The 115,163-nt window shown below is 40.0% G+C and overlaps 3 protein-coding genes across 6 annotated transcripts; 1 reads left to right on the plus strand and 2 right to left on the minus strand.

Moving 5' to 3' along the window:
• Positions 1 to 2,108: 2,108 nt before the first annotated feature.
• Positions 2,109 to 30,617, plus strand: LOC308387635 (sodium/potassium/calcium exchanger 3). The gene is made up of 17 exons (XM_080867808.1): positions 2,109 to 2,551; positions 9,142 to 9,258; positions 19,908 to 19,984; positions 20,160 to 20,234; positions 20,334 to 20,418; positions 20,854 to 20,957; positions 21,370 to 21,444; positions 21,534 to 21,559; positions 25,253 to 25,306; positions 25,412 to 25,554; positions 25,653 to 25,819; positions 25,896 to 26,133; positions 27,216 to 27,382; positions 27,564 to 27,678; positions 27,779 to 27,891; positions 28,042 to 28,107; positions 28,708 to 30,617. Exons 1-17 carry the CDS (start codon positions 2,449 to 2,451, stop codon positions 28,816 to 28,818), a joined length of 1,836 nt encoding a protein of 611 aa, XP_080723934.1. The 5' UTR covers positions 2,109 to 2,448; the 3' UTR covers positions 28,819 to 30,617.
• Positions 30,618 to 35,364: 4,747 nt separating this feature from the next.
• Positions 35,365 to 46,744, minus strand: dpf2 (double PHD fingers 2). 2 transcript variants are annotated; one of them, XM_080866205.1, is made up of 12 exons: positions 46,657 to 46,744; positions 44,217 to 44,377; positions 43,647 to 43,754; positions 42,769 to 42,947; positions 42,580 to 42,672; positions 42,418 to 42,496; positions 41,915 to 41,956; positions 40,046 to 40,183; positions 39,797 to 39,928; positions 39,598 to 39,710; positions 39,424 to 39,505; positions 35,365 to 37,908 (listed from the first exon to the last, which is right to left on the minus strand). In XM_080866205.1, exons 1-12 carry the CDS (start codon positions 46,686 to 46,688, stop codon positions 37,826 to 37,828), a joined length of 1,242 nt encoding a protein of 413 aa, XP_080722331.1. In that variant the 5' UTR covers positions 46,689 to 46,744; the 3' UTR covers positions 35,365 to 37,825. The 2 variants fall into 2 exon arrangements, with proteins under 2 accessions (XP_080722331.1, XP_080722332.1); XM_080866206.1 differs by lacking the exon at positions 41,915 to 41,956.
• A 2,142-nt stretch (positions 46,745 to 48,886) lies between these two features.
• sptbn2 (spectrin, beta, non-erythrocytic 2) lies at positions 48,887 to 102,930 on the minus strand. Of its 3 annotated transcripts, XM_080866810.1 has the most exons (40): positions 102,457 to 102,930; positions 87,909 to 88,096; positions 69,511 to 69,662; positions 69,092 to 69,265; positions 68,703 to 68,794; positions 68,533 to 68,613; positions 67,397 to 67,512; positions 66,960 to 67,072; positions 66,675 to 66,862; positions 66,450 to 66,567; positions 66,190 to 66,348; positions 65,787 to 66,089; positions 63,139 to 63,292; positions 62,627 to 63,021; positions 62,279 to 62,542; positions 61,985 to 62,196; positions 61,175 to 61,312; positions 60,848 to 61,067; positions 60,164 to 60,700; positions 59,690 to 59,892; positions 59,490 to 59,580; positions 59,246 to 59,392; positions 58,817 to 59,080; positions 58,392 to 58,616; positions 58,201 to 58,290; positions 57,532 to 57,810; positions 57,313 to 57,443; positions 57,004 to 57,208; positions 56,514 to 56,888; positions 56,173 to 56,417; positions 55,920 to 56,058; positions 55,717 to 55,801; positions 55,263 to 55,459; positions 54,982 to 55,109; positions 54,802 to 54,877; positions 54,175 to 54,264; positions 52,975 to 53,153; positions 52,675 to 52,848; positions 52,508 to 52,550; positions 48,887 to 52,414 (listed from the first exon to the last, which is right to left on the minus strand). In XM_080866810.1, the coding sequence occupies exons 2-40, from the start codon at positions 88,063 to 88,065 to the stop codon at positions 52,202 to 52,204; spliced, it is 7,152 nt and encodes a 2,383-aa protein (XP_080722936.1). In that variant the 5' UTR covers positions 88,066 to 88,096; positions 102,457 to 102,930; the 3' UTR covers positions 48,887 to 52,201. The 3 variants fall into 3 exon arrangements, with proteins under 3 accessions (XP_080722936.1, XP_080722934.1, XP_080722935.1); XM_080866808.1 differs by lacking the exon at positions 54,175 to 54,264 and having other exon boundaries at positions 102,457 to 102,929; XM_080866809.1 differs by lacking the exons at positions 54,175 to 54,264; positions 87,909 to 88,096; positions 102,457 to 102,930 and adding an exon at positions 81,765 to 82,401.
• Between the last annotated feature and the right edge of the window lie 12,233 nt (positions 102,931 to 115,163).

Genomic DNA, 115,163 nt, shown 5'->3' on the forward strand with positions numbered 1-115,163 from the left:
GCCATGTGTAAGCACATTGTGTGGGCCTGATCCCTGCCATACCAATATTGCTGTGTGGGTGTCAGTGTGTGTGGTCATGTATTACTTATTGTTGTGGGGACACAAATTTGTTTACACACTCAAATTGTGAGGTCTCGCCTACTTTATGGAGACAAATTGCAAGATAAATCATTCAATTTTAGGGTGAAGGCTTGAGTCAGGGTTAGGGTAAGGTTCAGGCAGGGACTTGTAATGGGTAGAGTCAGGATAAATCTCCAGAAAATTAATGTAAGTTAATGTAATGTCCCCAAAAGTGATGGAAACACAACGTGTGTGTGTGCGTGCGCGCACGTGCATGGGGTTAGGGTCAAATGTTGGATGTATTTTGGTGTTTTATTGTTTTGTGAAATATTTACATTGTTTATTTGTTGTTTATTTATTTGTTCTTTCTTGTTGTACTAATACAACTTATTATAGAATAACTTGGCATTTTACTACCCTTGTTGCACAGTGTTGCCTTGAAGCAACAAACCAATATCTGTTTGGGGGGGGGGGCAGGGTGTCAAATTTTATGATTGATATATTATTAGGGACCCTAAAGCTCCCCCAAAATAGGGAGAAATATTTTTTTTCCCCCAAAATTAAAAAGTCATGCAGTAGAGGGTTTTTTAAGGCAATTGTTGTTGTGATTTGGTGTAATATAAAGAAAACTGAATTGAATTAAATGTTTAATTTAAATTTCACAAATAGCTCCTTCAAAGTATATATGTTCATACTGTATGTTTTCTCTTTCTCATTATGTTTTTCTCCTCCTCCACCACTCCTCTCTCTCCTCCTTCACTTCCACTTTATCCTTTTCCTCCTCACTTCAAGCCTCATCTCCTGAGCTGAAGACAGAGCTCTAGTACACAAAAATGTGCATAAACATGTTTATTCATTCCCAATATTGTTGCAGTTGCTTGCAACCTTGATGTATCTGGACAGCTGACAATGAGCTGGCTAGACAACGACAACAGCTGGTTATAAGTTAGCACTAAATGTTAACTTATATAAGTTAGCCTAACAACTAATGTTAGGCTTGAGTGTCATAAAAAAGGACACTTTCCCTCTAATAAACAGTTTGATTATATTCTCACATCTTAAGAGAGTTTATTCACTAAGTATTCAAGTCTGAAAATGTTATATCCACTTCAAAGAAGGCTAACAGCAGCTAACAGCAGCAAAAACTGCAGCGCTTACTAACAGAAAAAGATGTCCTCAACAACTGACCTCAGTATTGCTGCCACTGATCAGAAGGGAACTTATTTGACTAATTGAGTTGTATCGGACTCCTTTCACAAAGATTTACATCCTCCTAGCGTAAATAGACATGGACACTGGCTGAATAAACAGCAGACCTAAAGCCTACATTCACGAGATTTGTTTTTTCTAGAGCGACTACAGTAGATAAGATTATGTAACTGAACTGAGAGGAAAACAGAATTCAGTTGACTGCAATCTGCAATCTACTGACATCTAGTGGTGAAATTTTCCACACTGTACCTTTAAAGAAAAATAATTGAATGTACTGAATATGCCATGTGTTTGTTTCTTCACTTGTTATTATTAGAATGTGTTAAATTTGTTGTAACTTCTGCTGCTCTCTTTGCCAGGTCTCTCTTTAAAAAGAGATGCACTAAGGTCAGGTTATCTTCTGTTTTAAGGTTGTTGGTTTTTTTGCACATTTCAAATTATAAACAAGTACAAGAAAGAAAATATTTAGAGCCGCTTCAAGGTTCCCTGGATGTGAAAGCGATTATTTAAAATACTGTAACGCATTCGGCTCCAGTTTCCATCATTCCCCGCTTTGCACCCCTGTAATTAGGTGAACCAGGTGCGCTCAGCCAATCAGGTGTAGACAGAGCATTGCCCCAGGGGAAGTTAAATCATACAGTTCTTCTGGAGAGGTGTCCGTCACACCTTGCAGTGTTTTTCTTTAATAAGCCACAGCTTGCAGCTCGGAAAAGTGGAAATATCAACCACATGTCATCTGCTCGACATCGGCTGCGTTTGTCGTCGCCTGGTGGCCGCACGGGGGAAGCCCACAGCGTGAGCAGACAGGCAGAGTGAAGGCACACAGGGCTCAGAGCATGTCGCCTCCTGTTGCTGCAGCTCACTGTAGGATCTGCTGTCGACCTTTCACACTGTACACATGAAGGCGGAAAGCTTTTTTGCGCCTCTCCTCACTATGTGCGACCTTTGGATGAGTTTACCAGCAAAACGTCTCCTCTGAGCCTGGAGGGGGGAAAATAAAAAAAAACGGGTTTGTCGTTTGCGGGGATTTTCTTTTTTTGACACAACTTGTCAGAGAAGTCGTTTTCTGCTCCTGCTACTGCTGGCGGTTTGTTCGGAGCTTCTTGCGGTGTAAAAGTGTGAAACAAGTAAAAGAGAGCAACAGATGTTTCTGGTGGATATGCGGCCGGCTGAGGAATGAAAGCAGCAGCGAGGCACCGGCGGCCCTTCCAGCGGTTCTGCTGCTGTGGAGTCGGGCTGGTCGCCGTCATTTGGCTCGCGCAGGTCATCCAGGCACCAGGTGAGACCTTAATATAGACACAGAGGCTGAGCGCGCCTGCGTGCGTCTACTCTATAAATCCGTACAAATATCAGCTGTAGGATTTCTCGTAAGATTGAAATAAAATGTAAAACACATTCTTTCTCTTCACATTCGCAGTATAATGAATCTGACTTTCCACGCATGTGTGTTTGCTCTCAAGAATGAGAAATGCCGCTGCTGTGCCCACTTAGATGCTAAATTATTATTATCTCGTTCTTATATAAAGATTTATGATGATTAATTCTCTGCATCCTGGCAGTGAGGAGGAGAAACCAGAAGGAAATTGTTTAAAAACGCGCACACACGCACTTAGATGTGTATTAAGGTAGTGCTTCTCTCAACTAAAGCCACATGAAACTAGTAGAAACGCTGCATAATTCATGTGTTTGTCTTCGAGAAAAAATAAAGATGTATGTATTACATATGTATACCTGTGGTACAGCTGCAGATGCACGTGTGTAGAAATACATGTACATTATTCCAACACTTAACGGTGATGAATAAGTAGGAGAGCAGGCAGGTGCGCACTGGATTGATTGTCAAGTCACCCTGAGGGAAGGTGACAGTTTGATGATTACATAAAGCAGTGACAAACTGTGGCATGTTTAAATCCAATCACTGCGGATAAGGTCACTTATGGGTTGGGCGTTCAATTTATATTACATCTTCATCTCTGAAGAATTACTGTATACAACAGGGCATGTTTAATTTTTTGGGGCATATTTGCCTTATCCCCAAATAGACCGCCTGCCCTGTTAGTGTCCTCCTGTTCCCGAAAGCGGCGAACATGGTTTTCAGTGGAGTGTTGTTAATTAATAGTTAAATTAATCAAATTTGTCTCGGTTCGTTTCTTTTGGCAACATGTGACATAACTCATATCCCCTAGGACTGATGCCTGCAGCCTCCAGGGTAAAATAAACTTACATCTATAAAAGGACATGTAGTGAAGGAAATGTCACATAAGTAACCGGCTTTATAATTTGTGTATACACACACACACACACACACACACACACACACACACACACACACACACACACACCTCCATCTTTATGTGCTTCCGTCTCCTTAAAACACAACCCCTCTAAGATTATGCGACACTTCCAGTTGTATCAGTAGCCGCTAAGTTAGATGCGTTATTCTCATCTAACAGCATTGCACCTAAAGGCATCACCCCACCCCCTCACCCTTGTCCTCCTCCAGCTCATCATCATCCCCTCATCGCCTTTGCTGATGTGATCCCTCGCTGTCACGCACACTCATCAGCACCAGCATCACCAACTGCGTTGCACCCCTCTGCCACCCTTTGTTCAGATAAATATTTGAATAGGTGAACTTTTTGTTCCATCACTAGTGTTTTGTTTTTTTTTACCTTTGGGCTTCATCCCAGTAGCACAGGACATCCTTGGTGGAAGAGTGTCCTTCTGAATGAGCCGTGTCATTAATATTTATACTTCACCTTTAAATTATGAGTGTGCCCATCAGCTCTGAAGAGGGTTTCCGAACTGAGACCAAGGCTGCTCAACTTAAAACCATATAAAAGCACAAAGCGCTGGGCAAAGCATGTGTCCTGCTGTTTGTAATGATGACAGGCAGGTTACTCTCACAATAGTTGGAAAATATTACACATACTGTAGCATCCTGAATACCACTGCTCCGTTAACCATTTATGGATGTGTAGCTCTGTTACTATCAGTCTGATACTGGGGTGGGGAAAAGAGAAGCTTTACATTAAGGATTGGGAGAATGCATTACAATCCAAAGCAAACTGTTGTCAAGTATTTCTGTGCAAAATCATGTTTACTGTGATTTTTGCCAAAGAAAAAGATTAATGGTAAAATATTCATTGTTTTTAAGCAATGCAAAACACAAGAAACACCCTTCGGACACCAATATTACCACATGAGCAAGACACTTCCAACATGGGAGCTCATCTCAGTTTCTGGGAAGATGTAAAAAAGCTTAGCAGGTTTAGTGAACGTTAATCTTTTTCACATTTTTCTGTCAACTTTGCAGAAGTAAACATAATATGAAAGCAAAGTACACACATGGCTGTACCAATACTGCAAATTTATATAACCAGCAGATATGAGGCAACTTTGGGATCATTTGGAGCTGTGTTTGCGTCTACCTGATAAAATTCAGCGTATATGTGAACTTTTAATAGTACCAAGTTTCTGTAAAGTGAAACACACATTTTGCCCATGTTGCTGGGCATCTACCGCACGTTCGCAGATGAACCCACGGCTGATAAGAGCACTGAGAATCAACCAATCAATTTTTTTAAAGCTGCATAAACCTGACAAAATGCTCCCGAGTCCCTCCACATGAAATCTTCATGCTTTTCCTTAAACATCTGCATGAAGATTACAGTGACACATCCACGTATGTAGATCTCGAAAGATTGAACAGCTCAAGTATTTGGATCTTTTACGTAAGTAAAGGTAGCAGTACTACAGTGTAAACACAGATAGTAATGTTGCTGCTCACACAAAATAACGGTGACATTTTAGGATAGGAACATTGTGCACACGTCCAGATGCCTGTCGTTGAGGTACGTAGAAAGGTTTGGCACGTGTTCTTCTGTTATAAAAAATACTCATCATCCATGATTTGTTCCTAACTGTCCGACTCTAAAATGTCTCCACACTTGTTTTAAATGTTTGATTTGGTATTGTCTGCACTCAGATGTTAATCAAAATGTGGCTGAGGTATAATTCAGGTCAAATTTAATGTTTATCAGCTCTTTGTTTAGCGACACAGGACACTTACTAAATGTGCAGTGTGAATGTCAAAGAGACCCAGAGGACCACAGCGTTATCTATGTGGAAACATGGCAGTGTTTCTGTGTAGATAACAGTGTTTCCATGAGAAGATTGGACTGCAGATTCCCCCCCCCCCCCACACACACACACACACACAGACGTTTTACCTGTATTGCTACCTTTTGAGGATTTCACTGTCAGGCACATTTAATACTGCAGACTGCTGTCTGTCTGGCCTTGTGGAGGCAGTGAAGGTGTTTGGGATTCGATCTCAAGAAGCCAGCCTGTCAGTCATTGTGTGATTGATGGCATCAAATGTCTTGTTTCCGCCAAAGATGGCGATACTACTAGGTTTTCAGAGAGGAAAAGAAGATGGCGTAGGGCCTTGTTCATCTGTATCTTAAATAACACATTGTTGTTTCAAGTCAGACAAAGGGAGGAAAAAAGAAGCTTTAAAGGTTTGTATGGTAGTTAGACCATTAATCCCAGTTTAGCACAAGTTACAAAAAGATTCCGAATATTTGATTTCTTCATCACATTAAGACTAAAAACAAAAGTAAACAAAAGAAATCATAAATTATGCGGACATAACTTGCTTGGACCTTCCCACAGTCTGCACTGCCATACAGTGAGTTATGACCAAAATTATGTATTTAAAGGTTATGTGTTTATACTGGGCCATTTCTCAGCAGGATTAAGGTATTTCCATTCAAACACCTCATTTCTTGTTCCATCAGCTTTCATCACTGATCAGTCTGGTTCCTTATTCCTTTGTTTACATGTAAATGTTACTAACAACTTTACTGTTACAGTAGATAATACTGTAACAGTAAAGTTGTCCAAATTTGACACCATTGATCATTAAGGTAAAAAGCACCTTCACACTGCGTTCTTAATGCGTGGAAAGTGTGTGCATGTGTAATTTCTGTTACAAAACTTGTAACTTCAAGGATGTCTTTAAAAAAACGTTTAAAAAAAATGAAACACTGGAATATTGAGGTTTAGCACCTTAGAAAACTTTACAATATAGTGCATTGAAAACTCTGTCCATGTAGTTGGAATGTGAAAATCTAAAGTGATAAATTCAGAGGCTAAATCATTTTTTAATCAGTGTTTGTTTGATTTAATTAAAGTTAGAAAAAAAATTGGTTTTAGTTATATGAATGCTTATATTTAAAGTTATATGCGCTCATTGGCTGCTTTGTTAGGTTCACCCATTCAACTGCTTGTCGGCCAATCACATGACACCAACTCAGTGTACTTAGAATGCTTTGAAAAAGAGAAAGTATCCAGCGAGCTGCAGGTCTCTGGGCTAAAATACCCTGTTGATCTCAGAGGTCAGAGGAGAATGACCAGATTAACTCAAATAACTGCTTGTTACAACCAAGGTATGCAGAAGAGCATCTCTGAACACGCAACACATTAAACCTTGAAGCAGCTAGGCTACGGTAGAAGACCACAGCACATGCCACTCATGTCAGCTACAAACAAAAACACTAAGGCTACAGCTCACACACAGGCTCACCAGAATTGGACAGCAGAAGATTAGAAAAGTGTTGCATGGTCTGATGAGTCTCAATTTTCTGCTGCCACATTCAGATGGTAGGATAAACATGAAAACATGGATCTATCCTGCCTTGTATATCAACAGATCGTGCTGCTGGTTGTGGTGTAATGTAGTGGGGAATATTTTCCTATCACACTCTGGGCCCGCTTCTTATTGTTTAAACACCACAGAGTACTGTTGCTGCACACGTCCATCCCTTTATGACCACAGTGTACCCTCCTGTGTACCATCACGTACAGTGTATATAAGATTTCTGTAGTTACTGGACATTACACCAGCCTAATAAAAGGTCTATTTTTAGTTCATTTGTTTGCATTTGGTACCTCAGCACTCCTACACTCCATAACTCGTGACACTTTTGTTAGACCTGATTGTTTTATGATGTGCGTTTGATTTGATGCCCTAGTAAACTACTTAGCAGGGTAGATTTTGAAGCTTGCTTAATTATTATTGATTTGATGATTTTAAAAGCATACTTTTATAAAGAATTATTGACCATGTACATCTTTTTTCCTATAATATAAACCTATGTAAAATTCATAGGTTTTTCTTCAAGGTTTATCTAACCTGGCTAATCAACCTTGTGTATCATCCTGTATTCTTCCAGCAAAATAATGCGCTGTGTCACTAAGCTCAGATAATCTCAAAGTGGTTTCCTGAACATGACAATGAGTTCAGTGTACTCAAATGGCCTCCACAGTCACCAGATATTAATCCAATATAGCACCTTTGGGATGTGGAGGAGCAAGCAATGAATAAGCAGCTGTGTGGCTAAAATCTCAGAGGAATGTTTCCAACACCTTGTTGAATCTATTTATGAAGACAAAAGGGAATCCAACCCAATACCAGCGAGGTGTTTCTAATAAAGTGGCGAGTGAGTGTATTTTTCCCCACACTGGAAGCTATTGCTTATTCAGTGTTAAAGATAAAACTGATATTTGCTTTCTGGTAAGGAGGTGTGACAGTGTTTCGATTAATCAACAGACAAATTAATTAGTTCGGCTTTTAAAATATCTACTCTTCAAAACCCAGATATATGATACAGTTAGTCAAACAGCCATGATGTGTGCAGATCATAGCATGTTGAGATTACAGGAATAAACATCACGTATTTATGTCTCCTTTTTTTAATGAGCTAAAATGTTGGTTTAGGCATTTATAGATGTGTCCCAGTGAGACATGTGAAACGCGGTACAGAGCCATCTGTGGCAGAAACCTATTTGAATTTCACACGAGGCGAGCTCCTCTTGATACCTCAACATGAAAGCCTTCACGTCTCTTCTCAGCCTCGACCGCTGCCCTCGTGAAATGGGCTCATTGAGCTGTAAGGTACAAAGGGACACGACAGCACCCGGCAATCACGAAATGCATCAGAGGCAGACGCCGAGAGGCCTCATAATAAAAGGACGGCGTGTAGTAGAGAGCGTAATAACTCCCTCGCTATCTTCTCAGCCTGTAGTGGAAAGCTCTCAGTGGGTGGTGGTGGAGAAGGAGATCTGTATATATATATATTTATATATATTTTTTTTTTCCATATATATAGATTGTAGAGGCAGATTTATCTGATGGGACTTATTCAGCTGTCGCTCTGCCAAAGCTATAAAAGGAAACCCACACATTTCAACTGTTGAGGAATAAAATACACAACAGAAATAGACACTGTAAAGATTTCAGCACTGATGGCTGAGAAATAGTGAACATGCTGTTATCTCCCACAGACAGAAACACAACGCTACAGTGTGATTATTTATTTATTTGTTTTTTGCTAGACCCCCCCAAAAAACCCTCACATTGGAAATTACAGTAAGATTGCTTGTCCAGCGTTCGAATTCGTCAATACAGAAAAAAAATGATGGTGTTGGTAAAAATGAACAGTTTTTAGGCAGCACACACACAGCTCTGAGAAATTGCGACAGGTATTTTAATTCAGCTAATTATTTTCGTTATGACCTCTGATTATTTAGTTTTAATTTTGGTTTTTAAAAATCCAGTAATTGTTACAGGTGAGAGATGTAAACCAGCAAGTGTTTGACATTTTTGCTTGAAAAGATCAATAAGCAGTTTGTCCTGTCGTCGGCTAATTAAAGAAACAATCCATCAACATGCAGTGCAAAACATTAGTGAGAATAGTTTTTGGTATTGACTCTAAATCAAAGCACCTTCTGAATCTGGAGTCCTGTGAGGCCTGTTCATTTGGCTGCTTTTGCACTAAAATGGCTCGTGTTGTTTTGCAACAGAGACAGAGTCTTTGGGGTTTCAGCCAGGCGTGAATGGTGAGACGCTACAATGGACACGAAGGTTAATGCAGGAGAACTCAGACAACCAGAGCCTGGATCTGGATCAGCCCCGAGCAGGTGAGTCACCATTCTTTTCCTAAATAGATGCCGCTTGTTTCTCCAGGACACACCAGCAAGCTCCACAACACTGTCTGTACTTCCTTCCACTTATTCCACGTAGATAATGCCTTAAAAAAAACCCTATATGCTCTGTAACAGTGAATTTTTACATTTTCTTAAAACTGAAATAAAACAGTTTTATACACTGAGGCAGTCATTAGTTAGGAATATAGAGAGCAAGCTATGCTGTCTGATTGTGTATGAGGGCGCCCGCCCCACCTGAACAGTGACCACCACCACCTCTGATTCTCCTGCTCCCTGGAATTCCCACTTTTCCACCTGCAGGTGCATATTTGTATTGGCAACTGGATCTCCTAAGATGAAGTAGCAGGGAGCCAAAACTTGTAGGAAGTACAGGTTGTTGGCATTTATTGTAATTTGTTCAAACAAAAACATGGCTTTTCAATGAGCTGTGTGCCAGCACATGATTCTACGCACCACAGTTCAAGTCATCTGAGACAAATGTTCTCCCAGACTTCTTGGGATGTTACAGTTGTGCTCTGTGTTGAAAGTGTGACCCCCTCTTTTGGTGTGGACACTCCCTGATCTTTCAGGTGCAAGTTTGAACCCTGTGTTGAAGTCACAGGAGGTCAGAAGAGGACTTCAAGGAAGCAACCCACAGTGGTGGCTGTGTGTTACTGCAAAAGCCAAATTTATTTGGGGTTACGGATTTTGTTTGGTTATTTACAGGCACAGTCTCTGATCTGATTTATAGTGTGGTTCAGCAGTTATTGCCTGATGGGAGTTCTTATGTATGTGTGTGTGTGTGTGTGTGTGTGTGTGTGTGTGTGTGTGTGTGTGTGTGTGTGTGTGTGTGTGTGTGTGTGTGTGTGTGTACGCAGGTAAAAAAAAAGAAGTCTACTAGAGATGTGCTTCTCCCCTGCAGGTGAACTGAAAGGTCACACAGAGTAGGCATTGTGTTTGCTGTCATGAGTGTGTAGTTTGCGTGTCAAGCTCGTGCACTGAAAAGAGGAGATGGATGAAGCCCATAAGAAGACCGGCAGAGTGAAGATCCGATTAGATTTTCTGAGGTAGTCTGTCTCTAACAAATGCCCAGTTACTTTCTTTGCTTCCTTAGCTTTGGTCGGCCCTGAACGCTTCGGATGGATTCTAACTGCCCTTCATGAAATTATTACTGAGACATGCAGCCGCTGAGCAGCCGTAATGGGACTTCTGCTTCTCTGGTTCTCAGGCTGATTAGCTGGCTGGCTGACATGAGCTGCATTCATCACAGCTGACACTTTTATTATTAAAAATTCAGATCGGAGAGGAAATCTCTTCATTGTTGTGCGGGGAGAATAGCACAGAGTAGATAAAATAACACGGCTGCTCAATGAAAAATCTGTTGCCCTTCTGATAGAATACAATTGAGTATCTCTGTATCATTTGCATTCCCTCTATGGCTGTTCTAATATTAGGCTGTCAGTCACAATTCTGTATTGTATGCAAACTGAACAGTTATTGTTGGAAGCTGAGGACAAAATTTCAAGCTTGGTCTTTGGGCAAGTTATGCTAATAATATTCCATGCAAATGGCCTGCCAAGACCACACTCCTCACTAAATGCCACCCAAAACCTGTTCTGCCTAATCTGGATGTGCAGCTTAAAAATACAGAAACACAGTACAGGGACATGAGTATTGGGCCACACCTCTTCATCTTTGAATTCAGGCGTCATTGCCACAGGTGTATAGGGTCAAGCACCTGGTCATGCAGTCTGCCTTCACAAACGTTTGCAGAAGAACGAGTTGTTGTTAAAGAGCTCACTGAATTTGAGCGTGTTGCTGTAATAGGATGCCACAGTTACAACAAGTGAGTTTGTGAAATTTCTTCTCTCCTTGCCCGAGGAGTTCAAGCGCTCCTCGGGTAATGACATCTGCACAAAACCTGTGCCGACCAGGGGCAAGACTGCTCCTCTGAAGCCATGTTGAAACACCTCTAAGCAGCAATTCGGGAAATTATTTTGAAGCAGTAATTTAAGATAAAAACAATATACCACCAATCATCATCTATTTATTTTAGAATGTCTCTGCAAATCCACAATAAGTGCAAAATCTCATCTTAAATAACCCGTCGGTATTTATAGCCTCCAGATTGATAGTTAACCATGCCTTCATCCCAGGCTGTCAGAATTAATCAACGCCGCCAGGAGACACGCACCCATCATTTTACATATAAGGAAAAAAATGATTTTAATTGATTTTTTTTTCTGTTGCGTGATGATGAAAACAGATATACAGGTGAGATACAGCTAGCTCACTGTCCCTCAGTCTGCCACACACCACAGCAGAGGTGCTCATACTTCGCACTCCTAAGATAAAATAATGAGATTCGTTGTATCTCCACCCCAGTGCTCCATTTGTAACCAGTTTTATGTTTTTTTTAATCTGATGACACATGACCTTTATTGAGTTCCTGGCTGCAAACAGATTTCCCTCATTATCTCTTACAAAGGCACAAGTGCACATGGGGAAGCTGTGCTAATAGACTGGAGACATGAAGATGTAAAAAGGCTGGACAGGTAGTATAAGGCACAGCAGTGAGCACGGCCCGAGCCTCAGGTTGCAGTCCTCCTTCTCAGCCGGCCGCTTGACAGCGATTGCATAATCTGGAGTGTGATTAAAAACCCTGCCCTGGACCTCGGGGGATATTATCTCGGGGATTGCACAGTAACGTTCAGCCCTCCGGCTCTCTTTTCATCCCTCTGCTTCTTAGCAAGATGGAGACGGTGTGATCCGGCTTCAGCTGACAAGCCTCGAGGAGACTGTGGTTGCTAGGCAACTGAATGCTAAATTTTGAAACCCAGACAATTCAGTCTTTCAAGCATTAAAAGTGCAAAGAGCTAAAAATAGACAGCTGGACTCGGGTGGGGGTTTAGGGTTCAAAGAATCCAAACGATGTAAATGAAGTAAATGGCTCAGGGTGCGTTGTTGTCGAGGTTTGTTATGTTTGTTTTGGCAAGCAACAGTCGGCTTAGAATAGTATTTTTCCACAGCCATTTTTGGAGAGTTTTTTTTTCAAGAGGGAGGAAGTGTTGAGAAAGAAAAACTGGCTGATAATCCAACTCAAATTGTCTTCGAATGGTCCTGGACTGTTATCAGGGCGCTTACATTATACAGTCGCTAATGAAACTGGAGAAGAAGCTTTGCAAAACAGCAGATATGGGTCCTTGTTCCAGTTCATATTCTGTCCATTAAATACTCAGCGTTTTAGGGCTGAAAGTATGTTTATCACATTCTCCTTTAAAAGGAGCTGTTTATGTTTCAAATCAAATTTGCATGTATCCCTTCAAGTCTGCAGAGCCATTTATCCATCTGGAGTGCTCTTGAAGTTGCTCAGTTTTGGAGATGTTGACTGCAAGAAAGTTGTCTCCTTACATTATTTGAAACTTGGTAGATACTTACAGGCATATTTACATTCTCACATGAATACTGTGTAAGTATATTCGATTGTACACCATAACTGCTTACTTATATACATGCTTAATTACTTACATACTTACTGGCATATATAATGGATTAATAGCTTACTTACATGCTTACTTACACAGATACATACATAGTTAGATGCCTACTTACATATATACATGGATGCTTGCATACTTGCTGAAATACATACTTAACCCTTTGAAGCCTGAAACACGAAATAATAATTCTAATTTTTTTTTATTCTAGTTTAAAAAATATATATGAATGAGTTTTCATTTGTAGTATATTTGCTACATCAAGCATTTTCTGACGCATTGTAAAACGTGCAGTGTACACGTACACTGCACGTTGTAGGAACAAGGAACAAGGAACCATGTCGGTTTTTGGGGGAGAAAAAAAATTACATTGATGATAGAAGTGTCATGAAGTCTCAGAAACAAAAACCCATGTATCAAATATGGTGTACTTGGCTTTAAAAGGGTTATTTTCGTACTTGAATATTACATATAGTGACATACTTACTTATTTGCTTGTTTACTTGCTTCATTAATGTCAAGAAAAGTTACCATATTTCCTTTCATAAAAGCAGTACCTACCTAGTACCTAAAAAAACAAACACTCAGTCCTTGTTAGCAGCTTTGTGTCTTTGTGCTGAGCTACAATCACCAACCATAGGAAGTGTGCAGTGAGCTAACAGTGCTGCTCAGCTCAGAGGAACTCACAGGGCTCTAGACTAACCTTCTGCCACAGTTGCATTGGTGCGCCCAACTTTATTAACTGCATTGCTTAACCCCACTGTTTTACATGTTCACTATTCGCTGTCCATACAGACAAGATTGATTTATAAATGATTAACTAACAATCTTGTCAACACAAAGTTCTTTATTTGGAGCACAGTTCTAAAAGAAAGATAAGTTACTCAAAAAGTGCTTGTGCTTAAAGTGTGTTGGCACTCTTTGGCAATATTGTAGACAATGTTAAACTCACATCGGCCTCCTCTGACGACCTCTTCTCACCAGCGCTGAAAGGCAGCGGGGAGAGGGGACTCTTGCATTTATCATGGCATTTAATGTGTTTTCTGGACACACTGTGCTTTTTCAGCGTTCAGAGGTTGATGGCTCCGTGTCAGAGCACTGGCTATGAATTTCAGACGGATCAGGGCTTAACTTAACGAAAAAGTCATCTTTTCTCATTACCCACAGCTACATCCACTTCTGTCGGGCCTAGGCTACATAAACACAAAACGAGGACCCAAGGCATCAGAAACTGTGAGTTCTCGGCCTTCAGCACCGATGGTGTGTCCGTGTACGTGCCGTTGGGTGAGAAAGCCGCCATCTCACTGATTCTGATGCGTCGGGTCCGCGCTTTGATTTTATGTCTTTGTGCAGAATCCGTTTACCCGCTCTCATTTGATGTTTTAGCTGTTTGGTGGTTGTTGAAATAGTTTTGTGAGCTTTAACCTGAGATTCTGGCGTTTCTGGCAAAATACATATATAATTAAAAGTGGATTCAGGATTTTATGATTCGATATCGCTTTATTCAAGCTACTCACCTCTCTCTATCCACCTGCACTTTCAAACGAACACTAATGTAGAACTACAGGAATATATTGACCGCGGCCAATCAGAGAGGTCCCACGCCTTTTATCTCTGATTTGTTTAGACCACGATATGGGTATAATGTGTGTTTGTTGTTGACCACACGGAGACTTTCCGAGTTGCGAAGACAAGGTGCAATCTAGGACTTTTTTAGTCGCATCATTGAGAAATTAGGTCGCATATGCAGCCAAAGAGGGCTCTAGAGTGCACTAGAGCCCTCTTTGCATCCTGTCACAAACACATGCCTCCCATAGATAGATGCTGAGTTCTTCACAGTGATGTGGTTGGCTGGTATAGTAGTGCGGAAAGAAAATGGCTCATATATGAAACTGCTCACGTAATGGTTTTACATTTTAGGTCTTCTTTCGAGTTTAGTAACTAGGTCATGATTTCTGGAAAGTCACTGCTGCAGTTTCTCAAACACTTTTTGATGGTTTGAGCACAACAATGTGAATACCATTTACTTTTACTGTAGAGAAGCAAAAGCCACCATCTCTATGCAATGGATAAAATGTACTAAGACCACATTTTACTGTGGGGGTTGACCGGTGTTCTTTTAAAATGACTGATTAATGAGTTTTGTGTTTCTCCTTTGAGTTTATTGTCTTGCTAATGATGCATCGTGTTGTAGTTTTATTGAGCGAACGTACACCCCACAGTTTTCTTTTGTTCTCTGTTATCAGAACAGCGTAAAATGATGTTCAGTGTTTATTGATGCGAAAGGTGGTTGTTGGAGCTTGAAGCCTGCTGCTGTTTCATCAGTTTTGCATTCAATCTGCCTCAAAGGAAAGGGAATCAAAGAACAAATGCATAATTGAATTTACACTACACACCTGGATAAAATATTTATTTTTCTGATTTCTCATGAAAAATGCAGCTGTTTTGCAGAGTTCTCTTTCTCGCGCTCTCTTTGTTTGTGTGTGTGTGTGTGTGAGAGAGAGAGAGAGAGAGAGTGAAAGAGAGGGCAAGAGACTATACGCCAGCGCCAGTCTGGTTGGTGCATGATATGACTTTACTCAATATGCTTGTCAATACCGTAGCTTGACTCCAGGACGCCCTGCAGACTTACAGATCGATAACATTATCCTATACCGCCCACTGTCCATCCATCGAATCTGCTGAAGCTCCATGGAGGTTTGATTTCTAAAACCTGCAGAATTTGCTCGGCACTGACCTTATGCTTCAAGATCTAATCTGCAGCATGGCCTGTTTTTGATCTGGAGCGAGATAAAATACACATTCAAGAAACAATCTGTCCTCTCACACTGCAGATTTAAAAATAGACTAAGGTTGTCATCTGATATCGTTATGCTGTAAAGTAGCAACTGGTTGATTCGTCCATTCAGTTTGAAATGGAAACATTATTTTATAATGGCTATAAGTCTTGTGGAGGACTCAACTAAAAGCTAATAAAGTTTTATGCTGTAGATTTTCAGTGCGTTGAGAATGGAAGCAGACACATTAGGGTCAACTTGCACTTGTTTCTTTACAAACATGCTAAACCATACCTCCTGGTTTTTATTGTGCTTTAGAGTTAATCTTTAAAATTTATGTGCTGACCTTTTTCTTTAGCGACTTATTTTCAGCTATAAATGATTGCGTTTTCCTTCTATGCCAGTCTCACACTGACAAACTTCAACAAAGCAAAAAATACAACAGCAACTGTTGCTTTAAGGTCAGCATAAATCTCACTGGATAGTCTAGAGCACACAAAGAGTGATGAGTAGATTCATGGCACACAATCAGAGCGTACACCTGTCAGCCACAAGATTAAAACCATCAGTTTTATAGTGTTCAGACAGATTGGCTACGGGAACCTCTGGGGGTGGGGTGGATGGTGGACCAGATCTACCAGTTCTTTTAGGTTCTGTGTTTTGTAGAGTGGCCGGCCATGTGTGGCCAGGAGGTTAGACACCCTAAAAAATGATCTGACTCTGCTGGTGCCGCCCTGCTCTGTCAGCAGTTTGTAGTGTGATAGGGTACATTGTCCTATGAGACAAGGCTGCTGCCATCAGGGAGCACAATTTGGGTGTTTTGGTTTTTAGTTAAACTAAGATCCAGATAAATGCCCAAACCCAAAGTCTGAAGTTGCTGCTCATATGTGGTGTATATAACAGGGGGAAAAATCCTTTGCAAAAAAAGGTTCCAGGTCTTGAATGACCAGCATATCATCAAGTTATTGTTAGTCAGCATACATAGCTCATCTAAATCCTCAGTTGTGTTTTTTTGTTTGTTAATGTGAACAATTTATGTATTTGTATTTATACTGAAATTTGAATTGTCCACCCATAGCATATCATTTGCATTTGTGCATCTGAAAGTAGAGAAATGTTTTGTTGATATGAGCAGTTTCTAATTTGCACATAATCTAAATGATACTCGTCATCTGATATTTCCAATTGGCACAGATCTTGAAACACGTTTGGTGATTAAACATATTTTTGTCATTAAATTGTATCCAGTACAACATATATTTATTATTTCTATAATGTATTGGCCCCTGTTAATATTTTGGAATGATTTGTTTCTCTGATGCGTTGTCCTTTGGACTAGAGGAGAAAGAATGTCCAAAATACACATGTAATTTTTTTAGTTTACAATTTATCACTTGGATTTTATAGAAATAGATGCATACTCAAGGAGATACCTCACTTTATTGAAACATCCTTAATCAAACAGTCATTTATTAATGTTAGTAATATGGTAATGACTTTTTTCCGGTAAAAATTTATATATTTGTTTACTTCAGAAACATCTTGGTGTAGCACAAATAGTAAGGAAACTTGTTGCAGGGTTATTTCTTTGTTGTAGCAATGCTCCTTGGCAATAAATATTATACCATTGGAACACCTGTTCATTTTCCTTTAAATTGAGCCCCTTTTAGAAAAAGAAAAATGCGTTTAAGGGTTGAGCAGCAGGGTTGAGCAGCAGAGTTGAGCGTGAGGGTTACGCCCATTAAAAACTTGGCAAATCTTCTCTGTCAATGCCAAACTGCTTATTCTGATATTGACTCTTAATTGGTGTCATGTTTATTGAAGAATCTTCACCAGCTTGAAGTTCCCCTGTGGCACGGGCCCTTTTTAAAAACAGTCAGACATGATATGCTTGGAGTAGACACCAACTAACCACAGGGTCCATGCTCACAGGTGCTGACAATCAGCCTTGATTGGAGCCTGATTGTCAGCACCTGTGGTACCAGAAGCTCAAAAGAAGTGTCAATAGCAGAATAAGCTGAAGATTTGGGTTTTTTTATGGGCAAAACCCACATGCTCAACTCTGCTGCTTAACCCACAAATGTGGCTCTGTTTAACAGGAAATAAACTTCCCAACCGTAAAAGATTTATTACCAAGATGCATTTTTACAACAAAGAAATAATCAGCCAAACACAAATCTCCTTACTTTTTACACTATGTTTATGTACCAGACTTTACAGTTTCATTCATGTTTGTCTTCTGAAAGGTTTAGCTAAAAGAGTTTGTCTATATATCAGTCAGTTTGATTTATAGAGCAATTTTATCCCTAAAGACATGGCTATTGACAGCATTTTCAGGTTTAACTTATTTACGGTGTTTAATAAACCCTTTGAATCTAATATGCCAACAAAATGTAACAAACTACCAACCCACTACATTTCTGTTTAGCAAAAAGGAATAAGTTAATTTTATACCCTACTTAGCTGTAAAGTATTACAAAAGCTGTTTGGTTGTGCTAGTTCAGGCTGTGAAGAAGTCCTTCCTGTCAGCAGTACAATGCATACTCGTGTTTCTGACAGTCTGTCACTTTACCAGCAACCATACAGCGAACTGAACAGATCTGAAGAGAGTCTGTTCTTTAGCAGTGCTGCTTGTGGAGGAGTGCAACAAAGATAAGTGAGCTGCTGTGAACACTGTGACCGACAGAACTGGATCAGAGGTGAATGAGCTGTGGGAGCTTCTTGTGATGCTGGCAATAAAAAACACTGAGCCCAGAGAAATGATATATAGACTATATATATTCTCAGAGTAACCGCACACCAGCACTGCTGTCCACATGTTCCCGAGTGATTAGTAAACTTGTGACTTTACTGCTCTGACGGCGCAGCTGGCTCAAATCCCCTGATTGGGAAAGTTGCAGATGTGCGATCATCTTCGACCCTCTGGTGTTTCCGTTTGTGGCCTTGCACTGTGAGACCACAGCGTAAGACTCTTGGCAAAAGCACATTCAGCAACCTTGAGGAAGCCAGTAGACTGTTTGTGTCTCTTTGTATCTGTGTGCCGTGCCCCCTCCTCCCCCCGCTCTCTCAGACCTCTCCTGAGGGTTTGTTAGGAAAAATAAATATTTTTAGACATTACAGTCCAGAGCTGCTGTCACTTTTTTTTCTTTCCTTTTTTCATAAACCCTAACCATGGGAAACACATATTCACCTCCCCTTTTCTCACTGCTCTCTCAGTTGCCTTGCCTATGGCTTCCTACTGCCACCCATCAGAAAAAAGCTGCCCCCGGGGAGCAGGTCGCCATAGTAACTACCTTCACCAGAGCAACCCCTCAAAGGGTCCATCTGAGCTACATGTTGAAGCCCCTTCGTTTCCATCCTAATCTGAGAGTTTGTGTGTTAGCACACATGTCCGACAGCTGACAGGCCGCTTGAGAAGGTGCATGAGGAACTGCTTCAAATCCAGCCTCTTTCATTCGTCAGATTGGGTGACAGAAAGTTTACGTGCTAAACCTTGACAGTTTATTGGACGAGCTGTGCCCCGCAGTAACAGCTGGACCACAAAGGAGCTTTTTTACCTCAGCCCGTCCACAAACTCATCTCGCCTCTTAAAAACCATGCACAAGAAGCAGTTCGTGGCACAACAGCAAAAATGCGGAAACGTCACTGCACAAACATTTATCTTTTCAAACTGAACAAATTTCTGTCCCCTTCTTCGGGACCATATGGCCTCCTCCTCCTCTCGATCTCTGCCGCCGCAGAGTCAAAGATCAAATCTCATATCCCTGATCACAGGGGACCCTCTTTTAATCCATGCAATCTGTTGTTCGGTTTCCATGCAGCCGAGGTGCAGCGTGTATCGTGGCGGCTACGCTGTGCTTATTGTGTGCTTGTCGACCCGCTGTTGTCTCACAGAGCAGAAGGGCTATTAATAGCTTCATGCTCCCCAGTAGTTTACATTCATCCAGCTCGGCTCAGAGTTGTAAATTGGAGCTGTACCACACACTCAAGGCTTTCTTTCGCAGTGTCGAGGGAACAGAGGGGAGCTAAGCTGTCATTAACAGTTCTTTTTTTCCCCTTTTTTTTTCTTTAAACTCAAGGGAGGACAGGAAGCAGCTGCCAGTTTCACTTCCACCTCACTTCCTGTCTCATTTGTCACTGCAAAACGAACACTGGGTCTCTGTGATGCTGCAGTTTGTAGCTTGTCTGTCAGAGATCTTACCTGAAATTGGTGATGATGATGATAAAATTATATATTCATTTAAAACGTGTTTACAAATGATGATTAATAAAAATAGTCTTCTGGGTTTTTTTCTTTCTGTTTTTTGTTTTGTTTGCAGGTTTCAGTTTTTAGTTGGCATTTATTTAATAAAACGTGTGTACCTTGCAGCCATCCATGAGTTTCCAGAGGACATCTTCACCAAGGAGCAGAGGAAGAATGGGGCCGTGTGTCTCCATGCACTCTGTGTGAGTATTTCTTGCAATGTTGCCTCAAATCTGCACATTTTCCTCTCCATTTATAACCCTGAGTCATGATGCTGACACTTGACATCAATACAGAATAAACGCACACAACAGGACGACATATATAGCTGGTTTATGTTATGTAAAGGCAAAGTGTGTATGGGTCCCTCTCTTCCAGGCCATCTACATGTTCTACGCTCTGGCAATTGTCTGTGATGACTACTTTGTTCCTTCCCTGGAGAAAATATCTGAGGTGAGGAAAACCAGCCCCAGCTGGCCTTCAGATATAAATTTATTGTTTTAAAATATTATTATCGGACTATTCAAACTGTTTTTTAATTTAATTTTCCAGAACCTTCAGCTCAGTGAAGATGTAGCCGGGGCCACATTTATGGCTGCTGGAAGCTCAGCTCCAGAGCTTTTCACCTCTCTCATTGGTTAGTAACCCAGCTAGTCTTAACCAAGTAGCAGCTCTTTCCATTCAGAGAGAGCATGACAACATTTGTTTTCACTGCTTGTCATCAGATTAAATGAGAAAAAGTGATGTTTGTCAGCAGACCATGCCAAAACCTGGTGAAGTGGAGCATGGGTAAAGAATGGCTTAACTTTCAAAATAAAGCAAAGCTTTTGGGAGAGGATTGGCTCTCTTCAATGCTCTTGTTGTTTCAAAGGTCCTGATCTAAGTAGGTACCGGACATATCCAGGAGATGTCAGCAGAGTCCAGTTTAAAGCAACACAAAGATTTTTCTTAGTAGTTCATATTTTAGCTTGTGGATTCTCATCTGGGGTTTACAAGGATAAACAGCCCCTAAAAACACGGAATGACAGACAGATTTTATCTGACGTCAGACAAATCCTCTGCACTTTTTCAGGTGTCTTCATCACTAAAGGTGACGTTGGCGTCGGCACAATCGTGGGCTCAGCTGTCTTCAACATCCTGGTCATAATTGGTTTGAGTGGAATCTTTGCAGGCCAGGTAGATTAAACTTGTGACTCTTACTCACATCTTACAGCCAGATGTTTGTCACATGTGGTGTAACTTTTCTTTTTCAATGCTTGTTTAAAAGGAAACTGTTGTGCTTTTAGATATTGCTACAGTGGTGATGTGTTTGTTAAACATTATTAAAGTTTCAAATGAGCTCAGACTGCTTTAAAGGCTCAGTCTTCCACAGTTTTTTCCACTCCACTGCCAAACAGAGGGGTTTAGTCTGAGCGCGGTCATCTCAGGACAAAGCAACTTATCAAACTGGTGTAAAGAACCTTCATTTAATCTGGCTTTGAAATTAATAAAATGTAATAGAAGACATTGCAATAGAAGAAACCTGTTCATGCGCAGCTCTGAATAATGAATAATAAAATATTGTAACACGAGTATCTGTTCTCCACAGACAGTGGTTCTGACATGGTGGTCTCTCTTTAGAGATTCCTCCTACTACATCCTGTCAGTACTGACTCTCATCATGGTGAGATACACATTTAAACAATAAAGAGTAGTTCCTCTGAGCTCCGTGTCATCCTTTTTGCTTTTAAACTGTCTTTTCTTTCTCCTTAGGTCATCTATGATGCCACAGTTGTCTGGTGAGTCCACACAGCTTTTTCATTTTTAAAGGTTGTTTTAAGAAATTTTTAACTCCCTGTTTTTTTTGTGTGAGCCAGTACTTTACACTGTTTTCACTGCTTGTATAAATGAGCTCAGTTTGAGACTCGGCGTGTTTAAAAAGTCTGTCAGGAATCGGATTAAATGGGTTGGATTGCAACAGGAGCTGACGTTCCTGTTGACATGATTTTATTCCTCGTTTGCGGTTTACTGATGACGAGAATTGTAAATGTCACAAAAAATGAATTTAAAGCGCATTCTTTCATGCTCTAAATGATGTCACAACCTCATTCCTCAAGTGATTTGTATTACTTTTTATTATTAGTAATGGCAGCGTTATAGCTGTGATAACGGACTGTGGTAAATCAATATGTTTCTGATTTATTCTTGAAAAATAGTAACATCTGAACAAATATTTCTAATCAGAGGCAGGAAAGGAAAATGTTAGTAAATTAATTTTGATTGATTTCCTTTGGAGGTTTATGCCATCAGTGGCACTCATTTCAGTCATTTGCAGCTTATTTGTAAGATTGATTTGATACTGGTTGTTAGATTGATTTCTTTTGTGTAACTCTTCCTTTACAGCTGGTTTTTTTCCCGCTCTGGATGCCTACTTCTCTTCCCGAGACCTTTAGAGTAAAAGAGCTTTCCATTGTTCACCGTGTTGGGATTTTATTGAAAGGGTAGATTTATTCAAGGATCTAATGTCCACTGTGGTGCTGAATTCCTTCGTGATATATAGCAGGCTGTTTATTGAGTCCCAAACCGAGGCCATCTTGGTGTATTTCACCTCACCGCTGTTTGCAGCTGCGTCTTTTACTGTCAGTCCTGTTTGTTGGTACGGATTGTATTTGAACTTGTTCACTGGCATCCTAGTGCTCAAAGTAGTTCAGAAAGGACAGAGCAGACTGCAGCACACTGAACTTATTGTGCTTTCTGTGTCCATTTCACTGTTGTCAGTCATAGCTTTATTTATTCACAAATCAGGGAAAGTAGAAGTAACTTTATCCAATATAAAATAATTTACTGTTATCCTTCTCAATTAAACAAAATGGGTTTAATTAAGGATGCTATATGCTGGGAATGTAAGACAAAAAGAGGCACTTATGTGCATGCACGCGAGTGTGCAAAGGTTTTTCTGTTTTGAAGACATCTTTACGATTGTTGAAGTGTGATTTGCCTAGATCACCAACACTGTGTCTCCTTGGAGACAGTGGTGTCATGCCACAGCTGAATAAGTATGCAGCGGGCCTATTGAGGGTCGGGTTAGGGATTCGTGCCTGACTAATTCTCAGGTTTTGGAAAGAATCTCAAACTGTGACAGTGAAAATGTGGCAGCGATGTGGAGAAGTTATGTTGTGAAGGCTTAGCTGTAAAAAATAGAGATGGCCAAGGAGCAATGGGACAGTTTCAGTCAATTCATATTCAAAGACAAAGAGAAAACATGCATAACCTGAAGTGAACTGGACAGTGTGTACTAGACGTTTAGATGCTTATTTTAAAAATTGCTTTGTATGACTCAATCTGTGACAGTGTTTCTGAACTGCCTTGTTTTGTGTTGATGTTTTTATATATATTTCAACTACATTTATATCCCTATATAAGAAAATCATTCACAAAACACTTCACTTCTCTTTGACCTTTATGGGAAAAGCCATGAGGTCAAGGAAAGATATGAAGGGGAATTCATAAGGACTTAGCAAAAGAGAAATGCAGTGTTAGGATGACTAATTGAGATTAGTTGCTGGTCTTCTCTACTCATATGTTCTTGTACTTTATTTTGTATGCATTTTTTTTTTATCCAAGTTACGATCTTCTCCACCTTCATGTTGTAATGTTCATAGCTCATGTGTGGGTTTAAGAACCTGTTGAAGGTTCAGATTGAAAACATTTTTATTAGTTTCGAGAAAGTTGATTCACTTTATCCAGATTTAATGTTTTCAGTGGGAGAAACTTTTCATCGCTCAACGAAGAAGCAGAAGCTGCAGTCAGGTGAACAGAATTAACTTTATCAGGGTATCTTTCCCTGGATGAGTGAGCATGCTTGAGACATATCAGCAGAGTATGGCAATGGAAATGGAAAATAGGTTGGATGTTTGTTTGCACACTCCATCACTTTGGATTGCAATTTAATAAATGATGCCCAAGTGTCTCCTCTGCTAAAGGAGGCATTACAGGAAGCACTGAAGTACCCCTTCTTAGTATTTAGAAGATCTGCTACTGTCATGGCCACTGTCCAGATGCTTCTGGGATACCTCACTGAGTTTGGAATCTCTCTGAGCAAAACTGACTACTCAACTACAAACTATAAGAGACTATAAGAAGTTGGTTTAGGGCGCTCCTATGTTACTGAGTTCAAATGACAGTCTGTAGGTAAAATCTGGATGATAATGGACTTTTAAAGCCATGTTTTTGGTGGTTTCTGGTAATTCAGAGGTTCAGAATACAAAGGTGACTTTCATTATGGGCATCTGATCAAAGTGTTGGAAATGAATAAAAGCCTGAATTTACAGTTAAAAGCTTAAATTTGCAAAATTCCATCCATCCATTCTAAATAAATACATAAATTATAGTTATAAATATTCAAACAAAAGGGGAAACATAAAAGATAAATGTGTCCCACATTTCTATCTTTAAAAAAAGATTAAATAAATAAATACATTTCAAGACTGAACTCCTACACTGTGACAGAGTGAAACTGTGAATAAAAGGTGACCAAAGAAGAACACAAACCAATCAGTGAAGAGGAGGAAGTGTGGTCAAGAGAGCTGGATAGACTTAAGCTGTTTCTGTTTAATTAAATTATCCTAACTAAACAAAGCGATCCAGGGTCATTCTCAATTTATCAAGAGACTTTTCACGCTGAGGAAAACAAAAATTCAGGGAATTCTTATTAGGAATTCTGGAGAGTTTGAGGTCAATACTGTCATTAGTTTTCTAAAAAAAAAAAAAAAAAGAAGAAGAAGAAGAACTTGGGGATGGGGATGAAAGTAGGAGTGATTATAGATGCTTTCATAGCCTTTTATTCAGCAGGGATATTTAAATTCCATCATAAAAAATGGCTCGACTGCTTGAATTTGGTCCTCGGTTTTTAATATCACTTAATACTAAGACTGTGGCTCTGATAATATGGACTCCCTGGAGTGTAGTTAACATAGAAAGTTTGAAATCTGTATGTGGCATCTCTGGCAGCAGGTTTTGAGGTCTGTAGAAACCACAGAGTTTTATTACAGCTTGAGATTTTTTTTTAAAGAGTTAAAGCAAGTGAAGGATTTCAGGGATATTAAAGGTGGAATAAAACACACACAACATGTTCATCTGAAAATAGTGTGATAGTCCTCCTCGGGTACGAAATCTCTCTTTTTCAAAGTTTCCATAAGTATTATATGAAGTATTTGTAAAGGTGTTTTCTCCATCATTTTCCCAATATGAATAAAAAAAATAGTCACGTTATTGTTCACATTTGAAATACAGATGGAATAACCCCCCAGAAAAATGCAGTGTGCAGCATTACGAGCTCAATCTTAGCCTTAGGTCCTCTGCTAATTGGAAGGCTGATGGTTCAATCCCTGACTGCTCCAGTCTTTGGGCAGGATACTGAACCCCAAGTTGTTCCCAATGCACACTGATTCTGTGAAGGTCAGACTCACATAAACGTTCTGCTCACTGTGCAGGTGGGAGTCCTTACTGCTAATGACGATGTATGGAATCTACATTATCATCATGAAGTAAGTTTCCTGAAGACAAAACCTCCTCATCAGTCAGTAAAGCTCCATATGTGTGAGTTGTAAGAATACTTGGATGGTGTAAGATGGTGGTTTGCTCTGTCACAGGTTCAACTCCCAGATTTTTGTGTTTGTGACACGTCGGTTGAGGAGCATCAGGCCGTGCTGCCTCCGATCAGAAGAACGGCGAGACAACAAGTTGGGAGAAGACACCTCGGCGTGTAACACATCTATGGTGCTTCTCAACAAAGGTTTGTTTTTGTTTTGTTTTTTTAAATGATTTGTATGTCGAGTGTGAATGAAGTAGTTTTATATGTTGTGCTTTTCATTGGCAACATCTCATACACAGGCCAAGCCCATGGTCAGGAGGCTTCTCCAGTCGTCATGGTAGATGAGCTTCTCATCCTCAACCCTCACAAACTGTCATTCTCAGAGGCCGGCCTGCGGATTATGATCACCCCCCACTTCTCACCCCGCACCAGGCTCTCCATGGCCGGACGCATGCTCATCAGTGAGGTATTTAATGCTCACATACTGTGACGCACTCGCGCACAAGAAAAAAAAAATTCTAAATGATCTTTTTCGACCGCAGAGACAGAGACTGCTCCGTATTTCAAAAAATCAACGGGACGTTGAGGCCGGACCCGGGTCAAGAGGGGGGTCCACCAGCAACAGTCTGAAGAGGACAGCCTCCTGCAGTCTGGAGAACGGAGGCGGGAGACCCGGCATGGTCGACACAGAGTCAGGAGACAAGCCAGGGGCCGAGGTGTGCCAGCAAGAAGATGAAGATGACGATGAAGATGGGATTTTCAGTCCAGTGCGCATTCCAGGTGAGGAATGTATATTTTAGACTGTATAATCAAAACAGATACATAAGATGAGCTAGAATAGGGCTAGGACTTCATAAACATTTGCTTCCTTTTCAAAAAGCAAATGTTCAATTCCGTTAACACCAAATCACGACAACAGTTGCCTCACTTTATATTGTAAGCTAAAGACGCTACAATGATAACTCGGTATTATTAGTAACATAGTAACAATAATATAGAGTCAGACGATCCACTATGAGCAAGCACTTTGGCAACAGTGGGAAGGATAAACTCCCTTTTAACAGGTAGAGACCTCCAGTAGAGCCAGGCTCAGGTCGGGGTGGCCATCTGAGCTGACTGTTGAGGGTGAGGGAAAGAAGACAGGACAAGGACACGCTGTGGAGGAGAGGTTAATGATAACTAATAATTAAATGCAGAGTGGTGTATAAACACATAGTGAGTGAAAAAGAAATGCACAGTGCACCATGGGAAGCCTCTAGCAGCCTAGGCCTACTGCAGCATAACTAAGGGAGGCCCTTAACTATATACCTCAGCAATAAAAAAGAGTTTTCCACATGAAGCTCTCGCTGGTTTTCTGTTCATTTTTTAATGTGTAATAACACTTGTTGCTTCTAAGTTCAATATAATGATTTGATTGATTAGCTGATTGATGATTGTGCTATAATGCTCATTTCTTACTCCATAGTCTTTTGCTCTACTAGAGAAGCGCTGCACGATTCAAGGTTAAAAGTAATCCTTATTCATCTCTGTGCAGCCCCCGAGTTTACCCATTTACCTCCTGCCTGTTTAAGGCCACCCTGCCTCTAAATCAACTTTCTTCTGATTGGCTGCCCCTTAAAAACAGGAGGTTTAAACGCCAGGCGGGGTGGACAGAGAGCTGTGCACCTTAGATAATCACATTAAGGATATCATGAAGCCCCAAGAGTAGTCACAGGGATTACTTGTGCTTTCGCTGGCCTCTGAACAGCCTTCAATAAATATAGCTAGAATTTGTCAGTTTATTGTTGCCTTAAATTGATCTTACTCCTCTATCATGTTAACCCCTTGATTGCTGATACAGTCCAAATGCTGTCTCATCACAGATGGCTGGTGTGCGCGGGTAAAGTGGGTGATCACATGGCCTCTGGGCCTATTGCTCTACTGCACTGTGCCTAACTGCATTCTGCCACGCTGGCACCGCTGGTTCATGGTCACCTTTGTGGCCTCCACTTTATGGATCGCTGTCTTCTCCTACCTCATGGTGTGGATGGTAAGAGCAGGTCTTCTGTCTACAGTATCTCTTGTATTCTCAGACACCTGCTGAAACTGATGTGATGTACATCTGCATGTTGGTTTGTAAATTAAAACAAAAACAAAAACTAAGCTAGTTTGAAGGTTTTATAGACCAGTAAGATAACTTTATCCTAATATTTTCTATATGTTTCTATCAGGTCACCATCATCAGCTTCACACTAGACATCCCAGACTACATCATGGGCATAACCTTCCTGGCAGCAGGGACTAGCGTGCCTGACTGCATGGCGAGTCTGATTGTAGCTCGACAAGGTAAATGTGTCCTGCGTGATGTCTCTCTCTTTCATTTTTATGTCTCTTTGTGAGGCAAGTACTTAAGCATTTCTCTGTCACTTTTCCTGTCTTTACTCAGGCATGGGGGACATGGCAGTGTCCAACTCTGTAGGCAGCAATATCTTTGACATCCTGCTGGGTTTGGGTTTCCCCTGGGCTTTGCGTACACTTGTGGTGGACCACGGATCAATAGTAATGCTTACATTCATCTTTATGTAACACCTCTTCAAACTTCTTTCTTTCCCGGGTTACTAATTTTTCTGTGCGAGTTATCAGAGCGAAGCTTTGCAGCTTCTCACTTCTGCTTGATGGTCATAACACTGATGTTTTTCTTTCCCACAGATATCCATAAATAATAAAGGACTTGTATATTCTGTCATCCTGCTGCTGGCGTCTGTGTTTCTGACAGTAAGTAAATGCAAATACCAAAGGTTGCACAGATATATAGGTGATGTTCAGAGAGGTGTAACCAGTATAAAGTGTACAGCAGAGAGCTCTGCTAAATTTGGGTTTTTAAAAAAATCCCACCCAGTACATTTCTATATCAAACAGATTTAAAGTCATACGAATCAATAATGCTATTAGATCATTCAGCCAGGTTTGGGGCTCTTTGAGTGTTTTGGTTTGCAACATTGCTGCAAACTTAATATACACTCACCAGTGTGTGTTTGTTAGGCTACAAAATAACTCTATTAAATCAGCTGTGCATTGGGTGCTCGGCACCAGTTGCCACACTAACAAAGTTGGCAAACATGTGGAGCAGCTTGCAGCTAATGAACCAGATGTTTCCCTCGGGATGTGGTGGAGAGCAAAGCTTGCAACATGTTGCACTGCCCCCTTGGGGTTGAAACGTATATAAATAGAAAGCTGTCCAGTTATGTATTTTTTACTAAACGAAAACTAAACTAAAAAGGTAGATACATTAAAGACAATTTTATTTAAAATAAATGGACCCTTGGCAATTCTGTCCCTGATCAGCATGTCTGCATGCTCCGCATCTGCTTGCAGGTGCTGAGTGTTCATCTGAACCACTGGAGACTGGACCGTCGGCTGGGTCTGGGTCTCATGTTTCTCTATGCCATCTTCCTGCTCTGCTCTATCCTCTTTGGGCAGATGTGAGGCTTACAGGTCAAAGGCCAACCCAACTCAGACGCCATGCTGAGTATCTACCTTTCTACCACACGTCCTCCTTCCTGAAGCCAAAAAAAGTGAAAAAAAGTGATGGCATTGATGTATTCCTCTTATTAATTCCTCTGCAACTCAGTGGGACTTGTTAGGGTGATACACATGCAACTACACAAAACGTTTTAGCTTTTTTTTTTGTCCTTCTTGTACAGTGGAGTGTTTAAAAGCAGTCTTTCGGTATTAAATTGGGTGATCTAGCAGAAAATGTAGGAATGTGGCAGATGGAGGCAGCAGATCTGTTGGGCCTTTAGTGATATTTAAAAAAACACAAACAAGTTATGTAACTTAAAAGATGTTGAAGTGCTGTTGTTGCACAGTGGTGTGGTTATTTAATGGCCAATATTTTGATGATAATTGTACAGAGAACTGAGCTGAATTTTTGTTTTTCTGTGTAAGTATTACAGCAGCCACTCTGCTTTCCTTTCCTGCTAACGTGCAATTATAAAAGCTTTATGGTCGGTGCTAGACTGATGATTGGCTGTTCTGCTTTCAGGTGATGGATGAAGCTCATGATTAGGTCACGTGGCAGCTAAATTTGTCAGCTGTGGACTAATTTGCTAAATTGCTTTAAAAAACATTTTAAATTGGTTTGGAGATGAGGTGCACCAAAGGCCTGGGTTCTGAAGCAAGTCCACCTTAAAAGGGATGTTTTCTTATCTGGCTTCAGTTATCCTAACATCAGAAAACCCAATAAATCTGACAAGGTTAACTCAGAAAAGTCAACCAAGGGTTTGTCTTTTTTTTAAATTAGCAATGACTGAGTTCATGTGAGAGGGACTGTGTTTGCAGATGACCAGTCGTAAACATGGACAAGAGTATTGACACTGTTGCCACATGATTTACAAAACTGTAATATTAAAAGAATATTAAAAGAAAAAAAACAATCAAATCAGATAAGGTCAGATTTAAAGAAGTGTACGTGTGACAGAAAGACAACCTTGCTCATTAAAACATAAAATGCTACATGAGTGTAAGCCATTTATAGCTAAATGCAAGATACTCAATCACTGCTCGATCATGAAGGTAGAAAGAGTCTACTATTACTCTGCGTTACTTTAAGGTGCTGGTTGCCTAAAAGAAAGTTCCTCTGGGGTTTAAGACAGTTTAAGTCCTTCAGTTGCAAACTAGTCATTGTTACATGTCTGAGAACAACACTGGCTCATCTCAGTGTAACACAAAGTCATTTAAACTTCTGGTCTGTTGCTCTGTCCAGTTAGGAATCACTGCGAATACATTTCACCTGCTTTGGTGCAAATGAAAGTGACAACAAGATGATGACCCCCAAAGAGCAGCTCTCTCTCCTGACTCTCTCCTGACTGATTTTTTATCTGGATTCGCCTTTTGCCAACTTCCTTGTCACAGTAGTTGCAGTTGCATTCAAGGTTTACGGGTTGTCCAGCTTCAGCAGGATGACACATCGTTTGATGCTTTTGTAAGGAAGGAAGTAGGCTGTTACATGAGAGAGAGAGCACTACAAAACTCATCAATCCTGCTGCAAGACTGCTGTCTTCTCCTGTATACAATGAGGAAGAAGAGTACTTCTAGAGCGCTGCAAATGACCTCCAATGGGTTACTCTTGCATGTTTCTGACCAAGCTGTCTGAAACAGGTGGCCCTGGTCTCCTTTAGTGGGACCTGTTCTCACAGACCAGCCCCATGTATAGCCTGAATGGGCTTCAGGTACCATCACATGCTAACACTACTAACAAGGAGTCTAGCAGAAAAGCGAAACTAGAAAAAGCAAATCTAAAAAAGCCGTCATGGGGGGTAGCCATTCATCTCCACTGCACTTGTCACTTTCATTTGCACCAATGCAGATTCACGGTGGTTTATGTTTATGACTCTGTGTCATACTGGGGCGATTAAGTGTTCACTCATTTTATTTTCTCAAGCAGTGTATGAAAATAATTCAGTCCAGTTAGTAGGCTTTGCTGACTTGCTAATTTTACATAAGGACTAAGTACAAAAGTTAGCTATAGCTATATTAATAATTATAGAACAATGAAAAGGTTTAGATTTGTACAAGTTACTCCTGCTAAGAAGTGTAACTTCTTTACAAAGTGTAACTTTGTAACTATCTTTTACAAAGATAGTTATCGTTGTAAAACTAAAAACTCAAGCCCTTAATCCTGGATTATAGTCCAGGACTCGGAGTCATGAAATATCCGTTCATCTCTAATTTGAAATAAAATTTTAAAAAAAACAACCATAAACTCCAATATAACTTATAGCAAAGTATTAATCTCTTAAGCTCTTAGTACAGTTTTTTATGTCTGTATTTAGTCTGAAAATAAACTCAGAACTAAATCGGTCAAGAAAACGCAGAAAACATGTAAATACTTTTCTCTGAAATATAGAGGTGTATAAGTGCAACTTGTCAATGTGGAAATGCTGACAAACTGCCATTGATCTGGAGTTTTGGTTGGCGCACTCTGAGGGCATCTCTTCAAAAACTCTACTCTTAATGAGACTCCTGCAGGCACATTGAAAGGGCCAACAACCAATCACCTCCCCCCAGCTGATCCAGTCCAGCACCAACCAAGATTTATTTGGCGATACATGTTAGCAACCCTAAGAGCAGAAAAATCTGCAAATCTTTCCCATTTCTACTGGATAGATTTCAGATCGCACTGTTCTCCATTCATTTTAGAGCAATAGTAATACAGCAAATTTACATGTTCTACCCTTTTCATTTATTTAGATTTTCAGTGGTAATTCAGCCAAGCTAATGCATGACAACATCACTACCTAGCTGACTTCACCATTGCAACAAGGACAAATGGTTTCTGGGAGGGTTCGTTTTACTGACCTGTGTCTGATACTGAATCCACATATTTTCACGCAGGAATTCAGTATTTTTATTTTATTTCTGACTACAAAAATCAAAGCGGCTGAGAAAGGTTTACACAGCTTGGATGGAGGGCAAAAATAATGCATCAACAGTAAAAATCCTACTCTGCATACAGTACAGAAAAATGTCTTTATCATACGGAATAAGATATGTTTCTTTCCCCACAATAATAGGGAGAAAACCTCAATAATCAGGTGACCCCCCTCATATGAGCAAGGCCATGGCGATAGTGGGAAGGAAAAACTCCCTTTTATTAGGGAGGAACTTCCAGCAGAACCTGGTTCAGGGAGGGGCGGCCATCTGACCAGTGAGGGGGTAAGGGGGAGGGACACAGAACAATAAAGTCACCCTGGAAGAGATGCAGAGATTAATAACTACTGATTAAATGCCGAGTGGTGTGTAAGCACATAGAGAATGAAAAAAGGTGAGTCGGGATTAAAGACTCGGTGCATCATGGGAAGCCCCCCCAGCAGTCTAGGTGTATTGAATCATAACTAAGGGAGGCTTCAGGGTCATGTGATCCTATATGCTTTATCAAAAAAGGCAATTTTTAGGCCTAATGTTAAAAGTAGAGAAGGCGTCCAAACATAAGCAGGCAAATAAAAAAGAGGGAAACCACTGCAGTTTTGAATCTTACCAACAAGAAATAACTTTTCAATCACATCACAGGAGTTTCGCATCATATTGGCACAATTTAAGCTGGTCATTTCAAGTCATTTTGTCCGTGCTGCGAAGAGATTACGAATAGAGATTTTCGAATAGCCTCGTATTTTCTGAATGTAGCTGACGTTTGTGTGAAAATATTTACATGCATTCAAATGTAGCAGCTGGCACTGAGTTACAGCAGAGCACGTCAGACGAGAAAGTGGGTACTTTTTAGTCCTGCACCACAGGAAACCATACATGCGTCAGACTGTTTTTAGTACAGTCGAAATGAAATGCACAGTTTCACAATATTTTGAAAATTTTGCCTGATTCTAAGCAGGTGTTGCTGCAGCTTACTGTAAGTAAAAAGAGTAGCAGTAGTACTACGTTTTGTTTTGGGGTTTTTTTTTTTCGTTTTGAGGTCTTATTACTATGAAATCTAATATATATAAAAATATCAGTGTCACAGATTTTAATGACTTTATGTGCCGGTTACTAGTGAAACGTCACGTTTAGGTACGACTATCGATGTTTGTATTTCTTGTACGTTTTATGCGATCGTGTCACTTTGGTGGAACATTGTGCAGCAAAGCAGCCGATCAGGATAGACACAAAACAGCGCGCACACGCAGAGACGCGTCTGCTGTGTATTTATTGTGTCAAAAATCGCTTTGTGTTAAACAATATATACTCAGATACACAGTGTAATTGTTGGTTTCTGATGGACAAACTGTCCTCTTTCAGCTTGTTGTGTGAATTCAAATCTTAAATGTTCCAGCAAAGGGATCCAGGTGATTTTTTTTCTTCCTTCAAATGGCTGTACAATTATTATCTTTGTCTATTGGACAATACTTTTTACTGTTTTTAAATGTTAAATAATTTACATAGTTTTACAATAATGAATGTCCTACAGAGACTAGTTTTGTGGTGTTTTTAAATATATTTTTTAAATACATGATGTAAAGTTAATTATGAGTTATTGTAATGGAAACGAATGCGCGCTCTGCCGGTGCGTTCAGTGACCTTTCTAAGGTGGTAATCTTTTGTTTCGTGGCTGATTCACTGACACGGCTGGACTTCACGTAAGAGAGCAAAGAAGACGACGCTCCTATTTACAGGTTTAAATTCAGTGAGAATTTTGAAATTTGTGAGCAGAAAACAGTGAATTTCTTTTATCTCTGCCAAGTTGTTTAGTTGGTTGTCTGCAGTGGAGGCAAATGAAGCTTATTTTTAATTAACTTTAATTGACTATTAGACTTTTTACTTTGACTTTTAACTAGTTAGGTGTGCATGATTTTGGATGATGACATTGTTTTTGTAATTATGCCTCTGTACGCGACCACGTCTGTAGACTTCAGCCAGCCATTGATTGCAAAGGGTTTTCATCCAAGTATTAAAAACAAACTTTCTATTTAAAATGTTGCTGTCCAAATCCTTTTAATATTTATAAACACAACTGTTGAAAACCCTGTTGAATCAAAGCCTAAAATCTGCGTTTTAATCACATCTAGACCGTTTTCACAGCACCACAGTGGATTTTACATCAGAGGTGAAATTACAAAAAGTGTCAATTATCCAAATGTTTATGGGCTTAACTGTATATTTCAGATCACAGCAACAGTCTTGCATGTTATCAAAGTCCGGTTTTAGATCGATTTGCTTTGATATTTTGTCAAATTAATGAGCAGGTTCCAAAGATGGTGGAGTGCAGTCGAGGTTCAGAGGTCTGTTTTTGTGCAGCACTCACAATGAAAGGGAAACGTTTACTCAATGCTGAAACTTTGTGTTGTTTTTTTAAAAATAGAAATGAATCATCATAATAATTGCTGACATATTAAGCTGCTATTGCATATTCATTGGCCAACACTGGCGTTGTTCACTTTTGTTGGCATATCAGTAAATAATACGTCACTGGCCGACATTAACGTTAGAATTTTTGTGCAGTTCAAACTTTTAAAGTTAGTGTGTGAAGAGCCATGATGAAGATCTTTGTTCTTTTCACACAGGAGGGACAAATATGTAACTAAAACTCAGAAACAGGTGATATTTATAAGGGCAATGATTTGTTGTTTGTAATGTTTTCCAAACTCAATATCTTAATCCATTATTATTATTATTATTATTAAGATAGAAAAAGGTATAGGTAAGCCTTCATCTTAGAGCCACTACAGGCAAACAGAGATAAAATGTTGGGTGAAAATTTGCCTCATAAAGTGGCCAACCCCACAGTCTGAGTATCACTATACTTAAAGTTTGATTGCCAATATGAGCACAGAATATCAGGTAATGATTGCATTCAACTTTTTCCTATCATCTCCATCCTTCATCCATCAAAATTTGTTGTTTTGCCAGCAGTTTACTTAAAGCAGTGTGTGACACCAGAGTCTTTTTTCACTCCGCTGTAAGCTCCTGATACACACCTCATAATAAGCAGCGTCAGAACAGCTCGACTTGCTGCAGTACTTGTTGTGGTTTCACCACAAAAAAGCAAAATAAAAAAAAAATTAAAAACAATGTTCTGGTTATTCTGCTGTGATGTTGGAAATAGAAGATATTTTAGGCTACAAATTTACTGCTATAGAGATTGTATTGGATCATAGAAGACTGTTCTTGTATCTTGAGTGCAATAAAAAAAAAAGTGCAATAACAACTGATTTTCTTAACATTTCTTTTAAGAAGCAGTGATTTGCAAAATGATGAAGGTGCCACTTTACGTGGTCAGTCCCACTGGACGTCTAGAAGGGAAAAGGTTTAGTGTGGTGACCAGCGTCTAATGGAGGAAACCAGAAAGGAAACTGGGCAACGGCCAAACTTTTTGGCCACTTATTTAACTGAGAACTAAACTGAAGGTGAATTCTGGAGAAATGTTTAAGCTGAAATAAACACTAATGTCCTTTTCAACTCTCCCAGCTTCTATTACTTTTTCCCCATCCGTCACAGTGAATGTCACGATGTAAGAGAAGAAATAACAGCAGACTATAGTGCTTAGTATTTTTATTTTCCTGAAGATAAATTTTCATACAATAAAACATTCCATCACAATCCAAATCAAAATCCACCCCATGAGAATTCCCCAACTATGTAAACCTATGACCTCGATTTAACCCTTTCATGCACAAATTATGGGAATTGTGCTAAAATATTTTCCTCTTTTTTTAAAAAATAAAATCTCACTGCCCACACATGTGGACACCATGCAACACAGGAATAAAGATGGGTACAAAGCCAGCGCTGGCAGCATACATGAAAGGGTTAAATATGTTATTACTATAGTTGAACGCGTCTCACCCAAAGCTGGAAGCAAGAAAACCCGAGTCTGATACTAAAATGACACAAGAGCCGACTGTGACAACAAAAGCCGAGCACGTGCTTCTTGTTTATGTCAGTTTAGTTTGGATGTTGGCTGCTTAACCGCTGAACGCCATTATCCTCTTAATCACATTATGGACTTTGCTTCTTGTTGTGCAGCTTTGGAGGAGAGCAGCTCAGTTCAGACCTGGATCACAGGATTAACTAGAAAGCAACTTCCGCTTGAGTCCCGAAATGTCCCACGCATCAGATATGCAAACATCACTGATGAATACAAAAACAAACACAAAAAGAAAACAAAAAAACAACAACAAAAAAAAAAAAACGACCAGCAAAATATCCTAGTAGCCACCATCTCTCTAGATAAAACAGTAAGTTTAAAACATGATGAGAAAATAAACCAAGTTATACTTGTGTAATGCTTTAGTAATTGTTAGTTGGCTATTGAAACATGACAGCATGGTTAATTTATATTACACCACTTCCCAACACCTTTGCCGGCCTAACTGAGACAACTACGGAGAAGACGAGTGCTGACAATTACTGAACATGCACTTGTTTAACTATGCAGTTATTGAAGCAGATGCTGCAGCTGTCATGACTATTTATCCCTCAGTCTTTGTGCCATCTATCTACAGCATGTTTAAACCCTTTAAATACTGTTTCTGTGTGAGGTAAAGTTACTGCTTTTAGCAGTTCAGCCAGACTTCCTCTCACCTTGACACAGAAGGAAACCATTGCATAATCAAACTATGAAAGCAGTGACAGAAAGAGCCATCTCCCCACATTATACATATACATATTATAATCTCTTTTCTACAGTATGGAGCCATCCATAATTCTTGCCACAGTCCACTATCTGTAATAGCATTTTCTGATAAAGAACATTTACAGTATCGCACATTATCTCGCAACAGAGCCTAAACAGACTCAGCCATGAGTCCCTGTCATCCCTGCCTCCTTAAAAGGGCTCTTCTATTGCTTTTACATTGTCAGCAAGTGACCATAATCGAGGTCACATTGTCCTTAGGTTAAAGAAGAAAAAGGAAAAAAAAAAAGAAATCTAGTGGTGTCACAACAACAGAACGATGGATATGGTGCATCATCAGCAAACTGCTAGAACACAGCGATTATCCCTTTAATGGGGCTGATAATGCTAGCGGGATTTGTATTCGACTCGACTTTATCACATCTGTCTAACACAGGCCAGATGTGTGGCCCGGTGAGAGATTCAATATCAAGTTTGCTTTGGAGAAGAGCCGACAAGTTGTGTCAAAAAGGCCCCAATGCCAAATGAAACTAGCACATTAGTAGGTCTTTCAGCAGCTCTGAGTGCAGCACAAACACGAGTCCATCATTGGACTTCAGTCTAACTAACTAAAGTCCTTCAGCCTTTGGAGCCACCTTCGACGAGCAGTTTCTCTGCGTACCTTTATGTGGCCGCAGGCAGCGGATGACATGGAAAAATTATTTACAGTCTCAGCAAATCCCTTTGACTCTATCGAATGACCAGCCAAATACAGTTCAATAAAACAACACCTGGTGCTGGATGAAATGGGCTCTAAAACATATCATAACCATTCTGGCTCCAATTTGTGCACACTCAACACTAATATATATATATATATATTTATACTATAGAAATATATAAATATTATAAAATGTCTTTTTTTTACACTATGAGTGAGCATTGGCATGCTATTTGATATCAATGAGCTCTATTTATGCTCTAATCATAAAATCAGTACACTGACAAGGTTTTAGCAACTTTGCATGTGTAAAAAAAACAAAACAACAAAATTTAAAAAAAAAAAAAAAAGCTGAACATGAAGGGATTATTTGGCTATTTATGCTTCTATCTGCGAACATGATTGGTGCTGAAATTGCTTATGTGGCAAGGTGGTGAAAATAAAAATCTGTGGGACTGAATCTGAGGTTGGAACTGTGTAACAGTCGTATCTGATGGTAACTGAAGCCAGTCTGGTAAAGGTATACCTCCCAATCCTTCCCTTTATCCATGTCCAGAACACACCCTCTCTCTGAGGTCAGCTTGTCGGGGAAGTCTGTCATCTTATCTTGAAGGGTAAACGACGCTGCTGCAGGACGGCTGGGTGATGAGTGCGGGCCAGAGCGGCCATCACGACGATGGGGCGTTCTGGTTTTGGTATATAGATGCCTTGTCTTTCAAAAGGTCCAGACATAGATGACAGCTCCAGCTTCCTGAGTACCCAAATAACAGAGAGAGGCAGTAAAATCTGATGTTAAACTGCATTTAAACAGGAGAACAGTAGAGGCCCCTAGATCAGTGGTCCCCAACCTTTTTTGTGCCACGGACCGGTTTATGTCAGACAATATTTTCACGCACTGACCTTTAAGGTGTCGCAGATAAATGCAACAAAATAAAACCAGTACCGATACCAAAAAAAAAGAAAAAAAAGAAGAAGATTTATTGATAACACGTGAAAAGACCCAGGGAAACTTAATGATAAAAATGATAAATTTTTAAAAAAAAAAACCTTAAAAACCCTGAAAATCATAAATATCAAACCCGAGCCTCAACTCTCGCAGCCCGGTACCAAACGACCTGTGGACCGGCCCGGGGGTTGGGGACCGCTGTTCTACATGATTAATGAGAGAGCATGCACCGCTGATTCTCTAAAATGTTTTGGCACTGAATAAAATAATAAAATGTATTGTTTTTAAATTAAATAGTACCTTAATTACAAAAGACTTGCTGTTTTCTTTGTTTAATAACAATGAAGAAAAGCTCACAGAGACACAACAGCTAGCTTTTCAGAAGCTGCTGAGACAAAAACTTGATATAAAAGCAGATTTATTACAGCTTTGTCCGAAGGCTTTTGTCCAGGTTGTGTAAACTTGGCTCTCTATGTGCGTGACTGCGATTGCAGATATTTTATGTCCTTTTGCTCAACCTTAAAAAAAAAAAATCAACTTTGTTGGATTTTTGCCATGTTCAGTTATTTAAAAATCAATACCAATTATCCATTACCTACTCCTACATAATGTTTGTGTAATCAAAGTAAACATCTGTCATGCTACCCTAAAGTAAACAATGCCCAGAGAGTGAGCTGCCTTGGCAGAGGTTTATGCTCTGAGTGCTGCTCGTTCTTGTACACACACACACACACACACACACACACACACACACACACACACACACACACACACACACACACACACACACACACACACACACACACACACACACACACGTTCTAAATTGTAAATAAAAATAGAAAGCAATGATTTTCAAATCACATGAACTGTATACTTAACTGAAACTGAAACTGAAGCAGTCAACTATTATTGAACTGGGCTTCTACATTTCAGTAAGATTCACACATGAACTTTGGACATGTGTGATAATGAGAGAATCAGGATGTGACATTTTCCACAGCAGTCCCGTCTACATTTAGCACACAGCAGGAAATAATCCACGTTCGCATTACTGGAAATACCCTGTGTGGTAAATGCACTCTTCTATTCACACAATCCGACATCACGGAGTCATTTTGCACAACGCCGCTGACAGGTTAAAGACGAGCTCCTGTCCAGAATAAATGCCTCAGACATTTGTAATCTCACATTCACCACCTTTGCGTGACGTCTAGAAAATGCAGCTGCAGGTCATCTGTGAAAAGGGCTTCAGATTCATTCTTTTCTAGGAAGTAGTTTAAAAAAAAAAAAAAAAAAAAAAAAAAAGGGTGGACTTACCCTCTGGAGGTTCAGACATGGGGGGGTTGAGACAGTACATGTGATAGCCTCTATCACAGTCATCGCAGAACAGAAGCTGATCCTGGAAAACAAAAACACTCCAGTTCTCTGCACGAACAACCTAGATCTCACTTTAACCCAGAGACAAGCAAACAATCTCTAAAGACGACTCACATCATTCTCCGATGTGCCGCACATGTTGCAGCATTTGCACTCTATGCACTGCCAGCGGTACGTCTTGACGGCGGCCATCATTACAGGAGTGAACTGCAGGCAGGAGGGGTGGCCTGCGTCGAGAAAAGGGTTTAAACACGTTACATCTTTCCAAGAATACTTGCTGCGTGGCTTTTCTCATATCGCTACTCTTATTTACCTGAACGTCCACAGTCAGAGCAGGACACCAGCTCCTCTGATTGGCCGGTCTTGTGATTAGTTTTGGAGTCTCCCAGACAGAAATCACAGTAATTATTAGGCAACGCGAGCCCATCTGGACCTTTCTTTGGAGCTGCGTGGGAAGATGAAAACATGCAGGCCAATATCAGTGATCAGTTACACCGACGCTGTGACCTCAGATAATCAACTGACGACTCCTCCGAATCGACATTGCGCCGCTGTCGCTTACTTTTTGGCTCCTCGGGCAGCGACAGGGCGGGCTCGTTCATTTCCATGTCGTCTTTCTCCTCACCCTCCTCCTCGGCCAGGTGGGAGTGGGTGTAGTGGTAGCTCAGGCCAGGACGGTTCTTGTAGCGCTTCCCACAGACTGCCACCAAAACCACAAAATACGACATGTATGATATGAAAACAAAGAACAGACCAGTCAAATCAGGTGTTTCTACCACGTCAGTGGAGGAAGGTGAAGGTGACTCATGGAGAAAAGGACTATTCTTTACAGTGCTATCATGGGACATCTTAAAGCTGATGAGGATGGTGAAACCCTTCCTACTGTTCACATTATCATAATTAGCATCTTTAAAAGTATCTTAAGATGATCAAAGGACTCTTGCAGCAGTGTCCTACTTACAATGTAGCCTCATATCATGCACATATTTAACTGCTGTAACTGAAAAACAGTTACTTTGCAATTATTGATACAACTATTAGTATTTCTATTTTTTTTAACTGACACAATGCCTTTGACTATGTGAATAAAGGAAAAAATTAGACACAACATAGACTAGTGACACAGCGAGACAGAAAGCTACGACTCTCGTATGGTGGTTTCTCTCAATACATGTCAACAACTTCTCATGTGGTAAAGTGATGATGGGGGAGGGAGAAGAGAAATCAGTTAAGAACCCACCAGGTTCCTGATGTCTCCTGCTTTCTGTTGAGTATCAAAATTGGCACAATGACATGATAAACTGGCGGTGAAATAATAGGAAAGATGAACAACATGCTTTATTTATGTATTTATTTGTTTACTTGAGACAAGCTTCCTCTTTGCTCGAAATCTACAGTAAAGCACAATAATAAGACAGCATCTCGACCACTCCTGCTGCAGCTAATATGCTGGAACTGCTCTGATCTTGGCTTTAGCTTCTTCAGTTTAAGGGTCTTAGAAGCATTGACAGTGTTTTGACTCGAGACCTCACTGCACTGAAACAAAACTAAGAAACGCATGTCACCATTTTGCAAAACATCATGTTTCTGATTTGAACTGGTATTCTTTTAACAGTTGAGAAAGCCAGTGGGATTGTGCAAGGAGGATTTACTGACTTAAAGGAGAACAAAGATGCCACTGTGTGAAGCCGTTGTCACAGGGAGGGTGTGATGTTTGTCATAGCAGTCAAACACAGTACTTCTTCTTTCACTTCCACACTTTCTCTAATTTTCATTTCCTCAAAAGTCCAGCAATCCTAGGTCTTCGACTTTCGGGAAGCATCTAACCAAGAGGCTAACAACCAAACAGAAACTATTTTTTGTGTGGGTGGGGTTGGTGGGGGAGGGAGAAAACAAAATACTCCCCATAAAGTCAAGCAGACATTAAAGTGACTCAAAAATCAAGCGAACACATGGAACATGGAATGAGATTTTACAGGGTGCAGAGGTGGTGAAGAGGAGAAATGCAGTCAAAATTAACATAACACAGGGGGAAAAAACAGCACACGCACTCACAAAAGGGGAAGAAAACATCAGCAGCAGGATCTAGCTTCCAGCTTATCAAAATCTGTAGGAGGTTCAAGGCCAGATTGGGTGGAAAAAGTAACTTTTAAAGGCCACTGCTAATCTTCTGTAAGCTGAGATGACTCGTATATGTGGCTGATTACATGATTACAAACTACACTTTAGGTAAAGCATATAATAACAGGGCATTTACGCTCTCCAAATGTAGTTAATTACAATTCAGGACGATGTGCGTAACAGAACATTTAATTTATGAACTGAACTACACAAAGAGCAAATCTACTTGGTAACAGACAGAAAATAAAAACAGGCAGCAAAGACAAAAGACACAGCAGACTGGAGTGAAAAGGAATGAAGAGAAGTATACCTCTTTCAGAAGGTTTTGAAATATGCTTTTGTTTGAGAGTGTCTGAAAGAGAGAAGAGAAGAGAAGGAGAAGAGAAAGCACAGACAGAGACTCAGACCGACAGAGGATCAGTCAAGTCAGTCGGCAATGACCTACTGAGCACTGCAGCTCAAAGTGAAAAGGCTTCACAAAAGAGGAAAAAACAAAACACATCAAGCAGTCTGACAACACCAAAGAAGAGGAAGACTTTTTCTCTCCCTGCACATGGAAATACCTGTAAATTAAAGTATGACATCATAGTGGCAAAAATACAGATCGACTAGCTTTGTAAATATCAGATATAAGAAGTCTAACGAAGAACAGAGAAAAGATGGAACACATGAAAAGAAAAAGAAGAGGGTGAATTAAAATGTGATAGTTAATGAGGACTCGAGCTAATATAAACATTACAGCTATGAACACCTGCGGTGACCTTCTACTCGGAGCTGTATTCACATGCTCTACTCTCAGCCAACAGGACTCACTGTCACAGGCGTACGGCTTGTCTCGGTCCTCCAGTGCTGCCGTGTCCAGCTTCTTCCTGCTGCTGCCCACTCCTCGGCCCTGCGCACATTATTAGACTCAGACGGGCCCTTAAACGCATGCTTGGGATCGAGAAACCGCATCGATCGACAGCCGTTATTTACCTTCCCTTTCCCTTTGCCTCTTCTTTTAGGCGTGTCTTCTTCATAGTCTTCATCGTCAAGGTCGTCCAGGAAGTCGTCAGGCTCGATGATTCTCTGTGTTGACAGGGATGAGGAAGGCATGACAATGGGGTGTATTATATTTCACTTTTCCATCTATAGCAGCTTTACTTCAAATCTCAAAACAAGAACCTTTCTGATCCGGGCAGCAGGGTTCAGGCCTCCGGTGTAATCACTCATGTTGGAATCCTCCTCAGATCCTCGGAGGTCTGCGGATGTCCTTTTGTCCAAGGAGTCCCCCTTCAGCAGGGCCTCCAGGCTGCTGCCATCCGATGACAACAGAGCATCCTTCTTCAGTCCTAAATCTAGCTCTATGAAATCAGGAAAGGCAAAACACAATATAATATACCTGAAAATGTTGGTGCCAGACATTTTAGTTGGTTAAAATAATTAGGGATATTCTAGTGAGGTAAAACCAGCCTATTTTGCAGCTCTGTGTAGTGGCAAACAAGATGATACGGTGAGCTATCAGCATGAAACAAGTTTCTGCACTGATCTAGAAAATGAGCCGTTGTGTGTACGCAATGTCAGAGTAAACTGCCTCAAAACCAGCCCTCTGAACAGCGTGTGACCACATTCTGCACAAGCATGAGGATGTTAAACCACAAGGACAGAAAACTGCTGGTGCTAGCACTGCTAATGTCAGCCGCACTCAGCAAACCAATCAGATATAAGGTGTAAGCTATGTTATGCGTGGCACAAAGAGCCACACATGTCAACGACATTCAAATACTTGTTTGCCCCGTGATTAGCATCAATTTTGAGTCTTTTCTGACTTTTAAACTAGTCGACATATCATGTTTTCTCCTGCTTAGTCAGCAGGAACAACACCAACACTGATACATACAACTGTAAGCACAGGTACAATTCAAGTTGGATTTAATTATTGATGGATATCTGTTACAAGATAGCACCACATGTTCATCCCCGCAAAGTCTTTGATATCCACCTTAAATGCTGACACACTAAAATAGGAGAATAAGCTAAGCTGCTCAGAGCTACTGTGCTACCTGATTTAACCGGAGGGAAGATAAGCCGGGGGTCTTCTGAAGGATGAGATCTTCGTTTCTTTCTCCACCTCCTGGCTGGGTAAGTGTACAGCTGTCCTGGAGCCATGCCTGAGGGAAGGCAGAACAGGAAGGCGTTCACAGTTATCAAACAGTTCTGACACACTGGCAGGGGAAAAAAAAATCCACAGGCTCCGTTTGAATTTTCTTAGACTGTCCTTTTCAGAATCGGTTATTTTCGCATTTAAACACGAGCAGGCACCACCTGGCTGCCAGGGAGTTGCATTAAGTACACAAGCTCTGTTTGTGATTTTAAACATGCATGCATGGTGTATTTAGTCCTTTGTTTTGAAGGCATTGAGGTTATTTGTAGCTCCTTCGAGAAATTCTGATAAACAGCGGAAATGATGATTCATCTTAATCACTTAATCACTCATCTTAATAACGAATGCTTCACAGCATCTGTGCAGCTTCCTCTGGATCACTTCTCTGCTGCTCATTTTGTCCAGCTCTTACAACTTTAAACGCCTTTAGCGCAGGTGAGCAGTTCGACGCTCACGTATGGTGTCTCACCTGGTCCCCTGTGTCTTTTCTCCATCCAGATATAACAGTTGCTCTGAGCCACGCCGGTCTGCGAGTCGAGGAACGGCATCCGAACGCTCCTCTCGGCGCACAGCCTGGCATTGTAGTTGTGACACTGCTCCATGGCATCTCTGTAGTACTGCTCTCCCAGCCTGATGAAACAAAACCAGAGGCAGATGCTGGTCATTAGGTCTATTATGGTTCCAAGACAGAAATCAGCAGCTGTTGCTGCTCCAAAACAAGTGCGGTCTCAGTTTATTTTAAAACTGCTTGTGTTTTTTTGCTCTGCTGCCTCCTACTAAGCAGTGTCTTTGTGCTTCAGACTAAATGTTTAGTGCAACAGCAGGTGCTCTTTTGTTGGTGCATCAACAACAACAACAACGAGCTTTGGTAGAAGCACAGGCAAAGCCAAGTGTTCAGTATTTATAGCATAAATATACTGTTAGAGTGCTGCTTGCTTAATCCCTTTTAAAGAAGCTGAGGGCTGAAGCTACTCAAACTGAGACAGGAAGACATCTTACAATTCCCTCAAGCTATCAAGTGTCAAAGAAAAAAAAAAGGGGGGGGGGGGGGTGGCACAAAGAACCTCGTGATGCAACAACTGCACCTCTCGAGGCTGTCAGGAACCCCCAGAGGGCAGCAGTTCAGTCCTGATGAGATAATAAACCATGTAATTGTGTTAAACCTTAAAGAAGCTTTTTATAGATTTCAATCTCCAGTTAAAGACTTCATTATTTAACTTGCTGTAAGGCCATAATAACATTGCAAAAAGCTGTCTGTGCTCTGTGGGGTCCAGCCAAAAATGAACACTTGCTTTTCTTTCCAGAGAAATCATTTCAGGCAGGGTGAATTAACTAGAAAGAAGCCGTCACAAATGCGTGAGAGCACACCAGATACACACATGGGTTGGCTAGTACTGACATATTCTTGTAGTGGCGTATATGTTGTCTGATTATTTATGTAAAAACGCTTCATCCCACAGCCCAGAGACACGTACCGAGGGGGTTTGGGTTAATTGGAGAGTCAAAATTTTACATGGGTACGAATGTGAGTGCGGTTTTCTGTCTTTCTGTGTTGGCCCTGCATCTCCCCCTATGGTAGCTGGGATAGGGTCCAGCCCTAATTGTGACCATGATAAGAATAAGCAGAAGAAAATGGATTTATGAAAGACACACCACAGAAATGAAGCAATACTCAGAGCGGCAGAGTGGCTCTGGTTTTATTATGTGTAGAGTGATGCTGATTGATGTGCATTATTCTTGCAAAGGGAAAAAATTAAACAGTGATTGAGTTGCAAAAAAATATATATTCATATAGCCCCATTTCACCAGTGTTATCTCAAAGGCTCTTTACATGATACGGTAAAGAGCTTCATATATTATGAAGAGAAAGCCAATGGAAAGGGAACTAAATCTCCCTTCACCAGGAATAAACTTCTGATGGAGGAGGCTCTTTGGGTTGGATGAGGGGACAGAAATAAAAAAAAAAAGAAATCAGGTGAATATATTTCTGTCAATGTAACTATAGCATAGTGCATACATAAAGGATACCAGCTCATTCAAACCAGCACATCTAGCATGTAAACAACAGTTCATTTATATGTTTTTGACAGCACAGACTTGGTTTCAAGATTACATCAGCTTTCATTCTTTGTCAGTATTATTTCACAAGGAAATTAAGTTTGGAAGCAAATTAAAATATTTTGATGTGTGTCGGGTAAGTTTTATATGTTTGTGCTGCCACAGTTATCGCAGGTAGAGGTACGACGTACGCGTGTGTACGCTGGCGTGTGACTTTAACCCCGAATCGGGCTGTACGGCTACACGATGTAAGACGACGGAAATGGAAGCACGTTAGAGCACAATACAGTGTTCTGGTTTTTGAAACGTTAAACTTTATAAGCAGTTCTTTTATGTGAATCGGAAACACCGGCTATGGCTCCGGGCTCTCGAGTTCAAATCTTCAGCGAGGGATTTTCATTCATTTTAAACTAGTCGCTCCAGCCGCTCCAGCCACTCCAGCCTTCGCTAACGACGTTAGGCACAATTACACTCTCTTTAGCTTGTTAGCGTGACACCTAGCTGCCATACTCAACTGACGTTAGCACCACAGCGTCCGTTTGGTCACAAAAACACAAGTGGCCGCCACACCGCTAAAAATACACGAAGGATTAAATGAACACAAGTTCGTCTACATTGACTCGTGATCCATGTTTCAGAAACGTCAGCTGCGTGTCTGCTAACTTACACTTCCATTCCAGGATGTGAACAGACACGACGCTCCGACGCCTCTGGCTAACCTTACTAAGTCAGCTGGAATGCTGCTAAGCTAACTAACGACAGCGGGTGTACGATAGTACAAGCGTTACAATGTGATGGCTGTGTGTGTCACCTGCACACATGTAAGGTAAGTAGAAAAGTCCAACACTTACAGTTTGACAACATTCTCAACAACAGCTGCCATCTTGCTTCGATACACTGGGAAAGTGGCTGCCGGGTAATGTGTGCCCTCTGTCAGGACTTGTAGGCAGATGGTGGAGTAAGGTGAAACACATTGCCCCCTACTGCTGGCCCCGTGCCATTGCAAGGGGTTTTATTATTCCAAGCTGCAAATCATGTTAGTAATGTTTTAAATTACTTACAAAGCTTCCAGTGCACAAAATGTAGTTCAGTGTTCTTTATACACTCATCAGGCACTTTATTAGGTACACCTTCATTCAAATATCTAAACAGCTAGTCACATGGCAGCAACTCAATGCATTAAGGCATTTAGAAATGGTCAAGACAGCCAGCAGAAGTTCAATCTGAACATCAGAATGGGCAAGAAAAGTGATTTAGGTGATGCTGAATGTGGCAGGCAACTAGGTTTACTGGGAGTGGTCCAAAAAGGAGAAAATATTCAATGAGTGGCAGTTCTCTAGGCAAAAATGCCTTGTAGATCCTGGTGAGTGGTCAGAGGTGACTAGCCAGACTGACAGGATAGCAACAGCAACTCAATTAACCACTCACTGCAAACTAGCTATGCAGAAGAGCATCTCCGAGTGTCAAATCTTGAAGCAGATTGGCTGCAGCAGCAGAAAATCACACAGGTTTTTTTTCTAAGAACAGGAAACTGAGGTTAACAATTTGCACAAACTTGTCAATGTCGTATGAGTCTTGATTTCTGTTTTCATTTAGATGATAGGGTCAGAACTTGGCCTAAACAACATGAAACATGATTGTGTCAACTGCAAACTGAGCATCATCTAAACACCACAACCTATTTGAGTATTGTTGCTGACCATGTCCATCCCTTTATGTGTACTAGTCTTCTATCGGCTGCTTGCAGCAGGATAAAACACCACGTCATGAAGCTCAAGTCATCTCAAACTGTACTCACAAGGCTTCCACACCCACCAGATGTAAATCCAAGAGAGCCTTTGGGATGTGGAGGAATAGGAGATTTACAACATGTATGTTCAGCTGACAAATCTGCAGCAGCTGTGTGATGATATGTCAACATGGACCAAAAACTCTGAGAAATAAGAATTAGCCTTGGAGGTGAATGGTGTGACATGTGTAGCAGCGAGGTTTAAGATCTGCTGGAAGAGCAGAGTACAGTCTGCTTTCACTCCAACATTAACATTTATTCAAAGCAGTTATGTGGGGGGAGGCTGTGTGATAAAAGTGACGGTCAGTTTTCATATTTCATAGAAGCAAAAGGTCACAAAAGACCAGATAGCAATTGTGCTTTTGCCATAATTATACTGGTGAAATCACTTTAACATGCTCATGGCTCAGTACCAGAACTATATCAAATAATTTTGTCTACAGGAAACAAAGCCACACCTAGGGTGGCTGAGTGGTTAGCACCATCACCACACAGCAACAAGGTTCCTTATTTAAACCCTGGTCGGGGAATTTGCATGATCTTTCTGTGCCTACGTGGAGTTCCTCTGGGTACTCTGGCTTCCTCCCACAGTCCCACAGTCAGTTTAACGCATGATTCTAATGTGAATAACATACTTAAAGTGTAGCAGATGAAGTACTGTATGAATATACAATTTTTATTCCTTAAACTCAGCCTACAAGCACAATCTGTCTAAACAACCTGCAGTCATTGAAAAAGAAGGTTTTCACAGGACTCCGTGCATCTTCAGTGAAGCATTATATTTGCAGAAAGTTGGAAAAAAGGATACAAAATATTTCTGATGGCCTCTGTGTTCATCTATTCACATTAAAACTCATTTCCTATAAAAGAATGAAATTCAAGTCTCTAACTCAAAGGTAACAGCAAAACAGCTGCAGACAACTTGATGTTCATGTGTCTACTGAAAGAAATAACACTGAATAAGACACTGCAATCCCCCAAAGCTTGTTATGAAGCAGTCTATAGCCAGAAGCGTTGGAGATGGTCAATTGATACAATGAGGAAAAGCAGCTGCACGACATGTCTGGTGGAGGTTTTTGCTGCTAAAGCAAGATCTGTGAGTTGCTAAATAAAGACGTCATGCATGCAGAACTGTGAATGATAATCCTACATGTTCAATAAAGACAAAAAAAAAGGCATAAGTGAGTTTAGTCAGAGTGTGTTGTGACAAAACAATCAAACATTCAACTCACAGGCGCTAACAGAAAAGAATGTCTTTTTTTTCTTAACATAAAAGATTCAACAGCATCACGTTCTTGATTAAACCATGTTTTATTATTCCTAATATTAGATGTAGATACACAAGTCAACAAACATTATCTTCAATTTGTAATGAAAATGCTCCACAGCACACTGACATCGTGTGGAAAGGTCTGATATCACAGACACGTACCTGAAAATGGACAGCAGTTATACTTTTTGCAATAAGTTGCATTAGTAACAGTAGTAGTAATAGGAACAACAGTAGCAATAATGATAATAATAGCAATTAATAATAGTAGTGGTATTAACAGCTCTGAATTACAGAGGAAGGAACAGACATTCGTCAAAAGAAATGAAGGTAGGTGGACAGGCTGCGAGACAGACCACTGGATGAAAAAATGCAAGCTCCCACTAGACAGCAAAGATCCTGCCTTCTTCTAAAAAAGGAAGCTCAAATTGTCACCAGTCTGTTTTCAATCATGTGTAATACTTAACAAGTTGGTTTTCTGCTTCATTAAGTACTCCATCGTTACAAATACTCTTAGAATCAAAACGTAACTCTTTGACATCAATAACACATACTTCTCATGTTCTGGTCAAAGCTCACCAGTAGCACAATGTTATTTTAAAAGGATGCCATTTGCAACATCAAATCACAGCCAGCTAAGGACGTTTCCACAAGACTGGTTTGCCAGGGTCACTCTGCATTAAATATACAGGGCAGTATCAATACGTGAGTGTGTGAAAGAGAGAGAGAGAGAGAGCTTGTGTACAGTATGTCAAGTATGAGAAATATTTTTGCTTCACATGACCAATTTGGCCAAACTGGTTTGAATCATTCACATTCAAATGAGCTGATAAGAAAATACACTGTGTGACCTTTGAACTTGGATCGCCTAATATCTGATGGAAACTGTTCAGAGCGGTTATCGCTGGAAGGGGAAGGACTCCTTTATTCAAAACTGTGCACAATGTCTGCAAACTCCACTGGCTCGCTTATGTATGCAATGACCTTTTTTCACCTGGATCCCACATTGTAGTTCAGACTGAAACTAACTGGGAGCTCCACCATACACTCAGGAATGCAAACTCTTACAGTTAAAGAGACGAGGCAGGTTTGATAAATCTGGACCGCGTGCTGTTAACTGAACCCAGACTTGTTGCGGCATTCCTATGAACTGACCACTCTTTTATGGAACTGTATACCCATCCAAGCACTAATCAGCTTTAATAAGCTACTTTCAATATCAGTGCAACACAAATAGTTACTTGCAGCTCGTTTGCTTTTATGGGACTCCGTCAGATGTTTGTTTGTTAAACCGTTGCTGAATCTTTGCTGTTATAAGCAGTTAATTCATGCTTGGTAAGTAACTGACTACACCAACCAATTAATATGAAGGCAGAATGTCAGGTTGTAGTGTCTACATTCACAATATACTATAAATGCCATCTTCATTTGAAATGTACAATATGTGAGGAGACTAGCAAACCTAACACCTATCATTTGTTTACATAATCCATAGTAGGTCGCCATTTGATTTATTTTCACCGCCAACTGATTATTACTTGCTCTCCAATTATCAAGTCCAATGTATGTGTATATTAACACATGTAGATGGCATAGATTGGACACTTGGAAGTATAAATCTAGTTGAAATCATGCCACATATTCAAGAGTGCACGGCTGATCAAAGAGAGTTGAGGGCATTCTTCTATTTCTGGGGTTGGTGCCAAATCAATCCACTGACATACATGAGGTCATTGCCACAGGTCACTTTTTAAACAAACTTTCGTATCTTTTTATAAAACTTCCTTGACAACTCAATCGTTTGGTGAGTAAAAAAAAAAAAAAAAAAGTGGGTTTAGTGTATTTGTAGTGGGTTCAAGTAAGGCTCAGGCTCATATCTCTTTGTTGTAAAGCACACAGCGCATTCCTCAGTGCCTATCCAGTGTCACCTTCACGCACCTCACTTCACCGGTAAAGCCATCTGTCAACCCTCCTTTTGTCCTGCTCAGGTCCCTGTGCTTCAGTTTTTTATCTATACACACTGCCCCCGTGCCTTCACATCAGTAGGTGGAGAACGGAAATAGATATCAGATGACTAAAACAAATAAATTGTCTCGAAGATCATCGTTAGTGATGTCAGCTGAAGATATTTTCAAACCAAAAGAAAAGCACAGCTCTGGGAAATCATTCCAGTGATATTAATTTCTGTTTCTGCCCGGTTTACCGATTCTGAGTACCGAAAAGCAGCATCCATCTGGCCACGCTTGATCCGAAAAAACATAAACATGCAAAGTCCACAGCACCACAACTCACACAAACGCACCCACGCACACACACACACATGCACACGCTAGAAAACTAATCTTCTCTGCTTTGTACAGAAAAAAGAAAGAAAGTTGAAAATCAAGCAGAAAAGATCACTCAAAAAGAAAGAATCAAATACAGGCAAAATTAGAGATAAAAAAAATAGTAAAACCACTTATTAAATATATATATTATTTTTCCAAGGAAAATTGTGATCACTTACTGCACACTGCTAAAATTCAATGAGCTTTATTTTCCTGTCAGAACACCTCATAAACTGTCATTCCTAAAAATAAAAAAAAGGAAAAAAGAAAACAAAGAAAACAAAAAGATATAGTACATACAAGGGCAAGCTGACATTCTCCACAAAACCAAATTTGCTTCTCTCAACAACATAAATCAAGATTATCTACCATCAAATTAGTCTTTGTCAAGCCAGCAACTGAAAAAGATAAATAGTAATAATGATATCAATAATATTGAGATTAATAACATCAATACCAAGAACAGAAGAAGAGATGTAATGTGATCCTTTCTAATAGAGAGCAGTTAAAACTGGGCAAATGAATCAAAATGCAGCAGAGTGGAAAACCATCATCTTTTTTTTTGTTTTTTTGTTTTTTAGAGAAACAGTATCACAACAGGGTTAGCTAATCAAGACTCACTGAAGAGCAAATATTCCTACAGAGGAGGATCCGGTTTGCTAGACTGGAACTGTCTCTCTGCTAATGACATCCACCCCCGGTTCTGACTCACACTAATGACCTCTGTTGGTCAAAACAGGGTGAGGGCTCTGATTGTTGGGTGCAGTTAAAGTGAGATGTGGACTGGATGAGTAATAAAATAAGTGACACATAAAACCAGCAAAGAGGGAGAGAATAAAAGAGAAAAAAAAAAACTTTTCTCAGCTACATGACGCAGCTGTTAACAGATTCCTCGGGGCTTGCACAGAGAGCAGTGTGTTTGTATGACCTGTTTGTACTTTCCTTTATATCTGCCTCAGTTTTTTGAAATTTTGACAAATTTAGTTCCCATCCATGATTTTACAAATGTTTTATTTCTTCTTGCCGAAGAAGCTGAACCTCTTCTCGCGATCCTTCTCTTTCCCATCCTTGTTGCGCATGGTAACGCCTCCAGCTTCACCCGAGCTGGGCGAGATGGGCGGCATCGTCATGGCACGGCTGAGGGGCCGTGCAGCTCCAGGCGAGTCTCCTGATCCTTTTGGAATGGAGCTAAGGATGGACTGGATCCAGGAGCTCATCTCCGCCTTTCAACACACAAAAGAGGCTGGTTATGTTTTATATTCCCCTAAATGTGTTTTAATGATTTGAGCAATATAAACCTGTTATGTACATCTCACCTCATCCTTTGCTTGGAACAGGTACTCTTTCCCATCCCCTAACCTGCAGTCACAGGGTTGAAAGGGTCAACACTTAGTCAGGGGTAAATTTAACGTCTATTACACCAATCTTACTATTTCACCGTGGCCTTTAACTTTCAGACACTTCATGCTGTCCGTCTTCTCACCTGAGCTTGAATACGTGTTTCCTTTTCTTATAGTCATGGGCTATTTCACACACAGCCTCTCCCAAGCTGATGGGAACTTCTCCGTGGTATGGAATGCCGTTGCTAGCACTCTTGCCGTCTTTATAGAAACCAAGACTTCCTTTTCGTAGGACACAATACACATTCTGCCAGGACCTGCGGGAACAAATGAACAGGATAAAAGTTAAACTGTTCTACATACAGATTGATATCGCTAACTAAAGCCACGTCAGCATTTCTTTCTCTTTGCACGTGAACAAATCTTCTTATAGCAACGCTCACCTGGTAGCTGCCTTTTTGATGTGAGACTCCATCTCCTGTTTTCGACAGAGCATCCCCTCCATGGTCTCTGGCTCCGAGTCTGCCGCGCCTCTGCTCGGTAAAGTGGCAGACGGATCGACGCGAGACGATGCCAGTCCGCTGTCTCTGCCCGGTCCGTTCACTGACTCAGACTCTGAGCCCTGTGGTTAAAACCAGGACATGAATGGTGGTGAGGGGGGCAGAAAAAAAAAACACAGCTGGATGGAAGTGGTGATTAGCAAAGCAGCCATTCACAGCCATACACGAAAAAGCTATGATGACGTCTGCTTTGACAGCACTGTATGATTACCTGAGATAACAGCATAGCGAGGGTTCAGGAGGTCTACATAATCACACAGCATTCTGACATTGCACAGACTCTTACTGGTAAAACACACAATTAAAATAACCAAACATACAGGAAACAGGCATGCTACACTAAACTAGATTTTAAATTAATTTAAACTGCTCCAAAGAGACCCGAAATCCAACTTGTGAATACATTTAAATATTATTCTGATGCTAATCTCAGCTTCTTCAGTCAAATAAAAAATATAAATAAATAGTCCTACACTATTGCTCAATTACAGTTCACCTCTAAGACTGGAGATGTTGAGATCTTAGAGATACTGCAGCTTAAGTGTTGTGGCTTTAATTGATCTTATAAACCTTAAAAAACATCCACAGACAACAGGATTTTGCTTCTAGTACTGCGACTATAGTACAAAACGGAAACTCAGGGCACCTTTTGTGTCACGTACTTTTCTACAAAGGATTCTCACGTGACTCCATCAAAAGACTGACACTCAAAGGCGACTCACACACATGGATAAAGACTAAAACAAACTACATATAAATTAGCTTTGAACAGCTACATTTATCACCACATTTACTTTGGGCTCCACATTTACAGTCACTCCTGTCCTGGTCAATATGAGCACATATAAATATATAACTGCATATTTGATCCATGAAAATAGTGTGTTCATGAATCTGCATCATGCCTTTAAACAGCGATGGGGCTCGTTAATGATAGCTGTAGCTCATGAATAAATAAAGTGATGGTTGCATCTGTGACAGAGAGCAATAGCTTCTCAGTAGAAGGAAAAAGGCACTGCAGTTGACCAGGAGCTGAGCGGAGGCTGTGAAGGGGACGAGGGGTAGCTACAAAGCTGACCGTGACTTGGTACTCACACGCTCCTGCTGCTTTGGCTTACACACACGTTTAGGCTCTGATTTCTTTCCCACTGACAACGATAGCGATAATGACTGCTGGCAAAAACGCAATAAGAAATTGTTAAGAAGTCTGGGGCAAAAAGATGAATGTCAGGATATGGCTTGCACTTCTAGAACTGCAGAAACACAGAAATAGTTCTCGTTCATTTAGTGATTTTCTCTGTAGCATCAGTTGCAGAGGTTTGCAACAGTGCTGCCCACAAGCAGCCAATCCATCACCTCTGACACATGAAGTCACCGGGTACTTGTTTTCATCTGCCACTGAAGAGAATCACTCATATAACATGTATGAATTTAAAGTGTAACACAGTTTTCTTTCCAGAACCTAACCCAACGAGTGGCTACATATAATAAACATATCTGTCAAGCAAAACACAACTGCTTGCTAATATACAGCTTGGCATTACACTTCATAAGTTAGATCAAACTGTCTGATGGATATGAATTTTAATGACCTATCTAATAATGTGTGAGATGAAGGAAGACAACACAGTGGACTACATGTTAAATTATGCTGGAAACTCTGTAAAAATCAATGAAGCACTTGAAGCATACACACAAAGCGTATCTTACTTGTGATGTGTCATTGTCGCTGTGTACTCCGTTCACTGACACGGACTGATTGAGAGTGGTCTGGTCCAGACTGGTTCTGTGTTACAGAGGGAAAAGAAAGCATGTTAATTTTTCTCTCGTAGTGTGTTTTTGCTTTACACGAACACTCTTGTGCTCTACCCAGTCTTCTCTTTGGCATACCTGGCTGCAGAATCATGTGGTTGAGTTTCTGTCTCAGACTGTGGCACTTCTTCTACTGGTGGAGGAGTAGGAGGTCGCCTCGCTCTCTCCTCTTCCTCCCGCCTCCTCTGATTTTCTTGCTCTTCAAGCTAAACAGTGGAAAACAATTAGCCATTTTTTAGTGTAATACCAAGGGAGTCGGGTTTCTATTGTCTAAATTATAGATGATGCAGAATGTACTATATCCTACACATCCTGCATTTACCAGTGTACTCCAGAACAAGCCAAATCTCTCTACTTACTGTAGTGAGCTTCTCCAGCTGCACGAAGCGCTCTTCCCAAGCCGTGGCGAGTTTCTCAAAGGCTTCATGGCGCTTAATTAGGCTCTCTACTTCATCCACATTTGAGCCCAACTCTGCTGCGCGCACCAGAGGTTCTTGCCCAGCCAACCACGACTCTGCCACATAAGCATCACGTCCGAACTGCAACACCTCCAGCACTGATATGAAGATGACCAAAGGCCACAATATAGAGAGAAAAACAAAGAAAACACAGAGAGGATGAGAAAAAAAGAATTATAATTCAATGTACAATGCTGCAGTTGCATAAAGAGACCTTTAAACCGGAGGTACCGGTTTGCATGTTATCTACCATCTCTTGCGTGTAGCAACTTGCCTACAACACCATGCACTTTTGCCACGGCTCTGTTGGCCTAAATGCACCCGTGTGCAGTCCAAAAATGTGAAGCATGCATACCAATTTGTAAATGGTCCATCTTGTCTTGCCATTTTTTGTTGATCTTATCTCTTTTTTCCTGGAGTTGAGTCAGTTTTTCTCGGATCTGTAAATAGGTGAACAGGTTCAGATATCAGTTCTTGAGTCAACATGGTTTTTTGTTTTTTGTAAACATGCACTGTTCTCTCTCAAGACAACCGTAAATGTGACCCACTGCAAAATACCTCATCAGATGCATAGTGGTTTTTGTTGATCAAAGTATTTCCCATCTCAACACAAGCAGTGAAGCTGTCTGTCCTAGCGTCAATCTCTGATCTGATGTCTTGATGATTGGCAATTACTAACCCTGCAGAAGATACATCCCTATAAAAAAAAAACCCCACAGGAGATAGGAGAGGCAGGTTATATATGAATAAACAAGTTATTGTTGAAGTTATTTTATAGTAAGTGGAAATTTAAGCAAAAAATGACATTTACCTTGGGCTATCATGTGCGTCAATCTGCAGGTTCACACCATCCATCCAGAGCATGAGGTCTCGCACCATGTTGAAGAAGCGGAATTTCTCCACGGTGTCCAGCAGGAGGAGCCTGCGAGCCTCGCCAGCCTCGAGCAGGCCCTCCCAGGCAGAAGTCACAGCATGTTCGCTTCTGTGAATGTCATCCGCTTTCTCACCAGCGTAGGCCTTCTGCAGGCGTGCAGCATCATCCTGCACTTGATTCACCTAGGAGTTCAAAGGAGCAGAGGGATATTTGGTCTCGTATTCACATATTAGTTTCGCCATCTAAAATGAGATCACTTTTAGCAAGTGATAACTGACCTGTCCGCTGAGGGCCTGGATGTCATGTTCAAAAGCGGTGTGCTGTCTGTGCAGATGCTGGACAGTGTTGAGGTCACGGCCAAGTTCAGAAGGCAGTGCTTCCCTCTTCTCCTTAACACGTCCAAGCACCTCCATGGCATCTTGATGGAAGCGGTGCAGCTCATAAGAGGCTGCCAACATTTGCGTGCGTGTGTCAATCAGCTCCAGCAGGTCAGCCCAGGCCTCGTTTAAACCGTCTTTCCATTCAGCAACACTGGCGTTCTCAGGATGACCCGACTCAATCAGATCATCTGCCAGCGCATTTACACCATCCACACGCTCTTGGCCGATAGTGCTGGTGTCACGAGCAAACTCCCGGAACTTGTCCCTCAGCATCTGTACAAAGAAAAAGAAAAAAAACAGGGCAAAAGGGAGCAACATAATTAATTCAGCTAAATCTCTTTGAGCTTTCATGTCTCCAAAGTATGCTACTGAGAGGAAAAAAACTCACTGTGACATGTTCATAGTCCTGTCCTAGTTCATGGGAGCCAGCAACCACCTCTCTCTCTGCAATCCACTGTTCCAGGTCATCCACCTCCCGCTTCAGCTGGGTCAGCCTCAGCCTCTCCTGAAGCCGTCCCCGACGCTCCTCAGCAAGGTCCTTCAGACCTGCGTACAGCTTGTCAACTTGGGCTTGTCGTAAGGTGATTCTTTCGCTGTTTAATTGAAAATGAGAGAGATGAGGTTATGGGTGTCCTGTTCTATTTATAGAAGGTGAAGTGTGGCATCTGAAAATGTTCACAACGTCTTGTGCTCTCACCTCTCTGGGTGTTCATTGTTGACCATGAGACGACTGCTGTTGGCCAGTTGGTGGATGGTTTGGGCGTAGTCTTCAAGTGCCTGCTCAAGGATCTGGTGCTTCTTGACCATCACTAGAGCATTTTGCTCATCCTGAGAGAAAAAGAGAAAATTATCAACTTTCTTCAAGCACAAGATGTAGGGAAAAAAAGCAATTAAATCTCACTTTACACGAGCTTACCTTGGCTTTTTCTTCTGACATCATGTGCAACTCTTGCTCTCCCATCCAGGCCTCTGCCTCCGCAGCATCGGCATAGAACTGCTGGGCACGATTAGCCTCTATTAGACGGGCATGACGCTTGTCTGTCTCGGCGATCAACTGGTCCCAAAGGCTCTGCAGTTCAACTAGGCGATCCTCCAGAACAGACTGGCGTTCACCATCTACCTGGGTCTGAGTCTTGCCTCGTCTGTGGATGTCATCAATGCGAGGCTGATGGCCTTGAATCTCCTTCTGCAAAGTCTGATTCACAACCAGAGACAATATTCAACTTTCTTAGTTGGCTAACATTCCCTACTCCTCAAAATCTCTCTAAACTCAGTCCAAGTGTCTGTTTAAAGTATTTAGATTCTTGCATGTCAAAGTTTGGAACCTGATTACCCATAAAATTACGTCTTATCTCTATGACTGTGGTCAATGTTCAATAAAGACATAAAAATACATTATTTTTGTACTGTAAATTTATTCAGGCTGTTCTCGACTGTGACTGTGACTTATATGAAAATGAGACCACATTTGATGAGTAATCAATACCAAACCTTTGCCCTTTAAGCTACTTACAATGCAACACCTAAAAATAATACTGAAAATTTGTAACTTTTTCAAAATATATTGAAAAAGCTGCAACTTTACCTGGTTCTTCTTGATTAGCAGCTGTACAGTGGGCAGGTCTTTTCCATGGTCTGTGGAGGTTGCTAGGGGCATCCTTTCTGTCACCCACAGCTGAGAGGCAAAGATTGATTATTAATTATCTTAATGTCAGGATATATTTTGTCAGAAACTGTTTATTTTATTGATGGAATCACTAAGGTTATCCCACTCACAATTTCATCCTCCAGGTCTCTGTTGAATTGATGTGCTTCTTTGGAGGCGAGCAGCTGCTGTCTCCTGAGGTTGAGTGGGTCTTGGAGGTTGGCGAAGCTGTCGGTGACACGCCGTTGCTGACCATCTATCTCAGCCAGTCCGGCATCTTCCTGGGACAGAGCCAGAGCCTGAGACTTCAGGGCCTGCACCTCCTTCTCTCTGACCTCCATTTGATGCTCCAGCATCTACATAGAGAGAGCACAAACATTAAAGAAACAAATGCATAACATTTAGCTCCACTAAGCAAACATGGCTACTTGCACCACATTCATTTGATTATATGTAATATTGAACATGTTTAAAAAGTGAGACTTTTTTCGCCCATTTTAAAAATGTATTTGCAAGACTAATTTTAAAAGTGCTTTTTCTGTACTATGTAGTGTACCTGGTGCTTCTTGAGGAGGATGTTCACACTGGTCAGATCTTTTCCATAGTCATCACTTTGCAGCTGACCTTCAAGGTTTTTCAGCCAAACATCTAGAGCGGAGCAGCTCTGTGTGAAGAGCTCTGCTCTGTTAGCATCAAATAAGCACTGAGCCTTCGTACGAGTTGTGCTCTCCAGCTCCTCCCACTGACGCTGCAGGTCCTCCAGGGTCTGCTGGACAACAGGTTTCAGCTCAGGCTTCTCAGCAACCAGTGCTTGACCCTCCTGTTAGAGATGAGACACAAAAACAAGCTTGAACGTTATTAAATGTCCCATTTGGTCAAAGTCAGTGCCATTTTCCAGTTTTTCAAAAGGGAAGCTAAATAAAGAAATTAAATTATAATGACATGGATGTTATGATTATACATTTACTGATTTAACTGGCCACACCTTATCAATTTTGTCGAGCCAGTCTTTGTTGGAGGCCAGCTCTGCCATGAATGCCTGGTGTTTCTGCCACTTGCTGTGAAGATTTCTGGCCTCATCATAAGACATGTCCTGAGCCGTCAGCATCTTCTCATTTATCCACAAGGTGAGCTATGAAAAAGACAACAGCATAATGGAAGTTTCAGTTTCAATGTAAATATCAAGATGCAATAGTTTGCATTAGTACTCAACTAAGCCATATTCTTACCTCTTGTCCATCTTGGAGGAAGTGCTGAAGTTCCCGGTTATCCTTAAGCTTGGTCAGCAGTTCATTTGCAGCCTCTTTATTCTTAAGATGTCTGGAGAAAATAAACGGGAAAAAATGTTTAGCCTTCAAACATCTAATTAAAAATGTAAATAATAAAAAGTTATATAAATATCAGTTTTTCTTCCTTCTTTTACTCTAACCTTTCCTGGATTGAATCAACCTTTTCCTGGATCTTATCAGAGTTTGCATTAGAGTCATTAATGAGGCGTCTTCCAGCTTCCACCACACCAGTTATTTTCTCTTCACTGGCCTCTGTGGTGGTGAGGAAATCCTCATGCTTCTTAATGGCCTCCTCTGCTGCCTGAAGACTGGTGGGCATCTCTGTGTGGGACAGCACGTACTCCTACGCAGAGATGGACACAAAAGGAATGTTAAACATCGTCTCACATGCAGTTTTCATAGGTAATTATCGAATTCCAGTGATTTTTACTTTTTTTTTTAGGCCTTTTTTCCTGTTTATTTATACAACAGAGTAAGACATTTAAAAATGTGGGAACTGGTAAAGAAGAATTTTTCATAGAATATCAGATCCATTTTCTCTGAAACGTGCAGTTATTTGCTTTGCACCAATAAAAAAAAATTGTTATTTCTTTGTCGAAGAGTATTTTCCTAACCTGGCTGTTAAGGAATGCCTCTGCCTGCTTTGCATCTCTCAGGAAAGTCTGGAAGTCGAAGGCTTGGGCCAACAGGCTGTGCCGATTCTCCCACATGCGCCGCAACTCATGCCAGCCAGTGTCCAATGCCTGGAGCCTCTGGGCCAAAAACATGTGCTGGGCATCTGTCTGACCTTGGGTGACCTCCTCACCAACCGCACGCATCTTTTCATAGTCCTCCTTATAGTTATCCACCTCGTTCTTGATGCTCTCATGCTGGGCTAGCAAACTCTCAGCCTCAGGCAAAGAAGTGGGAATATCCTCTGAAGCCACGGCTGTCTGGGTGCGGGACAGCCAGGACTGGAAGTCATCCAAATCCCTAAGGAAACCCTGTAGCTTGCTAGCTTCCCCCAGTGACTCTTCCCGTCGCTTCATGGTGGCGTTCAGTTCCTCCCACACCTCTTGAATCTCTCCCAAGCGTCCTTGGATCTCTCCTGCTTGATCTGGATGTTCCTTGGCCAACTTTTCTGCCTCATTTCTCAAGTCATCTAATTTCCCCTGAAAAGATAAAGAAAAATATTTAAATTGCATATATTATACTAAAATACCTCATCACAAAACCCTAAATAATACTATATTCATTTTGCCTTGTTTCACTGGTGTTCTGGTCCCACCCTCCACCCATTACATTTACACCTCCCATACCTGGATAGCCTCAAGGTCCCTCTCCATGCCAGTGAGTTTGCGTTGTAGTGCCATCACTCCCGCCAAGTCATTGCCAAGCCCCTGAGTAGATTCAATAACTTTGGTCTTTTCCTTCATCCAAGTCTGGATCTCATTACACTCGAGTTGGTAGTTCTGGATGTTGAGAGCCGACTCAAGATCTTGTTTCTTTTGTCCAGCCAGTTGCTGAAACTCCTTCCATCTAGAAACAACACAGACCAGGCTTAAAATGCTACCTGCACGCCTTTTAAATAATACACATTCCTCAGCAGAAATAGGGTTACAATAATTCATAAATGTAGCTCTGACCTGTTGTTTAGTTGGTCTGCTGTCTGGTGGATTTGGTCTTTGTTACAGTTGTCTGAGCTCAGCAGCTGCTCTGCCACCTGGTTCACATCAGCGACACGGGTTCCTAGGTTGTTCATCTCAGGTTCCAGTGTCTCAAATCTATATCCATAAATGAAACACCATGATTAATTCACTCATTCTATCTATCATAGACATTTCTAGACATTATAGTAGATTTAAAAACACTGACTGTTTATTTTTAAGATTAGAGCTTAGATCAATATAATGTACAATTTTCATCTTTGCTTTATGTCATCAACATTAATTTCCGCGATTACATGTAATGTCATTTCACAACTACAAGTGTCCGTCTTAGTCTTTCAAACATGAAAAGATTTTTGTCCATTTAGCACCCTTGGCCTGGAACAAACTGCAGAAGGAATGGAAAATGACTGAATTCATTTCATTAAGTGATTTTAAATCTAAACTACGAATCCTTGAGGCCAAGTCCATAACATGCAACTGTTTCAATTAGATTGATTGTCATTTTAACTGACTTTTTATTTTATTTGAATTTTATTGAATTTTATTTTTATTTTATTTGTATTCTTTCACTTATTGTTGCATGTGTGTTGTTGCTGCCTGTGTTTGAGTAATTTCTGTAACTGTGAGACATCTGCTGCTGCCTATCTTGGCCAGGTCTCCCTTGAAAAAGAGGTTTTTAATCTCAATGGGATCTTCCTGGTTAAATAAAGGTTAATAATTTTGAAGAAAAATAATTAATCTGTCATCATCTTTGGCATTCGAACCTTCCCTCACCCACAGACTCACCTTTGCTGTACGACCTCCAAGTCCTCCAGCTTTGTAGGGATCTCCATGCCATGTAACCACTGTTCCTTTTCCTCCACCCAGAGCTGACAGGCACCAGCTTCACTGAACATGCGGTAGAGGGCCAGGGCACCTTCCAGAGCCTGGCGTCGAGCTGCTGACAGGGTCTCCAGTTCTTCATAACGTTGTTCAATAGCAGGCAGACGACCATCCACCTACAGTCAGCAATAGGCAGTAATTTAGTACTACAAACAGCATGCAATCATTGAAGAAGTATGAAAAAGAAAGCACACGTACTTCAGGGTAATGTACATAGGCCTGTGGCAGTGCTTGGACCTGCTCGTGCAGAGAGTCAATTAGGGGGTGGTGACTCTGGATCTCCTCTTCTATCTCCCTCTGCTTGCGAGCTAGAGTTTGGGTAGAGAACTCATCGTGGCCCACCTCCTGACTGGATACCTGTCTAAGTGTCTCCATGATCCATGCCTCCATGTCATTGGCATCCGTCTGAAACTGATGCAGGGCCACGGCTTCCTTAAGGCTCTGCTCTCTTTGCTTAGTTGTCTGAGAAGCATCAAAAATAAGAATATTATGGGTAAAAATGCAATATTTGAAGAAAGCACCTTAGAATTGATGATGAACATTTACCTCCTCCAGATGGGCCCACTGTGCACGGATGTCTTGAATCCTCTCAGTTACTTCCGAAGCTCCAAAGTGCCCTTCTTTAACCAGATCTTCTCCAGCAGCAATACTGTTACTCAGGGGGCCATAGCGGGCTGCCATCTCATCCCTGAAAGCCTCATGTTTACTGAGTAGGTGAAGGGCAGAAGTAAGGTCACGGCCACAGTCTCCACTAGCCAGGATCTGTTCCTGCTCTCGGATCCAGGCTGCCTCCTCTCCAAGATCCCACAGGAACTGCCACAGACGCCGTGAGTCCTCTAGGCACTCTCTGCGATTCACAGCGAGCTGACCAAGTTCTTCATAGGCTTGACCCAGCAGCTCAACCTTCTCACTAACTAGTCCAGGCTCACAAGGTTTATAGGCTTACAATTAAAAAAAAAAGGCAGAAATACACAGAATTTAGACAGTGTGCACAAAGGGTCAGACTAAAATGCATACTCTGTACACAAAATGTGCAAGACCATTTTTTTAAGACTTACCCTGCTCATGGGAAGTGAAGCGGTTTGCAGCTCCTTGCACTGCCTTGATCCTCTCTGCCTGAGCAGAAATATCAGCCTCTACCAGATTGTGCTTTTGCAGTAGGTCTAACACATCATGCAAATGTTTTCCGCTGTCCTGAGACTGCAGACGACCCTGAAAACAGAAAGCACAGTCCAGTAGAATATTTCCCAGTTTTATCTTGTGAAAATCGACAATTACCTAAGTATATATTCAATAAATAACGATTGTTTTTCAACTTACCACAACATAAACGTCATTTTTAAATATAAAAATGCTAATAAATCTTTAGTGCTTGGTGACTTCTCACATATTGGGTTACAAACACATCACTCAGAGCTATAGACAAGTCACATCCAAGTAGCTGAGATTTTATACTACCCCATTCTATTGGTTACTTATAATATCCTTATAGGGTCAGGTCAGCCCAAAATTATATCTATAAATTTTATCTCTTGCCTTCAGTGTGATTTATCCATTTAAATCTGCAAAACCTGTGAGTAATTTCATTTTAGAATTACTTTACGTTTTACTAGAGCTGGGCGATAGAACGATAACGATATGTATCGCGATATAACTTTTACTCGATAGAGAAATTAAGCTATCGCGATAGACCTCGCCGCTCTTGTCCTCAAAGAAAAAAATAAAAAAAGGTCAGCCAATCCAAATTAAGTAGCGCAGAGCCGAACCAATCACAGCCGCAGCGTCACGTCGCGTGGCTTGTTACGTACAGCACAAGTGCCAAGCCGCACGTGTGTTTGTTTGGGAAGTAGCCAGGGGTAATGGAGGAAATGAGTGTGCCGACTAGAAAAATCAACCGAGCGTGACCGAAGAGAAAAAAGATGATGGTTCCAATGCCGGAGAGATTGTCAAACGGAAGAGCCATAGAAGTTCCGTAGTGTGAAGGTATTTCGGCTATTTCAAGTCTGACAAAAAATAGAGTAGCGTGCACTGTAAATTGTGCCGAAAGCAAGTCTGGAAATACAATAAACTGGTGCATGCGTCACACTGTGCGCCACGTTATTGTTTCGGTGAAATGAATTTCTACAATACTGTTACTGTTAATTCTACTCTCTGCAGTGTTTAAATGCTTACATATACACACAGTTACTGTCCCTCCACACATACGACTCGGTTCTGCTTCTATGCCCCAGCTTTGTTTACTTTTTCCCACCGAGGCTTCTAGACTTCTGATTGGCCAACATTTCGGCACGGTTAGGAATCTAGCGCCACCTGCTGCTTTGGCATGTTCATAGCAGCGTTTTCCTTCATTTCTGCCTTTATGTGTGGACGGGATTATTTTTTAAAACGAAAACGGAAAATCTCAGTTTTCAAAAATACCCGTGTACGTGTGGACGTAGCCTGAGTCTCTGACTGGAAGCGCTAATTCGTCATTCGGCTTTTGTCAGACTAAAGTAACTGTTACAACTGTTTGAAAAGCTCAGCTATACAACAAGGAGAGATTGAGAATTTCCTTTTAGTTCTCAGTTTATTTGATATTGACAAAAGTTAGTCAGTTTTGTCTGTTCTTCTGTAAAACAAACTAAGATTTATTTTTAGAATTAATATTTTGTTTCTAAGTGGAATTGACAATTTAGTCTGTTTTGTTTGTTCTATTTTGAAACTTAAACGCTTTAGCGGCTGCCTTTTGTGTAGTTTGCAATATTTGCCTTTATTTATCTGAAAAAGTCTCATGTTCCTTAAGTACATCTACCCTGTTGAACTTATTATGGGAAATAAATATTTAAATAAAAACAAGCTGCTGATTATTTCACATTTTACTTGTGAGCAACGGCACATTTAAATCTTACAAATATAGTTATTTGGCTTATATCGTGATATATATCGTTATCGCCTGAAATGAAAAAAACATATCGTGATATGAAAAAATCTCATATCGCCCAGCTCTACGTTTTACCAACCACAATCTCTCTAGAGAAGAAAGCATCTGTTTATCAGAGATAAGAAGATGATGCTAGTGACAGCATGACAGAATCTAAGCAGCTGGGCTGTAACGTTAGCTAGCTGCACATATGTAGACAGTAAAAGGAAAATGGTTCCCACAACTGCTATTCCCATTGCTACTGCCATTCATGGAAGTCAGGTTTTAGTCAGTTTGGATTATACAGTATAAATTACATAGCATAAATGATACTTCACACTGTTCAGCTATTTAAACCAAACAAGGGGTCTGATATATTGGCAAATGTGTCAGTGGTAATCAGGCATTACTGGCGCTTCCTTTGGCCAATCAAAATGTGAGCACATTTAAGATAAGTCTTTATTGCCATTGCGCAGTCATTCTTAGTACAATAGTACAACGAAGTTGGAAAACACAGAAGAAAGGTGCGTAATTCTAGTCACTGGAGTCTACCTCAGTCGACCTCAGTAAAGCCAGCAAAGAAAGGTAACACCAATCAGGCTAGGCCTGCACAAAGCTAATTACTGCTATAAAGTGCTGACACTAAAGCTGTCAGGGACATATGTGAAAAACAATTATGTTAATTGAGGATTAGGAAACTCATTTTTGCTAATTAAAACCTCAAGAGAATGCAGGAATCAAAGTAGTAATTCAACACAAAGTGCAGTCAAATTTATGTAAGCTTCTGTTTCTTTGTGGTAGCTTTACCTTCTCATCTGCCATCCAGTCCATGATGTAACGCATCTCCTGAAACAGCCTCTGTAGGTCACGGTGGGCATTCAGACGCTCTCTGCGTGCAGCCAGAAGTTCTTTCAAGTATTCCCAGAGTCGAAGCACATTATCCCTTCGTGCGAGTATGCGCCGCACATCATGATATCCCTCTGCCTCCAGCTCTTTGGCGACAGCCTCCACTGCGGCCACACGCTCCCAGTATGCTCCAATGTCTGTCTCAATTGCCTCGTGTTTACGAGTGGCAGCTTCCACTGCTCCCAGGTCGGTTCCAAAATTATCCTAATATCAGAGAAAAAGAAGCACATGATTGCATTATTGTAAATCTATTTACTGCATTCAAATCAGGAATTCAAATTTTGTTTGTGTTTTTTCAATTTACCTGAGACACCAGTCTCTGGTTCTCGCTCAGCCATGTCTCCCGCATAGCAGCTTTCCGGTCAAAGCGAGCAGCGAGCATCTCCAGTTTCTCCTGGCGAATCAACTCATTTCTCAGTGCCAGCTCACGTTCATGTTCTGCCTTTTCCAGTCGTTCCCATGCCTGCCATGCAAATATAAGCCAGGAAGCCTGTATCATCCAGAATCTACAAAATGAACATTGAGTTGGAAGGCTGTACTTGCCTTTTCTAGAACAAGCCATACCTTATTTATGTCAGAAATGAGTTTTCCCTCTCTTGGCATGTAAACCTTCTGATTGTTTGCTCTCATCTTGCTTTGGATAGTAAAAAGAAGAACCTCCAAGTTTCCTTTCTCTGTAAATCTGAGGACATCAGACACTGATAGTTAACGTACTGCATAGCGTCACCATTTTGGATTATAATTGATTACCAAGCACTGACTCATTCACTTAACCCAGCTGACACTCACTTGGGAGGTTTCTCCACAGTCCTGTAGGAGTTAAAAGCTTGGAGCTGGTTCTGTACAGCACTCAGAGAGTTAGCTAGCTGCCGATCATTGAGTGTCACTATGGTCTGCTCGATCCACTGCAGCAGCTCAGAGGCCAGGGTCTCATACTTCTCTATCAGCTGGTCAGCCTCAATAGCATAGTCGAGCACCTGAAGTGCAGAGAAATGTATTATTTGAACTGGGGACATAAAGTCAGTGTACATCTACTCACTTTCACTCACATAAATGTAAACACACAAAACTAACCTTGCCAATTCGTTTGCCCTCCACTGCCAGGGCTTTCATCTTGGAGAAGTAATGATAGTAAGTTGCCACATAGGTAATTATAGACTTTTCATCAGGCTGATCCACATTGACATCTTGAAAAAAATAATAATAATATGGTTAATATAAATATTTACATGGTATTTATATTATATATACTATAATATTTGCATCAAAACACTCTGAATAACACGTGGGAAAGTGTTTATATCTTTAATCATGCTTTTTGTTATGTCACTATAGCTGACTTGCTACAGTGATGCAGTGTTGCCTAATCTAAAATTTATTGCAGTAATCCTCTATAGCCAAACTCTCGCCAATCTGTTTCAGGCAACAGCTTAGTGCCTTAGCAGACAGATCAGGCCATCAATGTGACTTACAAGAGCGCTTTTGTTGTTGTTCAGGCTTTAAACACTCACCTTCTGGGTCCAGCAGCTTGGTAAGCCCCAGTTCCTTCTCAGCCACATTGAAAGCATTTTGGAGATTGTAGTGAGCGTTGGACCTCTTCAGGTTGTCAAACTCAATCAGGTCGGGTCTGCAGAGGATTGGAAAAAATTGTGACTTTAATGAGAAGGGGTTACAGAAGAGTGCAAGGTGCAAGCAAATACGAATATCGGCTGACTTATTGCAACTTGTTGTAGTACAGAAGAAAATGTTTTCAATCCAAGGTGCATAAAATGTTCCTCTAGAACTGGATGAAGTCATCTGCATGAAAAAAGGCTTCTGATCATGGATGAAAACCACACCTGCAAACTAATGCCTGAATGATGCTTTCATTTACAGTTGCTGGTTGGTGGTAGAAAAGTATGAAAGGCGTTCGGGTGAGTATATTTTATTAAAACCTATAGGATATTATAGCATGAATGCATTCACAAAAAATAAAATGAGGACAAAAAGGACTGAGCATAATGTAATTTCTTGCATGATAATGTAAACGACAGACAGCTCAGTGGTTTGCGTAACTACCCTACGGCTCACTAACTGCTCTGAAAGCCATGTTGGCTTTCATCTATCAAGTATCACCCTTATCACCCTCACAGTATGCAGTCATTGTAAGGAACAATATGCTCTCCTCTGAGTCATATGTGTTTAGGCTACACCTTTGGCTTCTACTTTACAGCTCCATTTAAATGTTAGCTATTCATGAGTTACCAGCAGAGTGTGCAACTGGGGTATCAAGGATGGCTCTTAATAGAAAATAAGTGGGTTATAATTTCTGTGATCTAGGTCATCTTATTCCCTATTTATTTTCATCCTTTCAGGCATACTGCAGACTAAAGAATGGGAGGAGCAAGTGGAGACCTAAATAGAAAAGGGGATAAAAACACCCCAGAGATGGGAAATGGTTCTGCGACAGGTGCTCCTCATTACGAAGGGAATGAAAACCATTAAAATACAACACTCCCTTTTGATTTGGAGGATGACTAAGTTATCTAAAACAACCTTACAGTAAGAAACAAAAACTGCAATTACACTGAATAAGTACATGCTTAAAAAGGGCAGCTTTTACTGTAGCTGTTATCAGTGATGTGAAATACATGAAGAAGTCAATGACCTGTGTTTGTGCACGATGGCATTGAACGCTAGACCATCTCTCCAACTGGTAGTGAAGTTGTGTATATTCACATTTGGGTATCTGAAAAGGGCAGATAAGAATTCATTAATCATTAGCTCAACAAAGAAAAATTCAACCCTTCTGGTTCTCTTTTACTGCTCCTTTCTTACCCAGCAGTTTTCATTTGGCACCAAAGCAGCAGCGCATCTTTAGCTGATTTCTTCTCCTTATTGTCCTCAGTTTCCACACTGATGTCTTGAATCTGTAAGTATGGTACACATCCAGTCAGGTCGGAGCTTCAATAATAACTGACCTTCAAATGTTATTGCAGTAGTGGGGTGTATAACATTTAAGGAAGTCAAGTAACAACAGTAAGTTCATAACTACAATAATGGCATAAAGAATTACTTTTTAAAATTATGTTAACTTTTAATAATTCAGTTTTTCTGGGCATGGCTAAATCCAGAGACCTGACATCCCAAAGCCCAAGTTCAGCAACATGGTGACTGAGGTGAGAGGGAAAATCTGTAGAGCTCATCACAGCTACTTTATATATTACCTGGAAGCGAAGGATGATGGTCCAGATGAGACCCAGGGTGAGACGGTGATTCCCATCCACAATGTCATGTGAGCCCATATTTTCCAGATGAACTTTTTGCTCCTTAAGAAACTGTAGGGCTTTGTCAACATTTTCAAGGCAGTGGATACGCATGCGGCCCTTAGTAGGTTTTGGCTAGGGGAAGCAGCAGAAAAATACAAGTTGACATAGGTTGACATTGTTGAAGAAGACAGGGCTTGGCAGGAGTTTAAAAAAAGAAAAGCAAGTAGAAGCAAAAGAAGTAAATCACATATTTTTTTAAAAAACAAAAAACAAGAAATGAAGCACATGATTTCTCCTTCCTCCTGACTTGTGAGGGTCATCCTGAGGGTATGGGTCAGGATTGGGACATAAAGCATTAGTTCCTCTGTGATACTAACCAGCTGTTCTCCTGAGAGCACTTCCAGAAGGCGGATTAGCATGCGCCCATCCCGTAGGTCGGTGTACAAGTCACCAATGCGACAGGTCACTCGGCCTAAGTGAGAATTTACCCATTTGGTAAAGGTTTTCTTCTGTACTGCTTCACGTTCATCTGCAAAGGATGAAAGAAAGAGAGGGGGGTTAAAGCCTTTACACATTACAACAACATAAACTTTACTACGAACTGTCTTCAGTGCCATTACTCTGTAGGAAATGCATATTTACAGTAAAAAAAAGAAAAACAAAACAAATGTCTATAGTTTTGATCACATCTGAGCTCAGCCAGGAGACAGTAAGTCATAAGGACTTAAGCCCCTGCCCTGTGCAGTTCATTTCACAGACAAGCTATGCCATTAAGTCTTTAGAATCACTAGTGACAGCTTAGTGAGAGGTGCTCCCCCCACAAACCACAGTTTACCGATAGCTCTGCTAATGTGTGCATTGCTAATTACTCTGAAGACGTCAGTTTAGAAACAAGACTGTGCAAAACCAGCATGAAGTAATGGCATTTAGTGAGTACTTTTTATTGTTCCTTTGAAAGAGCAGGGCTGAAAAAAGGAATCACAATAAATTAAGCTGTAACAGCAGCTGAGACATATGGACCGGGGGAGTAAGAAGCTAATCCTGCTCCACCACCTAACAAGGTGACCTCATTTCTAGGATACAAGGTCTCCCTGCCTTTTCAAAACACTATTCTAGCACTGTACTTACAGCACTGCACCTAATGCAAGAACAACTTAAAATTAGACATAAAACAGGGCAGAAGTGCAACTCAAATCTAATGAGTCAAATTTAAGAAACTCTCCATTGCAATCTTGCGCCCTCTCGCTAGTGAGGTCAATCAGTTTGTTCATAAGTTAGTAGTTAATTAGTTAGTTAAAAAAAATCTCAAAGGCGTTGCATGTGGTGCTGTTCAGGAGCACTGTTTGTTTAAGAGACCGTATTAGTTGCTGCATACGCTGAATTTGCATTTTGAAAACATCAACACTTGTTCATTTGTCAAAACTCCCCAAGCAGGAGGTAAGGCCTGGCAATGCAAACTACTTTATTGCTCTAATGAAACATTATGCAAAGCTGAGACTGCCCACTCAAAGACCTGTCCGATACCTAGTCAGTTCATGCAGGAGTGAGAGGCTGCAGTGAATAAGCTTAACAGTGATCCGTGAGATTAGAGGTCAGCATCCCTATGGTAACTTTAGTGGACTAAAAAAAACATATAAATACATATTAAGCTGACTTCATAACCAATTGTTTGCACGACATTTACTGAAATTGACCGAAATACAATAAAAGAAAGTAGTGGAAGGATTACTGAGTCACTTCAAGGTTTAGTCATTTGTATTTCTGATTATTAGATGGATCCTAAGCTACTCTGGAATCAGTGAACAATCTAAGCTGAACAAGCTGCAGTAACCAAAGACTGCTGTTGCGTAATCAACTTGCATTAACGGTAAACTCAAAAAGCAGAACATTTTGAAATCTCATGCACGTCTCCATGGGTGGAACATCAAATCAGTGGTATAATTATTTCAGACTGAAGGTGCTTCATCCACACTGCAGACAGCGCTCTTTGTTTCTTGTAATGTTGCGCGCACAGCAAACTTCAAGTAATCTGTAATTAATTGTCCATTTATAAGTATTTTCATTTAAATAAACCTTTCATTAAGCATGACCTCTCGCAACCAGGCCCATGTGGTGTTTGTTAATATTATATTAACATGGTATCAATGATGTATATAAATCCCATGAGCATCTGACTTGCCAGACTGCCAACTACAGAAGGACAAACTTGTCGAGTCTCATTCTGCCCACTGAGACTCATGTTACAATGTCTTTCTAGCCATTTCACAACCTTGAAATGAAATCTCAAGGACTGATCACACTGCCAAAAAAACATCACCAAGAGAGCCTAGAAAAGACTCTGCATCAGCCTTATGGCGTATGGACTGCATGCTCAACCTAGTGAGCTAAACAGCCACTCCAGTTTTTATACATTTTTAATTAACTAATTAACGTATTTATGTTTTGAATACATTCACTTAGATTGTTTTACTGAAACAGCACTGAACTGAGTGTCTCAACGAACATTTCCAAATAACAACAAGCACTTATCATGTCAGAATTTCACACAAAACCACACAGGAAGATGAAAGGAAGTTAAATTTACATACAACTATAAAGTATTATTTACTGATAATGTTATACCCTGTTGGGTGGGGCAGCAATTACTGAGAACATGTGCATAGAGTCACTAGAGTACCAAATAAATAAACCACTGAGTTAATACTCAAAATTATAATGCAGAAACCTTGGTACAGATTGCCATCTGACTGTGTTCACTGGATGCACAAAAAACATTTCAGTTAACAGATACAAAGATACATATAGGAAGTCAGCAGAAATTAAATAAATCAACACACTGAATGTTATGACAAAACCAAGCCAAAGAGTTTGTAAAGCTGTGATTGTTCCTACTACCACTAGAACTGTAGTAGTACTAGGTCAGAGTAATACTAGTAAAGGAATAGTACTCTATTGATCAGGCCATTGTCTTAGAATGGCTAAACAGAACTAACTCTTAAGTTAAAGATATGACGCGTGAGTCCATTTAAAGGTTAAAAAAATGTACAAAACTTCATTTAAAGCAACTCTGATAGTGATACTTGACAATATGTGCAGACACCTGGCACTGTTTATTACATGGTTAGTACCATTCTTAGACTAGTCAGAACTACGAGGAGAATGCATTCTGCCCAGACACACAGGTTCCTTAAAGAATACATGCAACCAGAGACTGCGACCACCTACGAACATGACGGTGAACAAAAACATACAGACAGCACAACACCAGAGCAGCTTCAGGACAAGTCTCAGATTTTCCCTGAGTTGCCCAGCCAGAGCCGAAACAAAGTCAACACAATACTCATATTACACCTATGGAGAGAAAAGAAAATGCTTCCCATCCAAAGTAATAAAGGTCTTTACTTTTGTAATTTAGAGATTTAAGTTTTAGATTTTTAAAAACCCCAAACCCCCAAAACAAACAAACATCTTTACAATTAATGATACTATAAAACTGAATGAATGATAGAATGAAGAATCTAATTCAGTTTAGATAAGACGTGAAATGTTTGCTTTTTTTTAAACTTGTTAAATTTTTAATAACAGAGTTATACAAACAAAGACAAAAAAGCAGGTTGTAGAAAGAAATGTTAACTCAAAACAGGCGACAGGGCCGGCTACAGCCATGGCCTACAGGCATATATGGTGAATAGCTGGAACTCAGGCTACCATTTCAGCTATCAGCCCGACAGTCCTGAGGATAGGTGTGTTTTTACCAGTTTTACTGGAACTTAAGAGATACGCTGACAAACAAGGAATAGCATTGTCATCAAGCAGCTACTCAGTCAAAGAGCTTTAGTATAGGATAGTTCTCTAGATGTTGCCATGGGATGAGCTAGTAGTGGATTGTGGTTTGGGCTTTGGTTCTTACACCTTTTAATAATAGACTCTAACAAAGCCTCCTTTATTTGTTTCCCCATATTTCTCGTGTCTAACAATGACAGATTATTCAGTTATTAAAGGATTGCTAATCAGTATGAAGTTGTTTAATAAGCCAGAAAATAAGGACTTCTGTTGCACAGGAGCGCTGTGGAAGTGGCTACATTCCTCTTAAGGCTTGGTCATGTTGTGACATAGCACCCAGCAATGAGGAGGAGGCAGTGGGTTGGTGGGCAGGGGTCCTAAAAACCCCCATAAAATGCTAGTACCTACCTCGCCTGTGCTACACTCCTAATAACAATGCTGCCGAACAAGAAAACCAGACAGACAAACACAGACATCAGTCTCTGACGTGTTTGCTCATTCAAAGCAGTCAAACACAAACCTGTCATCAGAGGTGGATATGGTAGATAAGTGTAAAACTACTGCAGCTGTTGCTTTTGCAAGTGCAAAGCATGACACGTCAACTGTAATGTTAGTTCGTTCACATCTAATTGAAATTTTACATTTTACTAACCTGCTTAGCTTCCACAACAGGAAGTCTGGTGGTGCACTATGTATTTTGAAAAGTGTGAACACTGATGCATGATGGTGACAAAAGATAAAGAAAGCTCAAACTATGCTCTACTTATAGTGTCAAATGTCTCACGTCATGTGAAACACCTTCAGGGTTTCCAAACACTGTTAGAGAATTACACAACAGACAATATGAGAGAAGAGTGAGAAAACTGGGGCTTTAGAAGCCAAGTCTGATAATTACTAGTTTGTCTTGCATTGTCTTAGCTCTCTTCTTCAAATAAAAACACTAAAATAAGTCCGCAAACTTCACAGTTTAAAATAAAAGCTCTCACACTACTATTCATTGTGATAACACCGTTGATTTACTTGTGTTTACATACCTGTAATTAGCACTAAATAGACAGATAGTGCTCTGGATGTTATATAAATCCTAGCATATACCCCATGTCAAATGAGGATTCAATCTACTACTATACTATTTATTTTTAATTCAAAAACATATTAAACTGGATACCCTACCACTAAATGATTTCACAGCACATGTGTCTGACATAAGAGTAAAATGTACCCGTATTTAGGTATCACTAAAACGAACATTATAAATGTAGATTTAAGATCCTGCCTATCATGCATTTCTTGCTCACTCTTTTGGAGTCTCTTTGTGCAAGGTAGAAAAACAAGTAATTAAAATTCTAAATGTCATGTTTTTCCTCTATAGTTTACTAATAACAGATCAAAACCTGTGGTTAAAGTCATCGCTAAATGTTTCAAAGGCACATTCGGGCATGTCCAGCCACTTTGAACATGTTCGTGTCTGGTAGTAAGCTTTAAGTATATGTCAGAGTGAGGGAGGTGAGGGCCTGTCTCAGCCAGTGCCCTCTTTACAATTGAAGGTTCGGGGGTTTAGTTTGCTGCTGCTTTTCTATTTCACTGTCAAATGAACTTGGGCACTGTTGATAACGATGATTATCTGCAGGTAATCCGAACCAATATGCCGCCAGACTTAATCCTGTCTGTGTGGCTCATAGTGCCCGGGATCATGTTTGGTGATAACATGGAGACAGATACAACACTAACACTGACTTAGTGGCCCAAGGCTCAGAAGGAAAACCATAAAGACAACAGTCTTTATCAGCAGTGGCAGTTTATGGGGTCATATAAAGTTTAGGATATCATTTGTAGGAAGTTATTGGTTTTTTATTTATTTTTGGGGGGTTTTTTTGTTTTGTTTTTTAATATGCCAGCATATAATGTGCTTTTTTAATTCAGTGGTCACTGCTGCATCAAGGTGTAATAAATAATGATCACAGGAAAAAAAAAATCACATGACTGTGTACATTAAAATATGTTTTTTTTACTTGCTGTGACCCCGCAGTGTGCAGTGTAACTGAGACAGAATATTGTTTGGCTGGAAATTTCACACTCACACACACTGTGTTCAGTTTGCAAAAAACAGGACTATCGTTTCAAAAACATGTTTGCTGCAGCACAGCATGTGATCATCATGATGGTTGCCATCTCGGCCTGTCAAAAAAGCATTCATACAGCAAAATGTACAAAACATTTAAAATAACCCTGAAATACGAGGCAATAAATCAACTGAACAAAATCAGTAATCATCACTTTTTGATTAAGACTTTGAGATTATTATCCACTGCTGACAATGTCACTGATAAAATTAATTTCCTTTACGAGCCCACGTCAAGGTCAGAATTGTTTGTGTGTGTTACTGTATACACAACAGAGACTGGAACAGGACTTAATGCCAGCACTGTTTCTGCCCGCGTTGCTCATCAAATCTTGTCTGTTTGTGCTGTACATCACGAAGACAAAGCATTAGTGAGGGGGGGCAGAGGGCAACTTCTAATCCTTTCTTTCTTATGAATTCTGCATCCATGCACTGCGTTGGATGACAGTGCATTCTGGACTCCCAGTGGCATCACTTCTGCACGCTGGACAAGGAGCGACGCCAACCATAAATAACTTTCCACAGTAAGCACTTCAGATAAAAGGAAAAAATGTACACTGCAGATTTTCTTCACCTTTTCTAAGTAAGATCACCCACTGTCAAACACACTGGGCCATTGTGTTGCGATTTCTTTACTTACTCATAAATTCAGGCCCCTTTTCTTTGGAACCAGCTCCCAGTTTGGATTCAGGACACAGACACTCTCCCCACTTTTAAGATTCGGCTTAAAACCGTTCCTTTTTTGATAAAATATTTAGTTAGGACTGGATCAGGGGATCCTGAAGCCTCCCTTAGTTATGCTGCAATAGGCATAGGCTACTGGGGGCTTCCCATAATGCACTGAGCATTTTTCTTCTGAACTCACCTTTTTGTACTTGCTATGTGTTTGCACACCACTCTGCATTTAATCAATAGTTATTAGTAACTTCTTTTCCACAGTGTGTCCTGTCTTTCTCCCCTCAACCCCAAACTAGCTGTGAACCAGGCTCAGCCTCCCTGAGCCTGGTTATGCTCGAGCTTCCTTCCTGTTGAAAGAGAGTTTTTCCTTCACACTGTTGCCAAGTACTTGTTCATAGGGGGCCGTGTGATTGCTGGGTTTCACTCTATTATTGTAGGCTCTTTACCTTATAGTAGAGCTGGGCGATAGAACGATAACGAACGATCTGAATAACTTTTTCTCGATAGAAAAATTTAACTATTGCGATAGACCTCACCGCTCTTGTCCTCTTAAAAAAAAAGAAAAAAAAAAGAACAGCCAATCCAAATTAAGTAGCGCAGAGCTGAACCAATCACAGCGGCTTTTGTCAGACTAAAGTAACTGTTAAAACTGTTTGAAAAGCTAAGCTATACAACAAGGAGAGATTGAGAATTTCCTTTTAGTTCTCAGTTTATTTGATATTGACAAAAGTTAGTCAATTTTGTCTGTTCTTCTGTAAAACAAACTAAGATTTATTTTTAGAATTAATATTTTGTTTCTAAGTGGAATTGACAATTTAGTAGTCTGTGTTTTTTGTTCTATTTTGAAACTTAAACGCTTTAGCGGCTGCCTTTTGTGTAGTTTGCAATATTTGCCTTTATTTATCTGAAAAAGTCTCATGTTCCTTAAGTACATCTACCCTGTTGAACTTATTATGGGAAATAAATATTTAAATCAAAACAAGCTGCTGATTATTTCACATTTTACTTGTGAGCAACGGCACATTTAAATCTTACAAATATAGTTATTTGGCTTATATCGTGATATATATCGTTATCGCCTGAAATGAAAAAAAAAAAAAAAACATATCGTGATATGAAAAAATCTTATATCGCCCAGCTCTACCTTATAGTATAAAGCGTTTTGAAGTATGTGTTTGTGCTCTATAAATAAAACTCAATTGAAACTGTATATGTAGAGTAAATGAAAAATCAACACTATACTACATCAGGATTGTTGGGTATGTATAAATGCATATTACTACAATATGCATACATTTATTTATGGATGCATGTCAAGTTTTATACTTGATATCTGCCTTTATAACATACTGCATATTTAAGTAATTCTGCATGAATGTATAACATGGCAGCTTCTCAGGAGAGCAGGGTGGTTAGCACTGTTGCCCCACCTTCTATGTGGAGTTTACATGTTCTCCATGTGCCTGTGTGAGTTCTCTCTAGGTACTCTGGCTTCCTTCCACAGTCTAAAGGCAGAGTTGCTGATGTTAGGTTAATTAGTGATTCTAAGCTGCCTGCAGGTGTGAATGTGAGAGTGAATGGTTGTCTGTGTTTTGGCCTTGTGATAGACTGGCGACCTGCCCAGGATATACCCGGCCTCTAACCAAATGACACCTGGGATAGTTATTGGCTCGATCACAACCCTGAACTGGATAAGCAGTTAAGAAAAATAAATGTATGGATGGGTGGGTGGGTGGATGGATAGATAACTTTGTGCTGAATCCATTATGTACATAAAACAGCAAGATATTTCACATTCTGTGTCGAATGGTGACAACCATCTAAGGACAAAATATTGTTGGTTGCTGCAAATAAAATCATAAAATTGCAGGTTTTACCACTGAAAATTCTAAAACACACACACAACAATCACACTACAGCACTACACGGGTCATTTGGAACTAATCTGGAAGCGCCATGAAGCTCAGAAATCTATAGTCAGTGATTGGCTTGAACTGTTGGCTATCTGAAATTACAGAGTAGACCCAAGGCACTCATTAAAGAGATACCATGAAGTACTTAGAGAGAAAAAACTCCCACAGACAAAAGCAGCTTGTAATCTTTGTGGTTAGTGGTTACCATTCTGCACTGACACCAGTGGGTGGTTTCAATCAACACTAACTATGGTGTGGGGTGCCATGAGCAATGCAATCGTTTTACAGAAGTTGTGGGAGATGTTGGTGTTTGTAAATATTTTTCTACCAGTACGGGGAAAACAACACATGATGTACTCATTACCTGGAGCCACCAAGCTAAAAATTAACGCCACATTGGCAGAAATCTTTCTCAGTCCCACGCTAATCATTTTTCCACTGTAAGTGAAATGTGTTTCTACCCGTCATTTCACCACTGCTTCAACTTAAAATATCTATCTACTTGGAAGTCAACAATTTGTGTTGTAAATATCTACAGTGTTATAGTACCCTGCCACTGTTTGTGTTTATTCAGTGCCATTTTTATATTCTGGTTTGATTTCATTCTTTGCATTTTTGTGTGAAATAGAAATGTCTTGTCTGTGCAAGTGAGTGAAACACAGATGCGCATGCTTTCACATTCTTCTCCCTATAAAAGCGGAACTTCCCTTCCTTCACTTATAACTTTGAAACTAGGGCTGTAGTAAAACCGCCGCCTTGCCACATGTGGCATGAGTTATTCTTGCACTTTTAGCAGCTTGAGGTTGCAACTTTAGAAGCTTGCCCAACTTTAACGGGTTTGTTATTACAACTGACAGGGAGGGTATGACAGAGAGACCTCCTCTCCTTTTTAAATCGTACTGATGGAAGTGATACCCTCCTTCAATCACATTTCTTTGTGGAACTTTCAGCTGCACGTGATAATAAAGGAAGATGGGAGAAATCTAGACTGGGCAAGGCCAATCCCATGAGAAAAGAAACATAAATAAGCATCCCTTAACGATAACTTCTGGACCCATGTGGCATGTAACATGTAAATAGGACAACATTCATTATACCATTGTTGTCTAATGACCTCTTTCTTTCTGCACTTTACAAACAAAGAAAGTTATTGTGCATGTCTGCACCTATGTTAAATCTTCACCCTTGCTGATGTGACTCTCAGTTACAGCCAAAGGCCACAAGTCACTGAGCTTTCACTGAGACTTTTAGAAATATCAGGTTACAAACATTCAAAAGTGTCTTGCTAGATTTGATATTTGAGCAAAATGCACCACTGATGTCCCCCAGTATTAATTCATTTTTTTAATTATGCAGAAAAAGTAGATAAACACAACAACATTAGCCACTTCTTTATGGAGAGTCAACAGATTATATGAACTAAATTAGTACAGGAAATACATATCAGGCTGAGAATCAATTATTACACACTACAGTGAGAAATCTGTGGGTTCAGTTCAAAATAGCCTATGCTGCAAAGTATATATGGACACCTCGTCACTTTGTCTATTTGAAGGCTTTAGAGAAAAGTACTTTCTGTTTGAACAATGCCATGCTGCTAAGGCCTGCTGAGTGACAGTACTGCCAAAGTCCACAGTGGCTAAGAAAGTGACCCTTTGGACCAACACTCTGTTGTCTAAATGCCCTTTTACACATTTCCATTAACCTCACAGCATCTGAACCTGTTAGCTTCAGTCTGACTGGGCACCCTGATCCCTTCTCTAAAAGCAGTCTTACTTGGCTGAACTTGGTAACACTTGTATATCACGTTCAATACAAGCACAAGTTACGACGGCATGCAGCCACATTAAACAGGGGCATACAGTTCAGAGATAGACACAAGATTGCCACATACTGATATACTAAAGCATGCAGACGATGTGACTTTTGTGGCTATCAGAATGAAGCCAGGGGTAACACTGACGTAAAAACAAAATGAAATGAATGAATGCTGTCACTAAAACAACAAACCAAAACTGATGAAACAATGCCAAGTATGGCTGTTTGACAAATTATAACTCTTACCCTAATTACTGATGAATTGGGATAGTGAATGAAAAAATATTCATCTTGGCTCTTGCCTGAAGTAAAAGGCTGAACTTTGGTATAGATTTCCTCCAATGTACTTTACACACAAAAGGAATATAATACACAGTGTGATCTGGGCAACAGGAAAAAAAACTTCCCTCCAACCTGTAACAGAGACTACTGACAGAAATGGCGTAAACCACTAGGCCTGGTTTTTCATTAAACATGTCTGCTTTGACCACTGTAATATAGTTATTCAGTTTAACTTTTACCATTTAGCCATCACTTACACAACAGCCAGAAGATCCTAAACATGACTTCTTGTTGGACTGGTACTGGGCCCGATAAAATATTTGCCCTTGTCTGTGTTAAGATTTCTAAAGTAACTGTAGCATATTGCACAACAGAGATGACGTTTGTGTTTAAAATGACAAAGCGCTAATTTAATCTTGCAAAAAATGAAAATTGCAAATGAATGGCAAATATTTCTAATAAAATGTAAATGATGCAATGCAAAACCTTTTTGCAAATTGGTGCTATGACAAAACTATGTGAGTGCACACCATATCCTTCAATTACACCAGCTCTCATGATTCAACATGAGGGAGTGACACAAAGAATGAGCCGCAAGGGTAGTCAAACTGGAAATGCAAGTGGGTGTTGACAAGATGTGCTGTGCATTTAGATACATGTGTATCATTGCATTTATGACAAATTTTACCCAAAACACATCTACGCACAAACACGTCTATCAAAGTAGAGGTAGATCATGTGTAGCTCATAGTCATCTCTCCAACACATTAGACAGAAAGTATCTTTGTAATAGGGAATCATTGCTACTAGCTTGATGACTAATCTCTGAACCCATACATTTGCCTGTGAGTTACAGGCTGAAGTTGAAGAAAAACATGCTGGAATGTACCCCTAGCTTACCAGTGAATGTGGGTGCAAGATCAGTTTAAGAAAATGCAGCAACGTTTATATATTCTTAAGGAAAGTGATACCATTTGTTATGTGGCTCTTATCTCCAGTGAAAACTAGCAGTGTTTTGAGTTAAGATGTAAACATTACTTCACAGATAAGAAATAAACCTTCAACAGAAACCGTGTCTATTTCCGCGATAATCTTGCGATAATGTAGATATTGGCCAACGTGTTGGTGTGCAACAAGAATGTCAAACCTGCAAAGAAAGTAGAAAGTAGACCTGCCCTTCAAGTAAACTTGAAGGCAGTTCTCCATCCCAGATGGCAACCAGGAATAGACTGATCTTCATGCACACAAATGGCAGGCCAGTGTCCCTCACACTACACACTTTCAAATACTGTAAACCTCCACACTTTAAAAACTGTTTTCAGGTAAACATATTAACTGCTATTTAGCACAAGCTTTTACAGACATTAGTTAAGAAAGTAATTGGATTAGTGTAGTTAAGAGATTAATTTTAAGGGAACCCTGTAAGTTTCAGCCTAAGATTCTTTTCCCATGGCCTCTGATTTCTATAAGCTAGATCTCATAGACTTGGCAGGCTTCAGTGAGTAACAGAGCTGTGTATTGTAATAAGATAAGAACGGACAGGTGGCGCAGTGATCAGGTACCAGACTGACTGCCTGCTTTAGATATGAGCCGAGAGCCTACTGTATCTCTTCCTCATTTCTCTCCTAGCTCAGAAAAGGTTCATAAGTAAGAAGAATTATTTCAACCTCATGCTGATAATTACCTCATCCAGGGGAAAAAATAAAGTCTTTTGCGGCCTTAGTTACAACTCGAAGCACCTGCACCCACAACTACTGCATGCCAAGTAGTAGATTTCTACTCAATATTTCCTGTTTCAACAAACAACAGAATACGTGTTTGCTGCTGGCTCTACAACTGCTTTATCAACATTAGTAACATTAAAAACGGTTTTCATAAGCAGCACAGAGTTATACGGCAGAGTTATCAAGGTTATCAAGTTATCAAGGTATCAGCTCAGTTAAAAAAAATGTTTAAAAATTAAAAAAATAACAACATCATAGAAACGTGTGGTAATTAAAAAGGATCTTCCCTTTCAATGAGATCTAACTCTTACCTTGCAACTGTTTAAATCTTCCTTCGAGGATGTTAGAGTATTGCACCTGATTAACAAAAGCTGCTGGGGACAAGCAGGAATCTCTTTCCCTGTGGTCCCACTCCATGTTTTTTTTTTCGTCCTCAAGCCGTCTTTGTAAAATATTCCTCTCAGGCACAGAATGAATGGGTATTTTCCCACATAGCACAACAGAAGCAAACTTTGCGACTTTTAAAAGAAAAACAAACCAAGATCAAATCCTTTAAAAGGTTATCCAAAAGATACTTTTAGTGTACCACAAAAGCCTTGGTATATCCTCCTCTTTTATTCCCACAACACAAGCTGAGAAATGTTGCCGCCTTTTCTTCTCTTCATCCACCGTAAGGTCCACCTTGTCCAATGACACGCAGAGTGAGTGCAACGGTGGGGGATTTTTTCAAAGAATCATTTAACCAAAACTGAGGAGCAAAAAGTTCTCTTGTTTCATTCATTTCACCACCCCTCTGGCCTCTGAGCAAAGTTACACTCCCTTGTGGTTCTAGTGAGAGAACAAAAAAAACCCTGGGTATTCCTTCCCTTCAACCTCTGTGCATTTGCTGGAGCAGAACACAGGAGCTGCAGGCAAGCTAACCGGCCATAGTCGGATAGCTGTGTAAACAAAGCCTGCTGGGCTCTCTAAAAATTGTGCCATTTGCATAAGGTGTGTTTGAAGGAGGAGCACATAGATAGAACATGGTGGAAGCGAGGGAGGAGGTGTGAAGGCGGACTAAACCATTAAAGTCCTCTGCTCAGTGTAGCCCTAGGTGGATTATCTAACTCCACCTTAATTCCAGAGAGCACCGGGGTGTGGCTTGCCTGAAAGGTGCGTCACAAAAGTCCTCATCATTTTACATGATCGTATGTTATTTTGTAAGACAACGTTTAATCTTTCCTTTACTGTATGTGGGGGCTGCGTTATGAGAAGGGCGTTAAGACAGGAAGGAAGCTGCTGAGAAAGTCTCAGAAAGGCAGCAAGTGTTTCCTGCCATAACAAGATTCAAAATCTGTCAACTTGCGTGTTACTTCATGAGGCAGAGGGGGTGGAAGTGAGTTGTTAACTCTTAAAAACTAAATGGTTTAAGCAGATCTGACTTCTTACTAGTTTAGAACCAAGTACTAAAACTAGCAGCTCTTCAAGAAAATCATTAAATTAATTTCATTATAATCAATTTAGGCGTTTTCAAGCAGTTAAGAACTGATTCTCACCATTGTATAGTTGCTGAATACATACTTGCCATTATTTCCATTAAAGAGTTTAATCTGTGTAATACAGAGTAAGTTCACTGTTAACAAAGAGTATACATTAACAGGAGATTATAAATATAAATTCTTAACAGTAAATAGCATTGAATGGAAACTTCACCTTTAAAATGTAATGTATATTTAATAAACGCCAGCTCAAAAATAACACAAAACTATAAACACAGTGAGGACAAAGGTCATATTCTTTCAGGCTCTTTTAGTCTGGTCAGGGGGGATCATCGTGGTCTGGTCTGTGTTTGTCCTGATGAGCTGGCAGCATCTGGATTGTTCTCATTAGAGGACCAAATGCCCCAGGCTTTCTGTAACTGGGTGTTTATGGAGGGGGGACTGGACTAATGAGATCCAAAGAGGACACACTTCCTCTTGAGGAACAGCGACTATGCTACAATCAAATGTAGTGAGAAAAATAGTGCACCAAAGCTATCCCACTTAAAATCCCATTGGACATATTTTAAACATCGCAATCACATCAAAAATAAAAACCAGATAAATGTGAGCATTACCTCGCTATGCAACCCACGAATGAACAAATTAAGAAACAAGATTAGAGTTACTTTTGTGAAACATGAAAACTGTCTAAATGACATCTGGGAGAAATTCCACACTCAACAAACTACAGGCAGTGACAATGAATAATGAGCTTGTGTGGTTAATTAGCCTGATAAGACAGAAAAACCAGAAGCTGCTGGGGGAGTAAGCACTAAAAAAGGGGAAAGAGTAGACATCTCTTGCTAAACATGTATATTTTATCTGTCTCACAGCACAACCCCAGCTGAGCACCCATGGGAGGACGGAAGAATGAAGTGTACTCTAAACTTTGATCTGAAGGGGAATTCCCCTAAAGAGAGTAGGGTGAACTACTCATATGAGTCCATAAATGTGGCGAAATTTACACAAGCCAAATACAAACACACGTGTCTGTTTTATGTTTCAGTTGATTATTAAAAATATCCTATTAAAAGGCCTACTTTAAATACAGTTCAGGTTTGTTGTGTCTATGATAATTATGCAGATCTATTACAAAACTGAACACAAAGCACACAGATTTTGAGAAATCACTCAAATAATTTTCAAAGGCCATGTGTTGTAGCTGTGGACGCGCTCTCAAGTGAACACGCCTAACTGTTTGCGTTTGAAGCAAGCCGTTGGTTTCAAAAAATGCAAATTTGCACAGCTTGCCTTGCTGCCCACACGGTACAGTACAGTCGATAAGTGGTTATCTGTAAATGAAAATGATCTTAAAACAAGAGAAGCTCTCCACTGTAAGAGGTACGCACTGCTAATCATGTTACATAGAGACAGGCACAAAACGTTTGACAGAAATTGAGAGGAAGACGTGAAAAGAAAAAGCACCTTAGAAACTGCACAAAGTCTTGACATTTGGGGAGAAGTCATAAACGGTGGGCCTAAGCTAAGCCTGGGGGGAATAGCTGCTAGAGCATGTCAAAGAATGTGCACATCAAGTCCACACTTGTAAAACTTAGACAGTATTTAAAGACATTCACATAGAAGCTCACACATACACACACAAGTTCTTGTTTGATCACAAGTGCAAACAGTATTACAGCATACTGCTATATAATAAAAAGTTACCTGACAGGACATGACTGTTTATAAAGTGCAATTTCTATATAACGGCAGCTCCTAAAGGAAATGAACTGTGGTGCACTCCTCCCCAGTAAAATGAGGTGTATATCTGACAAACACATTGACTACAATAGTGCTCAAGATCATTATAGCGTGTGGTTTCGATGTGTGCGTGTGCGTGTTTGTGCATGTATATATGTGTGTTGGCGACTGCCTGTTGCTCCCCTCTGCTGGGTTCATTATGACACTGCATCTTGTTTTTAACAATAGAGGTTTTAATAGAGGTGAAGCCAGGCCAGGCCAGTTAAATAAACACACACAAACACACCTCCAGCAGATCTGATAAAACAGCCAATAATGTGTCACCTTATTTGACGCTTCCAACAATGGCAGACTGGCCTGTGTTTGCACAGCTTTGAGGCTTTGGAGTAAGCTACTGAATAAAACTGTCATCGAAATTATTATTATTATTGCACTCTTAAAAAGGATAGCATTAGGGCTGAACGATATATCGCATTTGCGATAATATCGCGACATGATCAAGTGCAATTTTCTAACCGCAAAGGCTGCGATTATACTCTGGACATGTCCAAATTCATGGGCTGCATCCTCCTGAGGCCGCATTTGTAGACCGATTACGTCACAGCGACGCGCCGAAGGCTGTCCAAATTACTACCATATCCCAGAATTCATAGCACGGCCCAGCCAAACTCCAGTTTCCAGCAATGGCGGCCGCTACTAAGTTTTAAAATTACTCATACTAATCTTTCAGGGTCACAAAATAAACTTTTAACATATTTTCAGGCGAGAAAGTAGTTGTGTAAACATCAAATATCTGCTCGGTTTATCAAGATATCCCATATTTGCAAAAGTGCTTCGACGTTTTCAGAGGTGTCTGCTACCCACCAGCTCGACAGCTAGCCGGGAGCTCGAGGGTTACTGATGCGGCCGAGAACGGCACAACTCCCGGCACAACTCCCGGCACATCATTTTCAGATCACCGCGGAGTTTCGCTGCTCGGGTTAAACATAATATATAAGTCACTTAGACAACCTAAAAATGTTATTGTTGGGCTTTTTTCAGTGTTTTGTTTGTTCATGAGTAAATCGGTTTGGCTGAGATTAAAGTTATTAGATTAGATAAAATAAAACTTTATTAATCCCCCGGGTGGGTTCCTCCTTGGTTTTCACACAGCTGACTAAACGTCAAACAGAAAACTTATTAAACAGAAGTATGAGACAGTCGAGAATTTACACCAGTGTCTGGTTATATTTTAGATAGCAAGAAGCAGACGGCCGAGTTTATTAAACTCCACCGAGACAGCGGTGACGCTAATCAGAACTAGACCGTCCAATTTCACGCCTTTAAACTTTAAAGGCGTGTTTGTGTGTGTGTTTATACAATTGCTATTATGTTTGCACTTTATGTGTAATGTTACTGACTGCAGAGATCAGTAAGATGTGTGTATTTTTTATTTATTAGTTTTATTTATTTAATATTATTTTTTAATTTAATGACTGTCTAGTAGTTCACAGATGTCGAAAAACTGAGTGTGGTAAAGCCACTGATTTTTTTTATGTATATTTCTGCAATCTGCACATTGTACTGACTTTCATTTTAATGTTTACACCAGGGTTCCTTGTCAGCACTTTATGCTCAGATGTTTGTAAGCTAAAAATAAACTATTGTGTATGTTCAAATATACTGTTGTGATTGAAGAAGTTAAATAAAAATGTCAGTCATCAATTCATGCATCACCTCATGTCATCATAACAGAGGTCTGTCTTCCAGGAAAGAACAGTTTAAAATTAATGTAATATAGTATTGGCCATACTATATGATGTATTGCTTGTCTTTGTTTAATAATACAGAAGACAAAGACCTTAAAAAATAATCGCATATCGCATCGCAATCGCAATATTGGGGCAAAAAATCGCAATTAGATTATTTTCCATAATCGTTCAGCCCTAGATAGCATCTTAATTCATTTCAGTAAGATCACTAATCAGACATAACATGAGTTTAGATGCAGAAGCACTGGTGTGAAAAGAACCTGCACAGAAACAGATCAACCTAGCCACATTTCTCTTTGCTCAACAGACTATACAGCTTCCTCGTTTTGTCCTCCTTTTGGAAGTATTTCTGTCTTGCCCTATAAAGACAGAACTGAGCCTTTGGGGACAAAAAATAATGAAACCTGTTCCCCAGTCTACAGAGATTTCTGCAGTGTTAGTATCAGGACTGATCTCAAGTGAATATTGCTAAAACTCTTGTTGGATATTAAAACGCATGCTTTACAAAACAGTTACAACATTGGGGTAAGTGCAAAACGATCTTTCTCATAACATATTGGGAATAAAAGAGTTTTCTTAAACTCAACTTAAAAAGCTCAAGACTTCACTGTCACAGGTTTTCTATTCTCACCTTCTCACCAATTGTTTTACAAGTTACATTTGGCATTGCTTTTAGCCATAATACTCCTCGGAGTAAATGTCTTATTTTCCTCAATGAACCTTCTTTCCTCTCCCGACTACTTCACCAAAGAAACTGGTAGGATAAAAAACTCTGTCATGTCAGAACATTGTGAGGGCAAAAAGGAAGCGCAGAAATATCCCATAATAGGTCTGTTTGCAGACCTATTATGGATAGATTTAAACTGCCTGCTAACCAAATCTTGGAATACAAGAGCATCAGCATGTGTGCAGACACTTGATCTATAAAAGTCTTGGTAAAATTCGAAAGATTTTCTAAAAGCTAATAAAAAATTTTCCCAATCATGTATGTAATGTATGTATGGAATGTCACCATCTTTAAATAAAGACTTGTCATATGGTAGCATTTCGGTATTTGAGACCAAACGTCATTATTGAGTTGTATCTTTTGTTTACTTTTTTATGTCATTTCGTTGTACTTTTTTAATCGTCACACAATTTACATCACACTGTAAAGCTCAGCACACTTTAATGGATCCATCAGTGCAATTTTAAAACAATCCATTCAACAACAACCTTAGCTAGTCAAGCCTTCAAAATTAGTAGAATTTAATTCAAGTCTCTCCTGGGCAATTTTTATCCCTGGATACCTGGCATGCACTGGTATACTTAATAAACTGTACTTACAATTTAGCCTTTAGTGTTACAGTATCCGGCCTCTAAACAGACATGTGACACTCTTGTTTTCAATTGTGACAAAATGTTTTAAACAGAAAGAAATGCACGTACATGGGTGCACATTGACAAGCAACACTGGAAGAATGTACACTGATGTGTAGCATACCTGCGAGGGCCTTAATACGAGACCGTTCAAAGAGACGTGCCGAACTGTTCTCATTGTCCCAGTCAGTCTCTGCTGCCAGGTCCCAGCGATTGTTGATGTCATTGTACTGCTGCTGGATCTCCAAGCTGTCGAAGTCTGTTGGCGAGATTGTGCTCATGTTGTCCAGGCTGGAGAAAAACGCATTCAACCTACAGTTCGGACACAGAAACACAGACAGTCAGTGCATGGACAGCAGGGAGAGGTCATTGCATAATACAAGAAGCTTCACAACACTAACCCTTGAAATATTTGAAAGACAAAGTTTGAAAATTAAACTTCAGAAACAAATGGTCCACTTCTATTTTCCATAGAAAAAAAAGAAAAAAAAAGAAAAGACAATGCACGTCAACCACACACTGAGCACACAAAGCCTGCCAGCTGCACTCTAGTTTTATATGCTCAAATGTAAGTCATATGCAAATGCAAGCTTGGACGGTGCAACTGCCAGTGTGTAACAGACTTTGAGATAAGTTTAGCAACTGTCACGAAGTCATTATGCTAGTCAATTAAAAATGAGAGCTCCTGTAACTCCAGTAATGTCATTGTATGCTGAGTCATAACGGCACAGCAGTGTCAACCTACTTAGGTTTCAACTTTTGCGAGTATATAACTATAACCTAGCAACCAAAAAAGACGAAGACATATGGCAGTATAAATACACTTACACAGTGTCATACTGCATTAAACCAGGGTTGTAATGACATAAAAGCTGCACATAAAAAAAGCACTCTCTCATCGCATGGCTTCACTTCTAAAATTAAATAAAGGTAAATAAAAAACTGCTTATCTGCTAAAATGTCAATACGTATTGTATCATTGCAGCAAAACTAAAATTGATTGTTTTTACAAGATACTTTAATGGAAAAGGGTTTATACCAGAAATCTACTCCCCTGCTTTTGTAGTCTTTTTATGCCATTATTGCATCTTTTGTAAAGAAACTGCACTGAACTAAAAAATCTTTCCTTATGTCAATATGATAACAGTTCAATTATTATATATATTTACTGAATTTCCCAGAGGAACTGACTCAAGGAATTAATAAAGTTCTGTCTATATATTTATTTACCCATTATTGTAGATAAATAAGAAAGGTTAGTTAAATGGCACCTGTTAAAAGAGAGTCAGTCCGTTAACAGGTGTGGAGTCTTGGAACTGAAAGACATTTTGTTAACATTTCACAACATAATTATGAGATGTGTGTCATTCATGCATTCCTGTGCAAGTGCTGGCAGATTATATCACACAAACAGTAAGGGGCCTCATCAAAACATTGCTCTACATCGCCACAGCTCGCCAAGTGGTCTAAAACCTCCTCAGAATAAATTAGTCACCTCGGTCCTTGAATCACTGCTAAGAACGCAATATCTTCCCATCCTGCTGTTTGTACGAATTCAGCATCCAGTTATAAAAAAAAAAAACAAGGCTTCCTAATACGGCAACAATCAATACTTCAAACAGAATGAGGTCAATCCCACCCTCTTTCTCCAGCTGGCTAGCTCTCAGAGTTTGGTCGAGAAGCAGAAGCATCTTGTCTTTTCTATTCAATTGAATCCTGAGTGTGAGACAATTATTCTGCACAACTACAGCACAAGAACTGCTGTACAGGCATGGTGACTCACACCTTAACCATTTGACATGGTAAAAATTCTATATGTAAAGGCTTAACTGTATATACAGCACTAACCAGACACAGCTTGTCTTTAGTGTTATGCACAAATACACACAATGGGGGACCTACATTAAGATTAAGCCCCCTGCAATAGAGATCCATTAGCTAACTGAAGCCATTTGCTTAAGAGCATTGAACAGATTAATAGACATGGTTGAATAGTCAGTTTGTTAATACCTGTGAGTTTAGCTTTAGTTGTGTCTACCAGCTGTGGCTAACCTAATCAGAGCCATTAGATGAGGAGCAGTGATGGGAAGAAATGACAGATTTTTACAAAAATAATTGTGCTGTTAAAAGTAAGTAATTAAAGGCTAAGCATGACTGAGAACTGCTGAGCCCTGTCCTTTTGTTCAAGGTTTAATTTATTCATTAAAGGATGCAAACTGCCCTTTCCAAATATGGACATAAATACTGTCCATCAGGTTTATGTTTTAGTTTGGTCATTATTAGATCATGTTATACTGCAAAGAATAATCAGGCCACATTACACACAATTAGTATGCAAATTCAATTTCTGAGTCACCCAGGTATGACTTAAAAAACCTGATAGCAGCCAATGGAATAGATTTATCTGGTTAAATGTAAAGCTGCTGTTAATATATCTGGGAGAACTATTCTTGGACTTCTCATGCTTTGCCAAGTTGATGTATCCTCTAAATCACACTGGAAATCAATAACAGACAGCTACCAGATGGGCCCAATCTGAGTGTACACAAGAAATACAGGGCCAGATTGCATCTATACATGTTCCTTCCATCGCTGATTCTAGAAAACACACAACAGGCAGGCTATAACATCCCAGAGCAAAGTATAATAAAGGAAAATAGTGCACATTTTAAAAGCCTAGCATGAACTCTAAAAGGAATCAGAACTGAACCTTTGTATCTTAAAATTTTAAAGAGTGTTCACTCCGTAAATATCTGTGGCTACACCGTAGCAACCTACTGTGTGACAGAGCAAAAGTATAAGGCTTCAGTCAGTTTTGTATTTTCTTTACAAATATATTTTTCCTGAGCAAATTGTACATTTACCAGTTTTTAGTATAGCTTAAGACAGAAAAGAAGAGAAGAGATGCTGGTGTTGCACTTTCTGGTGCACCATTGTCAGTACTGGGATATTGCTAATTATGATTTTTATCTTCGTTTTTAGATAGTTTTCTTCAAGTCATGCACAGCCATTTCTGTTGTGCAGCAGCTGCGTACTTTAACATATATTTGATTTTGTAAAATATACATAGAAAAACAAAACAAAAACAAATGCTTGGAAAATCCTATTAGTGGTTGATTAAGAAAGTGGATGGGAATAGAAACTAAATGCATGGATTAGAGAAGCAGGAAATACAACGCCTTGGAACTGCTCCTTGATTTGTCACCTATCTGGCGCCCTAGGAGTGACTTGCCTTTTCTCTACAACTCACTGTATGCATAAGTAGTCAGGTATATCACTGAGTCTTCAGTTGAAGATTGGAGCGATGTTAAAATATTTGTACTATGACACAGTGGTTTCAAAAACATCCAAACACTGCTCTCCTCCTTTTCAATTCATGCTTTCTTCTTTACTCTGGCATATTATAGGACTAATAATAATAATAATAATAATAATAATAGAAAAACAAAGACACTACTACACTATGTGACTGGTATGGTATCAGTCTAGCGTTACTGATAAGTAGCTACATTTAAGATTTCTACATAGCCCAAATTATAAAAATGCCACAGCATGGAAGCAGGAGTCACACAGAAGACAGACTATCCAGGACAGGCCTGGCAGTAATATAGTCCAAGGCAATCTGTTTGGGGGATTGGCAGGAGCTGGAGAGGGGCAGGACCAGTGAGGTCACAAGAGTCTGGCAGCGATAACAAAGCGCCAATCCTCCCCTTGTTGTGAGTATGAAGAGGCTTGGCTCAGTGTCTGGACTAATCGCTCCTCAATGGATCAGACTAACAATCCCCTGACCTACTATGATACAGCCTACTGTACTCATCCTCCCACACACACACGCACAACACTGGGTGACATAAAAACTGCACATACAAGCTGACCTGACCTATTACCGCACACCACCCCCAACAGCCCTTCTACATACAGTATACACATGATGCTTTTGAAAGTGACACTTACAAATCCACCCACGCAGCATGCAACCATATCAGCACTCAGCACACAAAATAGATTGGTCCAACACCAACAATTATGCCAGCCTGAGTGATGTGCAGCCACCTCCCCCAGTCCAGACAGAAACAAAATCAGATAAAGAAATTAACCCATAAAAATGCAACTTTGTAAAAATGCCATGCAGGAGCCTTCAACCTGATTTTTTTCCCCTAAAAAAGCCTATTTTCCAAATCTTCAGACATAAGATTTAAGCCCCAAAGCTACTTAAAAATAAATAAATAAAAACACAGCCTGGCAGACAGATGTGGCACAAAAACGTCACATAAAAGAGTTTCTATGAAAGAAAATCCCCCCAAGGTCTAATCCACAAATACAAAACAAAGACAAACATTTGTGTATGAAATATTTAGAACCTGTCACAGCCTTTATATCTTAACATGCTTTTGAAAAATTATTACTGTAATTAAATCAAAACAATATACAAATGAAAGGCACATGACACAGATACATAGTGCTTCTGTACAATGGGAAAAAGATTAAAGTAGGGCACAAAGAAATGCCTCGTGGCTAAATCGAGCTCTATACTGGGCAGACACACATCAGGCTATTACTCACAACAGAACGACACTGGTTAAGATAGGAAGGCAGAGCTAGCAGTATGATAGGCAGCGCCACCACCTCTGCCTATTTTTTCTTCTGTGTCACCCCACCTCCCCTCCCAGAGCTGCCTCCCTTTGCCCAGCTGGGCTGTTTGTCACTGCACCCGTTAATCAGGGAGAGAGGAAAGAGAAATAGAGCCTGCAATCAGTCACCCTCAGGGAATTAGGCTTGTGCACATTAACCAGCCAAACTGCTACCTTGCACCAGGGGAATAGGGTAGACGGTCTCACACACACACACTCCTTATAATGGCAGACAAAGGGGCGATACAACTCATAACAAAACCATGTTAAAACACAGTCATTCAAAACACACAAACATAAGATTTTTAACATTTTACCAATTTCATTGTAAAAATCTTTAAGTGAAGGAAAAAAAACTAAAATTTAAGAAAATGTTTTGCTGGCATTCTTTATGAGTATACCGAAGCCATGAGCTTTGCATTAATGAATATTAATATATTCAAGTGAATGTGGCACCTCTGCTTTGCCCCAAATCAAGCTGCCTGTGATACTTAGTTGAGCCTGCAGGGTGTGGAGGCAGATCCCAAAAAGCAGAGGACAAAGCGTGCCCTGCCAAAGTGGCCCCACACAATGGAGAGTCAGCAGAGGGATGAGGCCAGCCGTTCAAGCCTTTCCTGTTTGCAGAGATGAGGCAGCCAGAGGCACATATGCATCAGAGGCCCTTCCACGGCCTGCTGATCCTGGCCTGAATGCCCTGCTGAATAGGACAGCAGAGATCCTTTGTTGACCTGTAGCATCACATTTATCAAACACTCACGCAGCCAGCATGCCCTTCACATATCGACATAGATATCAGCCTAACTCCAGATAATATTTTGTTTTGATGTCATTTTATTCTACATCCGTATTATCTTTTCATTTTCACAAATGACACACTAAATTAATTTTAACAAGTAATCATATTAACAGTCAAACTAATTTATTAATCAATGCAACATGGCAAATACAGAAATTGTTTTCCAGAGCTGAATTACTATTCACTGCAAGAAGTCACATTTCCCTGTAGTCTTGGAAAATGTCATCAAACTCAGTGACGGTTTACAACTTTCTTATTAGTCTGAAAACACAGAAGCGCTACTATATACTTTAGGTACTTAATGGACAAAAACATAACGATCTAGTTTATAAACAATGTCAATCCTCCACATGACCTCTATATTATTGAAATCTGTATTATCTGACAGAAAACATGGATGCCTATGACCTACATCTTCTTCAGTGATTTGTCACATTTACAACAAAAAAAGAATAATTAATAGTCCCATTGGTATCATTAATGTTCAGTACAGAGAGATGCTGCTATACAGGCAAGTTAAGGCCCAGTGAGAATACTGGCCCATCCACAATATGGCTTATTAAGACTAATACTAAAAACAGGCAAATGCTATAGTGTTTGTGCTCCCCTCTTGCTGCTGCAGCTGAATGAGTCCTGGGCTTAGCCTTCATTTCTAAATACATTTGGCTGGGAGTTACAATAGCATCAATCTCCCAAGCTGCCAGAAATCCAAATTAAAAACATCAGTGAATTAATTATTCATGCCATTTTAAAACACACAAGAACAAATGCAGGCACGAGCTCGGGCATCACGCCTGCATGTGCTAATACACAGTGCTTCGGATTCATACAAGATCATTCATATCAGTGAAAATAGCTTCATCCAATCAGAAAGCTTTACTACTTGATGGACAACTGGCCAATACAAAAATACCTGGAACCAACAACACTACCCAATATATGAATAATGTGGCTGAATGTGAGCTATAATGAGAAAATAAAAAACAAAGCCTTGCTCTCAAACATTTCAGTTACCATTAAAAATCCTAATGCGCCAATATAAAAACACACCAGGATTTTCTTTTAAGATTTCTACCAGTGGTGTGTAATATTTTTGTACCACTTTACTTTTTAGTTTCTAAACCATCTGAAATGTAAAGTTTTATTTAGCAACATCCTCTCTCTGTAGGAGTTTGATAATTGTTACCCCGTGATTAACAACAACCTCATGAAATATGTTCATCTGGGTGACAGAAAATAACACATATTTAAGGTCTGCGGCAGATTTAAATCACCACGTTGGTGTTACTTATAATGGTGGTGTCACACAGCTGTTCTTTGAAGTGTTTTGAAAAGGACTAGCAAGCATTCATTTAGCAAATTGCAACCTTTGGCAAAAACGTGATCACTTTAGTCAAAAAGCAGTCTTGCTGCACTAAGATGCTGTAGTTCCTAAATGTAATTTCAGAGTACCCAGAGAAAAGCAAGAACTGATAAGCTGAACGCATACACTGAAAGGTATTCATTTAATTTTAAGATAAGTGATTATCAGCAAATGCTCCTATCCAAGTACTTAACCACTGTCCATATCAGTATTGCTTGCTAGCTCTATGATTTGAAGTGGCAGTGAGACTTTGCGCGTTCAGATTTCTGTGGGGGTGTGTAACACTTTGTGACCTTGTGAAGCACTGGCGAAACAACTGTTCTCCATCTAAAAATCAGCCCCCATAAGTGGTGCTGACAAAAGCCTTCCAGACCTCACCTTTAAGAGAGATATTTATTCATTAAAAGACTCTAGATGCAGGTTTAATAGAGTACAAGCTGTCATAATAAAAACAGCTGGAAAATGTCATGTTAAGAGTTGTGTTTTCCCTGTTTTCTACTGCATCTACTACAACATCAATGCTTCTGGCAATATTATAAATAATATAAAGAGAGTGCTGGTACTCGTTCAGTTTACATAGTTGGTTTTCATAGAATCTGAGATACTGTGTAAAATTTAACTGAAAACTGTGCAAGCAACACATAAGGAACGCAGGTTACTAGCATTCCTGATGCTCCTAATAACCTGGCGCATCAGGTTAAAGAACATCTGTATCACTGTGGTGCATCTTAAAAACAATCTATAAGCATTAAGTTCAGTCAAGTTCTTGACTACAGTCTGGTCGCCACATTGTACCAACCACACCCAAAAGCAAGCAAGCACACAACTAAATAGCTATGCAAATGTGAATTTAATATTTCTTAATGAATCAAAATAGCAAAACCAGCAGATCATCACAGTCAACACCTATAGTACACCCATGTGATGCTGCCTTGTTTCTTAGCGCAGGGAGCTAATTTTTATTAAGCAAACCACTGGGTATACATGACATCATAAAATGTTTCAGTGTGAATCCTCAGTGAAAGAATGGAGTACCAATGTTAGGCAAGACCAATGTTAAATGCTTTGGCACCATAAAGACAGCATACATTTATATTACCCTCTTATTAACTGATAGTTGCTGATTTACTATAATATATTGCTTGATACAATAAAACAATGGTCATGATCTGGTCATAGAGATATTTATAAATCTGGTTTTTATAAGAGCAAAGTGCAGAGCTGCTATTGTACTGAGTCCGTGTATAACTTCAAGAGCAGAAAATGGCTGTAGCCACTTGAAAAGTGATAGAACTGGAGAATCTTTAAGTGCTACTTCATACTGGCTGCAAAAGTAAGTCAATTCCCAAAGAGCCCTAAGTTAAAACTATACAGCGTTAAAAAGAATGTTTAGATCCTGGTACAAAAAGTATTTTGTTCTCTATGGATGGCTTCATATATCTAGGCAAGGTGAATTTTATTAATCCATCTGGACCCTGGAATTTAGGTTTTCATTAACAGATATTCCAGCACAAAAAACACTGGGAACTAATCAGCCTTTTCTAGGCTTCATGTTCACTAACTAAAATCACTGAACAGGACCTTTGTAACTCGTTTGTGCTACTGATACATTTTTATGGCTTGCAGTGTGGCACAGACTGTCCAAGAGGTGTTTCCCTCAGTTTGGTGAGTGAAATGTTAGTGTTGTGAGTCAAAGCAATGTTGTCCATTTCCAAACCTGTTAATCCACATTTAAAACTGAATTAATGCTGGAAGTCCACTGTAGAAGCACTTCAGAAGGTTCAGTATTAATGGTGCCCTCACAGATGTGCACATTACTTTTCTACATGAATACACTTCCATTACATCACCCTTGCTTCTGAACCCGCCAAAAGCACATGAGGCCTAAGCTGACACTACACATTGGCATAAACTTAACCATATGTGAAGATCTGTGAATAGTTCTCCAGCTGTTATGTATCTGTGCAAACTCCTGTTGGAAGTGGGGATAAAACTCCCCGGTGTCCATTTCTCCCTCCTCTTGTGTGCAGAGTAGCCACAGCTAAATTAGCAATTAGCATCCACACAGCAAAAAGATGGACAGCAGTATTAATTTGTATAATTTCACTCGATATAATAAAAAAATTTTGGAAAAAGGGTTGGGAGATAACACTAAACTTTATGTAAAACAAAAAAGTTACAGCTTGCGAGATGCTTTTAATGATTATAAAGTCCACCCAGAAGCACTTGACAGTTATTTTGAGTATTAAGTAAATTAACTTTAGTTTTAATGGTCACAGGGACGTTAAAACTGCATGCATAGAATCACCAGCCCGATCTGATTAAAACAAATAAGTTAGGCAATTCTAGTTTACAATAATGTTTTAACAACTTTTTCCCTTAGAAGTTAAAACTGTCATTATCTTGGTTCTTAGATAATTCTCTCATAGATTTAAATTTAGAACCATTTCAGTGCTACATCTTCAGCTGATAATGTCTCTGGCTCTACACACCACATTTCTTTGTTTTAAAATACTTTAAGTTGATAATCACACAGTTGTTCAGAGAAGCAGCTATATTCTAATGAACGGAAACCTCAATTTAACCTTAAAAATTTTAACTGCTTAGGTGGTTTGCATATGACCCAGAATTTTTGCCTAGTAAGACCGACTCGACATTTAAAACATGGGCTAATAAAGTTGAAAGACGGAAAAATGATGAGTTTCCAGGACCTTAAGAATAAGTATGGGTTGCAAAATCAAGACTTTTTTTAGATATTTGCAACTGAGGGACTTCTTGAATAAAAAGCTAAAACATCCCCAGTTACTGACTGGGAATGAAGAAATTCTTTACATATTTGAGAATGCATATAGAGATGCACCCTATCAAAAAATTATTTCCAAATTATATCGTTCACTGACCAACCCAAGGGGTCATGATACAAGATATGTTAAAGCAAGATGGGAAACAGATGGTAATCTATCCCTAACAGAAGAGGATTGGGATGGGATCTGTATGCAGCAGTGGTCGGTAACAAGCTCCCCCTCGTGGAGGGAATTCAGTTGGAAGAATATAATTTGTTATTTTAATACCCCGGCTCGAAAATCCAATTATTCCCATAAGACAACATGCTGGAGGCAGTGTAGACATGCAGCAGCAAATCGGTTCCACATCTTTTGGGAATGTCCTCTTGTGGCTCCATTTTTGAAGGAAATACATAAGGTCCTGGAAACAATCTTCCAAAAGAAAATACAATTTCATTTTGCAGTATTGTACCCAGAGATGGGCAGTAACGCGTTACTTGTAACGTGTTACTGTAATCTGATTACTTTTTCGAGTAACGAGTAAAGTAAGGGATTACTATTGCAAAAACGGTAATTAGATTACCGTTACTTTCCCGTAGGAACACTGCGTTACTGCGTTACTAAAACCGTGATTTTTTGCGAGAATGTCTCACGACAGTGACGTAAGCGAGTGCGCCGTTAGTGACAACAGCTGTGTGCAGATCAACAATGGATCACATATCGATTGTGGGAGAGAGTATGAGCGTGCAGCGTTTAAAGCGTGGAAGTACTGACCTTACTTTGAGTTTGATTCCATAAAAAGTGACAAAAACATTAGCGTCCGTTGTGCGTGGGAAGAAAACTTCTTTTTACAGCGAAAAAAAACCCCTAAACTTCCAAGCAAGTACCGAGTGCGCAACGACGTAATGGGAAACTCGCAGAGAAAGTCGCGGATTCTTCAACTGACCGCGGCACACCTGCACCAGGGTAAACCTCCGCCTACCGCAGTGCTGCTTAATAGGTGAAAATAGAGCAACAGGACCGCTGAGTCTTTGACCTTATTTATGTTCTGCTGTGTTTTACTTGCATCTATTTGAAAGAGTGAGTGTAAACACAAAAAATATTTTATTTTATGTGCTGGAATGTGTAGAAAATAGGTTTAAATGTTAAACTAATTTATTCAACTCAGAGAATGTTGCATATAATTAAATTTTTGCTTGATGCATAAAGTTAAAAGATTAAAACTGATAAAACAAGTTTAAAAAAAGAGATTTTTCCATTTGATTACATTTTGTATGATGGATTATGCAGAAAAAGTAGAATTGGGCTTAAAGATCTATCGCTTTATCACCTCTTCAGGTTGTAAATCGTGTTTTTAAAAAGTAACTAAGTAATTAATTACTTTTGAAAATAAGTAATCAGTAAGGTAACGGGATTACTTTTTTGGGGAAGTAATCAGTAATTAGTTACTGATTACTTTTTTCAAGTAACTTGACCAACACTGATTGTACCTAGGGAACTTAGAGAGTCTTAATCTATGTAAACTGGATAAATATTTGTTCAGTGTGCTGAAATGTGCTCATTAAGCCAACCCATTGTTGGCTTAATGAGGATACTCCTACTATAAATGAGTGGATTGACGTGATATATACTATTTTTGTTATGGAAAGAAAAACTTTTAGGCTAAAGTTGCAGGCGGACTCATTTGACGAATACTGGTCAAAATGGTTGAACTATGTACAAAATGGGAGGCCTGATTTTGTATAATCTCGTTGTATTTTCTGGTTTGTTTGTTTGGTTTTTTTGGGGTTTTTTTCCTTTTCTTCTGTATCAAACGTAGAAAGACTGGATAAATGAACCACAATAGATAAATAGATTATATATTAGTACACTATATCATGAGATGCTCCTGTAGTTAGACCTATAAATATGAATTGTTAAGAGATACACATTAGAAAGCAGCCATAAAAGGCTTAAATTTGGTTAGTAATATGGTTCACTGCCGCAAGATAAAAGCGTGAATAGCATGAATTGAAAAAGGCTTGTCCAAGAGGGATTTTGAGAATCAGCACTACAGGGGGCCCATATTCAAAGTCCCATTCTATTGTTGAATGCTGTTCATCAAGGCAACCAGCCAGCCAGCTAATAGCAATTTCTTATCCATCTATATCATCCTGTCTGTGTCTCCATCAAAAAAAGCTCCACATTTTTTGGGTGTTTTTCGTATGATCTGGATTCCACGAGGTTTAATTGGTCAACAAGCACATTTTACTCCAATGAAAGGATTTTAGTGCATTAATCTATTTTGTTTTGTTATTTCTTCTTCCAGGAAACAGGATATAGCACTAAGTGAAACACTAAGCACAATGTCTAATTACACAATAATTGAGAATACTTTGACCACAACAACACACACCTCTTTCCTGAACATAAATGCTTATTCAGCTGCCAGGAACATGGCACTTTAAAAAATATTTTTAAGCTCACACATTAAATGATATATATAGAATTACTGGTTAGTTATATCAGTTGAACTGAATCTATAACAATATGCTAATATAGTTTACATATATATGTATGCTGATATTTTCTTCAAGTCTAGTCAATGCAGTGATTACAATGTGTATTAGCAGTCCAGAAAGAGTCTATTTATGTTGATACATCTGAAGAAAAGCCACTAACAAAGACAAGAAGACTGACCTATTCTTCATATTCATCATGTGAAAAGCAAAATCTATTTGTAGCAAGAACTGAGATCAACTCCACAAAGAAAGAGAGAAGCACAATAACTGGCTAATACTGAATAATTCAATTAGTGGCTCCATATTTGTCTTTTGTTTTTTTACAATATAATGGCAGGTATGATCCAATTCTGAAACGTTAGGTCAATGCATGTGTTTACCTTTACAGCTTTCAATGGGTGACAGCAATATCTTTGCTTGTTTTGTTATTGTTGTCATTCATCTCTGTTACATACCACGAAAAAGTGACGAAAAGAATTTTTTTAGTCTTATTGTGATTGTGATGTGACAAAATTGTCAGCCACTGCCATCTGTAAATGTGTTTCATTTTTTTATAAGTGGCTAGTATTGACTGACAACAGCATAAAGCCAATATATCAGTACTTCCCTATTATTTAAGTATGCAGGATTGGTCCTGTTTAGTTTTCAAGCAACAACAACATTTGTGTTCATCAATAGCCATAAATAACAGAAAGTGCAGAGATGTATGTTAAGTAAAGTAGCACAGACTCATTGCCTCAGCTACATACAGGCCAGTCATGTTTATGTGCCTAGTGTCACCCTTATGGCTTATTTCAAGCCATAAAAAAACCTTAGTATGGCTATATAGAGACAATAGTTGTACAAGCCTTAATACCAGGGATAGAAAATATATGAAGTAGAACAGTAGAAATGGTAGAACGGCACAAAATCCGGCACTGTTTCATAACACACTGCTGAATGTGAAACATACACTCACTACCAAATCATCTCTGCCATAAATTTGCCTTTTACAAAGCTTTAACATATTCGGAGTTGTCACAGTAAAAATCATGATTACGTTTATTATTGAGGTCATAGTGGGTTTTAATGATGTACTGGACTACCCGGCACTGGAAACTGTCCCTAAATTTTTTGTGATGAATATGAACTGAGGACATGCAGAATGATTTCAGGCCTAGCTGACAGGAAGGGTCTTTACCAATTAAAACAACTCAAATCCTACATGAAATTAAAATTATATTTTAGAATACATTTTACTTATTTTGTGTTGACTTTATAGACATGAATTCAAAAACAACAACAACAAAAAATCATACAATTATATCAAACATTAACATCCGAACCAGTTTTCAGGCCTATGATACAGGAAAGGGGAGGAAAGGCAATGGAAATATCACAGAATTAATCTGCTTTCTAACCTACTCTGTAAAGCTAGAGATTCAGTCACTGAATATAAACTGAGCCACAAACCAGAGCTGTACTGTGCTGAGAACAACTGGATGACTGTCTTCTAATGAAGAGATCCTCACTTTGGTTTCAAACCATTTCCTTGCAGACTCTTGTAGCCCTAACAGCAGTTAAGTGACATCAACAAACTCCTTAGCTACTGTGTGGTTTACAACACCTAAACGTTTTAGCCCTGCATGACTAATTTGTGCTTTAAGGTTTAAAAAAAGAAAGAAATACATACATAAAATCAACAAAAACACCCCATCATGGGTGTTACCCAGTACCAACATTAGACAAAAACATCAAATTGCAAATTCCTCATCAAGAATACTGATTACAATAAACCATAAACCAATCAACCAACCATGTGAGGTTTTTTGTTTTCCAACCATTTTCAGTGCAGACGTTTCTGGGCCAGTGAAACATGGATCTACACGTGGTGGCCAGTAAATGCCAGCTCCGTGCTATCTGCTAGTTAAAAAGTGAGGCGCTTGATGTCCATATAGCAAACTTGCACATTTCAAAACAACGTGTTAACTGGCTTTTGATTGCAATCATCTCTTCCCTAGTGAGCCCTCATTTTTACTTTTACCTGATGCATCCCAAGCTATGACTCACAGCCTAGGCCAGGCACGCAGAATAAATCTCAAATGTCATATGATAACATAACATAACCACGAAGCCCACAGCTTTACAAGATGCCAGCACTGTAGCATATCATGGTATGGTACGTAAAAAACATAGCCAGCGGCAAGGCTTGGTTGGTGTAGAAGCAGATGCTGAATCAAAGATCCACAGGCAGGCTGGCTGACTGGCTGTGCACAACACGCAGATAAAATGTGGCTGCATTTGACATCGATTCAAACAAAGGCAAGAAGAGGCAGACGTACACAGAGATGTTCCCAACGACTAACACAACGCGCTGCAGTTGGACACTTCCCAACCAGGCAGCTAACATAACAGAAATGTATGCAGGCTTATCTCCAGTCACAGAAATGTAAAACAGAAAACGTTGTCTTTTGGCATGAAAAGCTAATAGCAGTGGCAAGCTAACAGCAAGTCACCTGAATATCAGACTCCCCCCTCATTAGCTTTGTTACGGGTTGCTAGCCTGCTGGTGGCGGAAAATAAAGAGACAAAAAAAAAACCAACAACACACACACTTACCCCTTATTTTCTCTTCTGTTTAAGAGGCCCTCGATGTTTTGTTTTTTGTCCTATCGCGTCGCTATATGCGAAATTTAACCAAACATGTGAAAAATCTTCCTTTGCTCTCGGACGCGTCCGGCTACGCTAAATTAGAATATTAACGGTTTAACAAAAATCCCAGGTGACACTGGTAACGTCTTCCCTTTAAATCCGCATCCTCGAAAAACCTCTTTCCCTCCGCGCTGCTAGCGGTGCAGCGCGTTACGAAACCAAGCCAGGCTCTCTCTTTATTTAGCTTTCACACAGCAAAACGGTCTGCTGGGGGGGAAAAACATATACAGGCTGAGAGGACCCCGTTTTGAGGCAGGTATGAGACGGATATCCGCAGCAGCTTCTTCTCTCCCCCCCCCCCCGGCAGCCGAGCATCCGAAGGACCGTCCGTACCTCACTGACTCCAGCTCCCTGTGCTAACGTTCAACAGGGAGAAGAAAGAAAGAAAAAGTAGATGTGGTGGTGGTAGCTAGGGATGTGCGTGGGAGGGGGTTAGGTGGCGGGTGAGTGGGAGGGTGTGTAGGTTGGGTTCTGACCCTTCACAGTCGCGCAGTATTCTCACAGTATCAGTATTCTCAACAATAGCAGGAAGATAGTGCTCTGTCCTTGTGTCTGGTGCTGTCCCTGGTGCTAAAACTGAAAGCTTTCACTTTCATATACCGGTACCGTGGTTTTAATTAGACTCTGTCTATCTACAGTGCTGTGCAAGTGTCAAACCAGCCCCCCATTTCTTTATATTATGCTTGTAAAATTGTAAATTGGAGCATTTCATTGAAACGTGCAATGGTTTTAATTCTTCAACAGCGTTTTTTAGGCTTCTTTGACTTCCCAGTGCTCTTCTTTGGATGCTGGCTGCTTTTTGTTGGTCACTCTGTCACGATGATCCCACACTGCTTTGGTATTGAGATCTGGGGAGGCCAATCCATGACTTATAGTGAGCCATGAAGTTTCTATGTAGGTTAGGTATGCTTTTTTGAAGGGGGGGGGGGGGGGGTAGTTTATCTTTATTAACCCCAAGTTGCTCTCTGATGGGAGTGAATGTTAGATGTTAATGTTAGGAAGCACATAAGCATAGAAAGGGGCTTAAATGGATGGGTGAATGACGCTAGTTGTATAAAATTCATACTTTATACAACTTTATACAACATACTTCTCATTATGATCCTTATATAGAACTTTTCTAAGAACTTTTTTATAAAAAAAAAACAGTTCATTAACCATTTACTGTGCTGGCAGTGTGTCTGAGGTGTCATTGTCATGCTGAAATATCCCAGTCAAATGTTCTCCAATTGACCTGACACTATTTGCTTTATCAGTTCTGACCGGATCCCCACCACGAGCTGAAATGCAGTCCCAAACATAACAGAGCCTCCACTGTGCTTTATGGCTTTATGGCTGTAGATACTCACTGTTGTACCTCTCTCCTGGTCTTCTCCATGCATACCAATAGCGGTTTGAAGTAAAAATGTCAAATTTCATCACTCATTCATCACTCCACAAGACCAGCTGTCACTGATTTTCAGTCCAGCTCTTGTGAAATTTGACACACATCAGCATTTTCTCTGTTTCTCTTCCTTAAGAATGGCCTTTTGACAGCCACCCTTCCTCTGAGACTGTTTCTGATGAGGTTTTGGTGATCAATAAATGGATCAATTGAAGGGCCAGATGCATCACTCGGGTCCTACGTTGGATCTTTGCTGGATATTTTCCTGTTTCTTAAGGACATGACTTTCAAATGCTGTTTATCTGCTGTAGATAGTTTCTTAGGCCTGCTCTGTGTCAAAGCCAGAGCATACGAACTGAACAGGCAACCAACTTTGACAAGAGGGCATCTGGTTCAAGTCACTTTGCTATTCCATTAAAAAAAAGTGCTTGTACTCACATACACTTTGTCTAGAATTTATAAGCAAATATGTACAGCAGTATCTGTTACATTTACATTTTAAAGGGTATTACAAGAGTCAGTCCTCTGTGATTACTAAATCTATACACTGTGTCAGTCTACACAATAAATTTAAGAATAAACGAGCCACTTTAAACTACAATCACAAACTGGTATGCATAATAACAACCATAGACTCATAGAAACAGGAATCCACAGTTATAAAAGTGTAAAAAATATCTGTCTTAGATTGCAGAAGCAAATTAGGAGACACGTTTTCTCTAGGAGCAGAAGTGGATCAATAAATCACTCATGCACAGACACTAGGACAGCTGACTGAGAGCACAGACTATCTTCAGCGCATTTCCATTTGTTTTAGCAATTTTCAAGGGAGTTACTTGTTTTAAAACTAGCTGCGTAAGCTGATGAAGGCCCCTTTTTTAGTTTCAAAGACACATGAGGGGTACTTCCCAAGGTTTAACCTGCACAGGTCCATCCGCACAGTGTCCTTCATTCTGGTTAACATGATTGATGCAGAAGCACTAAACTACCAGTAACTGGATAAATGAATTGATTTCTCACTGCAATAATTTATCAGCACTGTGAGTGTTTAATTTTTTATAACCATTCTGTAGGAATTAATGTAACTTATAGTTGAAGTATGTTAATAGAATTCAGCTGAGGGAGCACTGTGACCTTTATGGATGGACCTCCATCCAGTGTTTGTCCATAATGCCAAGTACATATCCTTAAACCAAAGCAAGTAATATTTTTTCCTATTAAATTCAAGACAAGAAAGTTGTTTCTACTGTTGTACAGCTGATGCCTCCAAAACTGGGAAACTCATACAACAATAGAGGGGATGTAGCTACACTGTATTTTTTGAGTGAAGTGCCCTTTTAAGGTGGGCTTAAATTCCTTTTATAGCTCTGACAATTCTCCAGTCATTAAGCAAATCATTTCATGACAAAGGGTAAGCATATTCAAATTTATTTTGGTGTATAATTCTCTTATTACTTGAAATATGTAAAATATCGTTAAATGCTTGGAGTATTAAATGTATAACTGGACCCTAAAGCTTCAGATTCTCAAACTAGGCTCCTTCTCCTTCTTTGTCGGGATTTCTTAGGATTAGGATTTCGTTCCATATTAATGCACTATACTGCAAGAATACATTTTACACTTTTTGAAATGAAAGACCTATCCTCAACACCACATTCTTGATCTTTATTTTTATACATATTTATTTTTTCTTTTCAGATTTTACTCCAGATTTTACTTAAGTTCAGAGGGTTATCTTTGAGGAACTGCAGTTCTACTAAATAATTCCTGAGACACTATGCAGCACCTGGCTGGTGTGCAACATAAAGCAGGTCATTGAGATCTGGGTTATTCATAAAGCCCCGGAAGATGGTCATGAAAGAGTGTCTCAGCACCATGGGTAAGTGTTTTCCTGTGTGCTTTTTCTCTGCTGCACTACAGTGTGTGCAGTGTCTTAATGGTTACAGCAGTTAGAAAAGATGAACACTCTAGGGAGCCATTCATTCATGTTGGTTCGCTATTGGCAGGAACTGAGGAAGGCACCCAAACTGACACCTAAATCAGTTTTGAGTCTTGGTCTAGGTCCGGCCCATCGACGGGTGTAGCGAAACCAAAAAAATGGTGGTGGTGGTGGTGAGGGGTTTATGGGATGATGGGTCTCTTAGGGAGGGCTCAGCAGTTTGAAGAAAAAAGCATGCTACTCATTAAAGGCAGTTAGTGGTAATGAAAAAGCTCTGCTGTGTTGTTAGAGTGGTTTGAACACTTTGCAGTGTGGACGTATTATTGGAGTTTTCCAAACGAGCAGCCTCTTTACAGCTGCAGCTAGAAAGGTTGTTTTTGATTTGCAACATCTTTAACTATATTTAATGCAAAAAAAAAAAAAGTGTGAAAGGAAAATTGGGAAAAGTTGTTGATTTGAAATTTGAAAGAAGAATGGGGATATAAACCATATGGATAATAGATTTGCCTGTTTAATGAGGTGGCAGTGGGAAACCATAAAACAGTTGAAATGTGTTCAATAAGTATTCAAGTAGAATTTGATTGGCTTAAAGTAATTATTTTGTGAATTTGGAACATTATGATGTAAGTTTACAGAGGTTTGAGCTTTAACAGTCAGATTTATAACAGAAAACTTATTGTTAACCACACAAATGAGACCATGTCACATCTGGAATGTAATGTAGGGTAACCTTGAGTAAACTGCTCCCTTCTTAGGATGACCGAATAACACAGATAAATGTTACCAAATATTTACCTATTAATTAAAAGCTGTGAACAGGTTGGATATAAAACTGCTAAGCTGATAATGCTGTATATACAAGCTCATCATTGACACCTATCAGGGCACGTTTCTCTTTATCTCTAAAAAATTTTTGGCTTGAAAGAATGTGACTTGTAACTACACAATGATCTTAATGAGGCCTTAAGACACTAGAGTTAAGGTGGATTTAAGTGTGTAAAGGAAACCACGAGTCTTTGACCAGATGCTACACAGCAGTGTTTAAGAATAAAAGAAAGCCCCGGGTCTTCAAAAATCACTCAACTGAGCTGCATGCTTGTGCATCAGGAACGATAGCTCTCTCTTTCTCTCTCTCACACACACACACATGCACAGAACCTGTTTACGCCCTCAGTCCTAGTCACCCACCTCTGTTTAAAGACCCACACCCAAGCAGACAGCTCAGCCACAATCCACCATGACAAAGGAAAAGAGCTGAGCGTGGGATATAAGGCTGCCACTGGCTGCCAGAGTGTGTCCAGCACAGTGATTTCTGCAGATTGCAGCAGTTTGAGATAAACCCCCTTCTGTCTGCTCACTATAGATGGGACCTGGGTGGGTGGGGTCATCATTGGTGCGTGCAGTGAGCGGGGTGGTGCTGGAGGGTGGTGTCTGATAAAGTCTGTGTATACACCACCACCCCCATCCCCCACTCCCCATCCAACCTCAAAACAGTCTGTGTGTTTGATTAACACTACCCTCATTAAAGCTGGGTAATTGAGAGGGGTCTCTCTATGCGCTGCAGCCTTTATAAGCTGAAGAAACAAGACTGAGCATTTATTCCAGATAGATCATGTCAAACAGATCACAGATATGATATGTACTGCATAGTGTCCATTTTGCAAATTAATTCAACAGCCTCCCAATTAATTGAAAATATAAATTGTAAGAAAAAGGTATATTTGCAGGTACTAATGCAAAATAAGCCTGCAATTCCTGCCCTACAGGTGCCTTCCTTTTATGTCCTACACAACATGAAACATGGAGTGGAGTTGGGTTGCAAAGAGGCTTGCAGACATGGAGCAATTGTAGGTAAGTTAAAGCAAAAAGTGAAAGTAAATGTATCTCATGAGATTCAACTGCTGGTAGAATGATGAGCTGGGACGCTTGAGCAGTGGCCTGCCTACGCCAATGCTATTGTCAGTTTATTTATATTAAATCTTGAAAGTTTATCTATTGATAAACCTAAAACAAAAAGTATTTTTGCTGTTTTTAATCAGCGCTAGTTTCTGCCTTTATGTAAAATAGGAGGAAAAGAGGAAGACCACAGTGAAGACTCATCAATATAGTGAAGGTCATGCCGAGGGTTGGTGTGATGATGCTAGTGACAGGGTGACATGGAGGCAGGTGATTCGCTGTGCCAACCCATAAAAGGAGTAGCCAAAAGAAGGAGTAATAGCTGCCTTTATGTGTGACCAGTGTTGAAAGTATATACAGTAGATAGAGCGTATAAATCAACCAGCGTTTATCCACAACAGTGCAAACAGATTCTCCAGACAGGTAACAACACATTTCAACCTAGATCATCTTCCCCTTTTTATTCTCTCTTTGCATTAATCAACCTCTAGACTTTGAGCATATTGACGAGTAAACCACCCTAAATAGCCTCACATACTGACATAATTATCCTGAAAAATCTGGTGAGACTTTATGACTCAGTCTTTATGAGTTTTCCCAGTAAATGTTAAAGAAAAAATGCAGATCATCTTGCTCTGTAATTGCGAAGTGGCAAATGTGAAATTTGCTTGTCATTTCCAAGCATCACCATATGCCGTATTTGTCTCTCCGCCTCCAAAGTCAACCAAAACTGTATTAGACCAACAAAGAGGAAAGTTTAGTAGCTGCAGTCTACAGCCAGCGACACCCAGCGGGTTATACTCCGGTCAGCATGACCCACTAACAGATATTTTTATCTCCAGCACAACTTTTTGAGTTTTCTCCGGAGAACACCTATGCTATTTCTGGTTCGGTTCTTGCTCATCTGTCTTTGCTGTCCCTTTTCTTATCTCTGTTTCTCCCCAAACTAGTTGCTGGAGGTCACCCTGCTGTTCCAGTTTAAAATTATATAATAATTAGACAGAATGAAACCAGGACACCAAGGAACTGTGGTGCCACTATGGTGCAACGTGACTCACAGACCGCACAGAAATTGGGATTGACTACAGGTCTGGACAAATAGGAAGCAAAGCTGAGTGGGGGAGTTGTGACAGTTTTTTGTGGTTTGCAAATCAGAAGATGAGCTGTTTTACAGGCAGTTAATGTTTATGAATCCCATGATAATACTGTGGATCCACTCACATTCTTTAGCGTTTCATATAATTTGTGTTTTTAGGAGGTCACAGCGGGCATGGGAGTCTACACATGAGTCAAGGCAAGTCATGATAACTGTGTACTTTTTGCAACCACTGTGTTTATCAGACCAAATCCTTTTGCCAGACAAGCAGACTGAAATAAATCAAAAACTGAAATCGTTAGTAACATTCAAGTTGATGTTTAATTTGTGAATAAAGCACACACAGCATGTTTCCCCCACAAAAATCTAATTACAAGTATGCAGGAGCAGCTAGACTGAAGATTACTGAAAAAAACATTCAGTGCTGTACATGTACTAGCAGCTCCCTCTAGTGTGGGTTTTATTTGAGTTTATGTTTTATTTTTGCAGGGAAGGGATAGTCAAAAGTAAACTCTTTGTAAATGCAAACATTTTAGGAATTAATTTTTGATCATAAATCAAAAAAAAAGAGTCAAATGTCAAAGTAATAATGCAATGCAATGTCAAAGTTCAGATTTGCATCATTTATTTTATTGAAAAATAATTAACTTCAGTGACTAAATGAAATGAATAAGTATGGTCTTCAGTGCATATAGTATTCAAAGGTAGAGAAGTAGGATAGTCAGGGAGATGAAGAAAATAGTGGCAAAGGAAAAGGAGAACTTGGACAGATGGAGGGAATGGGGAAGGTGGGGAAGAGCTGTTGCTTTAAATTGCGCCACTAGATGGCACTGCTCCTTTTGAGGTACCGTTGTGAGTGCAAAGAACGGTAGATTGCATTGACGCCTATAGTTTATGAGCACTGGTGTTTGCAGGGAATATAGGCTCATTATCTTGAGATAATATCCTTTCAAACTGTGTGTTTTTTACTAATAAGTATTCAAACGCGTTGAATTTGGGACATACTTGGGGTTCTGTCCTTGAGTGTAACCGTGTTTGGGTGGATGTTAATAGAAGTGTGGAAAGCTGAACATCGGTTGTGAAAGAGGCCACCCTGACCATTTGTCCCTTGTGTAATCCCCTTTCTTGATCTTCTGCATTGCTGCACTGTTGAGCTACTTTTTTTTGCATCCTGACTTAGAATTAAGCCTCACGCAGACACTTCACTTTGTCAGACAGAGACGATGGTGATGACCAGGTTTTGGGGGAAACTACAGAAAGGGACTCTGTCACTGAGCTTCAGGCCAAAGGATCAGAAATGGGTAATAACTGTTTTGAGTTGTGGAGCTAGCAAGTCATATGTTTATTTGCCATGGGTGCACCACATCCAAGAGCAATGGATGGACGTTGACGAGTTTATTGATCAAGTACCAAAGCCTCTCAAAACTAGAAACCTAGGCAAAGATGACCAGGTTGACTTCATCCTGTCCCCCCTCAAGGGTTCCACACTTGAAGACATCTGTTTATGCACTAAGGGAGAAATATTGAGTTTTCTCAGAGAAGCCCAGTATAGCACAGCTGTTGGGTACCTTTCATAGTCATCCCCAGCTGGAAGGTGAAGATTTCTTTGAATACTTGCACACACTGACCCAGATTTTCCACTCATCCCTTAAACAGAAGCCTGACACAGTATCTGATGCAAAGATGGCAGCAAGAGAACAGTTTGTGGAGGGAATAAGAAGTTCTGCACAGTGAAGGGAGCTTCACAAGATGGTGAGAGACAAGACAGAGTGAATGCTTTTTTATGTATTTCAGTGAGCTGTTGCTTGGTCTCTAGAAGACAACAGTCTTCTAGTGCCTAGTGGCACTAGAGGTGCTAAGAGCATGACATCACTGGGTGAAAATGTAGTCGAAGGAAGTCCGTCTATGTATGGAAATCAAGAAAAGCCATCTGCTACCTTAGATAAAATTGTTGAGGTGGTATGAATGTGGTAAGGAAGAGTGTTACGCTCAGACAAAGATCTTGGTGTTTGCAGTGGTCTGGCGACTTTGGAAAGACTCATGCATGCTGCTGTAAATGCCTTTTAGTCTTTTCATGCTTGTATACTAAAACAACATATTAGTCCACTCATCAACTTTTGAATACCATTTGGCATGTCTTCAGACAGTGTTGCAAAGATTCAGGGACACCGGGTTAAAGTTTAAGGCTGTAAAAATGTTACCTCCCCTGATCTAGTATACACTTTAGAATCAGATCTCAGCTGAGTGAGGAGCTAGGCATGGACCCAGCCAAGATAGCCGCTGTGAAGCAGTGGCCAGTACACACCACAGTAGAAGACTGGGGTGAATCTTTGGACTTTATGTCAAAAAAGTTATTACAGGAGGGTTTTTGTAGCTTGCAGGCACTACATGAATACATTAATGTGAGTGTTCGGGAAAATACCCAGCTAAATGTAAAAAAACCAGTTTGAAAGTTTGAGGACACCAAGAGTTTTTTGAATAGCTGAAAGAGAGGAGGCTTACGAGTGCTTCTCTCCTCGCTTTTGTATTTGAGATGGATGCCAAGAGCTTAAGACTGGGAGCAGTTCTTTGCCAGGTGCAGGGTAGCAGAAAACATGTCATAGCATATGCCAGTAGGAGACTGAAGAGTGCAGAAAGAAATAACAGAAATTACAGCAACATGAAGTGAGAGCCGCTCTCAAATGGGCTGTCTGGGAAATGTAAGAAATATCTCCTGGGCTGCAAATTCACCGTACAAACAGAAAACCACCCTCTGCTCCACCTTTTGGGAGATGAAGAGGAGTTTGATGGCTGTATATCCATTTGTAACTTAATCAACTGAGCAACAGCTTTAGTGCCAGAGATAGTAAGCGCAGGCTTAAAGTGTTGTCAGGTCAGGCAAACTCATGTCATGGCAACTGAGCAAGTCACCTTAGAGACTCCCAGGGCAATACATCCACTCTGGCAGGTTATGCTAAGTAAGAGCTGCACAGTTCAGGCAGTTTTGAGCCCAAAAGAAAAAGCTTACCCATCACCAGAGAAAAGGTTTGGCTAAACCTTTGACTTCTCTGCTCTGACAGTGGCCCCAAGTCAGGAAAACTGAAGGATTGCTGTATTAAGTAATCAATGATGGGCATTTAAGAGAGTATTGTTTTGTTTACAGGAAGCTGTTCTGGAGAGTGTACAACAGGGACTGGAGTGCACGCAGAATCTGTTAAGACAGACTTGAGTTGGTATGTATGATGATGTGGATAAATGGGTATAACAGTTACAGAGGTGTGTGCCCAGTAAGTTGCTGCAGCCCAAAAGACGTGCTCTCATGAACCCTTTTCTAGCCACTAGACCTGTTGATTTGAAGTTCACGCTGACTTTCACATGACCAAATACTGGTACAACTGCCAAAGTCCTTCTCTGAGAGTGGTTTATTAAGTGGTACTGTGTGCCTGAGAGCATTCAGTTCAAAACAGAAATTTTGAAAATGGGGTATTTCAGGAGCTGCACAGGTTATATGAGGTCAAGAAAACATTGAATCATCGTCAAGGTAACGCACAGTGTGAACGTTTTAACAGGACGCCTCACGGCCTATCACGACACAGCTTTCTACTGGAGAAGAAACACTGTCGGCCTGAGTATTTTCAAGAACTATTAAATGTGCACAATGGAACTCCTCATGAAACGACAGGTGACTCACCACATTACCTCTGGCTTGGAGTGCAGTCACACCTTCCTGTAGATGCTTTGCTAGGTGAAAAGCAGGTATAGAAATTAGGAAAAGAATTATGGCTCATTTATGATATCATATTGGTTTTTAGGCTGGACATAATTATTCCTCAGGTAACTGGCAAGAGTGTGGTAAACGGGCTGCAAGGTCACAATCTTAGAGAGGGGGTGGCCAAAATTCAGTCCCTCTGGGCGCTGGGGTGTGAGGTGGTAGCAAAGAAAAGACAACTTGCAAGGGAGTGTGAGGTCCACAGGATTTGTTCCTTGCCGTGTTGTCTAATTTGTCCAGGTTCATTTGTCCGGCAGCTTATTATGCAGCATGGAAAAATGAAGTTTAAATGTTAGTGCTCTTTGATTTACTGAGTAGAATGAGTTCCTTGTGTTCTCAAAATAATGATCTGTCAAAGGTTCACAGTAGCAGTCGGCTATCCTAGAAAAAATATTCTAATGCAGTAGTCATTCAATGTAAGACATGTAGGACACTGGGCTAAGAAGATGAGGTTCAACACTAAGCATGTGGCAGTGTGTGACATTCTCTCACCCATCTTTCGCTTCATCATCCTACTTTCTCTTCCTGTGTGTTGCCGATGCTGATGTAGAGGGTGCTGACAGTATGCCTTCTTCATCAGAGTCATTCCCACTGCTAGAGGTGGTGTCTGACAGTTCGCTGGAGGGCCTGAATCAGTTATTGGTCATCTGGTCATTGTCATCATTATCATCCTCTTTTGGCCACTTCCAGGTACCGGGCTAGAGAGCACTAACATCATCCTCAGAATCATTTTCAGTGTCACGTTCAGCTTCAGATTAATTCCAAATTGGCTTCTCACCATTACTACCCTCTTCATCAGCCTCTTCCGCAGTATTTTCATGATTGTCCTCAATAATTATGTTGGAAATGGCATTGTGCTGTAGTTTTTCAGGAAAAAGAGAGTTCAAAATACAGACCATTTCCTCATGTAACAGGTCACACATTATACCAACCCACAGCCAGCTGACCAATAGACAAATTTTGTCAATTTCTGCATATCGTTTCACTAAAAGTAATGCCTGGAATATCCTACCCCTATAAAAACAAATAGATAACTATTTTACTGTTTTAATGCTCAGATAGTGGGAAAACACTTTGTGAAATCTGTGCAAATCTCTGTGAAATCCAGTTGTATCTGAGAGCTAAATCAGTTTAGCTTTCACATTTCAGCAGCAAATTTCCCTTAGTGGTGCCCCTGGCAATAATGTCCACAACACTGAAGGAATTATAGTGACACAAAGAGACCACAAGATGGTGCCATTATTTAAGTAGCTGATAACATTTGTGGGCTTTTAAGTTTAGGATATCATTTTCACCACTAGTTTAGCCCTAGTTTAAACTGATTGTGTTTGAAACTTGAGATTAAGATTTAGATAAAAAATTAACTTGTAGAAAATGATTATGGACAAGACTTTCAAGCTTTGATATCCAACATCTGTAGGACCTCATTTGCAGCACTTAGAGGAATGGCTACATTTGTCTTGTGTTACTACTTTAAACTTTTTTATTGAATATAACAAAATCTATCTATAAACACTTCCTGATGCTGCAGAATGTTTAAGCCTACAGTATTTAAAATCTCACCACTAAATATGAGAGGATTGCAGATTGCAATCAACTGAGTTCTGCTGTCTTACTTACCAGTTGAACTGCATAATTAAGTTCGTAATCCAAGCTATGGTAGCCACCGTAGGACAAACACTCTGGCCACCATTCATCTGTATTTACTCTGGAGGACACTGTAAAACTTTGTGAAAGGTGCAGGATACAAGTCGAGGAGCTAGTGAAGCTCACTTCTGCCTCATAGCGATACTGAGGGGAGTTGTTGAGGATATCCTGAACTTGTCATTAAGCGCTGCTGTTTCTGCTACAGTTAAGTGCTGTTAGCCTCTGTTAGCTGCTATTAGCCCCTGGTAGCTACTGGTAGCTGTCGTTAGTAAACTGCTGGACATTGTTGAACTCACACACTTATTGAAAAACTTATTGAAAAACAACAATCTTAGGTTATAACCAGCTTTTGTTGTAGTTAAAATGGCTGGCCAATGAAATTATCAAAATATTTGTAAAATACAAAACTTTAAACTTAAAAACTTATTTTGTTAAATATAATTCAGAACATTTGTTCCAATTCCAAGGAGTTACTTCTCCGTCGTGCTTATTTTGTGTGAGGATACAATAAAAATCTTGCTCGTGCTATTGAAAATGGTATTGAGTATTAAGCATTTTCCTGGTTTACAAGTCTGAAATTCTAGTATCGGGAAAACCCCAGCTAGATCCCTGACTTTAACTCACTTGAGGTGAGGAGGAAGAAGATTGGCAGGTTTGTACACACATATAAAAATGCATTTAGATTGAACTGTATTCAAGTTGGTGGGGCAGCATGATGGCTTCCACAAGCCCACTCCTATGTTTTTTTATGAATTATTTCTAAGCTCATGAGAATAAGCATGTAATTACACACTAATTAAGGTGCATTTATGAGTACAACATTCTATTTTTCTTTTTAAATAAACTCAAAAATGATCTGACTGTACCTTTAAAATGTGAAATCAGTACTGTGTGTGGAGGAAAA

The sequence above is a fragment of the Rhamphochromis sp. 'chilingali' genome (genome assembly GCF_963969265.1).
Source record: "Rhamphochromis sp. 'chilingali' genome assembly, chromosome: 19".
Classification (NCBI taxonomy): Eukaryota; Metazoa; Chordata; class Actinopteri; order Cichliformes; family Cichlidae; genus Rhamphochromis; species Rhamphochromis sp. 'chilingali'.

Coding starts and splice junctions, on each gene's coding strand:
- LOC308387635 (XM_080867808.1), top strand. CDS start 2,449: ATGAAAGCAGCAGCGAGGCACCGGCGGCCCTTCCAGCGGTTCTGCTGC. Junction 25,555..25,652: donor TATGGTGCTTCTCAACAAAG/GTTTGTTTTTGT, acceptor TCTCATACACAG/GCCAAGCCCATGGTCAGGAG. Junction 27,892..28,041: donor TGGTGGACCACGGATCAATA/GTAATGCTTACA, acceptor TCTTTCCCACAG/ATATCCATAAATAATAAAGG.
- dpf2 (XM_080866205.1), bottom strand. CDS start 46,688: ATGGCAGCTGTTGTTGAGAATGTTGTCAAACT. Junction 42,673..42,768: donor CTGCTGCCCGGATCAGAAAG/GTTCTTGTTTTG, acceptor CTGTCAACACAG/AGAATCATCGAGCCTGACGA. Junction 37,909..39,423: donor CATGTCTGAACCTCCAGAGG/GTAAGTCCACCC, acceptor TTGGGTACTCAG/GAAGCTGGAGCTGTCATCTA.
- sptbn2 (XM_080866810.1), bottom strand. CDS start 88,065: ATGAGCACAATCTCGCCAACAGACTTCGACAGCTTGGAGATCCAGCAG. Junction 67,073..67,396: donor CAAGCTGCTGGACCCAGAAG/GTGAGTGTTTAA, acceptor ATTTTTTTCAAG/ATGTCAATGTGGATCAGCCT. Junction 66,863..66,959: donor AGGGCAAACGAATTGGCAAG/GTTAGTTTTGTG, acceptor TCTGCACTTCAG/GTGCTCGACTATGCTATTGA.